This window comes from Pelobates fuscus, chromosome 6, assembly GCF_036172605.1.
Source record: "Pelobates fuscus isolate aPelFus1 chromosome 6, aPelFus1.pri, whole genome shotgun sequence".
NCBI lineage: Eukaryota > Metazoa > Chordata > Amphibia > Anura > Pelobatidae > Pelobates > Pelobates fuscus.
The window spans coordinates 279,277,478-279,421,656 of NC_086322.1; the positions used below are offsets into that span (position 1 = coordinate 279,277,478).

The 144,179-nt window shown below is 43.7% G+C and overlaps 3 protein-coding genes across 3 annotated transcripts; 1 reads left to right on the plus strand and 2 right to left on the minus strand.

Moving 5' to 3' along the window:
* Positions 1-11,085: 11,085 nt before the first annotated feature.
* On the plus strand, positions 11,086-24,644 carry FKBP10 (FKBP prolyl isomerase 10). The gene is made up of 10 exons (XM_063459248.1): positions 11,086-11,423; positions 14,708-14,853; positions 15,240-15,429; positions 16,283-16,428; positions 16,713-16,902; positions 17,265-17,410; positions 18,030-18,219; positions 18,983-19,125; positions 23,666-23,829; positions 24,071-24,644. Exons 1-10 carry the CDS (start codon positions 11,164-11,166, stop codon positions 24,254-24,256), a joined length of 1,761 nt encoding a protein of 586 aa, XP_063315318.1. The 5' UTR covers positions 11,086-11,163; the 3' UTR covers positions 24,257-24,644.
* A 4,003-nt stretch (positions 24,645-28,647) lies between these two features.
* NT5C3B (5'-nucleotidase, cytosolic IIIB) lies at positions 28,648-46,115 on the minus strand. The gene is made up of 9 exons (XM_063425525.1): positions 45,797-46,115; positions 44,517-44,615; positions 44,127-44,196; positions 43,980-44,026; positions 42,069-42,154; positions 37,135-37,224; positions 36,471-36,633; positions 31,964-32,164; positions 28,648-28,829 (listed from the first exon to the last, which is right to left on the minus strand). Exons 1-9 carry the CDS (start codon positions 45,800-45,802, stop codon positions 28,719-28,721), a joined length of 873 nt encoding a protein of 290 aa, XP_063281595.1. The 5' UTR covers positions 45,803-46,115; the 3' UTR covers positions 28,648-28,718.
* A 28,950-nt stretch (positions 46,116-75,065) lies between these two features.
* ANKRD60 (ankyrin repeat domain 60) lies at positions 75,066-84,380 on the minus strand. The gene is made up of 4 exons (XM_063425526.1): positions 84,146-84,380; positions 82,395-82,525; positions 78,607-78,772; positions 75,066-75,643 (listed from the first exon to the last, which is right to left on the minus strand). The coding sequence occupies exons 1-4, from the start codon at positions 84,357-84,359 to the stop codon at positions 75,219-75,221; spliced, it is 936 nt and encodes a 311-aa protein (XP_063281596.1). The 5' UTR covers positions 84,360-84,380; the 3' UTR covers positions 75,066-75,218.
* Positions 84,381-144,179: the final 59,799 nt, after the last annotated feature.

Below are 144,179 nucleotides of genomic sequence, written 5' to 3' on the forward strand. Positions count from 1 at the left end.
CATGGCAACGCTCCGCACAGGCGAGTCTCGCGAGAGTTGAAGCTGAGAGAGCTGGAGAAGAACGCCGCGTGTGATGGCCCCTGTGTGCAGCGGCTGCTACCCTCCACCGGACCACCAGGCGATCTCCCCCCTCCCTGACAAGGTAAGAAGCAAATGCATCCCCCCCATCATCCAGCACACGCACACACACATATAATCCAGCACACACACACATAATCCAGCACACACACATAATCCAGCACACACACACACACATAATCCAGCACACACACACACATAATCCAGCACACACACACATAATCCAGCACACACACACATAATCCAGCACACACACACACACATAATCCAGCACACACACACACATAATCCAGCACACACACACATAATCCAGCACACACACACACACACACATAATCCAGCACACACACACATAATCCAACACACATACACATAATCCAGCAAACACACACACACATAATCCAGTACACACACACATAATCCAGTACACACACACACATAATCCAGTACACACACACACATAATCCAGTACACACACACACATAATCCAGCACACACACACACATAATCCAGCACACACACATAATCCAGCACACACACATAATCCAGCACACACACACACACACATAATCCAGCACACACACACACATAATCCAGTACACACACACACATAATCCAGTACACACACACACATAATCCAGTACACACACACACATAATCCAGTACACACACACACATAATCCAGTACACACACATAATCCAGCACACACACACACATAATCCAGCACACACACACATAATCCAGTACACACACACACACACATAATCCAGTACACACACACACACACACACATAATCCAGTACACACACACACACACACAATCCAGTACACACACACACATAATCCAGCACACACACACACACATAATCCAGCACACACACACACACACATAATCCAGCACACACACACACACATAATCCAGCACACACACACACACACACACACACACACATAATCCAGCACACACACACACATAATCCAGCACACACACACATCATCCAGCACACACACACATCATCCAGCACACACACACATCATCCAGCGCACACACACACACAATCATCCAGCACCCACACACACAGACACACACACATAATCCAGCACACACACACTGCATTCATTATACACAATCTGCACTTACTACAAATACACTACATTCATTATACACACTCTGCACTCATTACAAACACACTAAATTCACTGTACACACTGCACTCACTTCATTCACTATACACACTCTGCATTCATTATACACACTCTGCATTCACTACACACACACTACATACACTGCATTCATTATACACACTGCATTCATTATACACACTCTGCACTCACTACAAACACACTACATTCACTATACACACTCTGCATTCATTATACACACTCTGCACTCACTACACACTACATTCACTATACACACTCTGCACTCACTACAAACACACTACACACTCTGCACTCACTACAAACACACTACATTCATTATACACACTCTGCACTCACTACAAACACACTACATTCATTATACACACTCTGCACTCACTACAAACACACTACATTCATTATACACACTCTGCACTCACTACAAACACACTACATTCACTATACACACTTTGCACTCACTACACACTATATTCATTATACACACTGCACTCACTACACACACTACATTCATTATACACATTCTGCCCTCACTACAAACACACTACATTTATTATACACACTGCACTCACTACAAACACTTCATTATACACACTCTGCTCTCACCACAAACACACTACATTTATTATACACAATCCGCACTCACTACAAACACACTGCATTCATTATACACACTCTACACTTACTACAAACACACTGCACTCACAGCAAACACACTACATTCATTATGCACACTCTGCACTCACTACAAACACACTAAATTTATTATACACACTGCACTCACTACAAACACACTACATTCATTATACACACTGCACTCACTACAAACACACTACATTCATTATACACACTCTGCACTCACTACAAACACACTACATTCATTATACACACTCTGCACTCACTACAAACACACTACATTCACTATACACACTTTGCACTCACTACACACTATATTCATTATACACACTCTGCACTCACTACAAACACACTACATTCACTATACACACTTTGCACTCACTACACACTATATTCATTATACACACTGCACTCACTACACACACTACATTCATTATACACATTCTGCCCTCACTACAAACACACTACATTTATTATACACACTGCACTCACTACAAACACTTCATTATACACACTCTGCTCTCACCACAAACACACTACATTTATTATACACAATCCGCACTCACTACAAACACACTGCATTCATTATACACACTCTACACTTACTACAAACACACTGCACTCACAGCAAACACACTACATTCATTATGCACACTCTGCACTCACTACAAACACACTAAATTTATTATACACACTGCACTCACTACAAACACACTACATTCATTATACACACTGCACTCACTACAAACACACTACATTCATTAGCCATACTCTGCATTCACTACAAACACACTACATTCATTATACACACCCTGCACTGCACTATATGCATAGGAGTGTAATTTTTTTTTTAAGGGGGGGGAGGCGGAATCTTGGGTGAGTTCCCACACTTTTTTCCCCAGGACTTGACCCCTGTGAATATGAATAGTGATGAGATTTAGATATGAATAGTAATATTTATTTTGCTAGTGCTTGAATCCATTGGGATGCTCGGCGAGCACCACGGTCGGAACCGTATAAACCACAATCACCGAGGGGCTGACTCTGTATTAGAAGGGAGAGTTCTCCTGACGGTGGCTGGAAACATAGTAGCAACCTTAGCTGATTATATCAGCGGTTGCTAAGTTACTATGACGCTACCAGATCAGAGACCCGGCCTCCCGATCATGTGACACGGAAGTCCATACCGGCGCTAGACATGCGCAATAGGACTGAGTGCACGCCGAGCATCAGAGCGAATGGAATACAGCTGATAAGGTCAGTGCTTATTGGTTAATGTGATTTATTTGTCCTATATATGTTTATTTTATGCTATGTAACATGTCTTTGGTGTCCTGATGAAAGCTCCGATCGGGAGCTGAAACGTCGACCTGACTATCTTCACCTAAAAATAAACTGGATGAAAGAAGCCCATGAGTGCCGGTAATTTTTAGATTTTTTATGAATTTGGGACTTGGCACCTGGCAGTATTACTATTTAGAGTTGGAGTGCAAGAGTTTTTCCTATTTGCTTGTATATTGGATCCTCCCAGGGACCCTTCTCTATGCACCCACTGATTTAACTATATTAATCCTCTGGAATGTAAGGATTTTCAAACATTGGGACACCTTTTGTACAGTTTGCTGTATTGTTTTTTGAACCCATAGTTACCACTTGTTTCATTTTTTAATGCATACCAGTAAAGTATTTAGTTTTATTCTATAAGTGGATTCCTATTTTTATATTTTCATACTCCATACTACTTAGAGAGGACTGGGACGGAACATTTGGAGTGATAATTGGATATAATCTCCCTTAAAGGGATATTTGGGCAATATGGATACTTTTTTTCAAGAGTCAGGTGCTTATGCAACACAAGCTGACACCCTCCAATTCTCTGAGGAACAGGCTGAACAAATTCTGTGGGACTCCACGAGTCTATCTTTACCAACCACAACTACTATAAGGGATGTATATTTTAAACTTTTGAAATCTAAGAAAAAAGAAACGGATTTGGACCTACATGGCCTTTTCTTGTCTGACTATCATAGGGCCAAGCAGATACCAAGGGGCTTTAGAGTCCACAACATACCAACTATTGGCAGAACCAAACCAAAGATATGTAAGGACTGGACCTCAGTCTTGAACAAGTGTGCATTGGATTTAATGTTAATTACAATCCAGGATGTAAAAGAAGACCTTATGGAGATCCGGAAAAAAATCCAACAACTGGAAAATGAACATGCAATCCTATTGAACTCACAGGATGGAATGAAAATGCAGCTTAAACTCAATGAGGAACTGTTAAAATATAAAAACCAGCTGATAAAGTTTAAAAGACAAAAAATGGAAAGGGTGCAGCAAGATTATACTGAACACTCAGTGTACAGATGGCTTTCAGGCGAACATAGGAATCGCCCCAGACGATTTCGTAAGCGGATTGTCAAACCAAACATCAGGACGATTGATGTCACATCAGGGGAATCGGCATCCGACAATGAGGGCACACGCCCAAGCGAACCGGCTAATTTTTTAGACCTGGAGGAACATCAGGAGGATCAACTCCCACAGAGAATCGCGACAAGAAGCAGAAGCGAAAGAGATCAGCCACAAGACGTGGTCAAAAGGGTAGGATACACTGGACCCAAAGGGAAACCGCCGATGCGGAGGTAATCCCAGTCTTTAACCTATCGGATAGACCCCTTGACCATAAGGAATTGGACATCTTAAGTAAAGGATTATCTTTCATACCAACTCAGGCCCCAAACCACTTTCAGTGGAATGTCGAATTATACAAATTTGGCCGTACATTGAGACTTAAAGATTACTTTAACAAACAACAGAAAAATACAAGTGACCAGACTTCTGAACCAAGAACACAATTCTTTCGCAAACCTAGTCAATTTGACCCCCCACCAACTCAACCTACGATCAAGACGTTCCTGTCCACTGTTATGAATGAAACAAAGAGTGTGCTAAAAGAACACAAGCCACAATATTGGAATTTCACAAAAGAACAACATAAATTAGTACGTCGTCTAGCATCGGATCCATCGATAGTAATTCCCCCTGCGGATAAGGGAGGAGGGATAGTGATTTTGAACTACTCTGACTATGCAGAAGAAATTAAACAACAACTGTCTGTGCAAACAACTTACCAACTCTTAGACAAAGACCCAACCAGTACCATCACTCAAAAGATTGAAGAGGTTCTATCGTTTGGATTGAGAGCGGGCTTTATTGAATTAGATCTTTTTGGATATCTACAGAAAAAAGCGCCACGTACACCAATATTATATACGCTGCCCAAGATCCATAAAAACCCAAATACCCCTCCAGGCAGACCCATCGTGTCTGCCATAGATGGTATTATAGAGCCTATAGCCAAATATCTTGACCATTTATTCAAACTACCGGTTACAGCTATACCCACGTGTATCAAAGACACTAACAGTTTGATAGCAGACCTTAAAGGAATTAAAGAATTTGATGGGGTGCTAATAACAATGGACGTCAACAGTTTGTACACAGTGATACCGCATCAAGAGGGCATTGAAGCGATGAGACAACTATTATCAACGTCTATACAGTACTGTGGCCCTCCTATTGAATTCACTTTGGAATTACTATCTTTGGCATTTTACAATAATTACTTTAGGTTTGAGAAACAATGGTTCTTACAGGTCTCTGGTACGTCCATGGGGGCCGCGATGGCCCCAATGTATGCTAATACGTTTATGTTCGATTTTGAACAAAAATACATATTGACACAATATCGGGAGCAAATAGTCAGGTACTACCGCTTTATTGACGACATTTTAATCCTTTGGAGGGGCACAGGTGAAGAAGCGAAGACGTTCGTACAATACATCAATAATTTGCCTACACCAATAAGAGTGACCTCACATATTGATTATAAAAATGTCCAATTCCTCGATCTTGAAATATCAATTATCGATCATCAGTTAGAGTTTAAGTTATACACAAAACCAACTGATCGTAATACTATTTTGCATTTCGATAGTTTCCATCCTCAACATTTGAAGAAATCCTTGCCACTATCTCAATTTCTAAGGGTTTATAGAAATAATTCCCAGGAGGAACAACGGAAGGAACAACTGAAGATGATGTACTCCAAATTCATGAAGAGAGGGTATAAACGACCGATTCTGGAAAAAGCTTTAATACAAGCAGGAGAACAACATCAAAAAGGAAACAATCCGAGAAAAGAATCAACCAATCGAATAATTTTTCCAGTGATGTTACACACTGCAAGCCAAGAAATTACTGAAACTGTCACTCGCAACTGGAACATCTTGCGACAAGATCCAACACTTCCGAAGGAACTGACAAATAAGCCAATGTTCTGTTACAAGAAGAATAAGAATCTAAGGGATCTGTTAGTTAAAACAGATCCCATTCATTGCTATAACACTACAAGAAAAGAAATAGTGAACAATGGCTGTGTCAGATGTTTAGGTTGTGTGACCTGTGGGCATATAATTCCTTCTAAGATAATTACCCACCCTCATAGTGGTAAAATCTACAAAATTGCCCACAGGATACATTGTCGCACAGAATTTGTTATATATAAACTCACATGCCCTTGTGGACTGAGTTATATAGGAAAGACAGAAACAGCACTGTGCGAGAGAATTAGGGGCCACAGATCAAGTATCCGACTCGCCTATCGTGATGGCAAGTCGGACAAACCTGTGGCCCGACATTTTCTGGAAAAACAACACCCACTCTCTGCCCTACGCTGTGTGGCATTCGATCATGTGCCAGTGGCGGCTAGAGGTGGGGATAGGGGGAGACTTCTCTTACAAAGGGAAACTTACTGGATAATGGAACTTGATACCATCTCCCCTAGAGGTCTCAACGAAAAATGTTCATTTTCTCCTTTTCTTTAATCAGTTCCCTGTCTTGTATTAATAACAGTCACATCTTGAATATGTACCTATATGTCCTCTCTATTTAAATGTATGGAAAAGGAACATTCCTGAGAGCTACCCTTGGGAGTAAGCTACAGAAATAGTTCCATTTGTTAATAATTTAATATATTTTAATTGAACATATCCTTTAGAGGAAAAATTATTCTGGATAAACTGGAATTTTAAAATGTATTTAATAATGCTAAGGGTTATAACCATAGACACTGACCTAAAATTTAAAAGGGTGACGGTGAAGCGCTAATATATACAATTTGTGATGTACAGTGCGGAATATATAGCAATACCTCTACCTTGGAATATTTTATACAGGTGTCCTAATTGAGGTATGCTGTACCTTAAAAACAAAAGGCAAAATAACCACACATAGTGTATACCATAAATATAAGTACGTGGTGTATAAAAGAAGGGGAAATATGCCCACTCACACTTTCAGGAGCTAACGATTATAGCTCACTGTGATCGCCTGTAGGGTCTGTAAAGGCGACCCTATCCCTTCTTGGCAGTCGTTCCTTTGTTGCTGGTTTCTCTAGAAGTGGAGAAAATAGAAAGAGAAGGCCTTCTGTACTGTCTTCTGTTGCTGTTCTGCAGACAGTACAGAAGGCCTTCTCTTTCTATTTTCTCCACTTCTAGAGAAACCAGCAACAAAGGAACGACTGCCAAGAAGGGATAGGGTCGCCTTTACAGACCCTACAGGCGATCACAGTGAGCTATAATCGTTAGCTCCTGAAAGTGTGAGTGGGCATATTTCCCCTTCTTTTATACACCACGTACTTATATTTATGGTATACACTATGTGTGGTTATTTTGCCTTTTGTTTTTAAGGTACAGCATACCTCAATTAGGACACCTGTATAAAATATTCCAAGGTAGAGGTATTGCTATATATTCCGCACTGTACATCACAAATTGTATATATTAGCGCTTCACCGTCACCCTTTTATACTTTGCCTTAAGATAAGTTTTTGGTGTTATAGCAGCTATATTTTGCGGTGTTATACAACAATTATCCACCCTTCCTAAAATAGCGCCAGTACACTCCTACTTCTTCACTGACCTAAAATTACTTACTTATATATCTTAGTCTAGAAAATTTGTAATATATACATTTTGGCATGTATTTTCTCTCCTTTTTTTTCACCTTACCGTCAATCAGGGGCAGATTAATAACGTTGAGGCACATATTATACACTTATATGTACATTGAGGCACACGTAAGTCTCAAACATTTTATAATATACCACTGCACATTAATTAAGATTTTTGCATTTTATAAGCAAATCACTAGAACAAATATTGTTCATATAACATAAACATTAGAGTACACTAATATTTCATTGGCGATGTACACTAATTTGTACTTACATATAATTGAACAGGTATATGTCTGCACTTGTATAGATATTTTTTCTTTTGAGCACACACACAGTTTTTTATTCTCTGTTCCCTTTTTTTGTCTTTGATCATTAGTTATTAGCTTGCAACACAATCATCCCTTGAATATGAATAGTGATGAGATTTAGATATGAATAGTAATATTTATTTTGCTAGTGCTTGAATCCATTGGGATGCTCGGCGAGCACCACGGTCGGAACCGTATAAACCACAATCACCGAGGGGCTGACTCTGTATTAGAAGGGAGAGTTCTCCTGACGGTGGCTGGAAACATAGTAGCAACCTTAGCTGATTATATCAGCGGTTGCTAAGTTACTATGACGCTACCAGATCAGAGACCCGGCCTCCCGATCATGTGACACGGAAGTCCATACCGGCGCTAGACATGCGCAATAGGACTGAGTGCACGCCGCGCATCAGAGCGAATGGAATACAGCTGATAAGGTCAGTGCTTATTGGTTAATGTGATTTATTTGTCCTATATATGTTTGTTTTATGCTATGTAACATGTCTTTGGTGTCCTGATGAAAGCTCCGATCGGGAGCTGAAACGTCGACCTGACTATCTTCACCTAAAAATAAACTGGATGAAAGAAGCCCATGAGTGCCGGTAATTTTTTTTATTTTTTATATATATATATATATATATATATATATATATGTATACATACATACATACATATACACGCGGCGTGTGCTTGTGCTTTAGGGTGCACACCCTAATGCAATAGGCTGCGCATGCCTATGGTCCATATAAGTGTTTATTTTCTGAATTTAGCTCTGTGTGATATGCTAAATCCAGAATAAATACTTTTTATAATAATACATGCGTCCCAACTGTCCTACTTTTGGCAGGACAGTCACGATTTCTAGATCCTATCCCTCTTTCCTACTTTTGTTCCATGGTGTCCCTCATCCAGGGACACCAGGGTACTGTCCTCGTTCAGCACAGCCTCATTAGACCTGTATCCTATGTGCAGGGCCGGACTGGGAAGAAAAATCCCCCCGGGCATTTTTTTATTACAGCGGCCCACTTAGGTTGTGTTTTGCCATCACAAAGTGAGCATGTTGGTTCAATGCTCTTCCAGGGCAAGCCTAGGGCAGCACAAAACCAGGATACACCACTGTGTGTGTGTGTGAGTGAGGGTGCTGTGAGTGTCAAGCATTTATTGTATCCCCACTCCTTTCTTACCTTATGCCTGGGAGGGGAGGACCGTGCTGCCATTCCTGGTGGTCCTAGTGGTGAGTGAACTCACTCTAGCCTGTGGGGCTAGAGTGCAGTATGGTGAGACTGCTCTGGATCTCGCGAAAGGAACCTGGCGGAGCTGCAAGATAGAGCTCCTCCGGGTCCTCTCTTGTCTCCCTTCCCCCCAGATGGTGGCCGCATGTAACTACCTGTGGGCCGGTGAGGGAGATCTTTGATCTTTCCACTGGCCCATGAAGGCACACAGCAGGGCTGGTGCTCAGATCCTGTGATCTCCCCTGCCTGCCTCGGCCCATGGACATTGTGGCCAGATGGCCAGTCCGGGCCTTCCTATGTGTACCCTGATAAAAAGTGGACCGTTGGTGGAGAACTGAATTTGTTATGAATTTCCAGTTTAAGGACAAAATAGTCAAATTGGATGTATAACTGACTTGGAGAATTTTCCCAATTTGACGATTTTGGCCTTAAATTTGAAACACAATTCTCACGTTAGTGAATCACCCTGTGAAATCAAAAGTAATTATATTCTATAAATTCTGTCCACACTTTAAATAAATAAATTGAAAAGATACTAAAAGAATCTGGGGAATAGTGGTAATGTCATTTACACGGGTAACTTTATTGCAAAGCCTCGACAGATGTAAATACGATGACTAATACAGGGTGGGCCACAATTCAGAGTAGGATTTGACAGGTAAATAACTAATTTGTTAGTAGTTAAATTTTTTTGTTGCAGGTTCATAATATAACTTAGTCTTGATACATTCATCATGGGTAATTTGATGAAGGAGCAACATGTAAAAATAGTGGAATATAAATGGTCTGAGATATCTGGATATGATTGAAATTGTTTTATATGCTGTAGTGGAAAATCCTCCACAGGACTGGGCTACTGCTCATGCAGCCAGGGCCACATTGGACCTCCTGAGACAACTGTTCGGCTAGCAGATAATTTCAAGAAATTCCCATATCAATTAGCCGCCACATTCGCCTGAACATTCAGCTCCCGATTACTTCCTGTGGTGATATCGGAAGGAGCGCTGTACGATAACAAACCGCGTATACCTATGCAGCTAAAAAAACGCTAAAGCCTCAAACATTAACTAACGTTATGAACAATGCAATCGAAAGATCGCGACCCTGCGAGGCGGCAAATGGAGCTCATTTTAACAATGTCATCTTCCGTACCTCGTCAAATAAATCTCCACACATTAATCATTCATTGTATGTAATATCATTGCAATTGGTTCATTAATAAAAAAAAAAAAAGTGATTGGCTCCTTAAACCTTTCTGTGAATTTCGGCCTACCCTGTAATGATACAAGATTATAAAATACAGATATTAGTATGTTAAATACTGTATATGATTCTGAGATATGTTACATTTATATTGCATTTCATTTCATCACTTACAAGATAGGGGCTGCACTAGGACCCTGCTGAGTTAAATTCTCTCATCCAACGTTTGGGATAGCCCCAACACTCCTCCCTGTTTTCCTTTAGTTCCCTAAAAATAATCCTTTATTTTATTTTCCAAATTTTTAATTGCCAGGAGTTTTATTCCCATCAAGGCACACAGTGCATATTCTGCAAAAGTTATTGTGCCCTTTTAAAAATCTGTGTGTTTTTTTAATTCCATGCACAACACCTTCCAGGTCTCCTCCCACCCTATCACATATCCTCAGACAGCTAAATTCTGAGCCTGAAGCCCCACAATCCACGTTAACAAAAATTCCTTTATAACCAGGGTTTTGGCACACAATGAAGGAACAGTTGAGAGGACTCTGCAGCAGGAGTGTACAGTGGGACTGCAGCACAGCCAGCAAAATGATCTTCAAAAGTCTTATACTTTGGGTGCACTTTTTAATCCTGTATGTGTCCTGTGATTCAGGACCCCTGGAAGATATTGTCATAGACCGTTATGACATCCCCAAAATATGTCCCAGAGAAGCACAAATGGGAGATTTTGTCAGATATCATTACAACGGGACTTTTAAAGATGGCCAGAAATTTGACTCCAGGTATTTCCTTATTATTTAATTTATTTTTCATGCAAGTACTGTTTTAAATTACAAATGTTTATTTCAACACTGTAGAAAATTATTTCTGATCAAAAATGAGGGTTGCTTGAAAAGGTTTATAACTTTATGCCCTTGGCTGTTTGTGCACCAAAAAGTTAATTAAGGCCGGATGACAAATCACTTTAAAAATTCTTTTTTTTTTTAAGTTACATTAAAATAGCAGATTTGGGGCTGAAAGGACTACTTCTATAATGATGTGATTTGCATTGATTAATTTTGTATTTCCACCACCTTTGCTTAATAATTTGTGTTACTCTTAAATAACTATGTAAGAAAAATAAATGGAAGTTTTTTGTTATTCTTCAGTTTCATTAGTAGGTAGGAATACTGGATTGTTTCAAGTTGGTAGGATGCATTTTTCTGTATAATGACAGAAATTACATAACTCCATCCCCTCCCCCTTCCAAAAAAAATTTTTTTTTTTATATTACTGATTTTTAGGTTGTGGTTTTTATTTTATTTATTTTTTTTAAAACCTGGATCTCTTTTTATAAGATCTGTTTAACAGTTAATATAAAGGTAGGTGGGCATGGTTTTTTATTCATTTTATAAACTGTACTATACTATCAGATGTGTTTTAAATATACCTTTTAATGGAATCCATTCCATTCAGAGAATCTTTCAAGAGGAAAGTGTATACAGATCTTCCAATCAAAAACGATTGTATATTTATTAGGAATTGCTATTATTTATTTTTAAAAAGCACAATCCTGCACAACTGTAGTTGGTTAAGGATAAAGTGCTACAGTTGATACATAGTTCCTAATCACAGTTACCTTTTTTTTTTTTTTTATTTTTTTTTTTGAGGAACAAGCCTTTGCTACCTTATCTCATTCCCCCCAAGTTGTTGGGGGTGGGGTCCAGCCTCCTGTATCCCACAATGGGAATGGAGTGTCTGTGTAACAATGAATATGGATTTTAAATATACTGTTCCATATTAAATCTGCATTTTAACCGAATGTGGTTAATTCAAATCATAATCCACAAGTACGCCATGTTTTCTAGGACACGTCACTTCCTGTTGGGTGATGCATGAAAAGTGTTTCGCTGCAATGTGTAGCATTGTATATTTGCGACAGGGCATGGTAGCCCTTTTCGTGTAAACCCAACAATGTATAGGAACATTTAAACACACACACACACACACACACACACACACACACACACACACACACACACACACACACACACACACACACACACACACACACACACACACTTAACTATTCTGCATGTTTTATTTTAATTCTGTTAATAAATGAATTCTGCCAATGCATAAGCATTAAGGCAAGAATAAAATGAGAATATAGGTGATGGGAGCCTGAATTATTGTTATTGTTATTTATTATTTATTATTATTTATATAGCACCATCAGATTCTGTAGCGCTGTACAATGGGTGGACTAACATACATGTAATTGTAACCAGACGACTGGATGTAGAGCGTATGAATGTGGGACAGCTAGTGAGTGAATGAATGAAAAAGTAAACTGGATAAGTGAATTGAGAAATTATATATTTAAAAAAAAAAAAAAAAAACTTTGTATATTTTTAAATGTTTTACGATTTATGTATTTTTCATTCCCCCCCCCCTCCCTCCCCTATGGGTTCTCCACCACTTTATAAAGTGTCTTTCAGTCAGTCACTTTTGATACATGAGGGTCCTATAGTATGATCTGGGGCCTGTGCTGACTGAAAGCCAGTGCGGTTACTAAAGGAGGTGTGTGTTGGGGGTGGGAGTCAGGCCCTCTGTTTGTAGACGTGGCTGGTCCAAGATGTGTCTTCTGCAGCTCCCGAAAAATGATGGTGTCTTATTATACAGGAGTTTGTGCTGTAGGGCGAGTAACTTATCAACATCATATTACATCATCTGTTTTGTTTGTAAATATATGTACACATATTAAAATTAATAAAATAAACAATCATATAAAAATGTAACTTTTTTTTTTATTTTTTTTATTTTTTTTTTTTATTATGGCCACCTACAGGGAATACAGCACACACATGTGCCGGATCATATTACAACACAAAATACTATAAGTAAGGATTCAACAAATTATGACCAGCGGCATTTCATTACTTGAGAATAATCTGGTCCCTTAAGACCTTATACCCTTATGGAATGTTCTGCATTTTTAGAATAAGCCATTAAAGTAACGCATTGGGCTGTCCAACTTTAGGCTGAGACTGCTCGCATTAGAGAAGCCAGCAAGCTGTAGTGGTTATGGTACTTAGACTGCCCCCATGATATTTAACAACAATAGGGTTATTTGCTACAGTGCAAATTCTTAGTGAATTTCAAATTCAATGTAAGAATAGCCAAACTCATAAAAAAAAAAAGTATCTAAGTTAGCTATTCTTTCAGTTACTTTGGTCTTAAAATTGAAATTTACTCTGAATTCTCACTTGAGTGAATAACCCTGCATGTTTAGGTATCCCACACATTTAATAGATCACACCCCAAAAATGCATAACATTAAATGTAAAAAAATCAACATATTTATCTTGCTAATGGGCGCTTCCATCTTGGCTTGCTATACACTCTGTTCTTTGCACCTGGCAGTTCTCTTTGAGATAGCATACATTGAATGTGAGGAGAATTGAAACAATGTTACAATTTCTTCTCCTCATTTACAATGTGTGCCTTGACTGTGCCAGGGCTGAATTGGATTAAGCTGTAACTTGCTAAATGTACATATGGAAAAGAAAATGGGATGATATCTCACTTTAAACCGTTTGGTTCACAAAATATAAATATTTCCCCAGTGACCATACGACTATACTACAGTAATCTGGTCTCCAGATGCAATCTTCTCATGGTTAATGCAATATGTTAGCGTTCAAACATACAATGAATCTGTGCCCTGGAATCTCTGACAGAGTGTTGAAAACCTCATTCTAAAAGAATACCAAAGCTGGGAGTGTCAACGTGTAAAAACCTGCACATGTATTGAAATATACCCAGAGGATATTACAAGCTCTGTCTTGGGATGGATACAACTTGGGGGGGTGAAGTAATAATAGGTCATGGATTTCTAATCTTATTCAAGATGACCAATGACCTTGTCCAGTTTAAACATGCTTGCTTGGGCCTGTGGGCATTTTTTTTTTTTTTAACAGGATCTGAAGAATGGATTTTAGAATGCATGGATTTAACTCTTCATTGCAAAGTTTTATGATGCACGTATTAATGCAGTTTCTGTATTCTCTTTACTGCCCCATAGCTACGATAGAGGATTGGCAGTTGCTGGATATGTTGGTGTCGGAAGGCTGATCACGGGACTGGACAGGGGGATTCTGGGTATGTGCGTGAACGAGAGACGAAAATTGATCGTACCGCCACACTTGGGATATGGCAGCATAGGCGTGCGTAAGTACCTCTTTCCCTGTTGACCCAAATCATGATGGGTTTTATTCCCCAAATTGAAAATTGAAGGGATTGATTTTTTTTTTTTATCCTGTCCATTTTGTCTAAAATCTGAAAATTCACAATATGTGCAGTTCCATCTTTAAGTCTTGATATTGTCATTGTAGGCTTGTGTGCGTTTAATGGTTTGTTGCTTCCATTGTGTTAAGGACACCATGTTTAGTCTATATATGCTCTACTTAGCCTTATCCTAAAACCTGTTCTTTCACTACCTCTAAAAATTGCGTGGTCTATTTACTAGCATGAAGTGGAAGGATTAAGACCAAAATGTACTGTTCTACAGAATTGACTCGAACCATCCTTACCTGTTCCTTTTTATCTCTCTCTAGCTGGGATGATTCCCGCTGATGCCACGTTATTCTTTGACATTATCTTGGTTGACATATGGAACAAGAATGACGAGGTGCAAACTACAACCCTAGAAAAGCCCAACGACTGCAACAGGACCGTGCAGGACTCTGACTTTGTGAGATATCATTATAATGGCACTCTTCTGGATGGAACATTCTTTGACTCCAGGTAACCATGAACTAAATTGGCTCGGCCAACTCACCTCTTTATGAAATGCTCACATTTACTGTATTGGAATTTCATTGAATTCTATGGCAACCCAAGGATATCCTAAGACAAAGTAGAAATTACTTTGTCTTATGGTAAAGACCAAGTTTGACAAAAATTAAGAGCGGCTGAGCATCTGCCGTCAAGCTTCGTCTATTTCCCCAGCTCCTTGTTATCAATGGATTTGGGAATCCTGCATCTTCTCAAAAGACTTAAACTAGGGAAGTTTCCACGGTGTTAAGGGATCCTTCATAGACAAGTGTTCTATTCTCTGCTGTATCTCCAGGCCTCTGCAGCCCAAGCATTGATGGCACCTTAGGGGGTCTTTGCAAAATACGACAGAACCACTTTAGGGTACGTCCTTAAAGGTATGGGATGACCCTAAATTCTAATGGGTCATCACTACACCAGGTGCAGTTTTACCATACACAACAAGGTCATCTTTCTTCTCTGTAAATCTCAAGTCATTCAGGAGAATTATAATATCCAACATACACAGGTACTCTCTGATGATGGGCTTGGTGTATTAGCTTTTAGCATCACTGTGTACTGACTTTATTTTAGAACACACATATAAATCCATTATAGAACGATGGAGAGTTGCCTTCGAAGATGCACTATTTCAAATCCAGCTTGGAAAAACTACAGAAAAACTGTGTAGTGTTTGTTCTTTGCATACTTCAAAAGTTAACAGTAAATCCAAACCTATATTTGGCTGCTTGCAGTCTTATGGCTGAAAAGTCTAAAATCCTTTACAACAGGATGTGAGCTGGTAATAATAATATATATTTTTTTGCCTTTTGTTTTTCTGCAGTTACAGTAGATCATCTACGTATAATACGTACGTGGGATCAGGTTGGCTGATTAAGGGCATGGATCAAGGTTTGATTGGAATGTGCTCTGGAGAGAGAAGGAAAATCATCGTTCCACCATTCCTAGGTTACGGAGAAAAGGGATACGGTAACTATTAGAATATTTTAGCCCCACACAAGCTAGACTTTCAAAGTGAACTCTTGACTGAGTTCATATTCAAATCTTCAAAAAAGACTTGAGTGCACATCCCTAAATTAGCCGACGTGCAGAAATACCTGCCTCACCAACATGTGTGACTTGGTCCTCCCAGGTACAGTGAGAGAGAGCGTGTGTCTTTCTATCCTATAATCTAGGGTAGAAGGACACATACTTAAAGCCTTATTGTTGACATGTTGACTGTTATTCAAGATTGTGTCTCTGCTTGTTCACAGGAACGGTCATACCACCACAGTCCTCTCTGGTGTTTTACGTCATACTGATAGACGTTCACAACCCCAAAGATGGGATCACTCTTAAGAACCAGGTCGTTCCCAAGATTTGTAATCGCAAGGCCGTCACAGGAGATTATGTCCGCTATCATTACAATGGCACACTTATGGATGGAGTATTATTTGATTCCAGGTAAGTGAGACCACAGCATTATACCCCTCTGTAAATTCCTTCAAGTGAAAGTTCTAAAATAGTGTAAATTTTTGTGGTTTTAGAATTGAGGAAGTGTACGTGTATACATTCTGGCTTGTCTTCAATGGGTTTTGAGAACTGTGGTCTTCCCATACGATTCAATACTGTTACAAAAACTTCAGATTTATCTACAAAAGTCACCATTCAAGTCTCTATGAGGATTTTTCTAGAAAAATCATTGGAGTTTTGAATCCGTTAGAAAACTTATTAAAGCGAGGCTTATGTCCACAATTGGGGAAATGGAGTGGGAAATGACTTGTATGTGCAGCTATGACAAATGTATTCTCTGGTCGGTTTTGTAGTTATTCCAGGAACAGTACATATAACACCTATATCGGCATGGGGTACATCATTCAAGGCATGGATGCAGGTCTACAAGGTGTCTGTATAGGGGAGAAGAGGAGAATTATTATCCCACCACACTTGGGATATGGGGAGACTGGTGTAGGTAAGATTAATTTGAATGATCATCTTATAATGTTTTTGTATTTGTGTGGGGCGTATAAAATGGAAATTGTAATGGTAGACATAACCCAAGTAGCTCATTTAATCTATATGTTTTCAGTCCAAAAATCTTAGACTTTATTTAGTTTCCTCTTAAAGATTAAGGTGAGCCTACTGTATCTATCAGGATATTTTGCACACACACCATTTCCATAATTTGGTAGAAGATCTTGCAAAGAGAATTACTACTTCAACAATATGATTTAAGCTTTTCATGAAAAGGTGTATGTATTTATTGAATTTCATATAAAATCTCAATAGATAAATTGACAAATTCTGTACTTTGCTAATAGGTACACTGTTTTATGTGTTGTTTGTTCTTCTCTTGATTTTAATATGAAAAGACCCCTTTTCACAAGACCCTGAATCATATTATTTGAGTAGTTCTTTATCTTTTTGGTGTTTTTATGGTAGAAGAGACACTATTTCCACTCCTTCTACAAAGAGCACAACTCAAATTATCCAACCACCTCTTGATTTTATTTTTTGTGGATAAAAATGTACTGCTATGAAACTTTGCAAAATCCACATACTTTAGACGACAAACTTTTATCTTCTATCAGCTAACAGTATTCCTGGATCAGCAGTGTTGGTTTTTGATGTTCACATTATCGATTTCCACAATCCAAAGGACTCTGTGGAGATAGAGGTCACGTACAAACCAGAAGTGTGCAATATTACCTCCAAAAAGGGTGACTACATTAAGTATCATTACAACTGCTCTCTTTTGGATGGGACTCTGCTCTTCTCATCGTGAGTATCTGATATGTTTTGTCTTGTCTGTCTTCCCATCCAACCAAAGCTTTTTAAACCGTCCCCCACTCACTACTGTAAACGTTACACGTCAACTTCTCAGTTGTCTTCAAATCCATCCACATGTCATGTCCATCTGAAGTCCAGATGTACAGCTTCCAATTTCGTTGGCCATTTAGTTATTTTGAGGACCATCTGGTGTCAAGTTAAGCTGTTTACTGCATTCTTGGTTCCTAATAGGGGCAAACTGTGAGGAAACCATACACCATGGAAAGTGGAGCAATTTGCTTCACCTGGTCACTGTGACAAAAGGCCAGAACTTTAAATATTTATGTTTACTAGAGGTACACTTTGTATGCATCACTTCACGCATGCCAGTCTTTTGTTTGTTCTTTTGTTTTTTAAAAGGTTAACACCTTTTCAAATGGTGATGCACTATGACATTATATACATGCGATAACGTATATTGTTTGCAAAACTATGAAGAAGATAAAAAGGGGTGATATGTTGCACCATACATTTTCTTGAGATAGTTGCCGATAGGCACGGGTTAAGTAGACCAAAATACAGGCATCTAGGTCAGAATCCTGAAACCTTCCTACACTCTTAATCCATCATTTTACCAATTACCACCGAAAGACGTTTATGTATATTTCCGATCCAAGGGAATATATTGTGTATTTGTTTCAAAGTTATGGATCTGATGAACCAAGTGATCCCTAATGGATTTTTTTTTTTCAATTTTTTAATTTTTTTATTTCAGGCACGACTATGATAATATGCAACAAGTTACCCTTGGGAGAAACAAAGTTATTGACGGTCTAGACACTGGTCTACAGGGAATGTGTGTTGGAGAGCGAAGGACCGTCCGTGTCCCTCCACACTTGGCACACGGAGAAAGTGGAGGTGTGGGCACCATAAATCTAAACCTATCATTTAACAAGGAGACAAGGGAACATGAGACTTTTTTACTCCATATTTAGTGTGCCCCCCCCCCCCCAATCATACTGTCTTATGGGGAATGTTATTATATGGACCCCCCAGTTAAAAGGGGGGGGGGGGATTTGTTTTATAGAATATAAATATTCATAATTAGATTAATGCGACCCTCACTTTCCCATTTTTGCATTGAAGGGGCCAATGTATTAAAGTATCTTTTTTGTTAGAGCAACGGGAGAGGCTGCTGACTTTGAAGTCCTCATTACTTAAGACAAACCGGTGCATTTGATAAGAAGCACTTGGGGGGCCTGTGTGGCAATTTCAGTGACCTGCCTATCCAATGTATTGAATCCAATGCATCTCTATGACAAACAGGACCGGTGCTAGGATTTTTAGTTACACAGGCAAAGATGCATTTTGGTGCCCCCCACCCTTGTTTAAAATAAGGTTCATACAAACACAGAAATAATCATACAGAGACATAGACAGAGACATACATGCATACAGAGACATGCAGGCATATAAAGACATACATACAGAGGCATACCGTCATACAGACACATACATACACATACAGAAACATACATACAGAGACATCCAGGCATACAGACACATACATACATACAGGCATACAAAGACATACCGGCATACAGACACATACATATATACAGGCATACAGACACATACGTACAAAGACATACAGGCATACAGACATACATTTGTACATACAGAGACATACAGGCATACAGAAACATACAGACACCTACATTTTGGACAGACATACAGGCATACAGAGACCTACATACATACATACATACATACAGAGACATACACAATTACATACTTACATCAGTTCAATCTTGTCCCCTGGATTTATGCTGTCTGGCTCCTTGGAGTCCTGTCCTGCAGCCCAGCCCCATCACAGGGCGCCAGCCACGCTGTGTGGTACACAGGGAGCAGGGATATGATGTCATTCATATCCTCGCCCCCTCCACACAGCCTGCGGCAGACACCAGGGTAGGTGCAGTGGCGTACACATGACCCATGGGGCCCCAGTGCGCAAATTGATCCGTTGCCCCCCCCCTCTCGCGCTTACTCTGCGCGGGCCGGGGCCGCAACACATGGCGGCGGGCACCTGGTCGCAGGGGTTGCAGGGCTGTGACCCCTGCGACCGCGGTATGTACGCCAGTGCATGCAGATGCACACACACTTAAAGGACTACTACAGACACCCAGATCACATCAGCTCAATGAAGTGGTCTGGGTGTCAGGTCCCTCTAGTTTTAACCCTGCAGCTGAAAACAGAGCAGTTTCAGAGAAACTGCTATGTTTCACTGAGGGTTAATTCAGTCTCTAGTGGATGTCTCACTGGCAGCCTCTAGAGGAGCTTCCGCTATTCGAAATCACTGAACGTCCATAGGAAAGCATTGAGTAATTGCGCGGCAAGAGCATTCGGAGCTGAGAGGCGGAGGAATCCCCAGCGCCAAGGGAGAAAGGTAAGTGCTGAAGACACACACACTCTCACGAACAGATGCGTACACACCAGCTAACGGACACTCATTTACTGACAGACACACTCAGCGACAGACATACATACACACTCACTTACAAAACATACACTCTCACTGACAAACACACACTCACTAACAGACAAACAGACTCACTAATACAAACACTCAGTAAGAGACTCACTAGCAGACACACAATGACACTCACTAGCAGACACACACTGACACTAGCAGACACACACACTGACACTAGCAGACACACTCACTGACGCTCACTAGCAGACACACTCACTGACGCTCACTAGCAGACACACTCACTGACGCTCACCAGCAGACACACTCACTGACGCTCACCAGCAGACACACTCACTGACGCTCACCAGCAGACACACTCACTGACGCTCACCAGCAGACACACTCACTGACGCTCACCAGCAGACACACTCACTGACGCTCACCAGCAGACACACTCACTGACGCTCACCAGCAGACACACTCACTGACGCTCACTAGCAGACACACTCACTGACGCTCACTAGCAGACACACACGCAGACACACACACACACACTAACACTCACACTAACACATGTTTTTTTTTTTTAATTTAATCCCCCAGCCTCCTTAGCTTTTTGGAGTGCTGAAGGGATTCCCTGGGGTCCAGTGGTGCTGCTGGGCTCCTGGGCGGGTAGGCAGGCGGGCGGGTAGGCTGGCTGGCGGGCGGGCGCGAGGGAGCACTCTCCCATGTGTGCTTCCTCTTCAGCTCCCTCGCGCACCGCGTAGGGATGCCGGAGCCGGAAGATGACGTCATCTTCCGGCTCCGCTATCAGTATGCGGCGCGCGAGGGAGCTGAAGAGGAAGCACACATGGGAGAGTGCTCCCTCACGCGCCCGCAGAACCGGGCGCTCGGCCACGCTACAATAGGTCGTCGGTTGGAGGGGAGCGCAGTGCGCTTCCCTCTTTCCGGTCACCCTGATTTTGCGCCCCCAGGGCCGGTGCGCCCTAAGGCGGCCGCCTGGGCCGCCTTATGGTAGCGCCGGCCCTGATGACAAACACTCATGACTGCTTAAAAGCCAGTTGCTGTTAAGGGCAGATTTTCTTTGAAATCGTCTGTATTGTTAAAATAAGGCAGAAGGGACATGAAGCTTACATCTAATGCACTTCAGCAAGCTAAATTGCTTTGGGGGACTGGAGTGACCTTTTTAAAGTTGCAACTAAGCTAAACAAGCTTTTCAGTATGGAAACTTTTCCAAACTCCCCCACTTCAATCAAGTTACATATTGCCTTGCTACATTCTTCTTAAAATATATTTAGTTAAAAATAAGGTCGCATAAATTACCATCAGGATGCAAGGCTATAGCAATACTGTTTGCCTAGACTTGTTAGCGCCATTAAAAAATGAAAAATCTGCTACTGCAGGAGCTATTCTTAAAGATAGTTTCAAAATACACTGGTTGCTGTCTATAGAACCGGAAAGGAGACTAGTAAAGTGTCCTTGAGATGTGTTTTAACATCTATGGCATGTGTAATTATTAAAAGATTCTCACCGCCAATATGGAGAGAACCAAAGACAATCTGATCTCATCCTGATAAAAGGAAACCTGATGCATTATATCTAATGTTAATACTGTATAATTAAAGGGACACAATAGTCACCAAAACAACTTCAGCTTAACAAGGCGGTTTTGGTGTATCGATCACGCCCCTGCAGTTTCACTGCTCAGTTCTCTGCCATTTAGGAGTGAAATCACACTGTTTATGTTGCCCTAGGCACACCTCCCTACATGTGACTTACACAGCCTTCCTAAACCCTTCCTGTAAAGAGTCATCTAATGTTTACACTTCCTTTATTGAAAATTCTGTTTTAAATTAGAATTTCTTATCTCCTGCTCTGATACTAGCTTGCTAGACCTTTCAGGAGCTTCCTGTATACAAATAAAGTTAAATTTACAGAACAGGAAATAAACTTCTTAAACCAAGTTACATCTGATTGAAGAAAAACCATTTTGTTTTCACGCAGGCTGTGTCAGTCATAGCCAGGGGAGGTGTGGCTAGGGCTGCATGGACAGACACAAGTGATTTAACTCCTAGATGGCAGAGAATTGAGCAGTGAAACTGCAGGGGCATGATCTATACACTAACACAGCTTCATTAAGCTAAAGATGTTTTGGTGAATATAGCATCCCTTTAAGCAGATTTATTTTCTTCTTCATTTTGCTTCCATTCTGATTGGCTAGTGTTCACCTTACTTTAAAAAAAAAAAATAAATAAGTAAGGAAATGTTTTAATTTCTTCAAAGCCGTGTCAATCTTACACCAGAATCTGCTTGTGGAAACCATATGCATACATAGAATTTTTCTTGTTCGCATATGTGGTCCGTGTCTTGTTTAACCCCTTAAGGACCAAACTTCTGAAATAAAAGGGAATCACGACGTGTCAGACACGTCATGTGTCCTTAAGGGGTTAATCACTGCAACAACCTGGTTAGAAAAACTGAATGACTGTCTCATCGTATAGCGAGGGAACTGTGGTGGGGCATAAACTACTTATCGTATAAATTCCTCCTGATATGGAGCACCGTTACGGTCAGGGAGGTGTCTGTTTGTAGCTACAGACAACTTTGCTCAACTGTGCAGCTGCAGGAACAAAAGTGAATATTTATGTAGATAGATTTTTATTTTTATATAATGCATACAAAATATGACCCTGACATTTCTTCTCCGATCCGCTTTGTATTTTAAAAAGTAAAACGGCATTTCATCAAAATGTCAAGGGACATTTAATATAACTTTTTTACCGTTATAAAATGTGTTTAAAAGTTATGAAATTCTATTCATAAATCCTTTAAAGTCCAACTGGAAACATATCGTAACTTTTTTTTAATTTTTTTTTTTTTTTTACAATATCAAACTTTTTTTAAAAGATAATTTAAATTTCTGCTACTCTGACTCAAAGTGTGTCTGCATGTTCTGTAATCTTAACGTCTTAATGTTAATTTTAGCTCGTGGAGTACCATCAAGTGCTGTGCTACATTTCGAACTGGAACTGCTCCATTTGGAAGAAGGTGTCCCAGAAGGATATCTGTTTGTCTGGTTAGAAGACACTCCTGATAACCTTTTTGAAGCTATGGACCTGGACAAGAATGAAGAGGTTCCTTTGGAAGAGGTATTTTAAAGAACCTTCATATGAAATTTCTCATCAGACTGCATGAATTGCATTCAAGTCATAATTTCCGATGTACCAATTGCCAAGTCTAGTGGGTCATCTTAGCCATGATGAGAACTGTGCCGAGTTTGGGGTGAGGTGGGGATGGAATTGTACAGTAATTCAGTATAGCGAGTAAACCTTGTGAATTGCAATTTCTAATGTCAATACTTCACCAAGCTTCTTGTGCTTTCATTTCTAGTTCTCGACCTTTCTCAAGACTCAAGCTTCTGAAGGGAAGGGACGTTTCGTGCCAGGAGTGGAACCTGATCAGTCCATTGAAGATATGTTTGTAAATCAGGACAGAAATAAGGATGGGAAGATAACTCCAGATGAGTTAAAACTGAAGAACGATGAAGATGCAGGGAATGTTCATGAAGAACTTTAGACTGCTTTGGCCTGATTGAGTAAGGAGGCCCCTTGAAGCCTAAGAAAGTCAGCCTAGTTGATGATGCGTCCAACTGAACCATGGTGCCTTATTCATGCTAAAGCTCTGCACTGGGCTGGCTTCTGTTGCTGCTCCACCTTATTACAGAAAGTGTCAAATGCACCATTTTTTTTTTTAACTTGTGTTGCATCCACTGGCTGTGAATAGGACATGGCAGCTATACAGAATATTATCCACTACGGTGGAGAAAACATGCTCCAAAATTTTCTTTACAAATTAGGAAAGTGCTTGTGGCTTGCATTATTCCTTTAGCAACTCAATCAAATTTTTATTTTTAAAATATTTTTACCAATACCCCACCTGGTTGTGTGCCCGTACCTTTATTATTTTTTTTCGCTTTTTTTTTTTTGTCATTAACCCCTTAAGGACACATGACATGTGTGTCATGTCATGATTCCCTTTTTTATTCCAGAAGTTTGGTCCTTAAGGGGTTAAATCCTCTAATTTAATTTACCTGTAGTGGTAATTAATCACTACAGTTGAATTTATCATCACTCACAAATTTTGTATGGTAAAACACTGGTGTTCTCCACCTTCCAACCGTGTCTACTATTTAATTCAGTCATCATTTTTTATTGAACCAAAAACACAGTTCTACTTCTACTTTTCTCACAAGAGGATGTAAATGTTTTTTTGTTTTTTTTTCCAGTTGTAAGCAATGGGAATTTCCGTTAATAAAAACTTTTTTTTTTTGGATATTCGGTTTTGTGTAATTTTTTTTTATTTTAAAGTTTTTGTATAATCTCCAGTCTGGTGCCTCCTTCAATAAGCGAGCCCCAATCTCGTAAGACAATTTCTTTAACTACATAATATCACATAGAACGGATTTTACAGAGCCTGGGAACTCATCCACTTAAAATGAGCTAGTAGGTAGGGCCGTGTCTTATAAAATGACTCTGGATCGAACAAAGGAAGGTATGAAATCAGAACAGGAGGGGAATGGGCTAGTTTAAGGGCAAAATTCTCATCTTTAGCCCGTTTCTATGGTTTTATCCATCCCTCTCCTATTTGCACACCTTAAATTTCAGCTTCCCCTTTATACAATTTTATTGCCCTTTTTGAGTTTCCATTCTCCACCCTTGTATCGAATTTCTCTAGACTGATATTTACTATCCCAATCTAAAGAGATGTAGACACACCTTTGTTGCTTTTGGCTTTATTTACCTGTCCTAAATTCCTATGGACATACAAATTATTAGCATGTTGAGTTGTACATGTTGCAGGAGGCCCTTCATATAATGGGGCAACTCATCCAACTACTACTGGAACTGGGCCACACGTTATCATCTGTTGTATTAAAGGGACACTATAGTCACCTGAACAACTTCAGCTTAATGTTAGCCTCTCTCTTGTAAACACTGTATTTTCTGAGAAAACTCTGTTTATATTGGAAGCTAGTAGTAACAGCTCCAGTTGCAGTCACTCAGACTGCCACCAGAGGGAGTGCTGAGTTGATATATGCATAATTCGCATTCATCTTCACGCTTGGGTGAAGACATCAAACGTGCTATCAGCATACAGGAGATGGGAGGCACTGTGAATGTGCCTCCTGTGTCCAGTAGTAACCCCAAGCCTGTCAGCGATGAAGAGCAGACAGTGTGGGAAATAAGATCTCCTGCACACAGGGTTGGCTCAAGCTGACAGGCAGAAGGCTGAAGACCGGAGACAGAGCAGGAGGGGAGGATCACAACTGTACGTAAACTTATTTTGTGGGTGACTGTGTGAGAGAGAGAGAGATATAGATATAGATGGGGTGTGTATGCTTAATGATATTTATTTATAGTGTTTGTATACACTAACTTTGGGATGGAGGGTTGCCGTAGGAGGGGGGCGGGCATAGACAGTGAGCTGTCAGTCAGCTCACCTCACGAATGCGCACATGCGCGGTAGAGCGCTCAGGTCTTTCATAGAGCGGCATTCAATGACATGTTTTGCCACAGGAGTAGGTGTGATGGTATTCTTTACAGAATTAATATGCTGAAGGATCCTTCGACGAAAAGGTTGGATGGTTTTACCAATGTACTGGATGTCACATGTACATGTGATCAGGTATATTAGACGAGTGGTACTGCAATTGACCAGTGCATTGGTTTTACAGATAATCTTTGATTGCGTAGAGGTAGTTGACTTGGAAGGGGTAATGAACGGGCAGGCTTTACAGTGGCCACACCTGTATGTACCCTTTGTGTTAGTGAGCCAATTGGGCTCAATTGGAATAGGAGCTAAAAAACTGAACTAGGAGGTCTTTCAGATTCCTTGACCTGCGGGCCGTGATAGATGGATAGCTAGGTAATGATTTCCTCAAAACAGGGTTGTGTATGAGGATAGGCCAGTGATTGGAAAAAGTCTGTATCATTTTTCCCCAGCCACCGTCAAAGGTGGTGATACATCTCGGGGTCGAGGAACTCGTTTTTGGGCGTGTAGTCTTCAAACTTTCCAATCTATTTGTCCCACTGGCCCGTTGGTATGCCTTTTTCAAAACCCTGTTCGGATACCCTAAGGCCTTAAACCGAAAGTTTCAGTGATTGGCATTCTTGGTAGTACGCTGAGTCCTCAGAGCAATTTCTTCTTGCCCTTAAATATTGTCCATATGGGATTGATGCTTTCAACCTGTAAGGATGGCGACTCTCCCAGTGCAGGAGGCTATTTGTTGAGGTTAGCTTTCTGAAGAGTACAGTTTGAATAGTACCGTCCTCCATCAGGAGGACCAGTTCTTTTTCATCAATGACATGTGTGAGTGAAAGGTTAATTGTATTGTCATTCAGAGTATTAACAAAATCTTCGAATACCTTAACCGAACCTGTCCAGAGTATAAACACATCGTCAATATATCTGTACCACTTTAGAATGTATTTGTGGTACAGACTGTATTGTGGGTCCTTCCAGATTTTGTCCTCCCACCACCCTAGGTAGAGATTTGCGTAGGTGGGGGCACAAGTTGTACCCATCGCAGTTCCGGTCTCTTGCAAATAGTATTTGCCATTGAATATTATGTAGTTATGCGTCAAAATGAATTCCAATAGTGACATGATGAAGGAGATCTGTGCTTCATCGTATGCTACTGATTCGAGAAAAGAGCGACATGCTTCTATACCTATTTTGTGCGGGATATTGCTATACAAAGATACAACGTCCAGGCTTGCTAATAAGGTATACGGTGGTACCTGAAGTCCTTCTAAAAATCAGTAAAGTGGACTTGGTGTCTTGTATATAGGATGGTAGGTCTATAACAAATGGATGCAGGATTTTGTCAACATATTTACTAGCCCGCTCGGTCAGACAGTTATTGCCTGATATAATCGGTCTCCCTGGGGGTGTTCTGATGTCCTTGTGCACTTTCGGTAAGCAGTATAGAGTAGCTACCGTTGGGTGCTTATGTGGTAGTAGGTACTTGTATTCCTCTATATTGATAATTTTATCATCCAACGCTTTTTTGAGTAAGGAATCAAAATCTTTAATGTACATTTCTTTATATTTACATATACTTTATAGGCAGTGTTCCTCGCTCTCCTTTGTTCTCAACTGAAATGAAGAATATCTTGCAGTTCTGAGCAGGAATAATGCAGATACATAAAGCTTGTGAAAATACAAATGAGATTTAAATAATTTTAAAGGGACACTATAGTCACCAGAACAACTAGCTTATTTAATTTGTTCTGGTGAGTGATCATTCCCTTCAGGCTTTTTGCAGTAAACACTGTCTTTTCAGAGAAAATTCAGTGTTAACATTAAAGCCTAGTGATAACTTCACTGGCCACTCCTCAGATGGCTACTAGAGGTGCTTCCTGTGACAGTGCTGCACAGTGTGTAGTAAAGCCCTTCAGTGTATCCACCCTCTGCATGGAGACACTGAACTTTCCTCAGAGATGCATTGATTCAATTTATCTCTGAGGAGATGCCGATTGGCCAGGGCTGTCTCTGCCCCTGATCTGCCTCCTTGACAGTCTCAGCCAATTCTATGGGGAAACATTGTGATTGGCTCAGACCACCACTTCTGATGATGTCACCAGGCAGTTTAGAGGCTGAAAGGGGCAGAGCAAGCAGCTGCAGACTTTAATACAAGTAATATTTTACTATATTTAGGGAGGCAAGGGGGGCTAGTTGGTGGTTTTAACACTATAGAATCAGGAATACATGTTTGTGTTCCTTACCCTATAGTGTTTAATATTTTACAGAGAATTATTGAATGACTGCTTTTCTTGTACATTTTGATAATTGCAGGTTGCGTTCCAGACCATTCTAGTGCAGGGTTAATTGGATATATTACACCCATACATATTGATATCACAAAATTCTATTTTATTTAAGAAAGTGTCTTTGTGGCAAAATCTCTCCAAGATCCTTATACTGGTTGTAAGGAAGGAATTTCTGCATAGTCGGTTTTGGTTCTCGTGAAAGAAATTCAATTCTTGGCCATTATGTACTTCAAGATACCATTCGCTACATCGAGTGTCTCATCTTGGACCAGCACAATGTCATAAGACTGTAGAAAAAGTTCTGTCTGCTCCTCCACCTACAAGGAGAAAAGTACTGGTAAGGATCAATACGTGAGCAGCAGGCCAACTATTCAATACTTACATATAGGTACACAAAATAACATTGAATCCTGGCCCAATTTTATGGTCTGATAACACCACAGGAAGGGTACGTGCCTTCACAAATCTTGGGGGGCTTAATTAGATTTGTGAAGGCAAATCTCTAGATTGTACAGAATTGAAAATGCTAAACTTTTGCCAAGCTGTGACTGTGGAGGAGTTATGAATAAGTAAATTAGATAAACACCATCTGAATGGAGTTGTAGCATAAAAACATACAAGGCATGCTGAAGGTAAATAATGCCGTTTAGTTTGATTACAGTACAGCTATCCATAAAGGCTAGCTCACTTCTCTGGAATTTGCATCATTCAATTAAACGTTAATCACCTATAGCTTATGTTAACCTCTTTTCATGAGATGCTTAGTTTTCTAACACTCCAAGCACCATAACCACTGCAGTCTGCTTAAGAAAAGTTTGATACCTTACCTGGTTTCTGAAAGAAGCTTCTCTTTGTTGGACTGGGCTAAGTCCTGGACTTCAGGGCCGACTTTTTTTGGGGAGGGGGGAGTGGGAAGGGGTGGTGACAGGGCACTCCTGACACCATAAACACTATGGTGGGCTTGGGGTTATGGTGCTTGGAGAGTTACTTTAAAGATTCAACAAAAGACAGACAGGACAAACATTGTTTAATTTCCCTTCTTCTCCTCTATGCTGACTGCCAGGTACGTAGAACAGAGCTTACAAAGTGATTGGCAGGGAGCTAAACTAGGCTTCCCAGTTGCTGGATAAAGAAGCAAGGATTTCCACAAATACCAATTTGTTAAATATAAGTAAAGAGAATGTGAAAAATCCTGGAAAGTGACAGGTAACCTGTGTAGATGACATGGCCGTTACGTATTGTATCCTTTTATTATTGTGGCCCTTTAATGCACAGTTGTCTAGCATAAAGTTCTTCAATGTGACCGTCTCGCGTTAAGACATAAATGGGTGCATTGTTTCCAGTGAGCTAAAGTAAACTATTTCCTTTGGCCGGACTATTTTGAGCACTGCCTGAACACAATTTTAAGCAGAGGAATATTGAAACAGGGGAAATGTTATAAAATCACATTTTCCACATTGACAAAACAAATGAGAAATTTGACATTCTAGAACAGTTTTGAGTCATGTACATATATCAGAGTATTCTAAATCTAAAATGCTATGCTTTCCCATGCATTTGAACTTAAAGGACCATGACAGTGCCAGGAGGTCATTAGGTCCCCCCCCACCCTCAGGGCCCCCCTCCCGCTGGGCTGAAGGGGTTAAAAACTCCTTCAGCCACTTACCTTTCTCCAGCACCGGGCTCCCTCTGTGCTGGGGAACTCTCCACCCCCTGCCAACGTCAGATCCGAATGTGCATGCGCGGCAAGAGCTGTGCACGCATTCAACTGCCCATAGGAAAGCATTTACTCAATGCTTTCCTATGAACGTCAGTGTCTTCTCACTGATTTTCACAGTGAGAATCGCGGAAGCGCCTCTAGCGCCTGTCAGGGAGACAGCCACTAAAGGCTGGATTAACCCTGCAGTGTAAACATAACAGTTTCTCTGAAACTGCTGTTTTCAGCTGCAGGGTTAAAACTAGAGGGACCTGGCACCCAGACCACTGCATTGAGCTGAAGTGGGCTGGGTGCGTATAGTGGTCCTTTAATACATAAAATCACATTTGATTTTATAAAGGGCATTTTAGGCACTTGTGATTAAGTACCATCCAAAAAAATTAAAATTAAAAATATCGTTTACTCATCCCTATATTTAACAAATATATATGCGTGAGATTTAAAAAAAAAAAATATACACTTTATTTTGCAACTGGGCGCCTCCATCATAGCTCCTTGTCAATGATTGTTATAAGGTCCATCCTTATAACCTCAAAGCCTTAAACAATCAAGGCTCACAGTACCTGAAAGAGCTCCTGACACCCTACATTCCATCCCGTTCACTTCGGTCAGCCAGCAAATCCCTCCTGTCAGTGCCAAGAATACAGAAAGACTCAGGTTCCAGGGGATTCAGCCACGCTGCCCCTACCTTTTGGAACTCTTTACCGTGCTCAATCAGAGAGGCACCGTCCTTACAGACTTTACAAAAAAAAAAAAAAAAGCTAAAGACCGACCTCTTCCATCAGGCATTCAGTCCGCTCAGCTGACCTTTAGAAACTCCTAACTTTGATATCTTTATGTTTGTATATTTGTAAAGTGCTTTGAGTCTGACAGCAAGAAAAGCGCTATTAAAAAAAATTAAAAATAAAAATCGCAAATTATTATCCTTTGCACCTGGCAGTCAGCATAGAGAATGCATACAGAGAAAAGGGAAAATGATACAAAGCTTTGCTTTGGCTGAACTGTATTATGGTGTCAATTGCATGTTAAAACGGAGCATCACATTAAAAAAGGGGTAACAAATGTTAAAGGGACACTCCAGTCTTCATAACAACTTAATTTAAATGAAGTTGTTATGGTGTCAGGAGACCCCCCCAGTGCACTGTTACCTTAAGGGCTTAAGCAATTTCTAAATGGTTTAAACCCAAAGTGTCCCCCGGGTCCCTCCAGGTGGCATCCTAAACCAATCAGTAGAACCCCCATTGATAAAAAAAAAGGTATGTTTCTCCTTTATCAATGGGGAGCTACTGATTTCCTTGGAACTTCACCTGACGGCTCTAAGCCAATCAGCGGCATCCATGCAGAATGCACTCTCCCAACTGAGAGTCAGAAGCCAGATGCTGCCTGGGGGAACCTGAGGATCGGCACTTTGGAGTTTAACCGTTTGAGAACAGTTTAACCCCTTAAAAAAAAGAGTGCGCCCATTGTCCTCCATTTAGATGAAGTTGTTATGGTGACCGGAGTGTCTCTTTAATCGAACAGTCCAAGCACAATAACTACTGCAACCCACTGTAGTGCTTCTAGTGCCAGTAGTACCCGCTCAGGAGCTTCATTAGTGAAAATCTTAATTAGTGAAGGAAACATTTCTACAAAGGACTTAGAGCACTAAAAGTCTGCACTTTTTTTATATTATTGATTACTTGAATGCTAAATATTGGCCTCAAAAAATGTTTCATCTTCAGAGCCTACACTCACCTTATCATTGAGGAAGCCAATCCTAAGGATGTTATCCAAACTGGCGACTCCATCGGCCATAGTCAAGTCACCCAAGGTATCTCCAAGAAGCAGGATGTTGGTACGGTCTTTGATCTTCTGGAAGTACTCTGTGTCCCTCAGAACTGTATTGTTTTTGTTGTAAGTGTGGATTAATTCACCCTTGAACCCAATCAGGATACCCTAAGGGGAACAAACTGAATGTCAGCAGTGAGCGGCACTGTGATGTTTACCTTGGTCCTCAACAACAACAACAACCGTCAGGAGATTTCTTCTGACTAAATAATTATCAATATTATTACATTGGATAATATAACATACAAAAGAATTCCAAGCACCATAACCACTACAGAAGGCTGTACTGGATATGGTACCAGGAATGCCCTGGTTCCACCCCGATATAAGTAGTCAAACAGTTTGCTAGTGCTAACAGTTTGACTTTTTACTTGGGGTCCGCTGAACGTTAGTCACCTCTTCCATGAGAGCAGGAAGGTCTCTGCACTGAGCCAAGTCTGGCGAAGCAGGGCTTAACTCATTGTTTGGAAGAAATCACCTGACAACTTTAGCCAATCAAATAGGGACAAGTGGTAACCAGGGCCCTGCTCTGCCGAACTGAATATGGGCAGAAATAGCCAAAATATGAAAGTTTACCTTGTCCAGAAGTGAAGTTAGTGTGACAGGTGTATAACCCAAAGCAAAATAATATAAATTACATGTATTAAATGATCGAGAATGGCAGTGTAACAGGGTCAGATGATATTTAGAGCACATACTGTGTGTGATGAGACAAGAGACGAGTTAATCAGCAAGTTACTGTGTTTTCTGAAAGTCATTTTTTCCCACAAGTTTGTTTTGTTAGGTGGGGAAATGAGGGACTTTAGGGGTGGGATTGGTCAGTATTACTGATAGATATGCAGCACTAATCTACAAATGTTCTACTGTAGTTCCATAAAACTGCTCACTTTGTACTACAGAATTTGACACATTTTATCCAAACCTAGCAGACATTCACACATTAAAGGAACACTATAGTGTTAGGAATACAAAGATGTATTGTGCCACAGTCAGCGTTTAGGTGACCGGGCCAGTACCGCCAGGTTTAGAAAATCTATATATTTCTACCTTTTCTCCTTCGCAGTACTGGTCTGCTCAAGGAAGCTTCATCTCTAAGCTCATTTTTTTTTTTTTTTTTTTAAATTCTTTATTTTTGTTGTGCATGGTTTGACAAAATGATATACGTTGCCACAACAGCAAGCATAATCACATTAATAACACAGATTCATACATATGTGGAATTGAGGTGAGAGCACATTTTTTTTTTTTTTTAGAAACATTTTTAAACGTGGTAATAACGTTTGTTGTGCAAGAGAATGTAATGCGCAGTTACACACCACAACAACGTACATATATATTTGAGTGTAGATTAAACAGTGGTCTGATAGAATTTGCACAATTTTTTTTTTTTTTAAACTTAATATGCTAGCAGACATGACTAAAACGATCTGGCATGAGACATCCTGATATCGCTGACATGTAGAGATCGAGCATTAGGATAAAAATGAAAAGTGAAACAATAGAAGAAAAAAAAAAAGAAACCAACATGGTATAAACATTTGCAACCGCCTGTGAAGCTGCATTATGATGACCATCTTGTTTGAGTAGGCATGCATAAACTATAGCATGAACAAGCTATTTGTTAACCTATTTTTTTTTTTTTGTTTTGGTCATTCACCACAAGTAGTTTCCACATGTTTGCAGCATAACATTATACATTACAGTTATGTCATCTAACAGGATATTGTCCATAGGACAGTGGCTTGGTGAATGCTTGAAAAGTGTAACCATGTATTTCAATATAGATATGGGTGGTCTAAAGGGATTAGTTCCCAGTGTGGTCGTGAGAGGGGTATTCGAATATGCTAATTGTGAGGGTACCATGGCTATATGGGGGGACCTATCAGCGATTACCTCTTCCAGAGTGTGGCACTTACGTAAGGAAGGGGGGGGGGGATGTTACTGTGTTGGAGGTGATTCTCGTCAGCCTGTGGCTACCTGGGAGTGGGTCCTGTAGGTGTTACAGGGCTAGCTTTTGGGTAAGGCATTCTGGGCCAACTGGTCAGATGAGTGTTGGGTTTAAGTTACTATATGTTGAAGGGTTAAGTTCGGCTGGTAGGTAATAGCCATGTGCGATGTGCTGGTTTAAGGGCTGGGATAGGCATGCAATAGATGTGTGGATCTTTGTGTCGGGGGTGGTAAACCTGGCGAATGTCCAAGGAAGATATGACTGCAGTTCTCGTCCCTTCAGGTCACCCCTCTTGCAGCTTGTTGGCGCTGGAACATGCGGGGGATGAATTCCGTCACAGAGGAGGGATCCATCTGCGACAAGTCCCTGCCATCCGTCCTCGGTGGCGTGGTCAAGCCTAGTTGTTGTAGCTTGGAGTCCAGCTCCTGCAGCGTCTTCACCCGGTGTGAGGTGCCTTGGTGCAAGAAGGGGAGTATTCTTGGGAGCCCCCATTTGTATAGGATATTCTTTTGCCGCAAGATTTGCAGGAGTGGTTGAAGGGCTCTGCGCCATGCGATGGTGCTTCGGGTTAGGTCCGGGAAGAACGAGAGTGTGGAGCCCTCAAACAGGAGTGGGGTCTGTCCCCTTAATGCTGTGAGGAGGATGGCCCTGTCCTGGAGGGATTGGAAGCGGACGATCAGGTCGGTGTGGGCCGCCGACGGTGCTGTGCTCGGTTTCGGTAACCGGAACATGCCGTCCAACTTCATCGCCTTTGCTTGCTTTGGTGGTAACAGCGTGATGAGCAGGCGCCGAATGAAGTGCGGCAAGTCGGGTAGGTTAACCGTGTCTGGTACCCCACGGATCTTCACGTTGTACCGCCGTCGCTGATCTTCGGTGGTGTCAATTCTGTCTGTGGTGGCCTTTTGTTGTGCCTGAATTGTAGCCATTTGCTTCTCCAGTAGGGCAATTCTGGAGTCCTGGGTGGTCGAGAGGGCCTCCAGCTGCATTATTCGTGAGGTGGCGCCTTCAATGGCATCTTTGATGAAGGCCATGTCAGCCGCAATATTCGTCCGCAGCTCTGCCAGCAGGCATTTTAGTTGTTCTGCTGTGACTGGTTCACCCGTGTGGGGTGTCTTGGTGTTAAACCTCTTCGGTATTTAGACCGTTGCTCCCTCACCCAGGTCGGAAGACATTCTGTCTGAGAAGCAGGAGGACTCATCCTCTCCCGCCGCCATTTTGTCCCATGGCAATTTCTGGCTGCCCCTTAGCATTTCTCCGATGTCGTGGCTCACCAGACTCTTGTCCGCTCTCGGTTTTTTGTTTTTTCGGCCCATTTCTTGTTCCCAGGCTGCTTAGCCAATTTTCAGCTAGTTGGCTGCCCGTTTTTCGCCGTTAATCCACCTTTTTCAGACTTTAAAGTACGGAGCTCTCAGGAGCATGTCTGTCCTGTTGCACTGCTGGCTCCGCCCCAGGGCATCATTGTTAATGATCTCAGCCAATCCAATGCTTTCCTATAAGAAAGCATTGGGAGTCTAGTGCACATGCGTAGCAAAACGCCTCTCTGAGACCATCTGATGGAAATAGCGGAATTTAACTCTGATATTTTTGTGGAAGTGCCTCTAGTCGATGTCGTATTGACAGGCTCTAGAGCAGGGCTGTCCAACCTGCAGCCCCCCCAGATGTTGCTGAACTACAACTCCCATGATTCCCTGGCTGTTTCATCAAAAGAATCATGGGAGTTGTAGTTCAGCAACATCTGAGGGGCTGCCGGTTGGACAGGCCTGCTCTAGAGGCTGGTTAACCTAGCAAAAAAAAAAAAAAAAACAATGGTTTCAGCTGCAGGGTAAAAATGGGGTAGACATGGCACCCAGACTACTTCATTAAGATGCCTATTGTCTTCTTTTAAGGAGCTAGGCTACAACACTTGGATCATTTCTTTGACATGTATGCCGTCCTTAAATCCTTTATTATATAATTTGGTCCATCTGTCATTTGCAGATACCACAAATTCCAATGTCGAGCTCTCGCTAACCAAATTAAACATATATCAACACCCGCCATGTGACTTCAAACCATACAGTACACACAACACACCCCATTAGTCACCAATATTAAGCATCATCTACCCAAATCACATACCCAGCACCCATCTCACATATAAATAGTTTTCACAAACTTTAATTTCTACAATAGATGCTGTCAACTAATACATTGCAGTCTTACAAACAACTTAACCCCCTACATTCTGCAATCACAAAATATAACCTTGCAGTAACTGCACAGGTTCTAAAATTCAACTGATAGAAAAACAGCGAGGAACTGCTACTAACTGGCACGTGTGGACCTCACGTCCACATTTGTGGCCAACTTATTTTTTAACCCCTTAAGGACACGTGACGGAAATATTCCGTTGTGATTCCCTTTTATTTCTGAAGTTGTGTCCTTAAGGGGTTAATACACAGAGGAACATGTATTCTGGTTACTCACATTGTCATCAAAGTCCATGTAGTTGGAGACAACTTTGATGTTGGGATGAAAGACGCCGGCTTGACGGATTATCTCCTCAAGAACATCGCCAATACCGGCAGAGAAAATAAACAGAGGTATCTCGCTGCGGTTAAGACTGTCAAAAAACACCTGGAAGCCTTCTCTGAGACAGATAGAGAGAAAGTGCTTAGATTTTATAATAATAATATTAAATATGAAACTTGAATTATGGTGGCTATAAGACAGTAGATAACATTTTGTAAATGAAAACAGAGGAGTGTTGGAGGAAGTAAACTGCGTGGGTTAAAAATGAAAAAGAGAGATTGAAGAATAAAAATAAATAAATAAAAACTGCATGAAAACAAAAAAAAAACAAAAAAAGGGAAGAAATATCAATGGATGGAGCCAGGAGTAATTGCTAGTGGAGCAAACACGAAAGATAATTGCTTGGGCTGAGAACATATGGAATTTAATTAGGGTAGTAATCAGAAGGAATGGTTAAGGAACATATTAGGGTGTACACATGGGTGTCCGTAGACACATTTCCAGGAATATTTAAATTAAGGAAAATCTAAAATCCAGGGGGCGAAGGGGGCACTTGCTTCATCTTGCCACCCATGTTTGTACAGGTCCAAGAACAGACCGTTGTGCTACATTATTGTACCTCAGCATGGCCTGAGACTCCTGCACGACTTGTGTTAGTTTTTCCTTCTGGATCTTCTGCTCACAGAGGAGAGTGTGTGCTTTACTCCACCTAATAGAGACAAGAGGAAAATATTGGAACTTGAAACAGTGCGTTGTTACCAACAAATGCATTTACTAAAGACGCCACTCATTTTTGGCACCCACAACACTTCATCTCAATGCCCCGGTAGTTTTGAGCCTGTAGCTGCTTACATGTTTACAGCACAGGGTTTAAATGCCTCTGACGGCAACTAGGGGCGCTTCCATCCAAGCAGAGTAAAACTCAGAGGGTCATAGAAGCCATCTGATTGGCACAGTGTGGCATTTTTGCCGCTCACGCGTACAAGCTGTCCAATGCATTCCTATGGAAAATCCATAGCTTAGATCATAGATGATCTAACCCATGGAGATTAAATCAACCTCGGAGAGAGCAACACAGTGTGGGAGAAAGGGTAAGTGAATTACCTTTTTATGTGCATGGAAAAACACATATGTTTGCCCAATGTTTTGCTACAAAAAAACGATAGAAGCCACTCATTTACGTACACAATAGCGAGATTCAACAGAACTCACCATGGGTGTACTGAGCAGGTGAATTGGTTCAACTGGAGATATAAAGGTTAACAAGCTATGTATGTGCATGTGGCTGTCATTGGAGAATAAATGGTGATTCCTTTTGCAGGGAGCAAGCAGAAATGTACTGATTTAACAAAACCAAGACGGATGCAGCAGGCCTTGTTCTAAGATTTTTGGGTAAACCATTCAAATGATCACTGTGTGTTGGAAAAAAACTTTAAAATAATTTATCTACAAAAATTCCCATTAATGTGACCTCTGTAGATAAATCACTTTTTATATCAGATTGGAATAATATGAAAAAACAATTTAAAAAGATTAGATCAAGGATATTCTTAGGAAAAGAGAGAGGTCTGTAACACCCAGAGATAGCGGTCATATTGCAATAGTAAACAAAAGGAAATAACACCAACCACAAAGTGTAAAATTGTACCCTTCAAGCAGGATGTAAATATAAAATAAATAAATAATACTTATGTATACATATGAATGGCAGGATAATCATGAACAATGCCTGAAAAACAATAATAACAGCAAAACATTGTGTGTACTGTCAAAAGTATATATAAAAGAGTGTAAGTGAAAGATATGTTCAACTCACAAATTCCAGAGCCGTATCAGGCTCTGTATAGAAAGCCCAAGGTGCCTAAGCAGGCTAAAACGAATAACCATGGACCACGGAGATATGAGGAGCCACAGCAGCAGATAGATAAATAAAATAATGAATTTATTCAATAAATAAAGTATAATATAAAAGAAGCTCACAAAAAGAGCAGAGAACAGACGCGTTTCGACTAAATGTCTTTATCAATGTCTCTATGTATATCCTATGCGCTGCTGTTTAAATGCTGTCCGAAGTTGCCGCCAAAAACTTTGTCTGTGTGATACAGTATGGCGGGTGATGTCACTTCCGGTGCGCCAAACTCATACGTCGTTACTTCCGGTCCAGCAAAAATGATTTCAAATTTCTCTGCTTGAACACTAAATTGTTCCGGATCACTACAGTTTAGTGTTCAAGCAGAGAAATTGAAATCATTCTTTATTGAGAAGAACTATAGTTCTCCATTTTTAGATCAACAAATTCAAGAAATCAAACAGGTCCCTAGACATGAAGTTCTGGAATACAAAACTAAAAAAACTATGGAAAATAATGGAGAAGAGGAACCTCTCCTTATTTTAGACTACAATAGCGAAGCCAACAGAATTAAAACTATCATTAATAAATATTGGCACATACTTTCGACTGATGAAGACCTTAGAGATATTATTAAAACTAAGCCTACAATTGTCTACAGGAGAACTAGGAATTTACGATTTTTTTAGTTAAAAACCATATTAATTCTTCATCTAGTATTAACCACTTCTCCCAACAACCAGGTTTTTACCCCTGTAAGATGTGTATGGCGTGTAAAAAAACAACATTCCCTAAAAGAAAAGTAGAATTACATCTAAATCCACTAATAAACAATATAAGATCAAGTCGGTTCTAACATGTCATTCTTCTAATGTGGTGGATCTCCTCTGGTGCCCATGTGGTCTACAATATGTGGGTATGACCACTAGACCTTTCAAAACCCGCATTAGGGAACACATGGGCAATATCCAGAGGAGATACGCCAGCCATAGCGTTTCTGCACATTTTTCGGAATATCATGATGGGAACCCAGCACTACTTCGTTATACGGTTATATACCACAGGAAGAGGGATTGGAGAGGAGAATATAATTTTAAAGAACTAAGTAAGGTGGAGGGAAAATGGATTTTTGATTTGGACACTTTAGCTCCTTCGGGTTTGAACTTAGATTTCGAACTTGTTCATTTTTTTTTTTCCTAGTTTATTTATTTTTTATATTTTTCCTCCACCTTACTTTGATATCCACCTCTTCCCCTTATGTGTGGTTTCATTTTATTTTCATCAGTCTCTTGTACACTCACTACACTTGGTATTTATAGGTATTTGTTTTATCTTTATTTAAATTTTTTGATTATGTTTCTGATATATATGTATGTACATATATGTAATATTAGTTTATTATTGATTATCTTTGATTGCCAATATACTAATATATATTTTATTTTCGGATGCATTATAACTGTATTCTTCATCTTTTTCAGAAATGGGAAGTTATACCTTTGTTGGTTCCCTATTTTATAATTACTTATTCATAATTATTTATGTTTATTTTTTTATGTATAATTCTTTTTATGTACAATTTTATTGTGAGATGTTATATATGTTTAAACACATTTTGTCCCTTTTTAGAAATTTTAAGGAAGCTGTATTTTAATATTTTCTCCTTTCTTCTCCTTTTTTTCTGTATCTTTTACCCCTATTTTATTAGATTCATGGAATGTGTAGATAGTTTGATTTTAATAGATTGGATTTTAACTAATCAAGATTTAAGATCTTTTCAATATATATATATATATATTTTATTAATGGTATTATGTAGTATTTTTTGTTTATTGATGTCCCTTTAAAATTGAAGGCTAAAATGTAAATGATATTACTGATGTAGTTTTAAAATTGAAGCTTAAAATATAAATGACACACTATACTTGATTAAGGCATTTTAGAGTTTTGTTTGTCTATTTATTGTTTAGTATAAACATATGTATGTGAAGCTAGTGTAACATCTGTTACTTTAAAATATTGTAAGCTCTATTTTCTTTTGACATCAACCCAAATCGAACAACGCCGTCTTTTTTCCGGAGAAAGACGAAATAATCCGGAAATAGACGACGTCATGACATAAGAACGCCGGTTGACGTCATGACGCACAGAACGTAATGACAAAGCGGAAGAGCGTCAGGGGCAGTTCGAAAAAGAGCGCCAAACTTTCCTGCATATAAACGAAGGACTTGCAGCAGTGGACATACTCCGGATGAAGGCGAAAGCCGAAACGCGTTGAGAGACAGGACTGTTTTCACTTTTATGGGACTTTATTTTACCGAATTGTTTTCAGCTTTATTTTATTTATATAAATAAAATTTGTTTTTATTTCCACTTTCATCTGTTTGCCGTTCTAAATGAAAGTGAAGGTACTAGCTGCAAAGAAAAATTTCGGAGGTTCCAATAGAAAGTCCTGATTTTCCACTGCTTACAAACCTGAGGTTTGAGCCAACTTTTAAGTGGCTCTGGATATGTGAGTAAGACCATTACTTACTGCACAAATACTATATGTCAACAATATTACCCTATGTCTTTTTGTTTTAACATTTTAGATTGACAGACCAAGTTTGGGTAAAGTTGTTTTATATTGAGTGCTCTCACCAATTTTACATATTTTCGACATAAGGGCATATTGCCCCAAACAAAGATGGCGACCGGCCTTTACTAACTAACTATTGTCACTGAAGATTTGAGGATATGAAATCATTTTTGCTGGACCGGAAGTAACGGCGTATGCGTTTGGCGCACCGGAAGTGACATCACCCGCCATACCGGATCACACAGACAAAGTTTTTGGCCGCAACTTCGGACAGCATTTAAACAGCAGCGCATAGGATATACATAGAGACATTGATAAAGACATTTAGTCGAAACGCGTCTGTTCTCTGCTTTTTTTGTGAGCTTCTTTTATATTATACTTTATTTATTGAATAAATTCATTATTTTATTTATCTATCTGCTGCTGTGGCTCCCCATATCTCCGTGATCCATCTGACTTCAGTGGTCCATGGTTATTCGTTTTAGCCTGCTTAGGCACCTTGGGGCTTTCTATACATGTATTATTACGTATTGAAGCACCGACTTGTATTTGTTATTTGTTTTAGCATATTGCAATAGTAGGCTATTGGGGTGAGTCCCGGTACCTGAACCCTAACTTTCCCCATGGGGCTTAGATGAGCCGCGCGCGCATTCAAACAGCCCAAAGGAAAGCATTTCTCAATGCTTTCCTATGGACGTCCAGCATCTTCTCACTTCCTATGGATGTCCAGCGTCTTTTCACAGTGAGAATCGCAGAAGCTCCTCTAGCGGCTGTCAGTGAGAGCCACTAGAGGCTGGATAACCCTCAGTGTAAACATAGCAGTTTCTCTGAAACTGCTATGTTTACAGCTGCAGGGTTAAAACTAGAAGGACCTGGCACCCAGACCACTTCATTGAGCTGAAGTAGTCTGGGTGCCTATAGTGGTCCTTTAATGTTTCTGTTTATGAATAAATATGCTTATTTTCATTTTATTACATTTATCAAATTAACCTTTTTAAAAATACATGTAAGTATTGGCAAGTTAACGTGCAGATCTCTGCAGAGAGATAGGCACTATGCTAGTATGTAGTAAAGAATTATTTAGTTGCACACTGTTAAAGAACACACAATCTTCGTTAGGACTTACCATTCGATCATAAGAGGATATTTTTCCTGGGTAGTTCGTTTGGGATCAATCTCAAGAGGATAGTAGATGTTGAAAAGTTCTTTCAACTAGAAAAACAAAAATAACAAAAGAGGATTAGATGTGACACGTGAAATCGGTCATCGAGAATGTATAATCATTTTAAAATGAATTATGCTGAAAAAGATTTTCACACCAAATGGTGTAGTAGTTGTACACTGTAGGAATGTAATAAATTGAGGTATATTATATTGCAGTGGGCTGCAACAAGGGCCATGATATTTCAAGCTGGTCCATGGTGAGAAATACGATCAAGATAAGAGATGTTTGAAAACCAGTAGCTAATTTTGTGTGATGTCGGCACAATAATTCCATTTAAAAACAAAACAAAAAAATAAAAAAACTCCCTCAATGAAGTAGATACACCCACAAAGGAAGAATGCGTGTTGTTTGTTTGCCATGTCTTGTTTGGAAGTAAATTAAAGGATCACTATAGTGTCAGGAAAACAAACTCGTTTTAATGACACTATATAACCCTTAGGTCCACCCCACACTTAGGGCCTCCATCCCGCTGGGCTGAAGGCCCACTTTGCTTTCACATAGGACATGCAGAACTGTTCAGTAAATGAATAGCGGACCGGTCACTCTGCAGTTGTGATAATTTGTCACATACACTAGTTTACTGTGAATTGGGCTATGTGCACTGATTGGCAGAGCTGAAGTCCTCGGAAGAGAGAACGCTGTCAAAAAGGATATTCCTTATCAGGGAATTAGCTGCTTAAATGACAACCAGGGAGGTGGACATGTTTCCAATTTAAGCTCCTAATCGCCAAAAAATAGTGACCTTTAAAATAATAAATGGCATAGAGAGGGTCCTTACACCATAACCACTTCAGCAAGCTAAGAAGAAGCTAAATACGTAAGCGGTGTTAAAAGTCAATCTGTAGGTATTACCAAAATGCAATAAGTCAAAGATGGGTGTTTCTTTAGTGTCAGCAGTCAATGGCCCGAATGCCTTCCCTCTTGCAATTTTGCAGCCACTAAATGGCCATGGAAAAATATCATGAGCCCAAACAGGGATGGCGTAAGCCTAAGGCGCCCCAGGAAGCCTCCTTATGGTCTACCAGGAGGGGGAAAACAAAGACTGCCCAATATGGAGGACGGTCTACATCCATTTACAGACACGACTTTAGAAAATATTTTATGCAAATCAAAACCTTAAACTACCGATTTCTTTGCAAGAGTAAGGTAGGCAAAGGAAATTCAGGGAGTTTAAATTCTGAACTTGCTTGGGAATGGTGGGAGAAAGGTGAAATCTGGGTTCTCGCTCCATTTCTTTAACCCTTCATGTATCTTTTTTTGTGAAGACAGTGAGATTGCCATACCCTCACTGCGTATACATGAAGGCATGCGAGGAAGGTGCAGCGAGGAAGGAAAAAAAAAAAAAAAAATATTGATGAAAGCCTGCTCTCTATTTAAAAATGAATAGCAGTCAAATATTGATATTTTTGGTTTATTGAAAAAATTGGCTGTCTATGCAACATTAGCCAATATTAAAGAGACAGCCATCTCCCATCTCTCACTGTATTTAAAAAGCTCCATGGAGAGAATATATTTTGTAAAAATACTCTTTTTCTCTGTACTGGATTTGTTGCAAAAATCCATAAAGTGTCAACCCTGTTTTTCTAATGATTTTCAATGGTAGCGCTGTTCATATCCAATAATCTCCAGCCCAGCTTGAGTTTAAAGGGTATATACTTCAGCAGTCCCAAGCAGTTTTATTCATAGTTGGGAGGGGGGAGGGGGGGGAGAAGGGGGAAGGAACATATTTAATGCAAGTGAAGGGACCTGAACATAAGAGATTTGTAACTTTTTGGTGAATGTTACAGATTTGTAAACTCCCTGACAACCTACCTTTTTCCTGCAATCTTCACTTACGATCTTGCTGTTGTCGATGATATCTGTTTAGGAGAGACGGCATAAAATGCCCAGTTTTCTCATTACCTACAACAGGTTTCAAAGCTTCACAGTAACGGCAGAATTTGACAATTGAGTACTCACTATAACAAGTAGGACATCTCTCCCCGTTATACCCGAACCGACTCAATGTCATGTCAAAGTCAGAGATGACCTGAAAGATGACATAGTATTGTTACAGACAGGAGAGAAACAAACGGAATGCACATCTGGATGGAAGCATCCGACTTCTCAGTATCAAAATTAGATAAACACACAAACATGGATTTGTATTACTGATTTACCTGTACAAAAAAAAAAAATAATAATAAAAAAAAAAACAACGGATTGGGATGGATATAAAAATATGCAGAACAGACTGAAGTCAATATATGAATGCATAGTACAAAAATAGAAAAATAGCACAAATGTAAGGCGTTTATACAAATGACGATAAAATAAAGTCTGGTCGTAATAGCAATTTATTTTTGATACCTGCAGTTTTTGCTCTCCTCCTTTCTGCAATGCCATGATAATCTTACGAACCTTTTCAGGATCCCTCATACGAACTGTCTCCTTGTTTAATTCTGGAATCTAGAAGATAGAAAATGAGCTTTTCTGTGTAAAACTTAATAGGCTACAAATCAACAAAAACAAGAAAATAGATCTGTTAAGCAAAATTAGAAAAAACAGAATTCTCCCGTCAGCTAAATTTGCAGTTGGAACTATTTAGGCCTATTTGCATTATTTTTTGGACAATTTACACTTTAACCCCAAAAACATATCTTGGTGTAATTAGTGATTCATATGAAGCTGAAGAATTCTATAGTAAATGATACGCTGTTCCGCAAGAGTACAGTATGCGATTAAGTCCCAGTTTGGAATCTGGATAAGGTAACTTGATAGTACTATACGTTATTTTGTATGAGTGCACTCACACACATATACTAACTACTTGTCACACACTATGAAAATGTCGGAGAAGCTCAAATCATACATACTGGCCATTGATTCATCCTCTTGTCTGTTTTTTTTTTAATGGAAGTGAATTTGAATTACCAAAGCTTGCAAACTGAAAGTTTCATTCCTAAACTACACTGAAGAAATTAAATCATTAGCTAGCCCTTAAGTAGCCATTAAGATCTGAGAAAGGGCTACAAACACCTTTTGGGGGGTTTATTCACTGAACAGTACATTAAAATGTTTTTAAATAAATCTAAACTGGTCAAATTGAAAAAAAATTAAATAATAATTAACAGCATTACAATATTCTCTGATTGGCTACCTTAGTCTAAATTTAGTAATTACTTTAATCCTGTTTACTACAATTCACAATTTTGTAAATAAACACCAAGAAAAATGCCCATGGACTATTTAACTCATCAGCTACTTACCTTCCTGCAAACCAATTGTTATAACATATCAATGCACTAGAAAATGCCTTGCCGTATACAATCAACCCAAAAGAAGAAAGCAAGTGATAGTAAAAAAAAATTAAAAAAAAATAATAAAGTTAAAAAAAAGGAAGATGTTGATAAATCCTTTATATGCAGAAAAAAAACCTCACCACTCCTTATTTACTAAAAGATCATTTAAAGAAAAAAAAAAAATCACCTATAATATCCCCAACTCACAATCTTCTACAGAGAATACACAAATGTGTCTAAATCCTGGAAGGGGTTAATGCAAGTATGATTCATTTCCCAGACCCTAATAGATAATGTCATGCACATTGGTAAATCATCAAACAAAATACAATGCAATAGATTACTCACAATCATTTCTGCTCACAATCTTCCACGATTTCAGATCTCCAAAATTCAGATATTACGAGATTTCCAACAGCAAAGCCCCACAGCCCCCCCAGTAATAATAAAATTATTTTTATATCTGTATATTCTAAATGTCCATGTGTCTACAGAACTATAGGTCTCCCCCGATGCTCTCTGTATTTTCTTTCATGCACAGATACAATGTATCAGTGAATCACTGCTCTCACACACACGTCAATTATGTCAAGATTCTATTCCTGCACAGGATGTGCCTGCACTTTGTGAAGCATGCAGCCTTTACAGAACTACTTCCGGGTAACACTTGTTGACTTCCGGGTGTACAAACATACACCCTCCCAGTGTGTACAGTATATTGAATCTATAGCTTACTCACCATATGACGTCTATAGCACGTCATCCATTTGGGGTTTATCCACTAAACAGCGAGATGTAGTGAAATATAAAAACAAAATTGGTCAAATTAAGGGGAAAAAAATAATATGGAAGCATTCTCCAATTTGGCAATAGTTAAAAGCTTGGATATGCCAACAGTGTGCAATATGTTGTTCAATTCACTACAATGCACAGTTTAGTGAATAAACCAAATATATGTTTTAAATAAAATGCTCAAAATCTTACTCCTTTCCATGGTTTGGTGTCAAATTTCCTGCATCAGGCCAATTTTGCAAAAAAATAATAAAGAACTCAAAAATTGCATTTGTTAAAAAAAAAAAAGAGAAATACATTTATTTGAAAAAAAAATTAAAAATTATTTTAAAAATGTTTATAATCTTATCCCTCACAAAACAGTAATATATCTGCCTTAATATAGGGTAAAGTAAGCCTACATGCTTGATACGTATGCAAAGATAATGTGCAAAACCATAAATACACAAGAGTGAAATAAGAATTTAAAAACAATGAGTTACCAAGTAAATATTGGACCACCCTCCTATACAATATCACAAAATTATTGATACCGGAGAAACTGACGGAAGCCAAGCACAGAGAGATGGACACAGGTTTCTTCAGGAAGGAAGAGATTCTTTATTGGATCACCGATCGGGACTCAGAGGGACTAATGTCACCAAAATACAGCAAGTTCTGAGCCCCGGACAATAGTGCAGGCTCCTTATATAGGCACATAACTCCTCCCATATTAAGCTCCACCCGCACATTCTCTTAACCAATCAACCCAAATAAGAATTAACTTCCTGTTTGACCGCATGGCTTGTCCAGCACAATGGAGGAGGGGGAATACTATATCCTGTATTCTTGCACATGCTCCGTACACTACTGATCGTATCTTGCCTCGTGCAACCAACTGATCGATACGTCAGCATATGCACGTACACATGCCACGTGGTAATCTCGGCCTACTAAATTTATTTTTACCGAGATTCCACCACATTCCCCCCTTTGATGCCTCTTGATATTTTACAATTACTTGAGGCATCACATAACCTTAGTTTTGCTTACACCGCAAGTTACCTTGAACCAGACCAGACTTATCTTATGATGTGAATCTTCAACATTCATCTTCTTGCATTGGTTCTCCCTGATCTAGAGCCTTATATTTATATATCGCCATTATCTGTGCAGCAGCCTTCCTCTCTGCTATACTTCCTATCAGGCTTTGCACAGACCTAACTACTAAGGGTATAAGACACGGTAGGAGTAGACACAACAGTAAAATCAGTAGGACTCCACCTACCACTGCCTTAAGCCCTCCAAACCACTCATACCAGCTACCAAACCAACTACTTGGATTGTACCCTTTCCATACCTGAGTAGGCACATGCGCTAGTTTAACCATATGGCTAGTAAGCTCAGCTATTGCTTGCCCTTCGTCGTCTATTTGAAGACAGCAATTGCTTAGGTTAAACTTCCCACATACACCTCCCTCTACTGCCAAAAGGTAATCCAAGGCTAATCTATTTTGGTAGACTGCTGTCCTCATCCTGGTGTTATGCTTCGCTAGAAGATTGAGCGCTTGTGATGTTTCATTAGTGATAATTTCAACCACCGCCTGTAATCTTATAATGCGGTTGAGCATATAAATAGGGGTCCTGTAACCAAAGGTACCATCCTCAGCCCACGTGGCTGGCCCATAATAATCTATAATACGCTGGGGAGGCCATTCATTATCTTCCCAGGTGCCTATCTCTAAGGGTCCCCTTTTCTTCCTATGATTCACATCATACACTTTAACACCTAAAGTCTCACCTGTTTCAATCGGTAACAAGAAGAAGGATGGTTTGAGCATACCCAACACACATGCCCCTTCCCAGTCCTGTGGCAGCTCCGAATAGGCTTTCTTACCACAGATCCAGTACAAATTGGCTGGGGCTCTCCAGGTAGATGTGATAGATAGATCAAACCACACATCCTTTAAATTGGCGTATCTAGCAAACGGGTTAGATGGTTCTGAGACATTTGAAGCCGACCACCAAGTTGTATTCTTTGTATCATCATCATAAGCTTTTTGCCCTAGACAAGTTAATTCTCCTACAGAAGTATTATACATTATTCCTTTCCTTGCTATGCAAACATAACCTATGATGGAGGTCTTTAATCTCCACTCAGATTTACCTCTAACACTCAAATGATAATCGGCTTGTGTAGATATTAGTTGGTCAACTGCCTCAGAACCGGACATTACCTCCTTTGCTTCCCAAGGCCATTGGTCTCCCATGTTAGTACCTCCACACACATAGCAGTTGGTAACATTAAGACTACCGGCAATACTTTCAGCTAGGTCAATGAACAGGTTTTTAGCGTTATGGGGGATCTTATTATCTATACTCATCTCTTCATAAAAGGAATGGTATACTTGATGAGTCTGGGAGGATACCGTATCAGTCTCTATTCCTATAAACAATAATGTCCCAGGATCTAAACCCGTCCCGTATATCTGAAACCCAAATAAATTTCCATACTTATCTAGGAACTTGTCGGGGTTATTTATAAGTATATGGACTGGGTTGCATTCCATAGACTTACAATAAGGGCTAGTCGGCAACTTAGTCACTATCATGTCTTTATCTACTGTCTGTCCCCAAGTCGCCCACCCCACACAAGACCAATATGGGCAAAAGTTATAGTCTTTATTTGGGCATCTAGGACTTACATATTTATTTTTACTACTGGGACAAATATATTTATCATTAGACCCATACGTCCTCTCCCATCTAAGATCCCCACATACATTCCACGGTTTTCTACCACTCGATATTGCTTTACACGCATCAAATAGCAGAACACCCGAAGAATGTACGGATTCTAACACCGTCTTATTAATTAGGGTCCCCTGAGGATCTCCATTCCTGAGAGTCAACCAAATTGTACGAGGTTGATACTCTGGACTGAAGCACTTAGGTTCTCCTACTCCTAAATGGCACACACTATAGTCTATATTTAAGTATCTACATCTCGATACATCTCCTTTACACTCGTATTGTGAATGCCAAATTAGGGTTTGGGAAATATGGTTACCTGTTCTCGTAGTCTTAATGCATACCTCACAGCTAGGAGTGTCGGTACCTCTACCTTCCTGAATATAAAAACACATGTAAATAAACACAATCAAAAACACATCTTTCGCCGTCATCCTCAGTCTTCGTCCGTGCGATGGAACCTCAGCTTCCAGGATGTGAGGGCTGCAGGGAATGGAGTTCTGCTCGTCTTCACAGGTGTCCCTTCGAGACTTTCCTGGCTTATACACTATGTGTTGGTAAGCGGACAGGCTTTATTATGGCCTTCTCACTCACACCTGTAACAATAAAATTTGTAATCCACAATAATTCCTCGTTACTCCGACTGAGTAGTGCGTTTCAACCGGATCTTGCAGGGATTCTCTGGATCTGCTGTAACTTGCCAAGAATCGACTGCTGCTGGTTTAACCCTGGAGTGATGTATCCACGGAGTCACTTCTGCTACTTTTATCGCTGTAGGGGTAGACAAAAGAACAACATAAGGACCTCTCCACTTGGGCCCTAACGGTACATTATTCCACTCTTTAATCCACACTTGGTCTCCTGGATGATAACTATGAACAGGGGGATAAATATTCACAGGTAATCTATCTTGTACCCATTTCTGTACCTCCTCCATAGTCTTACCCAACTCTACAACCTGCTGCCGAGTAATTCCTTCTCCCAACTGACTCAAATCCCCCCTTAAGTTACCAAGTACGGGAGGTGGTCGCCCATACATAATTTCAAAAGGAGAGAGGCCCATCCTTCTGGTAGGGGTACTGCGGATTCGCAATAGAGCTATAGGTAAGAGAACGTTCCACTTAAGTTGGGTTTCCTGACACATTTTAGCCAACTGGTTCTTAATAGTTCTATTCATTCTCTCTACCTTACCAGAACTCTGGGGTCTATATGCAGTATGAAGCCTCCACTTTATACCAAGCATATGAGTCAGTTGTTGTAGGCATTGATGAACAAAAGCTGGACCATTGTCCGATCCTATAGAACAGGGTAGTCCATATCGGGGTATTATTTCTCGTAGCAGGAATCTCACAACTTCTCCTGCTTTCTCTGTACGAGTAGGACATGCTTCTACCCAGCCTGAATAGGTGCACACAATTACCAGCAGGTAACGATGTCCACCCGATTTAGGCATCACTGTAAAGTCTATTTGTAGATCGGACATGGGGAGTCCCCCCATAAACTGGACTCCTGGTGGCTTTACTGGTCCTTGTCTTGCATTATTCTTAGCACACGTTACACATCTGCGTACAATGGCCTGAGTCAAGTTGGACAATCTTGGTATGTAGAAATGTTTCCTGAGAGATTCTTCAGTACTGTCTCTCCCAGAATGTGTCCCGTTATGATAATTTTGGACAATTTCTACTGCTAGTGATGCTGGTATGACTATTCTTCCATCTTCTAGCTGATACCACTTGTTCTCCAAATACTTTCCCGGTTCAGTCTTTAACCACTCCTCTTCTTGAGTTGTATAAACTGGAGTCCATTGAGACAGTGGGGTTGGTATTAGAGCAGCTATATGCCCCACATACTCCTGTCTTCCTGATTCAGCAGCACGCTTAGCTGCACTATCTGCCATCCGATTTCCTTTGGTTACATCACCATCTCCTCTCAGATGCGCTCGACAATGTATAATACCGACTTCTTTCGGCTCCCACACTGCTTCCAATAGTTGTAGGATTTCAGCTGCGTACTTGATTTCTTTGCCTTCTGAATTCAGTAGTCCTCTTTCTTTATACAAAGCTCCGTGGGCATGAGTGGTTAAAAACGCATACTTAGAGTCCGTATAGATATTTACTCTTAAACCTTCAGCCAATTGTAACGCTCGTGTTAGTGCTATCAATTCTGCCTTTTGTGCTGATGTTCCTTTCGCCAGTGGCCGAGCTTCTATCACCTTGTCTATTGTTGTTACTGCATATCCTGCATAGCGGATCCCTTCTTTCACATAACTACTGCCGTCGGTGTAATATTGAACATCGGGGTTCTGGATGGGAAAATCACGAAGATCTGGTCTACTTGAGAATACTTCATCCATTACTTCCAAACAATCATGTTGACTTTCAGTAGGTTGTGGCAAAAGGGTAGCTGGATTTAAGGTGTTTACAGTCTCTAAATGCACTCTTGGGTTTTCACACAACATTGCTTGATACTTGGTCATACGGCTGTTACTAAACCAATGATTTCCTTTGTAATCCAACAACGTCTGTACTGCATGTGGGACTCGTACATAAAGTTCTTGACCCAGAGTGAGTTTATCAGCTTCAGCTACTAGCAGGGCTGCTGCAGCTACGGCTCTTAGACAAGGTGGAAGTCCGCTGGCCACTGCATCCAGTTGCTTAGACATGTAGGCAACAGGTCTTTGCCATGATCCCAAGTACTGTGTCAATACTCCCACAGCCATTCTTCTTTGCTCGTGTACATATAAGTAGAATGGTCGTGTGTGATCAGGTAGACCTAATGCTGGGGCACTCATCAAAGCCTTCTTCACATCTTCAAATGCCGTTTGCTGTTCTTGGGTCCATAAGAAGGGGTCGTGCTCTGTACCTTTGATAGCTGCGTACAGAGGTTTTGCTAGTATCGCATAGCTGGGAATCCATATCCTACAGAAGCCTGCTGCCCCCAAGAATTCTCGCACTTGTCTTCTATTCTTGGGTATTGGTATTTGGCAGACAGCTTCTTTTCTCTCTGGCCCCATAATCCTTTGACCTTCAGAGATATGGAATCCCAGATACTTGACAGTTGGCAAACACAACTGAGCCTTCTTTCTAGACACCTTGTATCCTGCCTTCCAGAGAATATGTAGTAGATCGTGCGTTGCTTGCTGACATTTTTCTTTTGTAACTGCTGCTATCAACAAGTCATCTACATATTGTAACAATACACATTCTCCTGGGATAGACTCGAAATCCAGTAAATCTTGACTTAGAGCTGAACCAAATAGGGTAGGTGAATTTTTAAACCCTTGGGGCAGTCTTGTCCAAGTCATCTGGCGTTTTGAGCCCGTTACAGCGTTCTCCCATTGGAAAGCGAAAATACATTGACTTTCTGCGGCAATTCGGAGGCAAAAGAAGGCATCTTTGAGATCTAAGACTGTGAAGTAAGTAGCCCCGCCCGGAATTAAAGCAAGCAGGTTATATGGATTGGGTACAACTGGATGTATACTAACAACCGCATCATTGACTGCTCTCAAGTCCTGCACAGGTCGATACTCATCTGTACCGGGCTTTTGAACAGGCAGCAATGGGGTGTTCCAGGGGGAAGTACAGAATTTTAGGATACCATACCGTATGAACTTATCCAGATAGGATTGGATGTTCTTCTTAGCCTTCTGTGGGATGTGGTATTGTCTTAGGCTCACTGGATAAACCCCAAGTTTCAGTTCAATTTTTATAGGTGGAATATTGCGGGCCAGTCCTGGTGGGTTGTTCTCTGCCCAAACTCCTGGTATGTTAAATAATGTCTCATCACTCCTAGGGTTTTGGCTAGTCAACACTGTATAAAGTCGCCACTCTTCTTCCTTTGGTACGGATAAAGTCATAATACCTGAAGGTCCATTAAACTTTAAGGATGTTGTTCCATTTGGTAGGAACGTAATCTGCGCTTGTAACTTAAATAGCATATCACGTCCCAGCAATTGGACTGGACATTCAGGCATATAAAGGAATTGGTGTTTTACTACGTGGCCTCCCAATGTACAGAGTCGACTTTTAAGAACCGGTCTTTCAGCACTTCTTCCAGTTGCTCCTATCACAGTAATAGTCCTTCCAGATGGAGGAGCAACTAGATTAGTCACCACTGAATGTTCAGCACCAGTGTCGATCATGAACGCACTCCTTTTTCCCCCTATTGATACATCGACCATAGGCTCCGCTCGACCAAGGGGGATGGAGCCCGGTCGGTATCAATAGTCCTCCATGACCGTGTCAGCCAATCCTACGAAGTCCCTACCTTCTCTATCGCGGGACCTTTGCGCTGCTGGAATATACCTGTCTTCCCTAACACTTCCTCTGTTCCCATTACTCCCTCTATAACCATTACTCCCTCCGGGGCCTCCTCTACCTCTCGCTCTGCCTCTAAAGTTTCCGTAGCCTGCCCTGGGTTGGTCTCTCTCGTACTGCTCTCTTTGCGGACATTCGTTCCTCCAATGCCCTTCTTCCCTGCAATACGCGCACTGATCCCTACTCAAAGGCTCCCTACTCCATCTATTATTGCCTCTATCTGGGCCCCGTTTATCTACGCCTGCGATCGCTACCGCTAGCATATCAGCCTTTTTACGCATCTTGCGCTCTTCCTCTTTCTTACTTTCTGTATCCCTGTTCATATAGACCTTATTTGCTACCTCCATTAGTTGGGTGATGGACATACCTGCAAACCCTTCCAACTTTTGTAGCTTGCGCTTAATATCTCCGTATGCTTGGCTGACAAAGGCGGAGTTAACCATTCGGGAAATGTCTGCGTCTTCCGGATTAAAGGGGGTATACAAGCGGTATGCCTCCAATAATCGGTCATAAAAGACACTGGGCGCTTCATCGCTTTTCTGGATCACCTCAACTGTCTTCGACATGTTAATGGCTTTCTTTCCTCCTGCTTTCATGCCAGCAATTATAGCGTCTCTATAGGCTCTGAGTTGAACCATATCAGCACCATTTACGTTCCAATCGGGATCAGTGTTGGGATAATGTGTTGCGGCCCATGCTGCTGGATTAGCTTGGTTCAAAGCACGGGCTCTATCCTCTAGTGCTTTTATGGCTGCTTGATTTATTCTTGTCCTTTCCTCATTGTTAAATAAAGTCATTAGTAACTGCTGGCAATCAGCCCATGTCGGATTATGCGTCTGTACTATTGAGGTGAACAGATCAGTCATGGCTTGTGGTTTCTCAGTATACGAGGAATTATGGGTCTTCCAGTTTAAAAGGTCGGTAGTGGTAAATGGGACATATACGAAGACTGGGTCAGCGTGTGCCATTTGACCTGCGGCATCGATATAAGCTGACCCGGGATTTAGGCGAAGAGGCATCTGATAGTGCTTTAATTGTTGGGCACCAGTCAACTGTCGGGTTTGGATGGGGCTACGTAGAGAGGCGTCAGTCATGGGTTCCGGTCGGGGAGAGATAGGGTATGGGGATGTGGGAGGTTGGTTTTGGGAAAAGGTCGTAAATAAAACACTTCGAGCCGAGCTAGATGAAGCTTGACCGGAAGTCTGAAGTGGCGCCAAATCAGGATATTCGTTTTTAATGGGGGTGGGTTCTGGTTCCGGAAGGGGAGATTTAGTACGAGGGGGGGTGGATCCTGTACTGGAGGAGGAAGCGGAAGTGGATGAGGGTAATGAGGGGAGGGGTGCAGGACTTCCTGCGTTTGCGTCACTTCTTCTTAACGGAAAGTAAGGGGGCGGCAAAGGGATCTCGGACTCAGGGGGCGTGTCCAGAATGGGCCTAACACCAGTCCTAGTGGACGAACAAGTCCTAGCTACCATGAGGCGACACTGCTCCTCGTGGCATGTCTGGAGCCATTTTGGCGAGTCATTTACGGCCTGTCTCCAACAGTCAATATAAGGAAACTGGCCGTAAAGTTCAGGCCTACCTGATACAGCCACGTGTAAGCGCTGTACCAGAGTTAGATCCAAACTGCCACGTGGCGGCCATGCCGCAACCAAAGTAGGCCACTCCCTAGTGCACAAAGTAACTAAACGTACAGGAGACATCTTAACCCCAAAATCACAAGTTTTGAATCCCTTTTTAAAATTCTTCACCATACAACCTAAGGGATCCGGAATCGTTGACTGCGACGCACCCATACTTAACAATGGAACGTCGTCGACAACGAATACTATACACGCGTACTATTCAACAGTCACACCCGTTTCCTCTGGCAACAGCACCACGTGGTACGGTTACCAAGTGAAACGTACACAATAACAATAAACACTCAGGGAATTCCCGTACACACACAGCTGTTACACCAGTCACTATATAATCAATATTATGCCCTTTGGCGTAACTATACAGTCACCCACGCTATAATTCTCTATATACGAATTACCCGTCTATAACACACCCCAGTAACATCGTCTTTTACAAATAGCGGTTACAGTACGGTTAGCATAGGTCAAAGCACAAGTTAAGGTCACAATACAATTATTAGTGGTTATGGTGTTAAACATGCAATGGACGACAATGATTAGTACTTATATACAGTGTCAGTAAATATACAGGGTTATGGTACCGTGCACTATAATACAGCAACACACTATTAACACTCTCGCTAGACGGCTGAGCTCGCGCTATCTAACAAGATATACACTTTACTAAAACAATCGTTAACACATTTACAATTCCCAACTAAACTATTGGCCAGTACCTTGAATGGACTACCTAAAACTATATACACCCGTTTTGGTTAGCCACACTGCCCAATCACCACATATATAGCGAGCTAGAGAACCGAATTTACACAGGCGCCTCTTAGTCGCACTATCAAAAGTCTAGTGGGTTCCAAATTTACACGCCTTCCCACTTAGCCCAGATAGGATGAGAACTAGCGAACCGAATTTACACAGGCGCCGCTTAGTCTCCCGGTCCCTCCGACCTAGCGAACGTAATATACACCCTAGAACGCTAGTCTAGACAAGACACCGGTGTCCGGCTAGGGCTATTTACACCAGGACCCCGCCTGACTAACCAAATCAAACGGTCTGACTAAAGAGCGTTCGATCGAGCGGTGCGCCTTCGCTCCTTCCCTCCGACAGAGGGGGCAGATACACAGATTCAAAACCCCTTTGGGCCTACCGCACAATCGGTATACCCCTAGTGGGTCCTGCCGTCTAAAACAGCAGTTGTCTTACCTCCTCGTTCCTGAACCTGAGTTCACACTCATCGACGGGGACACCCCAGCACTTCTCACGTAGAGGCCGATGATCTCCTGGACAACAGACCAGTGGCGCCGAGACGAAGGGAGGTCCACGCAGAAGTTCAGGGGTGCAGCCGTAGAGAACGTGGGCAAAGATAGACCGTCTCACGCCTCTGCCTCTCAGCTACCGTTGAACGATGAGCTTCCCGGCCAATGCACCAAATGATACCGGAGAAACTGACGGAAGCCAAGCACAGAGAGATGGACACAGGTTTCTTCAGGAAGGAAGAGATTCTTTATTGGATCACCGATCGGGACTCAGAGGGACTAATGTCACCAAAATACAGCAAGTTCTGAGCCCCGGACAATAGTGCAGGCTCCTTATATAGGCACATAACTCCTCCCATATTAAGCTCCACCCGCACATTCTCTTAACCAATCAACCCAAATAAGAATTAACTTCCTGTTTGACCGCATGGCTTGTCCAGCACAATGGAGGAGGGGGAATACTATATCCTGTATTCTTGCACATGCTCCGTACACTACTGATCGTATCTTGCCTCGTGCAACCAACTGATCGATACGTCAGCATATGCACGTACACATGCCACGTGGTAATCTCGGCCTACTAAATTTATTTTTACCGAGATTCCACCACATTATGAAATCATGTATTTGTTTAATTAGCACAGTCCCTTATAGATTTCGTAATAGTAGTGATATGGGAATGTGTCTTACAATCCTTTGAAGGGGTAGACACAACCAGTTAAATAGTCCAAAAAAAAAAAATAATAATAAAAAAATAAAGTATTTATTAGATAGAGACTTAGTAACTAAATGACTCTGTGTGTCTTTAAAAATGCTATTCACGTGGTTGTAGCCTTGGTTATATAAACATTAGTTGAATATCCACAACAATCTATTGCTACAGTACCACAATTGTAAGTAGAAAAAATAAATAAATAAAAGCTTAAAAAAAAAAAAAAAAAAACGTTTATTAATCTGCCACTCTCAGGCATATGCTAAAAAAATTACAAGCTTGTATCTTTGCAAAAGATAAATCAGCAACATAGAATTATTAGTATTCTTGATTATATCTTGACTGCTGACCCAAATACCAAACCCGTTACCCCCAATAACGACATGACACCTGATTGTTGGGTAAGGGCAACGGCCACAGCTTTATTAAACTTTAACACAGCCAGCATTTCCACCTGTCAGCTGTTGGGGTGACTACCCAACAGACAGATACTCCAAGTCTTTATCCAGAGTTCGTACAGCCTGCCTTCGGCCATCAGCCCTAGCAGGCTGCGACTCCCCAAATCCTTTCCGTGCATTACGTGCGCTGGCCAGGAACTCCGCCATAGCTGTGACAAAACAAGAACAGAAACAAACAACACCACAAGCCAGAAACCATCACATAGCATAGGAAAAACGGGGAGGGCGGGAAACTGTTCCAGACTGCTCCTTCTGCACTGGTGAGTCCCTCCCATCTGCTCTCCTTCTTATGTCCCACCATATAGGCAACAATGTATCCCTCATACTCCCACCCTCTTACTGCAGGGCAGCAGTCATGCCTCCCCTTCCTTGCAGTCCAGGGGATATCTTTACAATGGCACCTGTCAAGAGGTGGGATCAGGGCCGGCGCTACCTGTAAGGCGGACTAGGCAGCCGCCTAGGGCGCCCCTTGGGAAGCTGCAGCCGCCCGATGCGCCTAATGCTGCAGCCGCCCGAGCGCTCTGTAGAGAGCCTCAGGCGGCTGCAGCTTTGCCCGGGCTGGTGCGTCCATGAGGGCGCACCGCCCGGGCACAGCATGAGGAGAGGGAGGGGGCTGACAGGAGGGAAGCGCTCAGCGCTCCCTCCTGTCACTCCCTCTCTGTAGCGTGACCGAGCGCAGTATAGTCCGCCGGTACAGGGAGCATCTGTCTCCTGTACTCGGACGGACTAACAGGAAGTGAACACTGGTGTTCACTTCCTGTTAGTCCGCCGGGTACAGGAAACAAAAGCTCCCTGTACCCGCGGACCATGATACAGAGCTCGGCCACGCTACTATAGAGGTAGGGGAGGGTGGGGGGAATAAATAGAGAGGGGGGGGGAGATAAATAAATGGAGAGGGAGGGGAGGAGGAGAAATCAATGAAGAGGGAGGGGGGGAGAAATAAATGGAGGGGGGGGAGGAGAAATAAATGGAGAGGGAGGGGAGGAGGAGAAATCAATGAAGAGGGGGGGGGGGGAGAAATAAATGGACAGGGAAGGGGGAGAAATAAATGGACAGGGAAGGGGGATAAATAAATGGACAGGGAGGGGAGGAGGAGAAATCAATGAAGAGGGAGGGGGGGGGGGAAATAAATGGACAGGGAGGGGGGGATAAATGGACAGGGAGGGGGGGATAAATGGACAGGGAGAGGGGGGAAATAAATGGACAGAGGGGGGGAAATAAATGGACAGGGGGGGGAATAAATGGACAGGGAGGGGGGAATAAATGGACAGGCAGGGTGGGGGGAATAAATGGACAGACAGGGAGTGGGGAATAAATGGACAGACAGGGAAGGGGGAATAAATGGACAGGGAGGGGGGGGGATAAATGGACAGGGGGGGGAAATAAATGGACAGGGAGGGGGGGAATAAATGGACAGGGAGGGGGTAAATAAATGGACAGGGAGGGGGAGGGAATAAATGGACAGGGAGGGGGAGGGAATAAATGGACAGGAGGGGGAGGGAATAAACGGACAGGGAGGGGGGGATAAATGGACGGGGGGGATAAATGGACGGGGGGGGATAAATGGACAGGGAGGGGGGGAAATGGACAGGCAGGGTGGGGGGATAAATTGACAGGGAGGGGAATTGACGGGATTAGGAGGGGGAATGAGAGTGGGGAGGGGAGAAGAGAGTGACAACGGGGGAGACGAGAGTGACAAGGGAGGGGGAGAAGAGAGGGACACGCAGGGGAGAAGAGAGTGACAAGGGAGGAGGGGGGAGAAGAGAGGGACAAGAGGGGGGAGAAGAGAGGGACATGGGGGGGAGAAGAGAGGGACAAGGGGGGTTGAGAAGAGAGTGACGAGGGAGGGAGAGGGGGAGAAGAGAGTGACAAGGGAGGGGGGAGAGATTGACATCCATCACACACACACAATGCACCCCTTGCACACAGAAAAACACACAATGCATTACACACACAGACACACACACACAAGCAATTCAACCCTTACACACAATGCATCCCTTACACACACAGAAACACACAATGCATTCCTTACACACACTCAATGCACCCCTTACAGACGCACACACTGCATCCCGTACATACACAGAAACACTCATTGCAGCCCTTACACATACAAACACAGATTCACACAATGCATTCCTTACACACATATCAGGACATCCCCTACTCCTGTGAACAAACTAATTGGTGGAACATGAAGGTGGACCCTGGGGCCCAGACCTTGAGCTGTGCAAAGGGCCTTAAAAAAAAATGGAGCCGGAGGGGCGTGGCCAACAACCGCATGGAGTAGTCGCAAGCCGTGCGAGCTCCGTGTACCGCCGAGCCGACAGCGACAATTTAAGAGCCTGACAAGCACAAATCTTACCCCCACAAGGGGCATCCGCTGCCTTCGCCCTCATGGCACCCTCCAAACAGCTTAAATTGACGGATTCGATCCGCTCCGGTAAAAAAGACCGCCCGCGGCAAAAACAAGATGGCGACGATACAGCCACGCAATCCCCAGACCCGAGCAGCCTCACAGACGAAGACAGCTCGCAGATACCACAAGGAGATGATTTGGTTACCAACCAAAGCCTGCATGCTATGCTGCAAGTCCTAAAGGAATCCCTGAGATCAGATTTTAAACAAATCTCTAAAGAACTAAGGAAGGACATACACGATCTGGGTGAGCGCACCAATCGACTGGAATCCAGGACGGACGACATCTGCTTGGTCCACAATGATATGGTAGACCAACTGCAGAAATTAGAAGAAGAACAGGCCGCACTAAAACTAAAAGTGGCGGATATGGAAGATCGATCCCGCAGGAACAATCTGCGCTTTCGAGGTATCCTGGACTCAATATCCGCGGAGGCCCTCCCGCAGTACCTGCAAACCATGTGCGCCATTCTTGTTCCTCATCTCGAGGCTGCCTCTTGGACGATGGACAGGGTACACAGGCTACCCAGACCAGCCAGACTCTCCGTCGACACGCCACGCAATGTGATCGTGCGCTTCCACTACTACAAGTCTAAGGAAGCATTAATATCCGCGACAAGAAAACTGGATCAATTGCCTGACCCATACCAAAATATCAGCGTGTTTGCCGACTTGTCTGCAGCGACCATGGCGAGAAGGAGGGAGTTTATTAATGTGACCAAGACCCTGCGCAACCACCAAATTTCTTACAGATGGGGTTACCCGACTAAACTTTTGATCTGGCACAAAGGACAATCGGTAGCAATCCTAGAACCAGAAGTGGGAATGGCGAAACTCAAGGAATGGGGCCTGCATCACAACATGGGACATAACTCCCCGCAAAATTCGCTTCCTAAGAAATTGAGAGCAGACTGGACTATGGCGGGCTCGCCTTCCAGACCGTCGGCGCAGCATGAGATCTGATAAACGAACACTATTTTGCAGTACCAGAGTGACTCCAAGCACTTAAGTATTAATAGGGCTGTAATGTAATGAGAAATGTTTTTTGATTGCCAACCGGGTAATATTGAGGCGAGGTAATAACGCCATTTAATCCCCTGATTCAGTTATCAACTGTCCTCTGCCCGTTATCTATAAGAACACCCAGTGATTTTATGTAAGAGTAACCAAAGTAGTTGCATTCTCACTCTGAGCAGTGAGATATCCTTTGCCGCACGCAGTTAACATTGTCAATTGCTAAATGCTTTACAATAACTGATTACATGCCATGCGAGTGAGCGCCTGAGTGCTCTGGTGTCCCCAATGGCACTGGGAAACCCTTTGGTCACCACGTCCAGTACACCAATGCTCCGTCCTCTTGAGAGCTTGCTAGGCTACTCAGATATTAGAGGCTAAATATCGGCGGGGACTCCCACCCCCCACTGCCCAATCTAGAGAGATGACAGTCTCCTACACGTGGCAGACACTGTCCCTGCGCATCAAGCAGGATGATTATACCCCCTTACCCCCAAGTTCAACCTTATTTCTGCAGTTTGCACTGATATGTTTTATATGTTTTATATGTTATATGTTGTTTTTTGAAGGTATACACGCCCTCAGTCTGCATACACATGAGGCTCACTTGTCCCGAGGTCCCCATGGCCTATCACATACCCGGCACTCGAGAAAACTTGTACAGCGCCAACCAGCATTCCAAGCACCGAGACAGCACTATGTGCCAAACCATGACACAAACATACCCATACACATTCCCTGTGCAGAACCAGACTGCAACACCCCATTCTGGCCTTGCGCTTCTACAAGGTACGAACTGAGTGAGCAACAATCCCCCCAAGTAATATTATGGCGTTAGCCACATTCAAAATATATTCCCTTAATGTAAAAGGCCTTAACAGCCCACACAAAAGACGCCTGGTTGTCCAAACTATGCACAAATCCAAAGCCGCTATCATTTGTCTCCAGGAAACACACTTATGCTGCCGTAACCCCCCACAAATACGTTCCTCTCAATACCCCCAGGTTTTTCATGCATACTCACCCCACAAATCTAAGGGAGTAGCCATCCTGTTCCACAAGGATTGGGTATTTCAGGAAACAAATAGACACATAGATGCAAACGGTAGACTGCTAGTTCTCACAGGTAACCTTAATGGCATGTTAATCACAATAGCATCGCTCTACGCCCCGAACGAGGCCCAGGTCGCGTTCATTCGCAAATCCTTAAAATTAATAGACAAAATCAGGACAGGCCACATAATTGTTTGCGGTGACTTCAATAGCACCTTAGACCCGACCCTGGACATAAAAAGGGAACAGGACAAATTCCCAACCTCGCACACAGTCTCCACCTGCAGCGAATTAAGTAAAACAATCAATAATAACAACCTTTATGATGCTTGGAGATCCACATACCCGCGTGAGAGAGACTATACTTATTTCTCGCAGGTGCATGGTACATACTCCAGAATTGACTTATGTCTGGTAGATAAGGCCACACTGATGAACATCGAGGATGTGCAAATTGGCCAGAGGACCTGGTCAGATCACGCCCCACTGACAGTCACATTCCGCTCCCTGTACCAAGCCAGAGGCAGAGGGACGTGGCGTCTCAATGAGAGCCTCCTAGACGACCCACAAGTACTCATTAACGTAACTAAAGAAGCTTCTGACTACTACACACATAACGTGACTGACTCGGTCCCAATTCAAACAGTAAGGGTCGCGCACAAGGCAGTCATGAGAGGTATATTCATTAGAGAAGGCTCAAAACGCAAAAAAAACACTAATGACTCCCATAGAGCCCTACTCCAAGAACTGACAAACTTGGAAGCACAAAACAAAACAAATCCCCGCAAAGCCTTAGCTGCACGCATCACCGAGATACAGAGGGAATTGAACGCCCTCGAACTTCTCACTACCGAAAGGTGGATGAGATCACTCAAACTCAAATATTACACGCAGGGAAACAAAGCGGGTAAACTGCTAGCCAACGAACTGAAAGCAAAACAAATACAATCCAAAATCCCGTACATTATATCTCCCACAAAGGGCAAACTCTACAACCCACTAGACATAGTCAATGAGTTAGCGGAATACTATGACAAACTTTACAATCTACACAATGACCGCCAGACGCCACAACCGACTCCTACCAATGTAGCGGACTTCCTGGATGGAATACCCCTTCCACGACTGTCCCCTCAAGCCAGTGCATCACTAGACGCCCCATTCACACATGACGAAATTCGTAGGACCATCCTCTCCCTACCCAAACATAAAGCCCCAGGCCCGGACGGACTATCTAATTACTATTACCACAAAATGGAACCGACTCTCACACCACACCTCACCACCCTATTTAATGCCATCAAAATATCAGGCACCCTCCCTACGGAAATGCTGGAAGCAAACGTTGTCACCCTTCCCAAACCGGGCAAACCGCCCACATACTGCGAAAACCTACGCCCTATATCGTTACTAAATGCAGACATCAAGCTATACGCAAAACTCTGGGCGATGAGACTAAAAACACATCTCAGAGACTTAGTGTCGATAGAACAAGCGGGATTCGTCCCCGGAAGGCAGGCAGGTGATAACACCAGACACTTTATAAACTTAATAAATTGGGCGAAAACAAGCCAACAAGCAGGGGTAGTTCTGGCGCTCGATGCCGAGAAGGCCTTCGACCGCCTGAACTGGACATATATGGAGGCTACACTGTCCAAAATGGGTCTCTCAACACAAACCCTGCGGGGCATTATGGCTCTGTATCAATCCCCATCAGCAAGAATCTTTAACTCCAGTTTCATTTCAAACAAATTCCAAATAAGCAATGGCACACGCCAAGGCTGCCCGCTTTCCCCGCTCCTGTTTATACTTTGTCTGGAACCACTCATAATGCACATCAAAAAACATCAGGACATAGCTGGTCTATCCACACCCGCAGGCACCCACAAAATAGCACTGTTTGCGGACGACATCCTCCTTTACCTCACCAAACCTACCTCCTCAATCCCGCACCTGATGGCACTTCTCCTACAATACGGGCAAGCATCATATTATAAAAATAATCTTAAAAAAACTCAAGCACTTCCCATAAATATTACCTCAACAGAGCTACAGTCACTCAAGTTGCATCACCCCTTTGATTGGAGGAAAACCTCCTTAAAGTACCTGGGAATCAATCTCACCAAATCACATGACCAGCTGTCCCAAGAAAACCATATTCCCCTAACCTACAAACTCCAAGCACAATTAGACACTTGGCAAAACCTTGAAATCTCATGGCTAGGGAGAATCAACACGATTAAAATGATGGCACTGCCACATGTCCTTTACTTATTTCGCACCATACCTATACCTCTAAGTGACAAAATACTCCAAAGATTCCAAAACATGTTTAATGCATACATTTGGAAAAAGAAACCCCCGAGAATAGCCAGGCGACTCACGTGGCTGTCCCCGAACAAGGGCGGTCTAGGATCTCCAAATGTGAAAGCCTACTATAGAGCGGCAGTGCTAGCCCAAGGGTTAGACGTGTTGTCAAGCACCACCCCCCGTATCTGGTCCCCCCTAGAGAATGTATGCATTAGACCATACACGGTGCATTCCATGTTAAGATCGTTCCATGCATGGGATCCACACGAGCGTAAGCCCCTGGCCAGTACGAAGTTTCTAATAGACAGTTGGAGAAAATGGGCCCACAAGCTCACAGGCGTGGACAACATTCTGCACTTTGCCCCAATCCACACGATTTCAGAACTGACAGACGATATCAATGTAAATCATTGGAAGCAAAAAGGTATAAAGTCAATATCCCAACTATTTTCGAGAGAAGGTATCAAGCCATTTCCAGTCCTTCAGGAAGAATTCGAGCTCCCCCATAAGGACGTTTTCACATACCTTAGGACCAAACACCTTCTCCAATCCCTTCACACGCAACATAGTGACGAGTCACAATTGACGGCTTTTGGTCTATACTGTATAGGGAAAAAGCCACACCTAAAGCCACTATCTCTATGCTACTCGACACTAAAGGATGCAGACCCCCTACATAAACACAAATACATGGAACAGTGGGAAGCAGAACTCAATATCAATATACCTACCCCACTATGGTTACAGGCGATCCAGACAACAAAAAGGGTGTCCCGTAGTCTAACTCTTTGGGAAGCTTACTACAAGATACTGATGAGGTGGTACTTCGTGCCTACCAGGTTAGCAAACATTTACCCTTCTGTGCCTGACATGTGTTGGAGATGTCAAATTCATAAGGGAAACATGAGACACATATTCTGAGATTGCCCCTTATTAAAGGGAATATGGCTAGCGATAGCCCAAGCTGTTGAACTGTTAATAGCGCGCAAAATGCCGTTTACACCGGAATGTTACCTGCTCCACCTCTCTCCTGAATTACTTGTAGATAACAATAGATGGGTGATCATACACCTGTTAACAGCAACTAAGACAAGCATAGCCAGCCACTGGAAGAGTACACAGGTTCCTTCCCTCCTGGAAATATGGAACAGAATAGACGCTATTGCTGACTATGAAGGGATGGCATACAGGTTGAATGGCCAAACAGAGTTATATACCAAAAGGTGGACAAATTGGCAGGTGCATCGTAAACAAGTGAAAAAGCTCAAAGTCTCACCGTTATAACAGCCACGTCCATACGATTATAAGATAACTGCGTTACACCAACTTACTAGACCACACATTACCTCGATAACCACTCTCAAACAACACCGTCATTTATGCCAGAACACAACTGGGATATTAGCACTCAGGGACCAATTCTTTGTATACCTTCCCCCCCTTCCTCCCGTATTTATCATCCCACCTCCTTGTCTCCCCGTCCCCTGGTGTAGAGGTACATACGTTTCTATCTGAAATATCGCAATAAGCTTGAATAAAGACTAGAGAAATCGCCAACACCCCTAGCCAGCGCTAGATTCACCAAGGTTGGCATTTCAGACACTCACCATACCACTGTATGTATAAAATGATTCTGTATATTGCATAAATCTAAACGTATACATGTTTATTTGAGTGTATAAACCCATTGATATGAATGTACATGTAATGCCACCATACTGAACTGTACCGTATACCCTCCCCATTTTTCTTTCTGTACCCCTTGTTATTTCTTATTTCGGAAAATTTTCAATAAACACAAACATTGAAAAAAAAAAAAAAAAAAATGGAGCCTTCTTCCTGTTCTCCCAGAACACAAACAGCCTCCAGAGAGCCTGTTCTACACCAGACCAGTGGAGCCAGACTGCAGGTAGAGCCCATCACCATCCTCATCTGATTGTAAGTAGGCAATCTAGTATATTATTCGTGGCACTAATCTCTAATTTACCTCACATTAAAGGGACACTTTAGTCCCCAGAACCACTGCAGCTTAATGTAGTGGTTCTGGTGTCTATAGCCTGTCCCTGCAGGCCTTTTAATGTAAACACGGTGGCACTGCAGCACTTGCGTTGGTTAACATGGGGCATTGTGATGTCATATCGGGGGGGGGGGGGGAATGGGGGGCGGCAAACTTTACTTTTGCCTAGGGTGGCAAAAATCCTTGCACCGGCCCTGGGTGGGATATATTAGGACGCAAGTCAACAGTCCGTTCTTGAATTTTATGTTGGAAGCAAGAAAAATGGGCAACCGAATAGATCTGAGTGACTTTAACAATTGCTAAATAGTGATGGCTAGACGACTGGGTCAGAGCATCCAAAATTGCAAATCTTGTTGCGTGTTCCCGGTATGCAATGGTTAGTACCTACCAAAAGTGGTGCAAGGAACGACAACCGGTAAATTGGCGTCACTGTTATAAGGCCCAAGGCTCTTTGATTCACGAGGGGAGCAGGGCTAGACTTGGAAAAAAATTTGGCACAGGCTTTTTCTAATCAGAGAGGCCCATTGGTAGGGACAAAACATTGCCCAAAATGAGCATGCTAGTTTAATGATGGGAATTACAAGGCAGTCCTGATAAAGAGCTCTTGCATGGGAAAGACAGCCCTATATAATGTGCGGCCTTAGCTTTGCTTGTGACTGGTCTCTAGTGTATCTATAAGTGTGTTATCAGAGGACAAAAGGGCCATTAGAGAGTGTTGTGTATGCACTTGGTGGCTGCTTGTGGTATTGCGTGTGTGCAAAATGAGCTGTGGTGTGGTGTTTTGTGCAAATAGGTTGGTTTCAGTTGTGTTGTGCTTGTGGTGTGTGGCTTGGGGCTGTACTGTGTGTATGTATAGGCTCTGTAGTGTGTGTGTGTGTAAGGGGATGTAGCGAGTGCGGAGGTTCTAGAGAGTGAGTGTGTGTACAGGGGATCTAGTGTGTAGGGGATACACAGGGTGCATAGGAGATATACTTTGTGTGTCAGGAATGTTGTGTGTGTCTATAGAGGACCTGGTGTGTGCGTAGGGAAATATATAGTGTGTACATGGGATGCACTGTGTTTGTCCGGTGTAAAAATATATTTCTGTTAATCGAAAATGCGCTAAATGTGCAATAGTGTGTATATAGGAAGCACATTTTTTGTTTTTTGAATGAAGTTGTGTTTTGTGTGTGTGTAGGTGGTGCAGTGTGTGTCTATAGGGGATACAGTGTTTATGAGGGGTGTGTGAATGTGTTGGGTCTGTATTGTGTGTTGGGGGAGGGATTAGACGGCATAAATTTAATAAACATATAAATATATATATATTTTTAATTAGTTATAAAATTAAGAGTTTTATTAAATCAGGCAGAAGACCAGGTATGTGTGCATAGTTTACCTGGGGAAGAGATGGCAGCAGGATGCATTGTGGGAAGAAGGCAGGCTTGTGGAGGCAGTGTTGTGTTCTGGGCAATGTTCTGCTTGAAAAACTTGGGTCCTGGTATTCACGTGAGTGTTACTTTGACACATATCACCTACCTAGAGATTGTTGCAGACTACGTACACCTCATCACGGGAATGGTGTTCCCCTTATGGTGGTGGCCTCTTTTACCAGGATAATGCGCCCTGCTATACTGCAAAAATTGTTCGGTAACTATTTAAGAACAATGCAAGGTTTAAGGTGTTGCCTTGGCTTCCAAATTCCCCAGATCTCAATCTGATTGAGCACCTGTAGCATGTGCTAGAACAACAAATTAAATCCATGGAGGTCCCACCTCGCAACTTGCAGGACTTAAAGGTTCTGCTGCTAATGTCTTGGTTCCAGATTCCACAGGACACATTCAGAGGTCTTGTGGAGTTCATGCTCCATGCATTATAGATGCTTTGGCTGCACAAGGGGGCCCTACACAATATTAGGCAGGTGGTTTTAATGTTGTGGCTGATAAGTGTATGCATACATAAGAACTATAGTGTGTGAGAATGTATCAACTCTACTCAGGGCTCCCAAAAAATAATATACACTCGTGTGTATATATATATATATATATATATATATATATGTATATATATATATATATATATATATATATATGCGTGCACACACACACACACACACACAGACCACACACATACACTCACACTCACACAGACACACACAGATACATACACACACACAGATTCACACACATACACTCACAGACACACACACACAGACACACATCCACTCACAGACACACACACTCCCAGCATCAGCAAACGGCGCGTGAGGCAGCAGAGAGAACACAGCTCCCTTCGCCGCGTCTGACAGGGAGACAGGCGCCCGCCGGGGGGGTCCATCAGGTGGCCATGAGGCCACCTCTTGGGCCCCCCATGACAGGGGGAACACGGGGGGCCTTTGAGGGTGGCATTTTTTGCCGCCCCCTGAGTGCCTGCAGGAACAGCTGGAAAGGCGCAGAAAAAAAAAGTGCAGAAACACCGTTCCCAAGCTTTCCTGCAGGACTCGAGTCCTGACTCTACTAGAGGCATCAAAGCAACTTTACCTTAATGAAGCAGTTTTGGTGTAAAGATCATACCCTGATCATGCATATGTTCAAAAAATTTTGCCCAGGACTGGGGCATAGCACCCGCAGCCTCCTGGCACCATAACCAGTATGACATCATGTAGTGGTTACTGTGTTTATACTTCCCCTTTAAGAAAAAAAAGGGACAATAGAAGCTTGGAACTGTATATACTATGTGTGTATTGGATACCAGAGGGGTTATTGATATAATTATATCTCTGAATGAGCCTGTATCTGATTATCTAATTTTCTTTGAAACGTCCATAATGTAACATTCAACAAGGTTACTTCCAGGTACATACAGATTAAATCTATACTTTACAATGCTACATCACCAGCAAATACATAGAGTAATCATTCAAATAAATCTTTAGCTGAAGTCTATCATCTGCAAATGACTCACACCACAACCCACAATAATCTCTCTATGCCATGTGCGTCCGTTCACGGAGGGCAAGTATACTTGAATCTGGTCCAGCTGGCCATATTTATTATTTTGTATCTCTTTCACAAAAGCACAGAGATAAATGACAATAGGTCAGTTAATGAATAACTTCTGGACACAATTTAACAGTCTGGACCATTCATCAACCGGGCAACTGTACTTGGATCTGGTCAGACTCAACGTATTTGTCATTGTATATCTCTATGACATTAGTATAAAGGTAAAGGCCAAGAGGTGGATAAATAATTAATTTAGGAACTGTGTTTAACAGCCTTGTGGTTTTTTTTTTTTTTTTGCCATTTGATTTTATAGAAACTGTAAAAGCCAGAAATTATATTTTAAAGTCAACAAACTGCTTTAGAATACTTTCAGTAGCCCTGGATCAAGCAGTACCAGTGGCCTCTTTACTTCTGGGGAAATGAAATAAATAGCCCCAGAAAAATAAATGCAAGATTGTCAGTAAATGTGTTTGTGGTTCTGTGATATTTCTGCTGTACATTTCTGTACAACTGGTTGGTAACCATCAGCTAAGTGAGCAGTATCTAAGCTGACTGACATCTTTTTTTCTCTAAGTGAAAACGCCTTTCTTCCAGTCTCAATGGGTGACCAATGACCCTGTAAAATGTAATGTAAAAGTCGCCGTTTGTGTATTTGGACTATATGGTTCGGGAATCGAACAGCTGCACGAACCGGAGACCACCCTGGAGCTTGTTAAGCCTAATTGATACTTTGTAGCAATTTCCACCGCAGTGTTCTAAGTGTTCGTCTGGGTGGCCGCATTTTGTATGGACAACCACACGGCGGCCATCTTGTTCGCATGAACACAGGCAGTGGTGTTTAGTCGTTGAGTTCATGGAACTATTTTCGGACAATGAAAGTCCTTCTGCAACACTTAGAAAAACACTGTTCGGTGGAAACATTCCCACGAACAAGGGAAACAAGCTGCAGGGTAAGAACATTGACTTTGTTCGGTAGTTTGTTCTTTTTTTTAAACTACCAAACTAGACTGATCGCAAACCCTGATTCTCTGGAACTGTTTTGGGCATGGGAACATGCGTGCGGTCAGTCAAATTATGACTTACAGGAAATGCCTGAACCGATCTGGGTGATTTTTGAATGTTGGTCACCCAGATTAGGGCTATCAGGGGATGTAACTTTTGTGGGGTTTTATGTATTTTTTTTAAAAAAAAACTTTATTTTGAAGATTTTTTTGTTTCGGGGAGGGGGTACAGAAGAAAAAACGTGTTTCTCCGAAAATAAGACCGGGTCTTATATTAATTTTAGTCCCAAAAAACACACTAGGGCTTATTTTCAGGGTAGGGCTTATTTATTTACGGTACCGGTATGTACATTGAACCCCCCCTTTAATTAATCCACCCCCCCCCTTTAATTAATCCACCCCCCTCTAATTAATCCACCCCTCCTTTAATAAATCCACCCCCTCTAATTAATCCACCCCTCCTTTAATAAATCCACCCCCCTCTAATTAATCCACCCCTCTAATTAATCCACCCCCCTTTAATAAATCCACCCCCTCTAATTAATCCACCCCCCTCTAATTAATCCACCACCCCTTTAATTAATCCACCCCCTCTTTAATTAATCCACTCCCCTCTAATTATTCCACCCCCTCTAATTAATCCACCACCCCTCTAATTAATCCACCCCCTTTAATTAATCCACCCCCCTTTAATTAATTCACCCCCTTTAATTAACCCACCCCCCCTTTAATTAATTCACCCTCCCTTTAATTAATTCACCCCCCCTTTAATTAATTAAGTCCCAGACATAAAATACTGGTATCTTCTCACAGTTCAAAGAGTCCGACCACTGGGTGCCTCACCGCCCGGAATGGATCCTTCCGCTGAAGATCCGTGAAGGCAGACTGACGGCGTTGCGCACGTCGTCATCACGCTGCGCACGTCGTCATCACGCTGCGCACATCGTCATCACGCTGCGCGATGCCGCGGCCCGCAACGCTCCTCCCCCTCCTCCACATAGAAGAAGGAAGTCCCGCCGGGCCGCAAAGGTAAAATGCCTAGGTCTTATTTTCGGGGTGAGGCTTATATTGCAGCCCACCCCGAAAATTCAGCTAGGGCTTATTTTCGGGGTAGGTCTTATTTTCGGGGAAACATGGAAGATAGGGGAGTAAATTTCGTAAGGTAAATCAGGGTATACATACAAGGTTTCGACATTGTACTCTGATAGGTCAATTCAGTCTAGTTATCGTACGTCGGGAAGGCTGTTATATGTCGTTAGCTGGTTGATGTCTTGTTTATACTCATCGGTACATGGTCACCTTGTCGGTCTCGCAATTGGGGTGGGGGCACGAGGATGCGGGGGGTCAGGGTGGGGGGGTGGGTCATATATCTTTTACTCAGCGGTGCTAAGTATTAGGTGTGGTGTTCGTGGGTGTTTATGGTTTGGCGGGTTGCCAGATTCCCTGGTATTGTCTGGTTGTGTGGGGGGGTGCAGGCCCTGAGAAGAGGGGGCGGGGAGTTACCCAGTGTCTCGTCTATGTTTCAGTGCGTCTTGTATCTCTCGTGTGCTAATGCTATTGAGTAGTTGCAGGGGGCTGCATGTGTTATCTCGGATGGCCTCATTATCTTCTGTGTTCAGCGCCTATGTATGTAGTTGGCATGTTCTTGAGGGCTAGTGGTGCGGGAAAGGGTAGGTATTGGTGGTGTACTACCGTGGGTGTTAGCACTTTACGGGGTGTGCGGTGGTTAGGGCTTGTCGTCCGGTTATGTGGGGAGGTGAGGGTTGAGGTTGGGGAGGGGGGGGGCTGTCAGTTTACCCAGTTCCCCATTTCCGTACCTTGAGTCAGCCCCCCAGTGTCAACTCACGGCGTCATGGGGGGGGGTCTATGAAGTTTGTGAGTCTCGGTTGGTTCCGGTTAGCGTGTGGTCGGGTAGAGTCTGTTCTTGTGGGAGATGGCATAATGTACAGTCGTGTATTGGCTGAGTGGTGGTTTTTGAGTGTTGCAGGTGGGTGTGGATGGGATTCACGGCCTTGGGGGAGGCCATGCGGTTTTATGTATTTTTAAAGGTACTTTTGGGGTGTTTGGGAAATGTGTGTTTTTTGTACCTGAAGATAATTGAGTTTAATACAGTAATGACTCAATTATCTCCCAGGCACAGGGGAGGGATTATCTTGTTTTGTATAAGAGTGTCCTGGACCTGAGAGCCAATGTAATCGTGTGTATGTTTTGACTGTAGTTTACTCTCAGGTCCAGGGGGGAGTGCACCTTGCATGGGGACCTGCATATAAGGCTAGTTGTGGCTGCCAATAAACAGATTCCAGCTTGTGCACCCAGAACTATGTGTCGTCTGGTTCCAGTGTGGAGGATTAAACCGGGAAAGTCCTTGTAAGGACTAGAGCTTCCAGAAATTGTGAAATTATAGTATTGATTTTGAAAATATGACTGATCATGTATAAAAAAATAATATTTTATTAAAGGATAGTGATCATCTGAAGCCATTTATTATCACATTGTTGACTCCTTTTTAAATCATAATGATAACAGAAATCACCCAAATGGCCCTGATCAAAAGTTTACATATCTTTGAATGTTTGGCCTTGTTACAGACACATAAGGTGACACACACAGGTTAAGATGGCAATTAAAGTATACCTTTCCCCACCTATGGCTTTTAAAATTGCAATTAGTGTCTGTGTATAAATAGTCAATGAGTTTAGCTCTCACATGGATTCACTGAGCAGGCTAGATACTGAGCCATGTGGAGCAGAAAAGAACTGTCAAAAGACCTGTGTAACAAGGTAATGGAACTTTATAAAGTTGGAAAAGGATATAAAAAGATATCCAAAGCCTTGAAATGCTAGTCAGTACTGTTCAATCACTTATTAAGAAGAGGAAAATTTGGGGAACTCTTGATACCAAGCCAAGGTCTGATAGACCAAGAAAGATTTCAGCCACAACTGCCAGAAAAATTGTTTGGGATACAAATAAAAACCCACAGGTAACCTCAGGAGAAATACAGGCTGCTCTAGAAAAAGACAGCGTGGTTGTTTCAAGGAACACAATACGACAATACTTAAACAAAAATTAGCTGCATGGTCGAGTTGCCAGAAAGGAGCCTTTACTGCGCCAATGCCACAAAAACCCCGGTTACAATATGGCCGACAACACCTTGACACGCCTCACTTTTCTGGCACACTGTAATTTGGAGTCATGAGACCAAAATAGAGCTTTACGGTCACAACCATAATTTGGAGAGGGGTTAACAAGGCCTAAAGTGAGAAGAATACCATCCCCACTGTAAAGCATGGTGGTGGCTCACTGATGTTTTGGGTGGATGTGAACTTTAAAGGCACAGGGAATCTTGTGAAAATTGATGGCAAGATGAATGCAGCATGTTATCAGAAAATACTGGCAGACAATTTGCATTCTTCTGCACGAAGGCTGCACATAGGACGCTCTTGGACTTTCCAGCATGACAATGACCCTAAGCACAAGGCCAAGTTGACCCTCCAGTGGTTACAGCAGGAAAAGCTGAGGTTCTGGAATGGCCATCACAGTCTCCTGACCTTAATATCATCAAGCCACTCTGGGGAGAGCTCAAACGTGCTGTTCGTGCAAGACGACCAAAGACTTTGCATGACCTGGAGGCATTTTGGCAAGACAAATGGGCAGATATACCACCTACAAGAATTAGGGGCCTCGTAGACAACTATTACAAAAGACTGCACGCTGTCATTGATGCTAAAGGGGGTAATATACACTATTAAGAACTAAGGGAATGCAGACGTTTGAACAGGGGTCGTTTCAGTTTTTTCTTTCCATGTTTTGTTTTGTGATTGTGCCATTCTGTTATAGCCTACAGTTGAATATGAATCCCATAAGAAATAAAAGAAAAGTGTTTTCCCTGCTCACTCATGTTTTATTTAACCCCTTAAGGACACATGACATGATTCCCTTTTATTCCAGAAGTTTGGTCCTTAATGGGTTAAAAATGGCATATATTTTACCAATTCTCCAAGGGTATGCAAACTTTTGAGCACAACTGTATATATCATTATCAGGAAAGGGGTCGATTTGCGGTGGCTGCTAATAGCCTATTTGCCTGAGAATCTAATTCTCACTAATCTCGGCCAGGCCAGGGCTAGTATGATAACTTGCACTGCATTGTGTCAGTGATTACAGTTTTTGCACAGTATGATGTCACCTACTATCTACTAACTACAGGATTTGAAAACTAGATCAGGTTTTTAAAAAAACATGCCCAGCGTACGCCTTATTCTCTACCTCTTGACCTGTTCCAATTAGCAGGTAATTTATGTTTAAATTTCAAACTGCATGTGTTTTTAGCTGGGAGGTGCCCAGTGTCTTTATTTTTTTGTCAGTAGTTAGGAATATCAGTTCAACATATTTACGTGTGACACAAGCCAACTTAACATTCTACCGGGCAGTAAAAAAATTCATGTACTTCTTGTGTGAAATCAGTTCAATTAGTCACAGGACTCTCATTATGATCCCGGGTGTAATTATTTAATTGATATCACCCTAGGAAAACATGAATTCCGTATACATCAGGGGCATTAATTTCAATATCTGCCTTCGCAGTCTGGAGAACTGATAATGCCACCCACATAAATATGGAAACCCAACAGACATATAAGAACAGCTAGAGTAAGTGTATGTGAATGACATTGGACAAAATTGTCACTGATCATATTTAAATGCAGTCAGTCATCCTTCAGATATTTATAAAAAAAATAATGTTATTGTAGTTTTTGTTTTTCCCTAAATTTGCAAAATGAAGATTGTGCGAAATTGTGAAAGATTAGGTGACTGTGTTTTTTGCTCACTCAATGAAAACCACACTTAAATAACAAGCCACAATTATCGAAATATTGTATTTCATATGTTTATTTATCAAAATTTCAAATCTAGATAGTTTTAAAACGATGCAACATGTTTCTATGTTCTATGGCTTGAACGTGGTGTGGCTGTGGTGAAATATTTACTGTAAAACATTCTGTCCTTTTGAGGTATGTCTTCGGTTCTACTACAATCTGTCGGATTGGAGTTTGGTGGTATTTCCTTTGACTATGCGAATCTATGCTTTGCCATTCTTTTTTCATCAGTCTGTTTTCTGGGAGCGTCAATCGCTGTACCTTCAAAGTCTTTGTGATGTACCAGATTGGCCATGTAACGTTTGGCTTGAGAGCCACATCGCCAGGATTTTAGCTTCGAATCAAACTTCTGATGAGCGAAAAGCTCAGATGGATCCAGATGTGCCTTAATTTTCACGCTTGCTGCTCTCTCTTTCCACTGGAAAAGGAATAAATGGCGTTCAACCTTTTTTTGTCCCCAAATGCTTGCCAGGTTCAGTGCCGTGAGCCCTTCGTTATTAGTGTCTTTGGTTTGAGCGCCATAGGCTAAAAGTTCCGTAATGCAGTCAACGTTTCCCATAGCTGCTGCCACGTGCAAAGCGCTGTTCCCCAGTGGGGTTTTGGCAAGTATGTTGGCACCTGAAATGACACCAAATTACAGTAAGCTGGCACCAGAATGACTCACAAATATAACATAAAACCATTACAAGATGAACACAGGGAAGATCAACTCAAAGTAGACTATCCAATGATTAAATGGACATAACAAGATGGCACAACCGTTTTCTTTTTAATGTATTGCGAGTGTAATGAAAAATTCATACAAATTGCCTTGGAATATTATTCAAATGTAGGCAAGCATAGAGGTTTCTTCCATCAACACTTGAAAAATATGGATTTCTGTACACTTATTCCAACGCTAAACCTCTGAAGTGTGCTAGCAATTTTTATAGTGGGTGGCAAGTTCAGGTTTCCCCCACCCCCAATGCCCTACACTCATTACATGGCGGAGGGTATAAGACAAACAGAGTCATGCTGCCCACCCAGTTCAAACATCACTTGGGCTGTGGGATGGGGACACAATTATTTCAAGTGGGTAACTGTGACAGGACATGTACTTCTGCGCACACTCCCCATCCATTAAATGGGAGAAGATTTAACAAACATCTGGAATAGTGCCGCAGTGCCTCAATCTGATAAAATGACACTTTCGAGAGTGGCAGCTCCCATTTTAAGCCCTCATCAGCCTCCCAAAATTGATGGGGACAGGGGCCTTTATTCATTTCCATTCCAATTCAGATTGTTCTACTTGAATAGTTTTGTTTTTTTGAGGTACCCACTTGTTATATATATATATATATATTTATACCAACACTTAAGAATCTAGAAATAACCAATGCTTAGACAAATATCCACATTTGAAATGCCCATAAACTTGTGGTTTTCATTGGATTTCTTATAAAGAGCATAACATTCATCTGTGTGTGACTGGTTGTTTGTTACATTTCAACATAAGCTTTAAGGTTCTGAATTTAGTGTCATCATATCTTTATATCCTTTAAAGAGACTGTATGATAATAGACCCATGATTTTGCCTATAAATCATCAATATTAAAATGAATATTTTTTTTCAAAAATATATGTTTCGGGGGAGGTTAATTATTTTGTAAAAAAAATTGTGAAAACAAAATTAGAGCAATTGTAGGTTCTATTTCAGAGGGCCTTTAGTCTAAAAATAACTCCAAATCTCTTTGACGTAGCTCTGTGATGGCCTTAGCAAATACGCTTAAATAAAAGTTTGAGCAATTTCCACATAGTACTATTATAAGGTTTAAATATATATATAAAATATTTTTAAACCAATACATAATCTTAAAGAGGTACACCTCTTCTACTTAAAGGGACACTATAGTGTTAGGTATAGAAACATATATTCCTAACCCTACAGTGCTGGGGTACCTGTTTAGGTTACTGGCCCCCTTCAGAATGGCATAAACCGGTATTTTTCTTTCCTTTACCCCATCAAGACCCCTCTGCTCTTGTCACTCTGAAAAGGCAGCATTTACATTGCTGAGCCTGCAGGGACAGCCTATAGACACCAGCACAACTACATTATGCTGTAGTAGTTATGGTGACTATAGTGTCCCTTTAATAACCAGGTTAAGTAACAGAATGCTGCCTAATCCCAGCGTGGGTTAAAAATACAGTAAGCGTCTCAAATAAACGCAAGGTGTGTGGTGTTACAGAATTTGCAATCCACTGTGCGCATGCTCCCATCATTAATACAGAGACAAGAGTTCCTGTTTTATGTTTTGTATTTATCCTACTTTTATTAACTATTAAATCTGCATTTATTGTAAAATTAACTTAAATTTTTACCAAAAAAGCAGGTGGACAGCAGGACTGAAAATAAACCCACAAACAAAAATGCGGTGAAATACATTGGATTTGGAGACAAGACTACAAGTAGAGGACATTCGGATATTGTTAGTGGAGTGAAGGGTCAGGTTGCCATGACGTTTGAATAAGAGCTTGGCAGATTGAAAGCAGGCTTTCCTATTGAATTCTAAACAATAGGGTGAGTCAGTAAGGGGACAAAGTGAGTTTTGCAGTCTCAGAACATCAACCGGTAAACAAGGAAAGTCTGGAAACAACATTGAAGTGTAAAAGACATGGTAACTATGCAACAGATTAATAAAAAAAGTTTAACAATAGCTCTAAGCTCAAACAAGAAGCTACGTACCACTAACATGGTAAATACTACTATATACTTAATACGCTGATGATAATGGAATATCCATCCATCTATTTATGGATTTTTCTGTTGCCTTTAAAAAAATATATATTTTTTTACATTTAGTACCAATCAGTGAAGAAATATTTCAATTTTCTTTAACCATATGTGAATATCAGTGTGGAATTAATTTTCTATTTACAAAGCTGCCCATGGGGGGACGTTTTATGGTTTTCGAGTATCTAGAAAGTATGAATTTATAAAAGGGACACTATAGTCACCAGAACAACTGCAGCTTATTTGTTCTGGTGAGTAGAATCATTACCTTCAGGCTTTTTGCTGTAAACATTGTCTTTTCAGAGAAAAATGCAGTGTTTACATTACAGACTAGGGATATCTCAACTGGCCACTCCTCATATGGCTACTAGATGTGTTTCCTTGGGCAGTGCTGCACAGTGTGACTGACATTCAGTGTCTCCACCCTCTGCATGCAGACACTGAACTTTCCTCATAGAGATGAATTGATTCAGTGCATCTCTATAAGGAGGTGCTGATTAGCCAGGGCTGTGTTTGGACTGTGCCTGCTCTGTCCCTGATATGCATCCTTGACAATCTCAGCCAATCCAATGCTTTCCTATGAAAAGCATTGTGATTGGCTCAGATCACCACTTCTGATTATGTCAGCCAAGCAGGCAGATCAGGGGCAGAGCTAACAGCAGCAGAGTGGAGTAAAGGATAGATGGTGGTTTTAAGACTCCAGGGTCATTAATACATGTTTGTGTTCCTGACCCTGTAATGTTCCTTTAAAGTAGCTAATGTGATACATATGGAGACATGCAAAATCAAACACTAGTAGAAATTATCTTACCATTCTTCAATAGGTATCGTACCATACCCAGGTGGCCTCGGTGGGCAGCAATGTAGAGGGCCACACTTGCTCTTGAAGCTATCCATTCCTGTTTCTGTTCAAAGTCTAACCTCAAGGAATTCGGAGTGTTGAAGGATGAATCAGGAGTGACTCCCAAACATTTCAGCTGTTAAAAAAAAATAAAAAATAATGATACAAATGGTGTTCTTTCCCTTAGCTGACCCTAGCATAATAAAATCTTCAAAAGTCTAGAAACTAGAGTGATGATGTTTAATACTTAAGGCACCAAGACCACTTCAGCTCAATGAAGTGGTCTGGGTACAGTGGCCCTTAACTTCAAACCAGCAACATAAAACATAGACTTTTTTTCATTGCAGGGTTAAACGCACCTCTAGTTACTGTCTTCCTGACAACCACTAGAGGCCCTTCCTCTTCCAGAACAGAGTAAAACTTGGTTCTCAAACAAATGCTGCTCCTTAAGAGAATTTGATTGCAGCAGGGCGGCAACTCGCCACACATGCAGACTAGCTTCCAAGTGCTTCCATATGGGATGCAGCGAGACCAGCACAGCAAGGTAGTAAAGGTAAGTAAAACTCATAATTAAAACACTCACATGGGGAATGAGCCGAAGATGGCAGACTCAAATTATAGAGTTTTGACTAGATCGCTACATATGTTTGCTCTCTACCAGTCGCACTAAAGACCTCTTTCTTCATGCAGCACAATTCCTGCATTTGTCAAAACCATATCTCCATAGGGCCTGGTTAAGGCCAGGAAAGTATCAAACTCTTTGTCACATTAAGTGGCTTTTTGTAAGCAGCTGTGGGGGTATTCGTGTGGTGGGACAGGAATGGAATAGGTTGGAAAAGTGGAGGTTTGTCTAAAATTCGAGTGAGGATCGAGTGGATCCATTGCCAGAAGGAACAAATTCTAAGGCATCCTCCCAGCCTCGATGAAGGATGGTGTAGGATCTCTGACCTGTTCTATGAAGGTATTTAAAGGTACATGACACTATGTTCTAAGGCAGGGATGGGGAACCTTGATGTTTTGGACTACATCTTCCATAATGCTCCTACAACCACAACGATGTCAAAGCATCAAGGGAGATGTAGTCCACAACATCTGGAGGGCCGAATGCTCCCCATCCCTGTTCTAGGGGATGAACTTTGTAGGTAAAAAAAAACAAGTAGTTTATTATCATTGAATTTTGAGTATAATGGATTTACCTTCTCCTTTGTCTGCTTGACACGCATGAAATTCAAAAATGTTACAGATTTGATTATTAGGTTAGAAGTCAAAGTGTTAGTCATGGTCATAGTTTGGTGAAATTAGCCTGAATTTGACAATTTGGGTTTCAAGTCCTTACAATTAACTGCTTAGTAAACTGTGGCGAAACCAACCTCGCCACTGTGAACTGGAGAAGCCTGGTTGCTAGCCTCCTGCCCAGTGATTATGGCCCTGTGTGAGCGGTGATACCCCAGATAGCTATACCATGGAGCCTATTCATATAATGAAAGACTATGGGAAAGACTTTAGCTCCATGGCAATTGTACTGTGTGAATAGGATCTGCGCGCTATTCGGTAGTTCTGTGCGCTCAGATCCCAGCTATCTGGGGATATGTGAAATGTCTGTGTGTTATGGATAAAAAGAAACTTTCTGTATTTTAAAGTGTTTTATGTCTTTCTGTAACCATGTGGTTAATGGAGTCTGCTTCTAGCCCTGGATAATTGGATTACTTTCCTCTTTGTCTCCAGGATAGAGGCCTATGTAAAACCTGTCTAAAACGGTTTGCCATGCGGCTAGTAAGGGACAAAATATACTTTTAGTAACTTTTGAACCCCTGGTCGGATTCATGCCATTTTTTAATATGTTGTTCCCCTGAATGGATTGATTGTGGATATGTATTTTTATGTGAATGTGATGTATGGTTTTAGAGTTATGAAAGTTGTGTAAAAAGTATATTTTAAACTGTATGCATAATGGGATTATGTGTCACACTAAGGGGAGGGGATGTGTGGGCTGCACCCGTGATACTATTGGTCATTTTATGCCTCCCCCTGGGTGTGGCCTGTATGTGTGAGATGGAAATAAAAGCCAGGATGGATGAGCCAGTCCAGAGTTCCTGTTTTACCCTCAAAGTGAAGTGTCGTCTCATTATTGGGGGAAGGATTTATTGCATGCTGTTCCAGTTGACTGCTAGGAGTGTAAGCCTATTCGTATGGTTCCTATTCAACGGTCTACAGCATTCCTATGCTTGAGAAGATTCATATGCTGCATCGGTTCGGTGATTGTGGTGTCTGCCAGAGTGCTTGGAGTCCTCAGGAAGCGCTAGGAGCATCCATTAACGGAGGTACCCAGTTGGGGTGCCAGGCGATCCGTTACATAAACAAACCCAATTTTTAATAAAGAAACACTTTACGCCCCTAAAACAATAACGAAGGATTCCCCTTTCGGTGGCTTCCTCTCAACTGTCAATCAGAAACCGGTTTATTTGCGCCCCAGCACAAAGTAAACGTGAGAGTTTCTCATAGAGATGTTTTGATGCCTGTATAGGTTCTGATGCCTCTGTTTTGAGATAACATTAGAAAATGTATTGCTGCTATCTTCAAGGGACACTGTAGGCACTATAAACATGTTATCTCATTGAATTGGTTAAAGTGCCTGAAGTCCCCTGGCAAAACCATTTTCAAACAGGTTAAAACGGAATGAGGTTCCCTGGCTTCCCATAGCTCCGCCCCCACTGCAGGTGTGACCAAGGCAGATATTACACACTTCCTTGTAGCCATACAGATTCATATCTGTATGGGAACTGTGAGAGGCTAAAAGCGGTCAGGTGACAGCCAATCACAGCCACCCCCTTATTGGCTGAGAATGTCAGCTGATCACTCTGAGCCAATGAATGCTGGTCTCTGCCTCTCCTTTTCCAGTACCTGGTGGAGACAAAAGCAGTCTGACTCCTTAAAGGGATACCATAGTGCATACAAAGCTGTATTACTGGTACTATAGCTCTTTCTAGCCCCCTCCCAGTGATTGAAGGGTTAAAAACCCTTTAGCTACTTACCTAATCTCAACGCCGATGTCACTTGGCTGTGGGTCGCAGACCTTGGAGGCAGATTTAGTGCTGCAATGTAAACATTGCACTAAGTGCAATAGGGATACTGTTCCCACACCACTTCAATAAGCTGAAGTGGTCTGGGTGCCTATAGTGTCCCTTTAAACCAGAGGGTGGCGCCATGGCACTCCTGGCACCATAACCACAACAGTGATTTGCAATGTATTGTGCTTTGAGTGCTCCTTTCAGGATGTGTGCTCAATTATATTAGCTTTAGGGATTCTTGTGTATTATGGATGAAATCTCATCTCCAGAGACAGGAGGGGAAAATACAAACACAGAGACAGGAGGAGTCCCTCTGTTGACCAACAAACATTAACCATTATGGGGGAGATTTATCAAAATGTCATGTTCTGAAAAAACAATGCACTACAAGTGGGGAAATCACCATGGAAACAAGTCAAAACAGCAGTCACAATGGGTGACGCTTCCGTTTTCTATCTGACAGACTACCCCCTCAAGGCAGACTGTGCATGGAGCACAGCTGACTAGCTCTGTGTATAGTCCCAGTGCCCTGTCTCCTCCTGCATCATAAAATCTGTCCAAAAGTTTAAACTTCAGGACAGATTTATGAACGTGGGACACGTTTCCAGAACCCATTTTTGCAGAAACAATACACCAAAAAATATAGGACTGTCCCAGCAAAATCGGGGCTGTTGGCACCTATAACATTACCTGTGGCAAATCTCCTTTTGTTGCTGCTTTCACAATATCGCTCCACCCATCATGGTACCAAACGCTGAGAGAGATCGTTCCTCCCGGAATAATTCCGTTACTTTTAAAGGTAGACGTATCAGGAATATCCCCTAAAATGAAAGTATACTATTTGGACGTTTGAGTGGTTTATAGATTACTCTAGAGCTCAGATGGAATGGTAAAATCATTCAAAGGGAAAAAAAACCTGCAAAAATATCTGAAAAATGAATAAAAAGATCATTGTGGCACTTTACAAAAAAGGCAGAAAAAAAGCACAAATACATAAATATACTATATATAAGAAATTAGTGAGTGTGCACAAATTGAAGCTAAAGTAAAAGAAAACTCAACACTTTTTATACATAATAACTATTGCGCTTTGTTGTTATAGTATTCTAAAGATGCTGTATAATTGCATATTTACTCATCAAACATTGAAGGAGAATACCAAAAGGTTTGAATAGCAAACGATTCCATTTAACTGAAGTATTAAACCTATATTAGCTACAGTACATATCTGTTCAATAAATCAGCTTTCTTATTCCCAGAACCTTGAGTGCTTTCCACCTCTGTTTGCGGGATCTCCACCGGGCATTTAATTACTTTGGAAGAGACGTGACCAAAATACAGGCGCACCTCGCTAATACAGCGGGTTAGGATCCAGACTGTGGCTTTTAAATCGAATATGGCTATAAAGGGAATCAAAGGCTTTGAAAAAACTAGTAAAAAAAAATTCTAGTATATTGAAAAGTTTTAAAACATGTTTATACAGAATTGGCCAAAACTCAGAGTAGGAATTGACAGATAAATAACTTATTAGAAGTTCAATACTTTTGTTGCAGGATATATATTTTAACTGAGTCTTGGGAGTTTTATTATGGGTAATTTTACGAAGGATCAATGAATTAGCCAGAGAAAACAATGAATTTATTCATCAACTCATCATGTCTGACAAAGATCATTTTTATTCGAATGGCTTTGTCAATAAGCAAAACTGTTGTTTCTGGGGTACCGAAAATCCACGGATAATTCATCAGCGCCGATTGCACCCTACCAAATGCACTGTCTAGTGCGGGGTCACCTAGAAATTCGCGCGCCAGAGCCTCAAACATTAACTAATGTTATGAACAATGCGATCGAAAGATCACGACTTTGTGAGGCGGCAAATAGAGCTCATTTAAAAGATGTCATCTTCCGTATCTCGTTAAACAATTCTCCATATGTTAATCATTCATTGTATGTAATATCACTGAAATTGGTTCATTAATAAAAAAAAAAAGTTATTGACTCCTTAAAACCTACTCTGAACTATCTTATATGTATATAGCACTAGACCAAAAAAAATATTTAAAAGTTAATAAATAAATATTACTAACACCAAAAGTACTGCTTACATCAAAATAGTGGAGATAGGAAAGATTCATTACTGAATATAACATGATAGAGCTGTATTGGAAAGCACTGTATATATATCTATCAATTTATCTGTCTGTCTAATCTTGGTGGGATTCACTAAATATTCAGCAGTGGTGAAGTGAAAATATAAACTTCAAAAAGTATCAAGTTTAACCCTAATAGCTGAGTATGACTTATAGCCAACCATCCAGCCATCCAAGAGGTTTATTTACTTAACTGTGAGCTAACTGATGCTGGAGGGGTAAATGAATATGGATCTTGCTTTGCTCCAAGCCCATAGCAGTTGCTTTATGTATTCAGAATGTTGTCTGTACCTTCATCGATGTAGGACAGCCTCTGTAAATGGACTGGGATCCCTGCCACCAACTCCAACCTGTCCTTCAATTCTGCAAACTCCATGTGATGATTACACCTGGACACTGTGAATCTCTCCCCTGACTCCTTCAGTCTGACCTTCACACTGTACTGATAGGAGGCTGGGGTCCCTGTGCCCCCATGCATTTGTTTCCCCTTTGTAGAAGGGGCCATTGCAGCTACCAAGTGTCAGTGTTACTGTCCAGCCTTTGTAGCAACACGTTACTAGGTGATCACAAACTTTGTCTCTCTCTCCTCCTCCTGCAGGACGTCATGCTGACGTAGTAGCTTTATACTTCCCCCACATGATGTAATTGTTACAGAGGGATAGACTATTTCATCTACTGCAAATACAAACTTTCTGGGGCAAGGTTCTAATAGTGGGCAGTTGCTATGGAAACACATAGAATAGCTTGCTGATTTTTTTACTTTTAGAACCAGTTACTCTGTACCACTATATACATAATCTCCATGCTACAATATTTCCAATCATGTTTTTTTTTTTTTTTTTTTTGTAAGGTAGGCAATTTACCCCTTTACTAAAAAATATTTTTATGTATTAGTTTTTTGGTTTTTTTTGATGGGTGCCGAGAACAAAGAAATGTCAGTGTATTTGTAGAAAGAATCTGCAAAAATTCTGAAGGGGTATTGCTGAGTCTATTCTATATCCTCTCTTTCTTTTTTTTGGTTTTTAAATTCTTTCTTTTTATTGTGCAAGTGTGAACATACATGCTTGGTACTCCTCGACAGCGGTAACAAGCCGAGTGAAAACAGGCAAAATAAATAAATAATAGCCTGGCACACGTAGAAACTGCACGTTTTTTTATATTGGAATTACAGGTTAGGATCGGTAGTGTGTTAATAGTCGTCAGTCGGCAAATAAAACATGAAGATGTAGTAAGCAGGCTAAACTGACTGACAGGGTAACATTAATAACTTTTTAAAGGTGTAGAGTGGAATTTTAAACAATGGTTAAGCAGGGTAATAAGATTTCATGTTGGGTTCACCCAGCCGGGGTCATGTGTGTAGGTAGCGGTTATCGTGTGGTGCGACACAATACATCCCCCCCATTCAAACCCTTAACCCAATCAAAACTAGGAAACATATATGTGTGGTATAAAAAGGCCACAGCTTTTATTTATAATTTAACAAACATATTTATAAAACCAACCATAAATAAAAACAAGGTATAAGTGTTATGGTACTTTTTGAAAGTAAACCAAAATGTTCAAAGTCTATCTGTTCCTGTCCAAATCAATAAATTAAATTGCGTATATACGCTGAAGTAATTAAGTCTGACACACGAGGTTCAGGTTAAAATAACTTCGAGAAAGTTTATTGGCAAGTGGAGTAAAAGCGGGCGCGCAGGCCCTTTTAAGAGGCATTTTGCGTCATCATTGATTATTAGAATATCAGCAAATAAACATCATCAATTGGATTAATTGTTAAGTGACGGGGTTAGTGTCTTACCTATTGGTTCGTAAAATTAAGAGGTTAGTCCCGTGCCCACCCATCAGAGGTGGGATTATTCTGGACACGGGTGGGGGACAAGGGGTCCTAAGCGTCATTTTACACGGTCAATGATATCAGGCTTTATGTCCAGGTGCAAGGTCTCTTATGAATAGAACATTTCATTACTACTGTGTTCTGTGGCCTTCAAACTGTACTATCTTACAAGCTCTAAGGAGTAGCCAGCAAGTCTTAAGGAGTAGCCAGCACCTCCTGGTACTTGTCCTTGAAGGAAACACAGTCTTTGTCTACTGTACTAATTGGGTTGAGAAGTTCAGTCACGTAATGTAGTTTTAAAATGAACAAGTTAAGTCATGAGGACAAAATGGAGGATTGAAGAAGTCAGGTTAGGAGGACAAAATGGAGGACGAAGTCACAGTATAAAGTTAAAATGGAGTTAGTACAATAATTCAATACAAGTACAATAAAGATTTTTAATAATTCCACATCAGTCCCCCCTATGAAATGTTAGATTCTAAGAGATAAAACTTTATTATGTTAGTATCAGAAGACGTGTTAACCCAAAGGCACAGAAACCCCGTGGCCGCTAACTAGATGTTAATGCAAAGTGCAAGGCTGTCCCTAGATCTGACCCTAATAGGCTAACCATCCGTCAGTATGGCTCTCGAACGCTTCACACCCAAGGGTATCCCATGGCAGCTAACCCACCACTTCTCCACATGGGGCCTTTACCATTCACTGACAGATGCTGTCCCTAATCTAGTCCCTTCCTAGAATTCCTGCACTTTATCAACAAAGGGGATAATTTGCAGCGGCAGACAGGGTGAGTTGATGTCTTGAAATTCTTGGTCATCAACTTCGAGATGGGTAAAAGTGGGTGCCGCTTGATCAACAGTCTTCATGAGGGATTTTCTCAGACATGGGAGGACACAACAAAAGAGAAGAGCAAAAATAAAAAGAAAAATTAGTATAGCCATACCAATCTGCATTAAAGCCTTTTGCCATCCTGTCATCCAACCAAACCATCTTTCCCAGGGATCTTTTATCCCAGAATTCCTTTTTAACTCTTCAGACAGGTCATTTAATTTTTCTATAGCTAGTGTGACTTTACCATTAGGGCCTGTGTTTTCTGGGATGTAGGTACAACATGTCATAGTGTCGGGCAAAATCTTACAAACCCCTCCTTTTTCGGCTAAGATCATATCTAGGGCCATCCTATTCTGGAAAGTCATTTGGGATGTGGCCTGTAACTGTTCGGCCAACCCCTGGAGGGCGTCTCTGGTGTAATTGACAAAACGCTGTTGATTATAATAAATGTAATTTATCCAATTTAGATTCTTGTTTGCGGTAACTATGGTAAAAATTGATTCAAATCCTGCAGCAACTTCATCCCTAGCTTTAAACTCATTGGGCACCCCCCTGGGCACTCCAATGGCATCAATATATACATGAGGATCAAAACTTCCTTTCACTGGGGCGTCACGTTTAACCTTAGTGTGGCTGAACTCATGGGTGTTGAGGTGTGTGTCAGAAATAATATGTATAGGCATAATGGCCTTAGTCAAAGTACACTCTCCCCACCATTCCGTGTCCATTCTGGATCTCAGCTGTAAATCCCCACACAACCAGTAAATGTCTCCTAGTGACTTAGTATGGTGTTGCAGCAAGCGTACAGGAACAGTTCTGTATGTAGCACAATAACCTTTGGAAAAGTTACCCACAAATTTACCAATACCATCGTACATGGCATAGCAAGTGTAATTACCTTTATATACGGTAATACCATCAGGGGGTTTGACGTCTTTGGCTAGGAGAGGATACTCCTTTGTCCATGCAATACATATGGACCTGTTAAAATTATAGTGATAGGCAAAAAGGCTTAAAATACATTCTTCTATATCTACGGGTAGGATTAAAGGTACGGTACCCAGGTGAGGCCGGGCACCGCCACACACGTAACATGCAGTTCTATTATGCTTATTAGCATTATATTTCATCCATTCTAACCATAAATTTACATCATTAAAACCTGTTTCAGCGGCCATGGTATCTTCAAAGGTGGGGTTAGCAATGGCCATCATGTCCTGAAAGGTCTGGATATGAGGTTTTAATGGATTGGGGACCATATGGGTGGCCCCTTGCCACTCAGAAGAGTTGCACATATCTTTGAGGTAGAAATGTCCTAATTTCTGGTAGGAACCCCTTTTCCAGTACATTCCCATCACATACTGGTCTGCATCTGTTGGGCTTGGGTGCTCAATGTTAAGGATTAATTTCATTGGTGTGCTCCCCCCAGGCTTTCTTAAAGTCATTCTCTGGAGAAGCGATCTACCACGATCATCTACTTTAGCTACGGCACTTTTTGGTTTGTAACCCCAGGCAGGCCCGGCATTCCATCCCGCTGCCCCCCAATGGTCACAATTGTGCCCCCATTGCTTGTCAACTACACAAACATATGGGTCTTTCGAATGAGGGATATCTCTATAGATGCTTTGGATTTGTGGTGTGGGAAATGGGCATTCTACAATATCACAGTAGTCAAAGGTATAAGTAGCCACCTGGGTGCACGATGAATTATACCAGAAGGTGTACCCACTAATATCTTTGGTAATGGCTACTTGTTGGGCCTTCATAAGGCTAATTAAGGAGAAGATGTACCAGAGATACATGTTTGTGCGATATTCGCTTCCTCTGGGGCAGAAGATTTCTTGCAGTGGGAAGCGTGGATCCAATTTGGTCTACCGGCCAATTTGACGGAGGTTGCGGTAATCAGGAGAACTTGGAATGGACCGTCAAATCTCGGTTCTAGGGTATTTTTCCGCACAAACTTCTTGACCAGGACCCAATCTCCGGGAAGCAGGTTATGGGAACCTGTATCCAATTCGGGATCTGGAATTGAAGAGAAAACTTGGGCATGTATTTTGTTTAAAACACTTGCAAGTTCAGTTACATAATCTACTAAAACATCTGATTGGAGCTGTAACTGCTGTGGATAATAACAACCTAGCCTGGGTGCTGTCCCAAATAGAACTTCATATGGGGACAGTGAATGCTTCCCTCTAGGTGTGTGCCTAACACTAAATAAAGCTATTGGCAGGCTTTCTGGCCAGGGCATCTTTGTTTCTTGTGACATTTTTAACATTCTGGTTTTTAGGGTGCCATTCATGCGCTCCACTTTACCACTACTTTGTGGGTGGTAAGGGGTATGGAAGGCTAGAGTCACCCCTAGAGCGGTCCAAATTTCTTTAGTCACAGTTGCTGTAAAGGCTGGGCCTTGATCACTCTCAATGACTTCTGGGAGTCCGAATCTGCATACAATATCTGTAATTAGGCGCTTTGCGGTTGTCTTTGCAGTGATATTGGCCACTGGGTAGGCTTCTGGCCAGCCTGAGAACATGTCCACTATTACTAGTGCATATTCATGGGGCCCACTCTTGGGCATTTGGATGTGGTCAATTTGAATTCGTTGGAAGGGGTACATGGGCTTTGCCAGGTTCTTTGCAGGCACCTTGACTGGTCTTCCCGGATTGCATTTTGCACAAATGACACAGGCCTTGCAGAAGCTACTGATCAATGTTGTGATTCCAGGTGCTTCATAATACTTCTGTATGAGAGCGGCCATCAATTCTTTTGACAGGTGTGCAGGCCCATGTGCCCATTGGACAACTGCTGGATACAAATTTCTGGGGAGACAAAATTTGAAGTTGTTATAATATATTCCGTCCTTTTGGACAGCTCCTTTCTTTTTCCATTTCTGGATTTCTTCAGGAGTGACTGCAGCTTGTTGTTCTTGTAAGATTCGCAAATCAGTAGGAAGAGTTTGCAGAGCAAAAATAGGGACTTCTTCTTCTTCTTGTCCGGACACTTCTTCATCCACTTCCTGCAGATCCCTGGCCGCTAACTTAGCAGCTTGATCAGCCAAATGGTTGCCCTTTGCTTCATCTGTATCCAATTTCCCGTGGGCCTTAACTTTCAAAACGGCCACTTCTTTAGGGAGTAGGAGGGCATCCATTAGCTCCTTGATTGCAGTGCTGTGTTTGACTGGTGTACCGGCGGTGGTAAGAAATCCTCTAGTCTTCCAAATTAGGCCGAAGTCATGTGCCACACCCAGAGCATATCTTGAATCTGTATAGATATTGGCACGTTTTCCTTCGGAAATTTTGCATGCTGAAGTCAGAGCCTGTAATTCAGCTTCTTGCGCAGACATTGCTGGCGGTAAGGATGATGATTTAATAACTTCATCTGTTGTGGTTACGGCATATCCTGTGTGATATGTTCCTCCTTCATCGGCATATCTCGATCCGTCCACAAACAGGGTAAAATCCGGATCTGGTAACGGGTTCTCATGCACAGTTGGTAAGTGCACTGTTTCCATTTTCATCTGTTCAAAACAGTCATGAGGTGTTTCTGGGTCATAATCATTCTTTATGACCAGATCTTGAAATTCCTTTTCCAGGAAATGGCGTGGCCATGCTTCTAGAAGGTCAGTTGTTGGGTATTTGACAATACCATTTTCCTGTAGCTGTTCTTCATTCATGGTGGCCCATAGTTTTGCCATGGGCCCAAGATCATTCCATGACCTTGTCTTCGACTTGGTAACAGGAATATGTGGGATAGCAGTATCCCAATGACGGTAAAGGTAGTTAAGTTGTTGAGGTAGCTGGATCAAGACCATGCTATTGCCTTCAGAGTCACAATAGAAGTCTTGTGCAGTAAGCTTTACATCGGTCCGGTGGTAAAGCTCATCTTCATAGCAAGGTTCAGGAGTAATGTTCGGTTTGTACCACGTGGTGCAGAAGGCGTGATCTGGGCCTTCACAGAGAGGTTTTTCGCCTTCATAAAATGTCAAATGTGGATGCATGACTTTCTTGATACATCCACAGAGCAGGTGAATGTAGGTTTCATCCGTGATAAATCCATAATAGATACCCCCCTCAGGGAGTGGAAGAAGAGTGGACGGATTAAGCACTTGACATCTTTGGATGGAAATGTTGTCAGGCAAAAGAAGATGACACTGTAAGCGCAGATGTCTGGCTGGAGACACGTGCTTGAGCTGGACTTGGTTGATGATGGCAGAAATGTCATGAGGGGCCAAAACAACCAGAGGGTGGCCAAGGACCAGGTCTGAGGTTCTTTCTATGAGTTCTCTCGCAGCAAAAACAGCCCTGAGACAGGAAGGAGTCCCTCTGGCCACAATGTCCAGTTGACATGAGAAATATCCAATAGGCCTCTGGCGGCCTCTTAAGTCATTAGTTTGGGTGAGGACTCCTGTTGCATGGCCTTGTCTTTCAGAGACAAATAATTTGAAAGGTTTGGAGTAGTCAGGCAGGCCCAAGGCAGGAGCAGAGGCGATGGCCCGTTTGAGGGCATTGAAATTGTCCAGAGCTTCAGCAGCCAGACAGAATGGGTCAGACTTAAGAACATCATAGAGAGGTTGCATGAGCAGAGAGGCTTCTGGGATCCATGCTCTGCAGTAGGAAATGAGGCCTAGGAAGGCATGAAGGGACTTAGAAGTCCTTGGAGGCGGAATGTCCAGCACAGCTCTTACCCGGTCTCGAGTAAGATGTCTGGTACCTTGAGATAGACAATGTCCAAGGAAGATCACTGAAGATTGACAGAATTGTAGCTTGATGAGGGAAGCTTTACATCCCTGTTCTGCCAAATAGGAAAGAAGACTAAGTGAACACCTTTCAGTAGTGGGCATATCATCTCCACATAGCAATAGATCATCCACATACTGAAGCAGGACAACTTCTGGGTGCTCAGCTTGCCATGGGTCAAGGATGGTGCCCATGGCCTTAGCAAATTGACTTGGAGAATTTTGTGCCCCTTGGGGCATGACAGTCCAGGTATACTGTTGCATTTCATGAGTGAAAGCAAACAGGTATTGACAGGATGGGTCCAGTGGGACACTGAAAAAGGCATTGGCCAGGTCAATAACTGTGAAGAATTTTGCAGATGGTGGGACTCCAGAGAGCAGAGTATGAGGATTTGGTACAAGAGGGGTGTCCAGGACGGTAGCTTCATTAACAGCACGGAGATCCTGAACCATCCTGTACTTCTCTGGCTCACCCTTTGGAGTTTTCTTTTTCACAGGAAATAACGGGGTATTGCATTCAGATTTACATTTGACAAGGGCACCCTTCCCCAAGAGTGCCTTGATGTGGACAGAAATTGCAGCAGACTGTGCTGGTTTTAATGGATATTGTGGTTTTCTTGGTAACTTAGCTCCTGAAATAAGCTTTACCACCACAGGGGGAACATTTAGGTGACCTATGTCCTCTGGGCCTGAGGACCATAACTTAGCGGGCACCTGTGTTTTTAATTCCTCTGGGAAATTGGACCTTAATTCTGCTGCCTCCTCACGGGGCTTTTCTAAATGCAGCATCAGAGGCAAAGAGCATAGGGCTGAAGTGTCTGATACAGACAGAGGTGTAAACATTTCTACCTGCCCATCCGGGGTAAAAGTGATGGATGCTTGCAGGCGTGAGAGGACATCAGCACCTAACAGGTTAATGGGGCATGTGGAGGATACTACAAAGCGAGCGAGCAGGCTAGAACCAACTCGCAGCGGAGTTGTTAGGGGGCTATGTCTCGGCTGGCCATCCACTCCAACACAAGAGACATCGATATTTGACAGAAAAGATGGGTCTGGCAGGTCTTGTTCTCGCAGAACACTACGGGCTGCACCTGTGTCAACAAGGAATGTGGTAGGGTGGCCTTCAATAGGCAAAGTCACTGTGGCGAGTGGCCCCCCTTTATCCCCTGTAGACACTGCCATTACAGGGGTTACAGACACAGGCTTGCCAGTCTCCTAATCGTCCGGTTCTTCAACAATTGGAACCTTTGTCTCGGTCCTGGGGCCTGGGGCAGGCTTAGAGAACTTCTTGGGTGCCCCTGGTTCCTTTTTAGGTTCCGGACAGTCGCCTCTGTAGTGTCCCTGAGCCCCACAATTGAAACAAGTTACATCTTCTAACCTGACTCTCTTGGTGCCAGAGGTGACGGGGGTAGCGCGAGCTACCATGAGGGGAGCTGGATTGGATCTTCTTGGGGTCTGAACAGATTCCAACCCTCTAGCAACTAAAAGCAGGGTATCCAGGGGAACAACCTTGTATTCAGGACGTGCAGCAATAATTCCCTTGCGTATAGAGTCTTTAACACCTTGGACAAACGCACCTGACAGCATTTGTGAATGAATCTTGTCAGTAAGATCAAACCCCAAATCTGTGAACATTTGATACAGTCTTGCATGAAACCTTTCCACTGATTCTCCTTTATCTTGAATAACATCAGTAAGGCCAGCAGCCTGATCCGCAAGTTTGTCCTTAGCCCATTCTCTTAATTGGGTGCAAAAAGTTACTCCGGAGGGGTAATCAACGTCACTGCCGAGCAGATCCGTACTGAGGTGTCGGGCCATGCTTGGCCAATATGCATCCCCTGCTTTTATAGCACAAATGCTCAGTAGATCACGCCATGCTGCGGAATAAGTCTTTTGAATTTGAACTATCCCTCGGTAGAAGGGCATAGGCTGTTTTTCTGGGTCAGGGAGTGATTTCATTAGAGCACTAGCTTGAGTGGGATTGAAAGCAACATATTTAGGAGGGGCCTGTTCTCCCCGACCCTTGTGGCCAAAGGGGTCATCGATAGAACGATGAGTTGGGGCTCCCGCGGCAAGCTCCGATGAGACATGGGACACCCTGTCCATCTCGTCATCATCGAATTCTATGATGTTGGCTCTTTTGCGCGGTGCAGGGCCCGCATGAGGTGAAAGGATCGGTGGTTGGGAACGGGCCCCAGATGCAGGGGTGGCTAGCGAGTCATAACCTGGGGATAGGTAGTCGCCGGGAATTACCGGCATCAGGGCCGAACTGGGGGCCGCCATATTGGTGGCCGGAAAAGGTACTACATTAGGGTTAAGGGAAGGAGTGGCGGCCATGTTAGATGTGGGCACCCCCGGAGTGACCTGTGCCGGACTGGGCATGACCGGAACCTGGGGAGTGGCTTGGGGAAGGGGTAGTGGATATCCGGGATAGGGCAGGGCCATGGGATATGGGAAGGGGTAGGGCCAGGCTGGGGAAGGAAAGGAGGTGGGGTATTGGACTGGGGCGGAGATGGGAGGGGACGGAGAGGGATTGGTAGGGGTGGGTGTAGAGGGAGGAGCCGGGGTGAGTGTGGAAGAGGTGGTTAGCTGGGCGGGTGAAGAGGGGAGGGGATCATTAATGGAGAGGGAGTGTAGGGAAGGAATGGCAGAGGCAGATGAAATGTTAGGGGGAGGTATAGCAGGTAGCGTAGGGATGGATGAGGATGATGGGAATGTTAAAGATGGGGCAGGGGAAAAGAAAGATCCATCAGAATTCAGGACCGGGCAGACAGGGGAGGTGATGGGATGGGTATTGGGAGTGGGGAACATAGTCAGCTGGCTATCACTTGTTGCTGACTGAACCTTGGGGATAGACATTCCCTGGGCGCCGGTTTTGGGCGCTGGCTGAGGGTAGACCCCAGCAACACAATTATTATGATACACAAACAATTTCACACCTTTGTGATTTATCTCTTCCTCAACCCAACCTTCTAGCTGAATAGCCTTCGCTACTCTATACCATGCTTCAGCAGTCTTTAATAAACCATTATCTGTAAGTTTGCCTTTCTTTTCTGTCAGTAACCTACGCCAACTTTCTGGTTGCAATCTTCCACATGTCGGTACAGCAATTCTACATACTTTCGCAATCTTTTCAACACCTTTAACCATTTCCTCACCCTCTCTGTCTTCGACTAAATCACATGCTAACCAGCCCTTACTGGGCTTGCTTAAATCCTGTCCCATAATCCCTTTACCCCTATACCAGCGTCCTAGATATAGGGAGAGAGAAGGAAAACTGAACAAGAACGTCTACAATGCTCGACTGCCACCCGAGAATCGTGGGACTTTCTCAGGTGCGTCTTTCTCAGTCACTGAATCCGCCTACCCGGGGTGGTAGACACGGATTGGAGCGAGGTGAGAAGTGTGTGACCAATCACCTCTCTTTCAAGAGAAATGGGAGTGGATAGTATAATAATATAGGAAGTTTAGAAAAGATGAAAGACAAGGAAAAATCCTTAGAGACAGACACAGGAGCTCATGAGACTCCCAATTAAACAGACAAGACAACAATACAATTGAAATACAGTGCATGCATTACAGTTCAAATAAAATCAACAATAATCCCTTTCCTTCTACATGTGCTTACTCCAAAGTCACCTTTCTCAACCTCGTAGTGTCCCCGCTCGGAGAACGACTTTCATAAGTCTCACTACCAGCGGCCAAGGATAACAGCTAACACCGGTCCGAAATCCTTTCCAGCCTCCCTCTACTCTGCAGTCCACAAGAATGTGGCCACGTCTATCCTCACTCCCGTAGTGCCCCTATAAACCCCACTTATAAGTCTCACTACCACGTGATGCGAAAAACAAGCAATACCTGCCTGAATCCCCCCCGGAAACTGAGTCCCCTGCCACAAGGCTCAGACTCCTACCACAATTAAATAACCAGTGGATCTCCGGCTCAACTAGAGCCGAAAGGTCCGGGCCAGGACGTCCCCAACTCAACTAGAGCTGGATGGTCCGAACGTGCACAGTGAAGCTAGCTAGGCTATCAAAGTGACACACCATTGGATCACAGAAACCTATGATTCTACACAGATCCCACAGTTCCACCAACTTCTTTTTCCTTACAGCCACAGCCACGAGGCTCCTAAAAGAAGTAAACAGGCAACAGAAGACCCCCAGGAACACATCCACAGGTCAACCCCCCTTTTTCCTTACAACCACAGCACAGTGGTTCCTAAAAGAGGTAAAACAGGCAACAGAAGACCCCCAGGAACACATCCACAGGTCAACCCCCCTTTATCCCAAAAGGGGTAAAATACAAACAGACAAACACGCTGAAGACCCAGGCAAATCCCCTCAGGTCCACCCCCCTTTATCCCAAAAAGGGGAAAACAAGCAAGACAGAACCCCAGGCAGATCCCCTGCAGGTCCACCCCCCCTTTATCTCAAAATGGGGAAACAGGCAAACAATTCAAACACAATTCAAACACACCCAGGCAACAGATAGACTAAAATGCAGGTAAACAAATGAGTAACGAGACACCGGGCAAGATATTACCTGTCTTTGATGTCCTCCCGGGAAGCAGTCACAGACACGTGGACGGGTCAATCAAAGGGGCCGGAACATACCGGTGGCTCTGCAGAAGTCTCTACCGTGTATCTGGAGGTGATCAATCTCCCTTCCTTCCCCCCGGATTCCTCCGTCCACCCTTGTCTTCCTTAGGACGGCTCACCGGCCGGACATAGCCCGATGCCCCACGTTGGGCGCCAAGTTGTTATGGTACTTTTTGAAAGTAAACCAAAATGTTCAAAGTCTATCTGTTCCTGTCCAAATCAATAAATTAAATTGCGTATATACGCTGAAGTAATTAAGTCTGACACACGAGGTTCAGGTTAAAATAACTTCGAGAAAGTTTATTGGCAAGTGGAGTAAAAGCGGGCGCGCAGGCCCTTTTAAGAGGCATTTTGCGTCATCATTGATTATTAGAATATCAGCAAATAAACATCATCAATTGGATTAATTGTTAAGTGACGGGGTTAGTGTCTTACCTATTGGTTCGTAAAATTAAGAGGTTAGTCCCGTGCCCACCCATCAGAGGTGGGATTATTCTGGACACGGGTGGGGGACAAGGGGTCCTAAGCGTCATTTTACACGGTCAATGATATCAGGCTTTATGTCCAGGTGCAAGGTCTCTTATGAATAGAACATTTCATTACTACTGTGTTCTGTGGCCTTCAAACTGTACTATCTTACAAGCTCTAAGGAGTAGCCAGCAAGTCTTAAGGAGTAGCCAGCACCTCCTGGTACTTGTCCTTGAAGGAAACACAGTCTTTGTCTACTGTACTAATTGGGTTGAGAAGTTCAGTCACGTAATGTAGTTTTAAAATGAACAAGTTAAGTCATGAGGACAAAATGGAGGATTGAAGAAGTCAGGTTAGGAGGACAAAATGGAGGACGAAGTCACAGTATAAAGTTAAAATGGAGTTAGTACAATAATTCAATACAAGTACAATAAAGATTTTTAATAATTCCACATCATAAGCATGATTTAACTTGAACTAGTCCTTGCCAACCGTACCACCAACCCTCTAGGGTACACGCCCTACCAAGGCATCAGCCCTCCCCCCTCGTCCAGGATACCTGGCCTTCACCTTGGCCTTCCAATACCACATGCCAACCCCTGGCCACCATTCCTGGCACAGAGGGCACGCGCAAATACCCAAACATTTCCTGAGGTTAGGGGAGGGGGCCCGACCCAGCATCCTTCTTTTCCTGTACTCCTCTTCCCAATTGGTTCGGCAAGGACCATACCCGCCGGCTGTGACAAGATATTGAACACCTACAGAGAAAGGAAACAAAACAGCAAAAAAAGGGGAGGGAGGGAGGGAAATTGTCACCTTGCCGTTATTTTTAAGATGGCTGAGGTGAAAGGGACAAAATGTCCGTTATTTATACAACCCCACCCAAACCCCTAACCTAAATGCCACACCCATTTTACACCCACACCCACCACACCCACACATGCCTCCTATCCGGCTAGCTTTCAGCCCGCCTCCTCTGGGCCTTGTGTGTAGGTAGCGGTTATCGTGTGGTGCGACACAATACATCCCCCCCATTCAAACCCTTAACCCAATCAAAACTAGGAAACATATATGTGTGGTATAAAAAGGCCACAACTTTTAGTTATAATTTAACAAACATATTTATAAAACCAACCATAAATAAAAACAAGGTATAAGCATGATTTAACTTGAACTAGTCCTTGCCAACCGTACCACCAACCCTCTAGGGTACACGCCCTACCGAGGCATCAGCCCTCCCCCCTCGTCCAGGATACCTGGCCTTCACCTTGGCCTTCCAATACCACATGCCAACCCCTGGCCACCATTCCTGGCACAGAGGGCACGCGCAAATACCCAAACATTTCCCGAGGTTAGGGGAGGGGGCCCGACCCAGCATCCTTCTTTTCCTGTACTCCTCTTCCCAATTGGTTCGGCAAGGACCATACCCGCCACTAGCCCCGCTGCATTTACGCCTAAATCAGCGGGCGCGACCCCCAAGCAACGCCATGGCCTGCTCCAACGCATCCTGCAGCTCTAAGTTAAACAAGTCCAAACCGACATCAGTGAGATGGACCCCATCCGGGCGAAAAAAGATTGCTGCCTCCCGCTCGAAAATACGGTGTCGCACTGCCAAGCCCCCGACACCTAGCACAACTTTGGAAACCCGCTTATTAATCTTTACCCGACAGCGCTCCATAGCTCCCTGATCGCGTGCGCACTTCCAATAGTTCCTGGAAACTATTCCTGACCATATTAGGCAAATTTTCGGAAAAAGTACTCGCAAGCGCGCCAAGTCTCGCCTGATCAGCTCCCCTAATCCCCACGCAGGCAGCGAACCTAAATCGTTCCCTCCCAGATGCACCACCAAAACATCCGGGATTCCTAATAAAGTGGATAACTGCACGACCTCAGGCAACAGCTGACCCCATTTCATGCCCCGGAACCCGAACCACCGGACCTCCGCCAGTTTCCGAGGTATTCCAAGCCTTGTCCCACCCGGGCGAACCCCAGCCCGCAGGTGGGCCCAGTAGATGTAGGAATGACCGATTATCCGGATCCGTCGGCCGGGCCCTGTGGAGAAAACACAAGGGGGATACCGATCAGACGTGTGGGCCGCACATATGACCGAAACCTCCCCGATTCCCATCTACCAATCCTTTGAATGGCCTGGTCCGAGAAACCTAAACGAGAGGCTTCCGTAGCAGCCCCAATCCGAAAAGAGTGACCCCCAAAGTCTGTGCTCGAAATACCCAGTTGTTCGAGTGCCAAACGGAAAACCCGGAGAAATTGGAAGCGAGAAAGAAAAGACCCATCCCCATGAATTAACAATGGGCCTACAACACCCGGGCGACACGGAACGTAAGATTGAAAAGCTGCGACGGGACAGACGGCCGAGCCGGGAATGGCGCGGAGGGAAACCCATGCCCCCCTACCAAAAATGTCAGTTTTCGACTTTCGCACCAAAAAACGCACCGTATCATCCACGACAGACACATCATTGAACAACAAGCCGCCTGGAATCCGTTTGCTAGGGCTCACAAGCTCCCCAATCCGCAGAGCACCAAAGAAGGCGAAAGAGAAAGCCACCCGAAACAAACGCGCTTCGAAATCGGACAAACAGACCCTGGATAAGACCGACGCGATACCAAGTAGCAGTGCGCCAGAAACCGGTCTCCTGGAATCCCGAGGCTGCGGACCTCTACGCCAGCCACGCATTGCAAGCCGGACCATGCAGTCTTTTGTCACATCCGGCACTTGAGTCAGGTTGAACCAGAAGCTCAGACCTGACAGCTTCCCCGATACCGTGGCTGGGGAACAACCACTAGCCGCCCAAAACCAGAGCAACCGTAAAACCCCTTGAACCCTCTCCGCAGATGAAGAAAACCCACCTTGGTCCTGCTCCAGAGCGACCCAGTCCCCCCATGCCTTACCGTACCGGGCCCAAGTAGCATCCGACACTGAAGACCGAATCCATTCCCTTATTCGCTCAGGCCAAGGGACCATAGCTCTCTGGGACAGGGAAGGCCCTTCGTATCTGCTTCGGGCGCGATCAGACGAAACACCTGCCATTGGAAACGAGAAAGGGCGTCAGCCGTGGTATTCTCTACACCGGGAATATGCACAGCGCGACATGTAACGTTCAAAGACAGGCAACGCAGTACCAAGCTCCGCAGGAGCCTGACCACCGGAGGAGAGGAGGCTGTCAACCGATTAATGGCCTGGACAACGCCCAAATTGTCACAGTGGAACACGACACGCCTGTCCTTGATCTCCGGCCCCCAAAGATGGAGAGCCACCACAATGGGAAAAAGCTCCAAGAACGCCATGTTCTTGGTCAGGCCCGAGTCGAACCACGATCTTGGCCAAGGCTCTGCGCACCATTGTTTTCCCATGATAGCTCCAAAACCCGACGAACCAGCGGCATCCGTAAACAGGTGCAGCACTGAGTTCGCTACCTCGGGCTGCTGCCAGTAAGACCTACCATTGTACTCTTCCAGAAAAACCGCCCAAACCGCTAAATCCTCCCTGAGCGGTTTGGTCAAGCGGACGAAGTCGAACGGCTTCAGTATCCCAGACGTGGCAGCCGCCAGGCGTCGGTTAAATACTTTGCCCATGGGCATAATCCGACAGGCAAAGTTTAATTTGCCCAACAAGGATTGAAGTCGTTGCAGCGTGATCTTCCGCAAGGAGCTCGCCTCCTGGACCACCCCACGTAGATCAGCCAACTTGTCCAACGGAAGCCGACATTCCCCGACGACCGAATCAATCTCGATCCCGAGAAAGCACAAGCACGTGGAAGGGCCAATCGTTTTGTCAGGTGCCAGCGGCACGCCGAACTTACAGGCCACATCCGACACTGCTTGTAAGATCCGGGTGCATATCGGGGAATGCGCGGGGCCCACACACAGAAAGTCATCTAAGTAGTGAAGCAGGGAATCGTAACCGGACTCCATTCTCACTACCCATTCCAGAAAAGAGCTGAAACATTCAAAATAAAAACAGGATATTGCACAACCCATCGGGAGACACATATCCACGTAATAATGACCTTCAAATGCACAACCCAAGAGATGATGGCACTCTGGGTGAACTGGTAGGAGGCGAAAAGCAGACTCGATATCAGTTTTTGCCATGAGTGCTCCGGGGCCAGCGGCCCTTACTATGCCCACAGCAGCGTCAAAGGACGCATAGGAAACGCGGCATAATTCAGCTGCAATGTCATCGTTTACTGAGCACCCATGAGGGTGCGACAGGTGATGAATCAGCCGGAACTTTCCCGGTTCCCGTTTGGGCACCACGCCCAACGGTGAAACCCTTAGATCGGGGAGTGGCGATTCCCGAAATGGGCCCGCCATGCGGCCCAGCGCTACTTCCTTCGCCAGTTTTTCCCTGACCACCCCCGGATATTCAGAAACAGATCTCAGGTTTCTGCAAAAACCGGAGACCTGCCGAAGCCGGTGAGGGATCCAAAACCCCTGCCCAAATCCCTCCAGTAATAAGGCAGCCGCCTTCTTATTCTTATAACGATTTAGCCATGGGCGCATCGCGTCGACGTCCACCGGCGTCTTCACCCTTAGCGCCCACGGAATCCCCTTTGTCGCCAGTTTTGGCTCGTTTGAAGCATTTTGAAGCGGGGTGGGACCCGCCGCACCCCGAACATTCATGCTTGAAGCGACAACTAGACCCGAATTTGCATTGGCCATCGTTATATTGCCAACAGCAGCCTGTTTTACGTTGACCGGCCGACGCTGCGGTTGAAGAACCCGCGCCGCCCCCCCCAAGAAAGGACGACAGGCCCCCTTGATGTGAGGCTGGGCGGGTCATGATAGCTAACCACAAGCCAATGTCCATTTGATCCCAGCCCATGGAAGGCCGAACCGCTAAACGTTGGCGGAACTGCTCATCATACCGCCACCACCCTAACCCGCCGTACACCCGACAAGCGTTCCATATCACGTCCTGGTAGCAAAATAGGGAAGAACATTTGGTGGGAGTCTTCTCACCTATCACGCTGGCTAAGATCGAAAAAGCTCGGATCCAGTTTCCGAAAGTTTTCGGAATCTTCCGATACCGAAACTTTTCTTTGTCCTTTTCGGATTCTTTAGCGTCAGCGTCCACCCGGGGAAGATCTTCCATAGGGAGGAGAGAAAAAATTTCAACAAATTCCCCCTTGTCTATTTTCGCGCGCAATTCCGGCGTTAGATGGAGGCCCAGAGGACCTGACCAGCACATGTACGCCGCACCGTGCGCGGCCGGAGCAACCCCCAAACCCGAGAGAGCAGCGGCGTCCCCGGCCGTGCCCCCTGCAGTCTCCGGCGTCACCGTCAGTAACGCCAAGGTTGAGGGGCTGGGGGCCTGTGTCATATTAGCGGGAATTGACGCCGCGACTGCTGAAGGATCAGACCCTGCGGAACCTGCCCAACCCGCCCGAAGTTGGTTATCTAAAGCCACCGGGGGGGAGGCCCCGGGGCGATATCCCCGCTCAAGGGTTAGCAAAACCTGCTTCATAGCCTGGAGTACAGAACCCCATTCTTGCACTTCCCCTGCGCCATTGCCCCCCAAACCCGACCCCGTTATACCGGAGTACTCACCTGCAGGAGCTGAATTGGAAGGTAGCAGCGGGACTTCAACATGCCCACCAGGCTGCAACGGCCCCAAGGGAACTGCGACCGCAGGAAGCACTGCACCAGTCACAGCATCAGGGAACCGACTTGTCAGCCGACCAGGGGTGACCTGTGAAGACAGGACAGGTGAAAAAGAACCCTGCCCACCCATCCCAGGTAATTGGGGACCCGCAGAAGTGGTAAAAACTGTGTGTGAATCTGGCATGGCAGAAAGAGCCCCAGAGGGGGCAGCATGGGCCGTAGTTAACGGTGGGGCAGATGCAGAGGGCATCAGACCCATAGGAAGGGGTCCAAGGGGGGTAGGATGGGCAGGATGAGTTGGGACAGCTTGATGGGTGGCTGAGGTTGATGAGAGTGCAGGATGGACGGATGAGGTTGATGGAAGTGCATGCTGGCCGGATGAGGTTGATGGGAGTGCATGCTGGCCGGATGAGGCTGATGGGAGTGCCTGCTGGACGGATGAGGCTGATGGGAGTGTGGTAGTGGCCGGGCCAGGGGAGACAGAGCGGGGAGGATGAGAAGGGGGGGGGGCTGTGCGCACGATTAGCCGGACCTGGCTCTATACCCCGACCCCCCGAACCCCCCAACCCCCTACTGGTTGCCCTGCCGCCTCGCGGCCTACTCACCACTCCTGAAGAAGGGCCGGCCGCCGACCTAACTTGCTCGCGCTCCGCCTGAGATCCGCCATGAGCCGAGCGCCTGTCAGGTGCCCGGGTCACCGCCAACGATGTGCTGGAAAGTGATCTTGCGGCCGACCTCCTGGAGGCCCGCGAGATCACAGGAGCAGGAACCGGCACGGGACGGCCATCACCTCCCCGAGAAGCGGCAGCCGCACGGGTAGCTCTAGACCGCCTCGGGGAGGAGGCGACAGACTGCAATGACTCGCTGCCGCCCGCGGCCGCGGGGGACCTGGCGCGCGGGCCGGCAACGGGGCTCCTGCTCCTACCCCTCACCCGACCCTCCCGCGAGGGGCTGTAACGGGTAGGGGGACGCGCCCGGCGGCGCGGAGTACCCTGGCTGCCGACAGAGGGAGCAGCTACCAAGGAGGCACCCTGCAGCCTTACCAGCTGGGCCTGCAGGTGCCGGCCACCGTCCTGGAGGGCCTCAGCCCGAAGAGCAGCAAGGATTCCATCGATATCCATGCTCCTGGCCGTGGGGTAAGCAAAAGCAACAATAAATGATAGGAAACAGGGGAGAAATTGTCACCTTGCCGTTATTTTTAAGATGGCTGAGGTGAAAGGGACAAAATGTCCGTTATTTATACAACCCCACCCAAACCCCTAACCTAAATGCCACACCCATTTTACACCCACACCCACCACACCCACACATGCCTCCTATCCGGCTAGCTTTCAGCCCGCCTCCTCTGGGCCTTAATACAGGTTAGATGCAAACGTAGCAATAAGGCCCTGGGGAGATAGCGCAGCTAAGCGGACAAGGGCACATGTAGGAGTGTGGGGATAGATGCAGGGGAGGGTCTTTGACAGTGGGTGTATTGTGTGGGTGGGGGTTAGGGCTATGTGAGCTAGCAGGGGGGAGGTCTTACCTCAGTGCCACTTGGGATTCGGGCCAGTGAACAGCTTCCTGTCTCTTGCTCCTGTTTGCCTGGGCCTTTAGTCTCCACAGCTTGAGGGATGGATGTTGAGGCGATCCTGTCGTCCCTCAGGGCTGCTGCTGCGCTGGATGGTGGCCGGCAACTGAGGGCGCAATTTGCCAACATGACTGGAGGTATGGCTAGCGGTGTGGGCACCCCCCGTGGCCTACCCTCCCCTGGGGTATCTTCTGTGGTCCCCCCTGCTGCTCCCTCTACGGTCCCTGCCCCTGGGGGCCGCACCAGCACTGGCAGGCGTTCCCGGCCGCCTGCCAGGCTCTCCCCTGATCCTACTCCTCGGGCCCGGTTGAGGACTGGGAGCCCGGGCCCGAGTCGTCGCCAGGACCGCGTGTCTGGGGCTCCAGACACGCGGCCTGCTACTAGGAGTAAATTGCGGCCTTCTGCGGCCACGCGGCCTATCACTCCCAGGCCGGGGATGCGGCCTGCTTCCGCCGCGCGGCCCCCTGGTGCGGGTGCCGCGCGGCCTACCAGTGGATCCCCTACTACACCTGCCGCCCCGGCCGCCTGTGCTGGTTTGCGGTCCGGGGGCGGTGGGCGGCGGCATATGCCATCCGGGCGGCAGGCGGCCGCCCGGCAACGTTCCAGGTCCCCCCGCGGCCGGCGGGGCAGTAGGGCGGTGAGTAGGCCCTCGCGGGCTGCGCGGGGTACCTCTGTACCGCCGTTGAGGGTCCGTGGGGGGTCTCCTTGCCCGTCGGGAGCCTCCTCTGCCAGTGAGGATGGCTCCCAGGGCTCTGTCTCCCCTCCTCGTTCTGCTGTCTCCTCCAGGGGGCCCAGCCTCCCCTTTCATGGGCCCCCTGGTCCCCCTCCATCTGGCCCGGTTTCTGCCCCCTCCCTTTCCTCCTCTGGGGGGCCCCCTCCCCCTCTCCCTTCGTTTCTTACCCCTCCCCCCTCTTTTCTTTCTCCTCCTGTCTTTTCTTCCCCTTCTTCTGCCCCCCTTTCCTCCCTGTCTACCCCCCCTCCCTTCTATCCTGCCTCCTCTGCCCTGCCTGGCCCCCCTCCCCCCCCTGCAGGTCACTTACCTCGGCCATCTCCGCTGGGGCATGGGCTCACGTCCTCTCTGCTGCTCTCTTCTCAGGATACTGCTGCACTTCATGGATCCGTCCAGCAGGTGGCGTCTGGATCCCAACTGACGTCTTCAGTGGATGCTGGAACTGCAGTTTCCTTGCCTCAGCCTTCTGGGAGCGCAGTACCGGGCTTGGATCGCCAGTCTGCGACCGGTGAGTACCTTGTTCCTTCCGTTTCTAGCGCTGCGGGTCCCGGGTTGGGGGGGTTCCTCTTAGGTCTTAGGGGTTTTTTGGATCAGTGGGAGAAGGGGGTGGCGGTTAGCGGTAATACTATTGATGGTCAGCTCCGGTCAGCGTGGTCCCCTGCCCTGCTCCCTCCTCAGGTTCAGTCTTCTCCTACTACTGGGCCCCCTCCCGGGTCGGGTGGCGGTGCGGTGCCTCTGGGTTCCCCGGCGCCCACGGTGGCCAGTGTTGGTTCCGCCGCGGACGATGCTTGTCTCGCGGTCGCAGACGTGGCGCGAGGTGCTGCTTACATGTGCTGGTCTGGCCCCCTGGGCTTGCACTTGAAGCAGGAGACTAAAGAAAAAATTTGGAAGGGGGAGTTTGTAGAGATATTTTCCCTTCTGCCGCTGGAGGAGGCTCCTCCAGTGGCGGACAAGGACAGCAAGGAGTCAGAAAAGGATAGGGAGAAGTATCGCAAAATTCCCAAAAACTTTGGGAACTGGATTCGGGCTTTCTCTATTTTGGCCAGTGTGGTGGGGGAGAAGTCTCCCCAGAAGTGTTCCGCTCTGTTCTGTTATCAGGACACGATTTGGAACGCTTGTCGCACCTATGGGGGATTAGGTTGGTGGAGGTACGACGAGCAGTTTCGACAGCGGCTGGCAGTGCGTCCCTCGCTGTCGTGGGACCAGATGGATATCGGTCTGTGGCTCTCCATCATGACTCGTCCTGCCCCTCAACAGGGTGCTTTTTCGTCTTTTCTCGGGGGGGCCGGTGGGGGCGCATCCTCCTCCTCATCGGCCTCCAGTCCGAGGTCCGGCTGTTGTTGGAAATTTAACGACAGTCTCTGTAAGTGGGGGTCCTCGTGCCGGTTTAAGCACGAATGCTCCGGCTGCGGTGGGGCCCATCCTGCCTCCCGCTGTTTCAAGCGGGGCAAAACGGGGGAGAAAGGGGACATGGGGGCAAAGGGCGACGACGCCGGTCCTCGTAAACGCGATGCGCCCGTGGCTCGACCTTTATGAGAATCGGGCTGCGGCGCGTATCTTAGTGGAGGGGTTTGAACAGGGGTTTTGGATCCCGTTCACGGAGCGCCCTCCTATGCTCACCGTACAGAACCTCAAGTCCGTGCGGGCCTTTCCCCAAGTGGTGCGGGAGAAATTGGATAAAGAGGTTTCCTTGGGTCGGATGGCCGGCCCTTTCTCCGCCCCACCGATGGCGAATTTGCGGGTTTCTCCCTTGGGTGTGGTGCCCAAGAAGGAACCCGGGAAATATTGTTTGATTCACCATTTGTCATACCCTCGTGGTGGTTCGGTGAATGACGACATTTCCACGGAACTCTGCAGGGTTTCCTACGCATCCTTTGATGCGGCGGTTCGCATGGTGAGAGCAGCGGGCCCGGGGGCGCTGCTAGCTAAGGCGGATGTGGAATCCGCTTTCCGGCTGCTCCCGGTGCATCCGGATTGCCATCATCTTTTGGGGTGTGCCTTTGAGGGCCAGTTTTTTGTGGACATGTGCCTCCCCATGGGTTGCTCGCTATCTTGTTTTTATTTTGAGTGCTTTAGCACTTTTCTGGAATGGGTGGTGCGGAGGGAAGCGGGGGTCGCTTCCCTCCTGCACTACCTGGATGATTTCCTGTGTGTAGGCCCGGCGGAGTCGCACGTCTGTGCTCTCCTGCTGCGGGTTCTCGGGGAGGTGTTTCAGCGCTTCGGGGTCCCGCTGGCGCACGACAAGACGGTGGGTCCGGTCACGTGCTTGAGTTTTCTGGGCATCGAAATTGATTCGATGGCTGGGGAATGTCGGCTGCCGCCCGATAAGGTCTTGGACCTGCGCCTTGCGGTGTCCCGTGCACTGGGTCGGCGTAAGATCCAGCTGCGCTGCCTGCAGTCTTTGCTGGGGAAATTTAATTTTGCCTGTCGGATCTTGCCAATGGGGCGGATCTTTAATAGGCGCCTGGCGGCGGCGACATCGGGGGTCGCTCATCCGCTGCATTTTATCCGGCTTACCCGGCCCTTGCGGGCCGATTTGGCTGTCTGGGACTCCTTTTTGGCCTCCTATAATGGCAGGTCTTACTGGCAGGCACCGGAGGTCTCTAATGCGGACCTCCATTTGTTTACCGATGCGGCGGGTTCTGCCGGTTTTGGAGCCATTCTAGGGGCTAGGTGGTGCGCTGACTCGTGGCCGGAGTCCTGGTATGCGGCGGGGCTCACTCGGAATCTGGCGTTTCTGGAGCTCTTCCCAATCTTGGTAGCATTGGAGGTATGGGGTTCCCTGCTGGTGGATAGGCGGGTGGTTTTCCATTGTGACAACCTGGGTGTAGTCCAGGCTATCAACCAGCTGTCTGCATCTTCCCCCCCCGTGGTTCGCTTGCTCCGGCGCCTAGTGCTGCGCTGTCTGGAGCTGAATGTGTATTGTAGGGCTGTGCACATCCCGGGTGTGCGTAATGTGATGGCCGATGCTCTCTCTCGTTCACAGTGGGACGTGTTTCGGGCCGTGGCTCCACAGGCCGAAATGGAGGGTGTCCCGTGTCCGGCAGAGATGTGGTCCTTGGGTCTGGCAGACTGATGGAGCTGGTCCGTGGGTCGGTCACTGCGGCAACATGGGACCGCTATAATAAGGTTTGGCGGGAATGGGAAGGGTGGGAGGGAGCCCACGGGGGCTTCCGGGACTCATCCTCTCGTCTGCAGGGTTTGGTTCGGCTCTTGGGGGATTGGGAGGCCGCAGGACTGTCGCCCTCGGCCATTTCGGCTCGCTTGTCGGGACTCAGCTTCCTGTTTAAGTTACGGGGTTGGGAGGACGCTACTAAGGCGTTCATTGTGCGGCAGGCACTAAAAGGCTTGAGACGGGGGAGGGTGTCTGTGCCGGACTCAAGGCGTCCGGTCTCGGGCACGCTCCTGACTGCTTTGTGTGAGGCGTTGCACGAGGTTTGCCATTCGGATTTCGAGGTTCGGCTGTTTCGCCTTGCCTTTTCCCTGGCATTTTTCGGCGCCATGCGGATTGGGGAGCTAGTATGCCCCAGCCGGCGGCAGGTAGGGGGGGTGCTATTTGGTGACGTTTCGTGCGTCACTGATCAGATCTCGTTCCGAATACGCCGCTCTAAGACGGATGTCTTGGGGAAGGGTAAGTGGGTCCGTTTGGGGGCTGTGCCGGGTTCCGGCATTTGCCCCGTGTGGTCCTTTGGGGAATATTGTGCTGTGCGCTCTTCTCCTGCGCTGCCTCTCCTGGTGCATGGAGATGGTAGTTTCCTTTCCCATTTCCAGTTTGTTAGAGTGTTTCGTTTGGGGCTGGAAGCAATGGGGTTGGATAGCAGGGAGTTCGGGGGCCATTCCTTCCGTATTGGGGCGGCGACCGAGGCCTCTCGGCTAGGCATGCCAGCGCAAGTGGTTCAGAGGATTGGTAGGTGGGACTCAGGGCGCTACATTTCCTATGTTCGTCCGGCCGGTTTATTGACGTGATTTCTTTCCACAGTTTCTGTTTCCCCCAGGATCTGGATCGTCGGACACTCTTATGTTTACTGGGCTGGGCAGCGGGCGGCGGTTCGGCCTGGAGGTTCGAGGTTGGGTTTCACGCCTACCGAAGCGGAAGTTCGATGGCTCGGTGCGCGGGCAGGGCCGGCGCGTCCATAAGGCGGCACAGGCGGCCGCCTTAGGGCGCACCGGCTCTGGGGGCGCAAAATTCCAGTGACCGGCAGGAGGGAAGTGCTCCCTCCTGCCTGGTCACCTCCTGGATCCCTGGAGCTGCTGGGAGGCGTGCGGCTGCAGTTGATTAGGAGGAGGCGGCGAGGGAGCTCTCTGATCTCTCTGACCGGCTCCCTCGCGCGCCTTTTGCTGATGCCGCGGGAGCCGGAATATGACGTCATATTCCGGCTCCCGCGGCATCAGAAAACAGCCTGCGAGGGAGCCGGTCAGAGAGATCAGAGAGCTCCCTCGCCGCCTCCTCCTAATCAACTGCAGCCGCACGCCTCCCAGCAGCCCCACTGGACCACCAATGAAAGACCCACGCCAGCACTCCAGGTAGGGAGGCTGGGTGGGAATTTTTTATTTTAATTTAGATAATTAATTACTGTGTGTGTATGTGTGTGTGCATGTGAGTGTGAGTGTGTCTGTCAGTGTGTGTGAGTGAGTGTGTGTGTGTGTCTGTCAGTGAGTGTGTGTGTGTGTGTGTGTCTGTCAGTGAGTGTGTGTGTCTGTCAGTGAGTGTGTGTGTCTGTCAGTGTGTGTGTGTGTGTGTCTGTCAGTGTGTGTGTGTGTCTGTCTGTCAGTGTGTGTGTGTGTTCGAGTATGTGTCTGTGAGTTTGTGTGTGTGTGTGAGTATGTATTTTTCTGTAAGCCTGTCTGTATGTATGTATGTATCTGTATGACGGTATGCCTCTGTATGTATGTATGTGTCTGTATGTCTTGTACGTATGTTTCTGTATGTCTCTGTATGCATGTATGTATGTAACTGGATGTATGTTTGTCTCTGAATGTCTGTATATATGTCTCTGTATGCATGTATGTAACTGTATGCCTTTATGTCTCTGTATGTACGTATGTGTGTGTCTCTGTATGCCTGTATGTCTTTGTATGCATGTTTCTGTATGTATGTATGTGTCTGTATGACGGTATGCCTCTGTATGTGTCTGTATGACGGTATGCCTCTGTATGTATGTATGTATGTATGTATGTGTCTGCATGCCTGTATGTCTCTGTATGTATGTTTCTTTATGCCTGTATGTCTGTATGTATGTGCCTGAATGTCTTTGTATGTATGTTTCTGTATGCCTGTCTGTATGTATGTGTCTGTATGACGGTATGCCTCTGTATGCATGTATGTCTTTATATGCCTGCATGTCTATCTCTGCTTGTATGTCTCTGACTGTATGTGTCTGTATGTCTCTGTATGATTATTTCTGTCTTTGTATGACAGTGTACCTGTATGACTTTGACTGTGTGACTGAAAAATGATGCCTGTGTGCCTGTGGCTTGGGAGGAAAGACACACAGGTGAAGATGCATTTTTTTTTTTTTAATGAGGGTTGGGGGCGCCAAAATGCATCTTCGCCTGTGTAACTAAAAATCCTAGCACCGGCCCTGTGCGCGGGGTATGAGGTGGTCACGGCTCCTCCCCGAGTTAGTGCGGCTGTCTCAGCTCCTGGGTGCGCCGAGTGTCCTGGTGATCCACCTGGGGGGGAATGATCTGGGTTCGGTGCCCATTTGGGATTTGATCTCGGCAGTGAAGCGGGACTTGGCCCGCATCTTGGTTTTGTTCCCGGGCGTGCGCTTAATCTGGTCTGAAGTTGTCGCCCGCAACTATTGGCGTGGCGCCAGGAGTCAGAGTGCCATGGAGCGTTGCCGGCGCAAGTTGAATAGGCGGGTTTCCCAGTTTGTTTTGGGGGCTCATGGACTCCCGGTCCGCCATAGGGTTTTTGAAAAGGAGGCGGCTCATTTTTTTTGCAGGGACGGGGTACATCTCACGGATGTCGGGCTCGACCTTTTTAATCTCGCCCTACAGGAGGCGGTGGAACAGGCCATGGCTGGTTTTGGTGGGGTTCCCCGCTGATTTAGGGGTAAAACAGCGGGTCTGGTGGCGGGGGTATGTCCTTGCCAATTAAGTGTGGTTATGTTAAGGATGGAATAAGCTCCTCATGTTTACAGGTCTCAGCCTCCCCTGCTTCAAAAGGTTTAACTTTAGGTTGCCTGAGGTCTCGTGCCCATCGAGCGTGGATAAGGTCGGCTGATGGCAGGCATTGGAATATGTTTTTTATGACGGGGGGGGAGGTGAGAGGCAGTGGTGTTTAGGAGCCACTGCAGGTTTTTATTGGCAAGGACGGGGGGTTCTCTGTATAGCACTTTATGTTGAATTGTTATTTATATATATATGTTGTTTATGTTTTGTTGCTAACAATTTCGTTACAGAAAGAAGAGTTTAATATATGGAGTTATGGGTGTGTTATACAGTAATTTATTTATGTTTTAATAAATGCTGTGGCCTGTTCATCCATACCACGTTGTCTGTCGTTATTGGGGGGAGGTTGAATGGGGTTTAATTATGTTTATGCTGCATCGTAATTCCCCACTACGTACATACAAGGCCCTGGGGAGATAGCGCAGCTAAGCGGACAAGGGCAGATGTAGGAGTGTGGGGATAGATGCAGGGGAGGGTCTTTGACAGTGGGTGTATTGTGTGGGTGGGGGTTAGGGCTATGTGAGCTAGCAGGGGGGAGGTCTTACCTCAGTGCCACTTGGGATTCGGGCCAGTGAACAGCTTCCCGCCCGCCCACCCCGAGTAGATTTAGTTAGTCACAGCGAGTCGGGGGTATGTCCTTGCCAATTAAGTGTGGTTATGTTAAGGATGGAATAAGTTCCTCATGTTTACAGGTCTCAGCCTCCCCTGCTTCAAAAGGTTTAACTTTAGGTTGCCTGAGGTCTCGTGCCCATCGAGCGTGGATAAGGTCGGCTGATGGCAGGCATTGGAATATGTTTTTTATGACGGGGGGGGAGGTGAGAGGCAGTGGTGTTTAGGAGCCACTGCAGGTTTTTATTGGCAAGGACGGGGGGTTCTCTGTATAGCACTTTATGTTGAATTGTTATTTATATATATATGTTGTTTATGTTTTGTTGCTAACAATTTCGTTACAGAAAGAAGAGTTTAATATATGGAGTTATGGGTGTGTTATACAGTAATTTATTTATGTTTTAATAAATGCTGTGGCCTGTTCATCCATACCACGTTGTCTGTCGTTATTGGGGGGAGGTTGAATGGGGTTTAATTATGTTTATGCTGCATCGTAATTCCCCACTACGTACATACAAGGCCCTGGGGAGATAGCGCAGCTAAGCGGACAAGGGCACATGTAGGAGTGTGGGGATAGATGCAGGGGAGGGTCTTTGACAGTGGGTGTATTGTGTGGGTGGGGGTTAGGGCTATGTGAGCTAGCAGGGGGGAGGTCTTACCTCAGTGCCACTTGGGATTCGGGCCAGTGAACAGCTTCCCGCCCGCCCACCCCGAGTAGATTTAGTTAGTCACAGCGAGTCGGGGGTATGTCCTTGCCAATTAAGTGTGGTTATGTTAAGGATGGAATAAGTTCCTCATGTTTACAGGTCTCAGCCTCCCCTGCTTCAAAAGGTTTAACTTTAGGTTGCCTGAGGTCTCGTGCCCATCGAGCGTGGATAAGGTCGGCTGATGGCAGGCATTGGAATATGTTTTTTATGACGGGGGGGGAGGTGAGAGGCAGTGGTGTTTAGGAGCCACTGCAGGTTTTTATTGGCAAGGACGGGGGGTTCTCTGTATAGCACTTTATGTTGAATTGTTATTTATATATATATGTTGTTTATGTTTTGTTGCTAACAATTTCGTTACAGAAAGAAGAGTTTAATATATGGAGTTATGGTTGTGTTATACAGTAATTTATTTATGTTTTAATAAATGCTGTGGCCTGTTCATCCATACCACGTTGTCTGTCGTTATTGGGGGGAGGTTGAATGGGGTTTAATTATGTTTATGCTGCATCGTAATTCCCCACTACGTACATACATGATTTGTTTGACTAGGAGACATGCTAGGTTAGGAACTACATACTGATATCGTCAAGTAACATTATACTAGGCTAGTTATAAAAATGCTATAATATTCGTGTATCCACCCTCATATAGTCGGAAGGGGACCAATGCGTCAACTAGGAGTATAATGACACGCTACTGTGTGTGCTAACCTAGTCATGTAAGTTATGTAGGGGACCTGTTGCTTAAATAATACAGGAGATGCTTGCTTAAGTCTGGTTATAACGGTAGGATTATACTGTGTAGAGTCTTGTGTTTTCTGAGCAGTTGCTGGAGTTATCTGGTGGTAAGGCTAAAATGTCTCAGATATTTATGAATGCCCGAATTGGCTACCGGTGGTCTGGTTGGGCCTTTGGGTGGTCAATACTATGACTCTCAGTCCTCTTTCTCAACCGATGCCAGCTCTGGAGGCTTGACAGGTGCTTCTAGCTGAAGGGCAGGGGTTTCCCTTACTCTGGGTCTTGTAGTCGCTGGGCTGTTGGGGTGTCTTCCACCCATGTTCCGGCGTTGGGTTCGGCTGTGTTCGTGTGCTAAAGCTCTCCACTGCTTGTCCGTAGTACGGATTGTATTTGTGCTTGCGTAAGGGGTTGCTTGCCGCTGGGTGCGCCGGTGTGAGTCTGCTTGGAGGCAGGTAGAGTCGCTTCAGGTGGTGCCTTTTCTGTGCCTTGATGGTGGGAGCGTGTAGGTGGCGGTGAGTACACCTCTGGGCCTTGTGCCATGGCTTGTTGGTCCTCGAGTTTTCGCCAGAAGGCCGCGAATATGGCGTTTAACCTTGACAGGGTATCAGGCCCCTGTTTTGTGTCAGGTGGCCCAGTTGTGGTCGACGCCAGTTTGGGGTTGACAAGCTCTGTCTGAGGGTGCTGCTCCACTGCCTGGTTGGACCCTCTTGGGAACGGGATAGCACCCGCTGGCCCATAGGAGGGGGAACGTAGGCCCTTGATCAGGATTACTGCCGTAGCGGGCTGCAGGGAAGCAGACGCCACCCCTGCGCCGACCATGCTTGTAAGCCGCAGGCTGCTGAGTCGTGCCCGATGAGCTGCTTATTTGGTATCTGCATGTGCCCCACATTGTCACCTCACTGGTGGTGGCACTTTTGCATCGTTTGGGTGCTTTTCTTGGCTGCTTTATCTTTTCATCTGTAGCTGCAGGAGCAACTATATCTCATGTCTTCTCAGCTGTCAGGCCCCACCCCCCTATTTTATATATTTTTTTACCCTTTTTTAACATTTTGAGAGATAACTATTAGTCCACGCTGCACAATCTCCTCCCTATCATCCGCAAACTCCTCCCTAACTTATTCCACCCCTCTCCAAACTCCTATTGTGGCAGCCTTGAATGAATGGAATGTTTTAGTGGGGCCCAGGATGTTTATTTAAAGAGACACTATAGCCACCAGAACCACAAGTGCTTAATCTAGTGATTCTGAATCATATAACCTGCTCTGCAGTTTAAAGGACCACTCTAGGCACCCAGACCACTTCAGCTTAATGAAGTGGTTTGGGTGCCAGGTCCCTCTAGGATTAACCCTTTTTTTTTATAAATAGGGTTAATCCAGCCTCCAAATCCTCTAGTGGCTGTCTCACTGACAGCCGCTAGAGGCGCTTGCGTGATTCTCACTGTGAAAATCACAGTGAGAGCACGCAAGCGTCCATAGGAAAGCATTGTAAATGCTTTCCTATGCGACCGGCTGAATGCGCGCGCAGCTCTTGCCGCGCATGCGCATTCAGCCGAAAGGGAGGATCGGAGGCGGAGAGCTCCCCGCCAGCCGCTGGAATAAAGGTAAGTTTTAACCCTTTACTCTGCATCCAGCCCTGCGGGAGGGGGTCCCTGAGGGTGGGGGCACCCTCAGGGCACTATAGTGCCAGGAAAACGAGTATGTTTTCCTGGCACTATAGTGGTCCTTTAAACTATGCCTTTTCTGAGAGAATGAAGTGAAGACCATGGCCTTGGAGGCAGGAGAGGGTCGGCATGGCTAGTGGGGAGATCAAAGATCTCCTTCACCGGCCAGCTCATTCTCCTGCTGTGTAGCCAAGGCCGACGGGGGAGATTTGTTCAGCTGCCAGTGCGCGATAAGATAGGCCATACTTGGTTTCCTTTATCTCTACAATATCAGAGTGTTGCCATGGATTACCATGGCAACACTCTGAAACATTCCCCCAGACATGCTGCTCCCCCCTCCCAATCCCCACCAAAGGTAAGCCTTAGGGAGGGAGTAATAAACTTTATTTATTTAATTTTTTTATTTATTAATAGCATGTTTTTTCTTAAATACAGCCATGTATCTTATAGTCCCTACACCCCACTACAGCTCCTGTCACTAAGTGTACACACTATGCATCCCACATAGTCCCTATCCTCCCCACGATAACCCCTATATAGCCACTACAGCCCATGTCGTCCCACTATATATATCCAACTACTCCACAATAGTCCCTCTTCTTCCACTACAGCCCCTATTAACCCAGTAAAGCCCTTATCCCCCCACGACATCCTTTATATCACCTGTCCCATCTTTATAGACCACAACCCCACTATACCCACTATCCACCCCACAATAGTCCTTATCCTCCCACTACAGCCCTATTCCCCTGCTATAGCCGCTGTCACCCTACTACAGTCTGTATCCCCCACTATCCTCCACTATAGCCACTATCCACCCACTACAGCCCCAATTCCCCTACTATAGCCCCTGACAACCTACTACAGTCTGTATCCCCCACTATCCTCCACTATAGCCACTATCCTCCCACTACAGCCCCAATTCCCCTACTATAGCTCCTGTCACCCTACTACAGTCTGTATCCCCCACTATCCTCCACTATAGCCACTATCCACCCACTACAGCCCCTATATATACCCCGACTATAGCCACAATGACCCCCACTAAATTCCCAAATGCAAAACTGCAAGCAGCCACCCCCAGAAAGGCAACCCCACAAGCAGCATTTCCAAAAACATACAACTCCACAAGCAATGTTCACACATATACACCCCCTCTCCCAGCCTGTCCCACTTTTCATCCAACTAAGTCACATTCATCATTCAATCATACTCCAAACTATTCTTATAAATGCATGCAATCCACTATATATACAACAGGATCTGCCAAAATGGGGTATATTCACGTTGTGGCAGGCTTATGCAATGTATGATCATATACTGTTACTAAATCCCCACTATTTTTGCCTGGATTAGGTGTTTAAAAAAAAACAAAAAACGATTACATTCTGTTAGCCTCGTAATTGCTATTTAGTGAATTAGCCGGGGCTGGTGCAAGGATTTTAGCTGCCCTAGGAGTGTATGTGTGTAGGGCAAGCATGTCAAACTCAAAGTCTAGCACTGACCTAATAAACAAGTTTATGTGGGCCGCAGAAAAAAAAAAACCCTAACATTTTCATAGAAACTTAGCTTTATTTTGAAAAGTACAGTATCCAAACCACCCAGCATCCCCCTCTACTAAACCACAGCGCCCACCTCTAATAAAACCAAGTCCCCCCATATACTAAATCCCAGCCCCCCCCCCCCCCATATACTAAATCCCAGCTCCCCCTTCTAGGAAACAAGCAGACTCCATTCACATGCTGCTGCCAGTATGCGACTCACTGACAGACACAGACAGACACACACACGCACACTCACTGACAGACACACTCACATACTGACAGACACACAGACACACAGACACTCACTGACAGACACACACACACACACACACACAATTTTAGTAGCGTAGGCACCTGCAATGTGGAAAAAGCAGGTGCCTACTCTGCTTTAACATTAGGCATGTACTCGCGGCTGTGTGTGTGTGTGCATCAGGGATGCATTGTGTGTTTTTGTATGTAAGGGATGCATTGTGTGCTTCTGTGTATATGTGTGAGTATGCATTGTGTATGTGTATGTAAGGGATGCATTGTGTGTGTGTGTAATGGATGCATTGTGTGTTTCTGTGTGTGTAAGGGAAGCACGGTGTGTTTCTGTGTGAGTGTAGGATGCATTGTATGTTTCGGTGTGTCTGTGTGTGAGACCCTTAATGATCTCTTTCACTCCCCCCCCCCCTGTCCCCTTAGTGGTCTCATCTCCTCTTCTCCCCCTGTCCCTTAGAGGTCTCCCCTCCTGCCCCTTAAAACTCTCCCTCCTGTCCCTTAGTGCTCTATCATCCCCTCCTATTCCTTTCTGCTCTTTCATCCCCTCCTCTCCCTTAGTGCTCTCCCATCCCTTAGTGATCTCTCCTCCCCACTTGTCCCTTAGTGCTCTCCCATGCCCCCCTGTCCCTTAGTGCTTTCCCCTGCCCCCCTGTCCCTTAGTGATCTCTTCCATGCTCCTTTGTGATCTCCCCAGTCCCCCGTCCCTTAGTGCTGTCCCATGCCCCCTGTCCCTTAGTGTTCTCCTCTCCCCTCCTGTCCCTTAGTGCTCTCTCCTGCCCCCTGTCCCTTAGTGCTCTCTCCTGTCCTTTAGTGCACTCTCTCCTGCCCCTCTATCCCTTAATGCTCTCCCCTGTCCTAACCCTGCTTAATGCTCTCCCCTTGACCCTTAGTACTCTCCCCTGAACCCCCCCATCCCATAGTGCTCTTCCCTGCCCCCCTTGTCCCATAGTGCTCTCCCCCCCCCCCCTTGTCCCATAGTGCTCTTTCTCCTCCCCACCTTTCCCTTAGTGGTCTCTCCTCTTTCCTCCCGCCCACCCCCCCAGTGTCCCTTAGTGCCGTCTCCCCTCCCTCCCCTAGTGTGCCTCCTACCTCTTTGTAGCGTGGCCGGATGGCGCAGACTGACTGCTACACTAAGTGACTGGCAGGAAGGAGCGATGTGCGCTTCTCTTCTGCCGGGTCACTCAAATCTTGCACCCCCTAGGCCGGTGTGCCCTAGGCAACTGCCTAAGTCGCCTATAGGACGCACCTGCCCTGTGAATGAGTGAGTGCGCTGGATCTTGTATGCAGATTATCACGCATCATCAAGACTGGTGACAGCTGGGAAGGCTGGGCTGTGGCAGCGAGATTTATTTTGTCGTTCTGGTGGGTTGGGAATCCAGTTAAGTAGGGTTTGTTTTTCTTAACGCTATAGTGTTCTGGCAAGTGGCAAATGAAATAGTTGCAGGGTTATTAACTAAAGTCAGAATTCAAAGTGAAAATCAAATGTAAGGTCAAAGTAGCCAGTCTGGAAGCACAGCCTAATTAGAGATTGGTTTTCCATTTCCTCTATCCGGGCCTTAAATTTGAAATTCACCTTGAATTCACACCTTAGTGAATAACTCTGTATGTGTGTCTGAGTGTATAACAGAGGAGCTCCACGCCAGTAACGCCCACTGTACTGTGTCTTTAAACTTTAATAAATGTGTTTAGAAATCAGTCTGTGTACATCAGATACATTGTTCTTACAACCAAATTAGCTCCTATTCAGCTACCATTGTAATTTGTAAAAAAAAATACATTCTTATATTATCACAGAATCTGAAAAAGTTAAGAAATAAAGTCCTTTTTATACAATGTGCTTGTTATCCACTATGTGGCATCAGTGAGCATTTATTTTAACAAGAAAAATAACTCACCAGCACACAGAAAAATATACATTTTTTTAAATTTGCATTTTATTTGCTTTTGCATATAAATCTTACAACGTGACCAATATATGGGTAAAGTATATTAAAGTATAGGCATCATGTAGTGCTGTGTATGGGTACTTATGTCAAACATTTCAAACATCTGTTATGCATTAAGGATATGTGAGATTATGTTAGCTTAGGTTTATAACGTCCCCAAGTTATAGTAGAGTGTCTCTAGTCTTTATTTGTGTCTGCGGTTTCTTGGCTCTGGTGGGAGGCCTGAGTTGCCATCTGTGTGGGTTTATATCCTCGCTGGATCAGTTCAGTTGGTGATCCTCGGACTCCGTGGCTTTTGCAATGGGAGAGTCTTTATTTCCACGGGTTTCCACCGGTGCGCAGTGCATCCCTGGGCCATTGGGGTCGGATTGTCATTCCCCTTGGGGTCGGCTCGCTTCTTAAGTGTAGGCTCAGGTGGCGCTTGCTTTTGTCTGTATGCTAGTGCATTTAGGCTTCGGAGGAAAGGTTCTGGGTCCTCAGAGGAGGTGAGGGTGACTTGTTCTGCTCCCGACGATGCTAGGAGTGAGCCGTCAGCTCCCCATCTGTATTTCACGGAGTTGTCTCTCAGTCTCTTTGCTATGGGTGCTAGTTTCCTCTTTTCTGCTAGCACTGCGAAAGGGAGATCGCTGTATATTGCCAGTGTGTTGTTTTCATATTGTATTGTTTGCAGTTCCCTGGATCTGGCCATTATCGCAGCTCGCACCGCTATGTCTCTTGTGAGAGCAATAGTATCTCTCGGGGCGTCGCTGGGTGCTGCAGCAGACTTTTTTCACCCGGAATGCTGCTTTTTATGGTAGGAGAGGCTGCACATCTGCTGATTCCCAAGGTTGCGATCAGGTTCCTGGCGAACTCCAGTAGTTTGCTCTCCCTCTACAGACTCTGGGATACCCCTGATGCGGATGTTTCTTTGTCTGTGCCTTGTTTCAAGTAGGGTCATTGCCCGCTGCATCTGGCGGACTTGTGCAGTGAGATCCGCTATTAGGCTGCTGTTGCCTTGTATGTGGCTGTCCCTAGCGGTTTCTCTCTCCTCCACCTCTCTCACCTTTTGGTGTATGATCCCCATTTCATTTTGGGCCTCTGCCAGATCCGCCTTCCAGACCTTCCTCAGATCTGTTAGCAATCTCTTGATGTCCCCTTTAGTGGATGGGGATGAGTCTTCTTCCGACTCCGAGGTGTGTGAGGTCTCCCCGTGCACGGCTGTCTGGCTGAGGTGGTGGAGGCAGGGAGGCAGGAGCATAGGTACGAAGTCAAAACACTGTAATATGGTCTGACTACTTACAAAGGAAAGTCATAGTGTAGTGGTTATGGTGGTATTCCTTTCAAAAGGGATACATCAAGTACCCTAACAGCTATTACATATTGCAGAGGTTATGGTGCTAGGACCCTGATGAAGCCCCTCTAGTTTTTGTCAAACAGTTTTCAAGTGGTTTGACAAAAAGAAAAATCCAAGGGGAGCACACTAAATCCACCATCACAATTAGAGATGGCCAGAATATTTGTACCCACTGAGCAAACGTTGAGAGGCACTGGGAAACTTGGGAATTTAGCCCAGCTGAAACTCCATTAGCTCTACAGAAACTGTTAAATTCACATTGAAAGGACAGTCTAAGCACCAGATTCACTACTGCTTTATGTAGTTGTTATGGTGCAAATAGACTGTCCGTGCAGTTCCTGCAATGCAAACTCTTTGTTTTGCCTCCTATGACATGCCCTAGCCACTCAAGGTCCTTCCTGCTTGCTGTCCTGCAATCTTTGCACGACCTACCTTCAGCATCTGCATTGAGATGCGCTGTGCATTGAGACGCCGAAATGCTCCCCTTTGAGATGTATTGAGTCAATGACTCTGTATAAAGAGATGCTGATTTGAGAATTATGGCAATTGTAACACATGTACACAAGGCCTCCTAATGTTTCTGTATGCTTCCCAATGCCAACCCTAATCCCTAACATGTTCTATAAAATACATTGTGACCTAATCCTTCATGCCACTGCATTACAACCCTGCACCCATAGCAATACCATAACTCCAAATATGGCACATTAAGTTATGTAATTAGAGATGTTATTTATCTCTCAGTATTACATGGTACGAGGGCTAACAATGAAATGGGGCTTTGAGGACCCCATTCAGGTCTCCAGCCCCTTTTAAATGCATAAATTCTGCCAATCTGCCTGAAAATAATTTGGCAAATGTGTAGGACATCTACAACCTGTTTATCATGCTCAAAACTGTCCAGTGTATGATACCCCACTTCCAACTCTCCCCCCTCCAAAAAAAGAAGCCTTGCATGATCTTAGCTCGCTGCACATAACTGAAAGTTTACCTGTTTAAGCTTTAATGGGTTAATCCATGCACCATGAATTCTTCTGGGGTCTGAAGTTGTCATGGTGTCTGGGGTCTGTACACGCAGTGTTTTTCGATAAAATTCTGCACATACAGAGTTTAACCGTTTTGCCACTGGAGATGTAACTTGACCTCTGGCAACGTTATTAGCTGAGCTGGCCTGGCTAATGCCAATTCTGTGCATATATCTGAGGATGTCTTCATTTGGCTACGAGCATTCAACTGACGCTCTCAGCCAATGAGTGGCTTCTGCAACTCTGCAGATATGGAAGGAGGCTCGGACCCCACCGGGGACCCAGGTAAGATGACACCCATTGCAGCACTGATGTTCGGTGTCTCCACACTCTGCATGAAGACACTGAACGCTCCTCAATCAATGCATCTCTATGGGGAAATGCTGATTGGGGCAGCATTTTACAGCGCATGCATGATAGCTTCCCAATGCTTTTCTTTGGGAAAGAATTGGATTGGTTGAGATCATCAAGTTTGATAATCTCAGCCAAGGGCATGGAGCAGGGGTGGAGCCAGCTCCGAGGAGACCTGTGCGGCACTGGAAAAAGGTGATTAAAAATTAATCTAAGAGCTATAATTTTAGAAGAACACGTTTGTATTCCTGACGCTATAGTGTTCCTTGAAATATACAAAGAGGCTTATTCTCTAATTAAAGGAGCACTATAGTGCCAGCAAAACAAACTCGTTTTCCTGGCGCTATAGGGTCATTAGCTCCCCCCCCCCCACCCTCATGGCCACCCTCCCGCTGTGTTGAAGGGGTTAAAACCCCTTTAGCCATTTACCTTTATCCAGCACCGGGCTCCCTGGGTGCTGGTGACCTCTCCTCCACCTCTGACGTTGGCTCCCGAGTGGAGCCGAATGCGCATACTTTCCTATGGATGTCAGCGTCTTCTCACTGTGATTTTCACAGTGAGAATTGCGGAAGCGCCTCTAGCGGCTGTCAGTGAGACAGCTACTAGAGGCTGGATTCTCTGAAACTGCCATGTTTTCAGCTGCAGGGTGAAAACTAGAGGTACCTGGCACCCAGACCACTTCATTGAGCTGAAGTGGTCTGGGTGCCTATAGTGGTCTTTTAACAAAATATCATGAACTGAAAGTCAATCTGCAAAATTTAGGCAAAAATAGTAATGATTATAGTCTGAGTTGGATAATATATTTCCAGATCAGTGCTTTTTACCTTCCATTTTTCGTTTCAGTTTTGAAATGACTAAAATTCAGGTGTTTAGTGAATAAACGCATGCTCATAATGCCCAATATGAATTTACAGACTTTACAGCCTCAAGTCATTTCACAAGGCAATTTAGAGATTCAGGGAGCGTACTAGGAAGCTAAGTGATGCGATTTTTTTTTTTGACAATGCTATCAGCTACCTTCCTAACTTGCTCACTGACTGAATGGCTAAATTGACTCGTGAAAGTATTTTGGGACCAGAAGATAAAATATTGCAAGGTACTTTACTGATCAGACTATCATTTTATTCTAAGTGATTTTTAGTGACAACAATTGTTCAGCAATCACACACTTCAGAAGGCTTCCCCAAACTCCGGCCCTCCAGATGTTGCTGAACTACAACTCCCACTATTCTATGAATTAAATAGATAGGCTGAGAATCATGGGAGTTGTAGTTCAGCAACATCTGGAGGGCCGGAGTTTGGGGAAGCCTGCTCTACAGCTTGCGTGTATCTTTTTTTTGTTTTTATTTAAACTAGAAGTTGTGGTTATTTCAAAGAGCAGTTCTTGTCGAGCAGTGGTTTTGGTTCTTTTTATACAAGACAACCTTTTGACTACTTCACTGGTGCTTATGTTATGCATGTATCAAAATATTATTTTTGGCAAACATGATGATATTCTGGTACGTTGGAGATAATTTGTAATAATAGGAAGATTATTATTTTATTATTTTAATTTTATTATTCTTATAGCGCCAGCAAATGTCGTAGCGCTGTTTGATGGGTGGACTAACAGACACGTAATTGACATATATGGCAATGCAAACAAAAATTGCAAGGAAATGAAATATTGGCGTGTAGGGACATTTATTTTACAACAGGCTTTATGGAAACCTTGGATTGAATATAAAGTAAATTTTATTTTATTTTTTTAAATACCGTAATTGATAGAAGGAAATATCTAAGGAAACAATACCTCCATGGGCGGATTCTAGCTCTCGACACTGTAGTGCCTATTTAGAATTTATCTATGTCTTTATTGTATGATTATGTCTAACATGTTTGCAACACAGAGTGTAATAAGACATAGTTATTCATGAATACATTTGTTTGTTATTGTCGGTTAATGTCATGTCTTGTTATTGTATAAATGAAAAATTATGAATAAATAGATAAATATAAAAAACTAAATATTGGCGTACTGCATGGGGAGAGGAAGGGGTAGGCAACCTTCGACTCCAGATGTTGTGAACTACATCTCCCATAATGCTCTCACGGCCAAAATGCTGGCAAAGCATCATGGGATATGTAGTCCACAAGATCTGGATTGGCGAAGGCTGCCTGCTATAAGAACGAACGGAAGCATTGCCGAGTGCATGACAAAAAGTCAATAACCCGATGCCTGCGAGATAACGTTGGTAAATGTTCCGCAAATAGAGCCTATTTTGACTGAGCTCATAAATCATACGAATATGAAGTTTTACAGGGTCTGAGCATGCAATATTAATTTTAAGCAAAAAATGTGATTGATGCAGAAGAAGATTCTTATATAGATGTATGTCTATACAATATTTCATAACGTACCATTACAAAGATTGATGTTTCAAACTGTTTAGCCTTAGTGTAAATAATATGGGCTGGATTCTCTTAGAACAGAACGGGTATGCTCTACTTACTCAATAGCAATTTTACCTTAGACTTCTTAGAGGAATTGCTATTCAGTAGCTAGAGTAACCCTTAATCTGCTAAAATAACCCAGCCCTGCATGTGCCAAAAGCAAGATACGTACACCAAGCAACTGGACTTTGGCTCATAGGCCAGCCTTTGTTTATACCTTTTTAGAACAAGGTTATCTTCATACATTCATGTTATTAGGATACAGTTAAAGAGTTACTCCAATTATCATAACCATTACAGCCCACTGAAGTGGTTATGGTGCCAAGAATACCGTCAAATGGTTCTCCCGTAATCGGGCAAACTGTTTTGCAATTGCTTGCCTCCTTACCTGGATTGCCATCAGTCTTGAGACTCCCAGGTGGACTGTCTGGCTTCTGCAGTGCCACAGAAGATGGACATTACAGATGCTGCCCTTCATTGGACCACTCTCAGCCGATGAATGCAATTCTGTGCAATGAAAGTTGCACAGAATTGATATTAGCCAGCCCGGAACCTTGGCTGATAACACCCCACTGACACTGCCACAGATGAAGTTACACTTCCAGAAGCAGAAGGGTTTAAACTCCGTATATGCAGTGTTTTCATAGCAAAATGCTGCACATACAGACTCCAGGCACCATGATCACTTCAAAATCACAGAACTGGTCATGGTATTTGCAGTAACCTTTAAAAGATCTCTTGTATCATATGAAAAATAAAATACTATTATACCCCAACTCCCAACAGTCATGGATTCAGCAGAACAGTCCCTAATTTGGGTTCCAACCTTGCTGTCCTGGATTTTCTCTCTGGTTTCCCCAATAAACAGAGTGCTTAAAGGGACACTATAGTCACCTGAACAACTTCAGCTTAATGAGGTTGTTCAGGTGAGTGCTACAGCTACCCGGAGCCTTTTTCTTGTAAGCACTGTATTTTCTGAGAAAATGCAGTGTTTACATTGGAAGCTTGGAACACCTCTTGTTGCAGTCAATCAGACGGCCACCAGAGGGACTTCCGAGTTCAGAGGCCCTAAAAAGGCCTCTCGTCCGATGCATTCTGGGTGAATGCATCAGACGGGCTATCAGCACACAAAGCACTGTGAACGCGCTTTGTGTGCTGATAGCCTGTCAGCACTGCTGCGGGCGTGGCTTCAGCTGACAGCTTCAGCTTCAGCTGACAGCTGAAGCCCGAACCCACAGGGAGCTGACTGTCCACAATAGTGGTTGAAGGGGGGGGGGGGGGGGGGGGAGACCTACTCTCCTTCCCCCCCCCCCGGCCCCCACCGCTGTGCGGCGGGTGGGGGCCCTAAAATTATCAATAAGGGGGGGGACCTACTGTCCCCCCCCCCGGCCCCCACCCCTGTGCGGCGGGTGGGGGCCCTAAAATTATCAATAAGGGGGGGACCTACTGTCCCCCCCCGGACAGTAGGTCCAATAAGGGGGGGACCTACTGTCCCCCCCCGGCCCCCACCCCTGTGCGGCGGGTGGGGGCCCTAAAATTATCAATAAGGGGGGACCTACTGTCCCCCCCCCCGGCCCCCACCCCTGTGCGGCGGGTGGGGGCCCTAAAATTAAAATTATCAATAAGGGGGGGACCTATTGTCCCCCCCCGGCCCCCACCCCTGAGCGGTGGGTGGGGGCCCTAAAATTATCGATAAGGGGGGGGCCTACTGTCCCCCCCGGCCCCCACCCCTGTGCGGCGGGTGGGGGCCCTAAAATTATCAATAAGGGGGGGACCTACTGTCCCCCCCCCGGCCCCCACCCCTGTGCGGCGGGTGGGGGCCCTAAAATTATCAATAAGGGGGGGACCTACTGTCCCCCCCCGGCCCCCACCCCTGTGCGGCGGGTGGGGGCCCTAAAATTATCAATAAGGGGGGGACCTACTGTCCCCCCCGGCCCCCACCCCTGAGCGGTGGGTGGGGGCCCTAAATACAAAGGGGGGGGGGGACCCTAGTTAACACCCTAAAAATAATGAGGGGGGGAACATTAACTAAAAACCTGTAAAAAAATAAAAAGAGATAAAAAAAACTTACCATTCGATGTTTTCTTTCTTCTAAAATCTTCTTTCTTCAGCCCAAAAAAGGCCAAATAAAAATCCATAATACATAATAACCGACGCAATTAAAAAAAAAAAAAAAAAAAAAACCGAGCGCAAAAAAAATAATCCATCTTCACCCATGGAGGGCTCCGCGCAGACTGAGCTCCGCAGGGTGGGCAAGGCTTATAAAGCCTTGCCCCGCCCTGCAATTAGGCTAAGAACACTCTGATTGGTGGGTTTAAACCAATCAGAGTGCTCTTTGTCATTTTACAAGCGTGGGAAAGTTCTTTGGAATTTTCCCACGCTTGTAAAATGACACAGAGCACTGTGATTGGATGGCTTGAAACCCATCCAATCACAGTGCTCTGTGTCATTTTACAAGCGTGGGGAAATTCCAAAGAACTTTCCCACGCTTGTAAAATGACAAAGAGCACTGTGATTGGATGGCTTGAAATCCATCCAATCACAGTGCTCTGTGTCATTTTACAAGCGTGGGAAAATTCCAAAGAACTTTCCCACGCTTGTAAAATGACACAGAGCACTGTGATTGGATGGCTTGAAATCCATCCAATCACAGTGCTCTGTGTCATTTTACAAGCGTGGGAAAATTCCAAAAAACTTTCCCACGCTTGTAAAATGACAAAGAGCACTCTGATTGGCTCAAACCCACCAATCAGAGTGTTCTTAGCCTAATTGCAGGGCGGGGCAAGGCTTTATAAGCCTTCCCCACCCTGCGGAGCTCAGTCTGCGCGGAGCCCTCCATGGGTGAAGATGGATTATTTTTTTTTGCGCTCGGTTTTTTTTTTTTTTTTTTAATTGCGTCGGTTATTATGGATTTTTATTTGGCCTTTTTTGGGGCTGAAGAAAGAAGATTTTAGAAGAAAGAAAACATCGAATGGTAAGTTGATTTTATCTCATTTTTTCTTTTTTACAGGTTTTTAGTTAATGGTCCCCCCTCATTATTTTTAGGGTGAGGGGGGTAGGTAGGGAGATATTTTTTTTTGGGGGGGGGGGGGGGAGGGTTAACTAGGGTCCCCCCCCCCTTTGTATTTAGGGCCCCCACCCACCGCTCAGGGGTGGGGGCCGGGGGGGACAGTAGGTCCCCCCCTTATTGATCATTTTAGGGCCCCCACCCACCGCTCAGGGGTGGGGGCCGGGGGGGGACAATAGGTCCCCCCCTTATTGATAATTTTAGGGCCCCCACCCGCCGCACAGGGGTGGGGGCCGGGGGGGGACAGTAGGTCCCCCCCTTATTGATAATTTTAGGGCCCCCACCCGCCGCACAGGGGTGGGGGCCGGGGGGGGACAGTACGTCCCCCCCTTATTGATAATTGTAGGGCCCCCACCCGCCGCTCAGGGGTGGGGGCCGGGGGGGGGACAGTAGGTCCCCCCCCTCATTGATAATTTTAGGGCCCCCACCCGCCGCACAGGGGTGGGGGCCGGGGGGGACAGTAGGTCCCCCCCTTATTGATAATTGTAGGGCCCCCACCCGCCGCTCAGGGGTGGGGGCCGGGGGGGGACAGTAGGTCCCCCCCCTCATTGATAATTTTAGGGCCCCCACCCGCCGCTCAGGGGTGGGGGCCGGGGGGGGGACAGTAGGTCCCCCCCCTCATTGATAATTTTAGGGCCCCCACCCGCCGCTCAGGGGTGGGGGCCGGGGGGGGCAGTAGGTCCCCCCCCTCATTGATCATTTTAGGGCCCCCACCCGCCGCACAGGGGTGGGGGCCGGGGGGGGACAGTAGGTCCCCCCCCCATTGATAATTTTAGGGCCCCCACCCGCCGCTCAGGGGTGGGGGCCGGGGGGGGACAGTAGGTCCCCCCCCTTATTGATAATTTTAGGGCCCCCACCCGCCGCTCAGGGGTGGGGGCCGGGGGGGGACAGTAGGTCCCCCCCCTTATTGATAATTTTAGGGCCCCCACCCGCCGCTCAGGGGTGGGGGCCGGGGGGGGACAGTAGGTCCCCCCCCTTATTGATAATTTTAGAAAGCGAGCTGAGCTGTCAGTCAGACAGCTCAGCTCGCGAACGCGCATTCCGCGCACATGCGCGGTAAAGCGCTCAGGTTCTTCATAGGGCGGCATTCAATGCCGCTCTATGAAGAACGCGATTGGTCCAGCGCGAAGCCGTCCCATTGGGCCCCGCGATTTCGTCATTTTGACGAAAAAGGGGGCGCGGCCTAGCGGGGAGCTCGGCGCTGGAACGGAGGTAAGTTTTTAATATAAAAACACCGATTTTTTTTTTTTAATTAATGAAAGTTCATATAAAAGCAAGAAGGAAGGCTGGGGGACCTGTCTTTCTTGCTTTTATATGGTGACTATAGAGTCCCTTTAACTCTTATCTCCTGCTCTGTAAAATGAAAGGTCTAGCAAGCTATCAACAGAGCAGGAGATAAGAAATTCTGAATCAAACAGAATTTGCAATAAAGGAAGTGTAACCATTAGATGACTCTTTAGAGGAAGTATTTAGTAAAGCTGTACAAGTCACATGCTAGGAGGTGTGCCTAGGGCTACATAAACAAAGTGATTTAACTCCTAAATGGCAGAGAATTGAGCAGTGATACTGCAGGGGCATGATCTATACACCAAAACTGCTTCATTAAGCTAAAGTTGTTTGGGTGACTATAGTGTCCCTTTAACTTTATATGGACCAGGACAAAATTCTGCTTGTGTGCCTCTCTGCTCCACTCTCAACACCCTAGGACTAAGAGAATATCTGAGCTGAAGATTTTCTTTTTGTTTCCTGCCCTATATGGCATTAATTCCTCAGCCTCCTTAAAGGTCCCACAGCCATCGCTCACCCCTCTAGTATTCTAGTATTCTTATATTACACTGTACCTATTTGTGACACTAGTGGCACTCGCTTCATCATACATCCTAGCAAACCAATCAGACAGACAAAGGGGATGGGGTGTTTCTAAAACATTTTAGAATTTAGATGATTTACTAATAATGTATGCAACTGAAATGTAATTTAGAACAAGAACAATGTATCTTATTTACACAGACTGATTTCTAAAAACATTTATTGTAGTTTTAAGACATTACTGGGAGTATTACTGCTGTGGAGCTCTGTTATACACTCAGACACATTACTGGGAGTATTATTGCTGTGGAGCTCTGTTATACACTCAGACACATTACTGGGAGTATTATTGCTGTGGAGCTCTGTTATACACTCAGACACATTACTGGGAGTATTATTGCTGTGGAGCTCTGTTATAAACGCAGACACATTTACTGGGAGTATTATTGCTGTGGAGCTCTGTTATACACTCAGACACATTACTGGGAGTATTATTGCTGTGGAGCTCTGTTATACACTCAGACACATTTCTGGGAGTTTGATTGCTATGGAGCTCTGTTATACACTCAGACACATCAACAATAAGGAGCTCCTAGAAAAGAGGGACATTAGGATAGAAAATAGGGACAGAGGGTTTTGGATCCAAAATAGGAACTGTCATATAAAGATACTAACTTAGAGCCATTAGTTACTTTACAACCTATTAAGGTACACTTCAGTCAGACCAAATCAGTCATCTTATAGTCACGCACTTTGACCCCCACATTTCTGGAATATTAAATCATTAACGACATCACCTAAAACACCCATTGAAACTGTACTGCACACATCAATCATATTAACTCCATCAGTGACCCCCATCAATCACTCGCTTCATACACAGCACTTATCTGTCACAACTACGGCACTCACATCACAAACTGAGCACACATTATACACAGCATCCACATCTCGTCCCTTTCACATACAGCACCCATTAGTTGCCTCAGTAGCCACATGTCACCCAGATCACACATAATGCTCCATTAGCATCCACAGAGCACTTAGCAGATACAATCTGACCGGTACAGATGTAGCCTCTCTTTTATATTTTATACGCAAGTAATGAACACCTTCTACTCGAGGCCGGATTTATCCTCCTTGCTGCCCAAAAGCCATTTTCTTCATCCAAAGTTTGGGGTACGTGATTGGATGCGTTAATGCAAGGTTTGTCAATATGCGTTTTTGCGGGGTTGCATGTGTGGGGTGGCTGCTTGTTGTGTTGCATTTGTGTTTTCTTTTGACATTGTTATGCTATTTTTTTTTGTTCCTCTTATGGAGTGTCTTAGCTCCGATTAGCTATACCAGAATTTCTGTGGCGGTAGCCAAGAATATCATGGCTCTGTGATATCTTTTGTTCTGCTCTCCTAACCTGCACCTCCTTGTTTGTTTGTTCACCAAAGACAACTCTAGACTGGAGGATAATCTCAGTATATATTTGAAGCAGAAAGGAATAAGGCACGTTATACGTAATACGGAACATGGGTATAAGCTTCTATGTGTAGAATTAAGTTAGATCAGTCTATTCATTTAAAGGGACACTATAGTCACCAGTACAACTACATGTATTCCTGACCCTATAGTGTTAACACGACCATCGAGCCTCCATAAATATAGTAAAAATCTTACTGTATTCAAGCCAGAAGCTGTAAATCTACATGCTATTGGACACAGGAAAAACAAGCAGTCTGCTGACATGTGATAGCCTGATCCAATCCCAGTGCTTCCCCATAGGATTGGCTGAAACTGACAAAGAGGCAGATCAGGGGCAGAGCCAGCATGATTCAAACACAGCCCTGGCCAATCCGCATCTCATCATAGAGATGAATTTAATCAATGAATCTCTATGAGGAAAGTTCAGTGTCTGCATGCAGTGGGAGGAGATACTGAATCACATGATGCTTGTGCACAGCAGATCTGAGTGGATGGAGGCATATTATGCCTCCATCAACTCGGAAGTCCCTCTGGCTCACTCTGAGTGCAACTGGATGTGTTCCTAGCTTTGAATGTAAACACTGTATTTTCTCAGAAAATACAGTGTTAACATGAGAAAGGCTGCAGGGAGCAATAGTTCTCACCTGAACAACCTCAATAAGCTAAAGTTGTTCAGGTGACTATAGTGTCCCTTTAACTTATTCCAAGAGAAAACTAAGGAAAAGGAAAAAAATCTTTGAACTCAACTCAAAAGGACTAAAGTTTCTACACACTATTGATGGCTGAATAAGGGGATTTAATCAGGGGTGCCCTAAAGGTAGATCCCCAGGTGTTTTAAAACTACAGCTTCCATGATGCTTTGTCATGCTAAAGGCATGCAAAGCATCATGGGAGTTATGGTTCTAAAACATCTGGGGATCAACCTTTAGGGCAGGGGTAGGCAACCTTTTAGCAGCACTGTGCCGATATAGGATTGTGATGTCCCGTAGCGTGCCGATCCTATTTTTCTAAATTGAGGTGTGTATGCTGCCGGATTCTGCTTGTTATTTTTACTGTAATTGCTTTGTATCGTGGTATTTGTGCGTATGTGAGCTATTATATTGTATATGTTCATTAGTAGTTTATGGTATCGTGTATGATACATATGAATGAGGGCTGCTTGTGGAATTGTGTGTGGATGGATATGTCACATTGTGTGTTTGGTAGTGTCTGGGGGCTGTTTGGGGTATTGCATGTGAGAGCCTGCATGTGGGGTTGTGTGCATGTGTGTGGATTGTTTGTGGTGTTGCGTTTGTGGGGATTGTGTGTATGTTTGTGTGTGGGCTGTTATTCTGCATTTCTGTGTATATCTAGCAGTGTGGGTGACTTCCCTGGGTTCCAGTGGGGACCAGGCTGGCCAGGTACAGGTCAAGGACAGGAGCTGCAACACCAGCTGCGGGCTGTTCTACTACAGTGTGGATTCCCATTCACAAGTGTAGGGAGGAAGTGATCTCAGATGTGCTGCGAAGTGATCTCTATGTGCTGCCATGCATAAATTGAGGATTGTCCTTCACCACCTCTTCGTATTAGCAGATATCTGAAGTTTTACTGGGACTCCTGATAGGCCAGAGTGTGTTTGGTTCTAGCAGCCTCGAGTGCCGTGCAAAGACACCTCGAGTGCCGTGCATGGCACTAGTGCCGTAGGTTGCCTACCCCTGCTTTAGGGCTTCCCTGATTAAATCACTTATTCAGCCAAATTCAGATTAAATAATTTTGTACATGCTCTCAAATGCTAAAATAAACTCTAGAATTAATTGATCGTTCAAAAGGATGTCTGCAAAACCATCACACATTGCGTAAGTGTCTACCAACATACAGGGAAACAGGACACGAAACACGTACAACACACAGAGACACAAGAATAGGACAACATATAACATAGGTTATTGACCCTCAATAAATATACACTCTAAAACAACTAATATATTTCTACAATAGTAGCCTAAAAAAAGGGAGAATGGAGTACCTATAGCATGCTGTATAGGAGAATAAGGACACAAATAAAATTATTGGAAAGTTGACGCAGCAAGCAGTGGGTACCAGTGGATGTACATACAGGAACCAGTGCCACCCAAGCTTCTCATTAAGACCATGAGGGGGCACTGTGTACAGTCAGTACACCCATACTTCCTTCTCGAGTAGCAACTCCCTGTTCCTTCCTCTAGTATCTGGTGGTACCCTGTCTAGAACCTGGTACCTTACTTGGGATTTCCTGTGGAGCATCTCCCTGAAGTGCCTCGAGACTGGAGCATCAGATTCAATATTACGATTAGAGGACTGAGATTGGTACAAACAGCCCTTTAGAGCATGAATAGTCTTTCTTACATAATTCCATCTGAAAGGGCACTTCAGGAAATAGACCACAAAGTCAGACTGACAACTGAACCTAATGACCAGTTTCCAGAGCTGTCATATTATTATTATTTTGTTATTTATATAGTGCCATCAGATTCCGTAAAAAGATACTAAAGTCTTCCTTGTTAAAGGAACACTATTGGGTGAGGAACAAAAACATGTATTCCTGACCCTATAGTGTTTAAAACACCATCTAGATTTCCCCCCCACCTCCTCCCATGGCACTCCCTTGCCCCTCTCAATATAGTTGTAGCGGAGCACTCGTCCTAGCAGGGTTACTCCAATATGTACTCAGGAACAAGTAAATTACTCCAAGGGAACAGCCAAATACAGCAAGTAGTCCAATATTCTCCCAACGGCTCCCCAGCAACTGGACGACACTCAGCTCTGGGGGTAAACTGATTTTAATGGAGCCACAGCTGGCCTTTTATGAGAATTCCCCTGCAAGGAGTTTCCATATACCTATTCCAGGGGCATTCCCCACTGGACCTGGGAGTAGACAGGGCAAAATACACAAAATAATTACATTAGCTCTCAGATCCAGGACATGTAAAATATTTAACACCCCAAAATATGCATTTCCCCATAAGGTACCCCCTCAAGTACTATATCCCCGGATAGCTTGGGTCTGAGCACCCAAGAAATCCGAAAAGCGCTCAGATCCCACGAACTTAGCCAAAATGCCACTGGGGTATAGTTTAGACTCTTTCGGGAGTACGAAAAGCATATAAAATAACATGGCAACCTGTTCGTGTGTGTTCGTTCGTATGAATCTCTGGTTCGGGTGGTTGCTCCCCCTGAATGCTGTTCTTTTCGTATTCTTTCTCACGAAGTAACTGGAGGTAGAAGTCCCAGCGGTGTTCGTGCCGTTGAGTGTCTGATTTTAGTTCCACACACTCGACGGCCAAACACTGCTGTCTTTGTTCGTGTTCCAAGATGGCCGCCACCACGTGTTTGCCTATACGAACAGCAACCACCCAGCCAACCGCTTAGAATGTTCATGTAGCTGCGGTTTCTGGGGGTGTGAACAGTGTTAATGAGCGGCACACTCCACATCTGGGTGGTCTACCGTTCGAGAGTTTATTCGGTTATCGAACAGAACCACTTAGGGGAATTCCAGCCTAGAGGACGAAACGCGTAGGACGCTTTATGGTGACATGCTGTTTTTTTGATACTTGAATGTAAGTTATTAAAATATATTTTTTATTACACTCTGGAAGTGCACTACATTTTTGTATATTTTTCTCTTTGAGATATATACACCTATTGGTTGATGAATATGTGACAATTGACTGGACACTGAAAGAAAATACACCACTCAAGGCTCTTTTTATTCTACAAATCTGTGAGTGACCAATTGTGATTTCACATCAGTTCAGTCTCCACACAGTTATACGCTATGTTTCTTTGTTTTATTTGCATTTAGCAGATTGTCCCCTATCCTATATCGTATATATCTATTGAAGACAGGAGGGAGTCTTCGGGGATTCACCTAGATTCTTCACCCAAATACAGGGGAAGTTTTGGTTTGCTTTATAAAATTTACTTTTCACTGGGGTTGTGTTCACATATACTGTTGTTTTAGAGGGCCAAAAGCAGGTAAGCAGGGTTGGCTCTCCATCCATTGGTCTCCCCTGTTTGCCCGGTACATGGGCAACGCTGTAAGGCCCTTATACTTGTGGGGCCCCCAGGCAAGTGCCCAGCGTGCATATGCAGAAAGACGGCCCTGTTTCCCATAGGAAAGCATTGAATTGGCTGAACTTGTCAAGAAGGCAGATCAGAGGCAGAGCCAGCACAAGCCAAACACAGCCCTGGCCAAGCTGCATCTCATCCTTGAATCAATGCATCTCTATGAGGAAAGTTTTGTGTCTTCATGCAGAGGGTGGAGACACTGAATGTCAGTGATGTACATTGTGCAGCACTGCCCCAGGAAGCACCTCTTGTAGCCTTAGGAGGAATGGGCAGTGAAGGCAACCTTAGTCTGTAATGTAAACACTGCATTTTCTCTTAAAAGACAGTGTTTTTGCTGCAAAAAGCCTGAATTGAATGATTCTACTCACCAGAATAAATACAATGAACTGTAGTTGTTCTGGTGACTATAGTGTCCCTTTAACATCAAAGACATTGTCGGGAATTTCAAATTCCAAATTTCAGGCAAAATCAGAAGAATTGGAAAATGTTTCCACGACAACCGTGTCTCCAGTTTGGCTACATTGACCCTAAATTTGAAGTTTACTTTCAAGTCCCAACAATTCTCAGTTCAGTAAATAACTCAACAAGAAACAACAAAAAGCAGCTAAAAGGCTGTTATTGTTTGAATGTAGAATTATTGTACAACCAATTTAACTGTGGATTTATGCTCCCCATGGTCCGTAGGCATTGCACGATTTTAGACTGTAAATGCAGTCTGGGGTATGTATTAAAACTACTCTGTCAAGAAATCAGTTTCCAGTTATTCTCTCTTGATCTTTCCATCTTTAAGTTTATAAATATTCTATTTTGTATTTTGTTTTACTTAAAGCCATTGTAATTTGCAATCTAATAACTTTTTTTTTACAAATGTCAATTCTGTATTGTAGATTGTTGTCTCTCTTAAATTTATTTATTCTCGTGTTTTACCAGGAGAAATGAATTGAAATATATCAATTTTTGAGATTTATCCTGAGTAATAGATGCCTTTTAATTAGCGTATACTCGTCTTGCGTTTTCATAGGAAACTTTGCAAACTGATATAACTGACAATGACAACTTAAATTATGCATAATCAGTACAGCTTGTGGGATTCTATGAAATGGCATTCAGACGTTGTGAGAATCTTAATATGTTTTCGGTTCCATACAGACTTGACTCCAGCCTTACAGAAGAGAGTCTATGCAGTAAAGAAATCAATTCATTTAATAAGCATTGAGTAGACAATGACATTGCGATTTATACACTGAATTAGTCAAGATGAAAAAAAAAACTTAATCCAGATTGGCTTATAAAATTATTTTGCCAATCTAACTATATCAACTAACATTAATTCAATGTTTACTGAATTTACATTTTAAATTAGTGGTGCTAACAATAAATGTATTATTTGACCACATTCAGGGTTATTTACTGAAGTGAAAATTCAAGGCGAATTTAAAATGTAAGTGATGTGAATATCCCTGATGAACTTTTTATACAATATTTTTAGAAAACCTGAAAAAAGATTAAGAATCAAATCTAAGGAGAATGGGGGTAAGGGGGGGGGGGGGGGGTAGTAGGTTATTACTAAATACTTATTTATTGAACCTACCCATGACCCACACAGGTACCTGGCCTCCTTCCTGCCGATCCACTTTTTAATGCTGTGGCAAGGAGGAGAGGTCCCTACATGCGTGGGAGCTGCAGCAGACATCTGCACTTACCACCAATGGAGATCCAGAGACATGCCACACCATACAAGGAGCAGCCATATTAAGGTTTGCTCCACCTCAGGTAGGTCTTGCTTTCTGATTTATATATTTATGGGGGAGGAAATGGGGATCAGGGAGCAGAGGGAATATTACTGGGATGTCCCAGCATGCCCTCACACCACCTGCTGTATTGTGGGAGCTGTAGTCTCCCAACATGCACTATAAAGCCATTAATTTAAAAGAGTACCATAGGCACAAGTGTGTTGTTCTCCTCAGAAGTCACCTCTAAAGTATCAAAGTTGTGATATTTAAAATATAGATTTCTTAATTTTGGCCTAAAAAATAGGGGTTGTCTTATACACGGAAAAATACGGTATATTGAGAATGGTAAGCTGACCATAAAACCTCTAATTAAGCATGTTGCACTACTTCTATGATGTAGACAATTAGGGAATGCTTCCGAATTTAGCAAGACTGAACATTTGTCATTATGAGCTTATAATAATAATAATCCCTATAATGCAAATTAGGAAAATAATATTAAAAAAAAAACAACAAAGAGCAGTTTTGGGGAGAAAAAATAAAAACACTCATATCTATACTTGGATAAGAAAAGGAGATAGATAAAGCAGGACCTGGTGTAGAAATGGGCTAGGTTACATACTTATCGTATATCCGGATGGCTAGCGTGCATATCTGGTTATATTAGCTTAGAATGACCAGTAGGGGGAGTGTTTATTAAATTGCAGAATTGTGGTTTGCGAAATATATCTGTTTGTATGACACATTCCAAAGATGATAGCTTTGAAACTTGTATCTCCTTGCTACATAATGTCTTGCAGAGGCCCTATTTTTCTACGGATGACCCTATGTTGTCTGTAGCTAAAAAAAAAACATACTCAAGGCACTTAAGTCCAGTAGAGATCTGAAAATCACACCTGGGAGTTGGAGCCATCGTTATGTTAAATATAAATAATTATTTGGCAGAAGTTTTCAGACCTCTATCTCCTGGTTCCTTCTGATCCCACCAGTCACATAATAGGGTGAATTATAGATATACTAATTGTTGATTCCAATTTGGCTTCCTTTCTGATTAATAAAGGACCTGTCATTCCCACAATCTATGTATTGCCTAAACTCCATAAGGCCTTAATTAACCCGCCTAGTCGACCCATTAATGCTGGGATTAATTCAGCCTTGTCCCCACTGGCCATTTTTCTCGACAATGTGTCTAGACCTTTTCTTTCACAGACAAAATCCCATTTGTGTGACACCAGTGATTTTCTGTTTAAAATAGAGGATATACAGATTGCTGAAGGTGACTTGCTTGTCTTATTTAAATTAACAGCTTGTACACATCACTTGCAAACTCAGAGGGTATGCAAGCAATGTCTGAAACTTTCATCAGAGTGGAGAATGGTGACTCTCAAAAGGATTTTCTTATGTCTTTGTTATGTCTGGGGTTGCCGTATCTCTCGTGCAGAGGGAACTTGCTGGCATTTCGGATCTGGACTGCCCGTATGGGTGGAACCAGTCTGATATGCTTTAGATATGTTCTCTCTGTAATGGCACAAGTTGCGCTAAAACCAGCTTGAGATCTGAGCGGGTCCCACCGAAGGGCAGGCTAATTGAGCTGTTGTCCATTCTCTTTTCTTTTTTTTTTTTTTTTACTTATTTAATATTTTATTCTTTTTCTTATTATATAAAACATAGACAACATCATATGCATTACCATTTTACAATATTACATTGCGTATTACAATTTTCAAGTGTAAACATATCCAACATACAATTCATTAACGATACATTGACAATAATCCAGACTGAGGGCTCTCATGAGTCAGAAAAAATTTCTGTTTAATATTTTTATATTCCTGTTATGGCAATAAGATATCCTTATATCAAATGTAAGCAGGGTTTATCTATAGACTAATTTTCCTGTATAATGCCTAGCCAGTTTTTCAAAGTATTTGGTTCTTTGACTATCCCTATCTCCATTTTCAACTGGTAGATTAATTGTGATTTTACTTCCTCCCATATTGGGGTTTCCCTAGTTTTCCATTTCCTAGCAATTGATATTTTAGCTGCTAGCAATATATGGATTATCAAAACAGCAAATTGGTCAAAATTCTGAGACATATGTAGTTGTAACAGAAAATACTCTGGTTTCTTATCAATATTAATTCCTGTCCATGATTCAATATTCATAGTTATCATAGACCAAAATCTTTTAATTAGTCCACATTCCCACCATATATGTAACATTCCTGCCTTATGTGCCCCGCAGCGCCAGCATTTATCCGAGGCATCAGGGTACATTTTAGCTAATCTATCTGGCGTTAAGTACCATCTATTCATGATTTTGTATTGAAGTTCCACTAGGTTCAAACAGTGTACATTTTTTGTGATCAGATTTAGTGCTTTCGTCCAGTCATCATATCTTATGTTATTGTCTATCTCCTTTTCCCATTTTGATATTACTAAACCAATAATTTCTTCCGGGTCAATTTCGATTAAATTAAAACACTTTGAAACTAACTTCTTAATAGTGGTATGGTTTTTTAATAGTTGTTCCAATATTAATTGTTTCGCTGAGTAGTTTTTAGGTAAATGCTCTTTAAGATACCCTTTTATTCTCATATAGGTAAATATCTCTTTAGATTGCAACTTATATTCATCTGTTAGAGTATTAAAATCTTTTATCATACCATTGTCTATTATATTGTTAATTTTGTTAACCCCTGCCTTAATCCAACTCTGAATATTAAGATCAATAATATTTTTTTGCAGCTGTCCAAAATCAATGCTAGTAAACAATTTGTCTTGTAAGTCTAGATCTTTTCTTAATTTATTCCATATGGGTATTATATTATTTAGAATCAGACCCTTATCATGATTTCCCTGTCTGGGGTTTTTTCTAAGGTCTGTCTTCCAGAAAAGAGAATATATATCCTCCTTTAATTCATCATTAAGTAAACTCTGTTCCATTTTAAACCAAATTTGTTCTTTAGCTAGATCGGATTGGGTTATTATTGCTTGTGCTATATTACATACTCTCCATGTATGATTTAGTTGTGGAATTCCCAGCCCACCCGATTTTATCTTTAACATTGAGTGATTACGACTTAATCTAGGACGTTTTTGGCCCCAAATAAATTTATTAATGATTGATTGTGCTAAGGATATCCAGCTTTCCGAGCAGTATAAGGGTAGCATACGGAAGAGATACACCCACTTTGGGTATATATAAAATTTTATAATATTTATTCTACCCCACCATGATACTTCAATTCCCTTCCAATTATTCAAGGTTTTTGCTGTATCTTTCATTAGCCTTAAGAAATTTTGTTCCATCATGTTATTCGGTTCATTAGTAATTTCTATGCCCAAAACTTCCATGGTATTTTTTTCGCAATTAAATCCAAATTTGTCAAATAACTTTTGCTTAGTACTTAACGTGAGATTAAATGAAAGTGCAGCAGACTTACTTAAATTTAGTTTATATCCTGAATAAAGCGAATATTCCCCTATAGATTCCATGACCTTTTCCATGGATTTCACGGGGTCTCTCAGTGTGAGTACCACATCATCAGCATACATTGTAAGCTTTAATGATTCCTTCTCTAGTTCTATTCCTTTTATGGAATCGTCAGCTCTAATTTTGTGTGCTAATGGTTCAAGACTAATCAGGTATAAAAGTGGGGACAGGGGACAGCCCTGTCTTGTTCCATTTGTCAACTGGGAACCATTCGGAGGAAAAACCACTTCCCACTACCCTAGCTGTTGGGACTGTATATAAAGCCATAATAGCCCTGGTGATATTACCTTGAATTCCAAAACCTGATAGGGCTTTCTCCAGAAAATCCCACCTTACCCTGTCAAAGGCCTTTTCGGCATCTAATGACAGGGCAAGGAGGGGAATCTTGCGTCTAGTTGCCAGATCTGCCACATCTATCAATCTTAATATTAGAAGTTGGGGCTCTACTGGATATAAACCCCACCTGGTCCTGATGAATAATACTTGTTATTATATTAGAGATCCTATCTGCTAGTACAGAAGAGTAGATTTTAATGTCACTGTTAAGTAGTGAGATGGGTCTATAATTTATTACAAGTTCCGGATTTTTCCCAGGCTTTAGAATTGGAACTATGTGGGCCTTTAACAGTTCGCTGGGGATATTTCCATGTGACATAAAGTCATTAAATAGTTTGGCAAGTGGCTCTATTATATTTCCCTTAAAGGTTCTATAAAAGCAATTACTGAACCCGTCAGGTCCTGGTGCTTTTTTTTATTTTAATTTTTTAATTGCAAATTCTACTTCATTTTGTAGGATAGGTTCATTTAATACTTTCAGTTGAGCTTCTGTTATACATGGGAGTTTAAGTTCAGTAAAAAATTCAGAGATATCATCAGTACTATTTCTCCCGGGTAGATTATATAGATCTGCGTAATACTTTTGAAATGCATTACCGATCTTCTCTGGTGACAAGACTACTTCTTCTCCATTTATTTTTAATTTAGAGATAATTTTTTTTATTTTTTCCTTTTTTAGTCTATTTGTTAATAGTTTATCCGCTTTATTCCCTTTATAGTACCAGTTTCTTCTTAAGCGTTCTAACGCAAGGTTAGATTTATTTATCAAGATATTATTAATGCTCTCTTTTATTTTTTTTAATTCTTTACTAATTTCAAACGATATATTTTTTTTATTCTGTTTTTCCAACCTGTCGTAATCTATATAGAGTTGTGCCAAGTTTTGTAAGTTTCTTTTTTTTTCCTCTGTGCCCACTTTTATGAAACTTCCCCTGATTGTACATTTAAACGCACACCAGAGCGTAGATAAAGAAATCTCAGAATTATTATTTTCTCTGAAATAGTCTTCTATGGCTTTTTGTATTGTATCCACATTTTTTTTTTTTTTTAACAAGTATTCGTTCAATCTCCAGTTAGATCTAGTTTTAGCAAATTCTTCTTTGATTTCTAGAATTAGAGCATTATGATCTGACCATGGGATATTAGTAATCAGAATTTTCTTGACCCTTCTAACAATATTGATTTCTGTCAATATGTAATCTATTCTTGAATATACCTGATGCGGGAAGGAAAAACAAGTATAATCCCTTTCCATAGGGTGCCATATGCGCCAAATATCCATAAGGCCTGCCTTTTTAATTGTCTCGTTAAATTTTAGGGAGGATTGTTCTAACTGTCCCTTGTTCTCATTTTTTTTTAGTTTATTTCTATCCATGTTAGGGTCTAGTATACAATTAAAATCACCCATATATATTATTTTCCCTTGTTTAATTTTTTCTACTTTATTCACCAATTTATTTAAGAACCTTATGGGAGCTTTATTGGGCGCATATAGATTTACAAACGTGTATATCTGATTATTTATTTCTCCAATTATTATGAGAGTCCTTCCTTCGTCATCTGAGACTTGATGAATTAACTTAAAATCTACTTTCGCAGATATTATAATTGCTACCCCTCTTTTCTTGTTCTTGGGCATAGAGGACCTAAAAATAAATGGAAATTCTTTTGAGCCAAATCTATCTGTCATTTTTCAGCCAATGGGACTCTTGTATGCCACATATATGTATTGACTCCTTCCTAATGAAATCGGTGAGGATAACTCTTTTCTGCGGTGTATTTAGCCCCCTTACATTCAAAGATGCTATTCTGAGCATATCTTAATTCTATCTGACCCCTTTTCCCTCAGCCTGGACAGCCGAAAAATAACATAACATACAAGACATTGCACCCCCACATTTAACAGTAAAATAAACGGCTCCTTTCCAATAGGAGCCATAAATATCCCTGCGTTCCTTCCCCCTGTATATCAGGAGGGAAGAAATTTACAAATTAACCGCCCTATACGGTTAGGTGATGGGATATACTAACAATTTTATCAGGCGTAAAAGAGCCTGTGCGTTACCCTGAGTTCCAGCGAAGGTTAGGAAAAGAGAAAAAAAAATAAAAATTACTTTGCAATCTTTACCAAAATTCCTTCTCTCTCCTCTTTCTTTTCCCCTGTATTATTTATCTTAAGTGCTCGTATCCAATATTATTACTTAAGGTGTGATAAACCCCATCTATTTATTGTTTTCTTTAAATTCCCTACCCTTCTCCCTTACTATTTGTACTAAGGATATCTATTCTTACAGTACTCGAGTACTCCACACCCGTGAAATTCTCTTCTCTTTACCTTGTACTACTATCGTTTATTTATGTGATATTCATAAGTGTCCTACACTCCTTCACTTCTTACCCCCTTTCTCTTTCTCATCCTCTTCCCCTCTATTTCCTTTCTTTCTATATCTTCTTTTATATTTATGTGAATTATTTAACCATATGATTTTCTGTTTCTCTAATTGTGTTTATCTCAGTTCAATTCACCTCGTGTTAATTTTTATAGAAAAAATTATATTAGCTACCCTACTTTCCTAATTTTCTTATTCTTTGTTTCAAAACGCGTCTTTGTATAGACTGCTTATCAGTGTTACCATTATATTTCCCTCCAACCATAATATCTCTTCAAGGGAGAACGATAGAGGGGAAAGACACACAAAAGAAAAAAAAAAAAAAAAAAAACCTTTATAGGGCTACTTAGAGTTACCTCTTCCCGACCCCTATTCATGGGGAGAGGGAGGGGGAAGTCTAATGTAGACCCATACTTCTATTATTTAAAGGTTTCCTGAATCCATTTTTGCAAACTCTGAACTTCTCTAAACATTTCCACTTTTTCTCCATACATGAATCTTAATCCAACTGGGAACAACCAAATATACTTAATTCCCATTTCTCTCAATTTAACAGTGCATGATGTAAAATTTTTTCTAGCCATTCTGGTACTTCTAGATAGGTCATTAAATATTTTGATGGATTCATATTTAGAGTCCTGTAGGGATTTGGATCTCATTGCCCTCATAATTTCTTGTTTGAGTCTATATGAGTTTAAAGCTGCAATGACGTTTCTTGGATGCTGGGCTGGAATATTGCTTGGGTTTGGGATTCTATGTATTCTTTCCGTGCAATATTGGCTATTGTTCTGCTGGACCCCCAAAAATTTACAAAACTCTTTTAGGAATTCATCAAGTCCTCCTGAAGTCACTTCTTCTTGGATTCCTCTTATTCTGATGTTGTTTCTCCTTGCTCTATCTTCGTTATCCGAAATCTTGGCTTCCATTAACGCCATTTTTTTTTCCATCTGTATAATTCTTTCTTCATTTAAACCTTGTTGTAATTTTATATGATCCATTTTGTCTTCCATTAGATTTATTCTGCCCATTATTTTGGCTATCTCTGTTTTAAAATCCCCCATCATTAGATGTATCTCTTTCTTTATGTTTTCTAGTTGCGCTTGTAGGCATTCATTCAAGAGATCTTTTCCAATCAGGCCAGCGTCTTTACTTAGAGAGTCCGACATTTCATGCTCGGGGTTTGTTTGTATTATAGGTTGCATTATGGGTTGGGCTGCTCCATTTATACTACTTCTTCTTTCTGCCTTCTCCTTATCTTGGGGTGAGAAATAGTTTGAAAGTCTTTTTTCATTTCTTTGGTCGAGTTTTTTTTCTCTTTTGTTTCCCAGCTTAAGTTCACTTTTTTTGTTTGCCATTATTGCACTTTCTTGTATGGAATTAATAAGAGCAGGGTAGTATGTATCAAAAAGTATGTATCAATAAAAAAAAAAAAGTTTTTTATTTGATTGTTCCGTCTTTCTTTCGCTTGATTGTGTCCAATATCTTGGGTTCAGGGACTAGGGTCTCACGGCATTCCACGACTTTCAATTTTTCTCTGGCGTTTTATTCTTAAGCTCCAATTATCTTAACATTCAGCAAGTGAGCATTAGAGCATTTAGAAAGAAAAAATAATATTTTATCCAAATAACCCACAGATCGCCAGATAGCTCCAGGACATTTACAAAATAGTAATTTTTCCTCTTGAATGTCTATTTTGACCGTATACAATGGGACTTAAAGATATTCCATACTATTCCATATATTCTACGTTATTCCATTTTTTTTTTTTTAAATCCGTCTTAGCTATTTTATGGATATCAATTAGGTTAAACACGCTTATCCAGAAGAGATAACTCTCTCAGCCAAAATTCGTTTGGAGCCTTTGCACGCTCCTGTTAACGTAATTTTCAATAATAATAATAGGTTAGACACATATCTCCAAAGGGGACGAATCTCTCAACCGGGATTAATTTGGAGCCTTTCCACGCTCCTGTTAATGGAGTTTTCATTAGGTCTATATATCAGTATATATCAGCTGAAATTAGTTTGGAACCTTTGCACACTCCTATTGATGGAGTTTTCAGTAAGCTGTTGTCCATTCTCACTTCTCTTGCTACTAATGTTTCTCTCCTTAAGTTTAAAGGGCAATCCAGACGTGGACCCCTTGCTCACGGTGCCTAGATGGATACCTTACAAGGTTGAAATGATCGTCTGGGGTTGATGTATCTCTCGTGCAGAGGGAACTTGCTGGCATTTCGGATCTGGACTACCCATACGGGTGGGACCAGTCTGATATGCTTCAGATATGTTCTCTCTGTAATGGCACAAGTTGAGATAAAACTAGATCTGAGCTGGGACCCACTGAAAGGCAGGCTAATTGAGCTGTTGTCCATTCTCACCTCTCTTGCTACTAATTTTCTCTCCTTTTGTTACATATCGTCTTAAAAAATTGTTGTTTTTTTGGGGGGTAAGTATTACATGCAAGGGCTGGAACGTAGCACCCACATATCCCAATATCTTCATGAACCACTTTGAAGAACACTTAATTTATCCATTATTTCGTCAGCATGTACACTATTGGTTCCGCTACATAGATGATAGTTGGGCAGTGTGAAGTGGTGCATTCGAGTTCGTAATGTACTTTTATGAGGTACTTAATATTTTCTCTCATGAGATTCAATTCAACATACTGAAATATACAGTAAAGGTTCAAAATTAACTACTGACCTGTACACAAAACCAATGGATTGCAATACATTTTTGCAATTTCAAAGTGC

Coding starts and splice junctions, on each gene's coding strand:
- FKBP10 (XM_063459248.1), top strand. CDS start 11,164: ATGAAGGAACAGTTGAGAGGACTCTGCAGCAGGAGTGTACAGTGGGAC. Junction 18,220..18,982: donor GGGACTCTGCTCTTCTCATC/GTGAGTATCTGA, acceptor TTTTTATTTCAG/GCACGACTATGATAATATGC. Junction 19,126..23,665: donor GGCACACGGAGAAAGTGGAG/GTGTGGGCACCA, acceptor TGTTAATTTTAG/CTCGTGGAGTACCATCAAGT.
- NT5C3B (XM_063425525.1), bottom strand. Junction 36,634..37,134: donor GAGTCTCAGGCCATGCTGAG/GTACAATAATGT, acceptor TATCTGTCTCAG/AGAAGGCTTCCAGGTGTTTT. Junction 32,165..36,470: donor ACATGGACTTTGATGACAAT/GTGAGTAACCAG, acceptor TGTTCCCCTTAG/GGTATCCTGATTGGGTTCAA.
- ANKRD60 (XM_063425526.1), bottom strand. CDS start 84,359: ATGGCCCCTTCTACAAAGGGGAAACAAATGCATGGGGGCACAGGGACC. Junction 82,526..84,145: donor GCTGTCCTACATCGATGAAG/GTACAGACAACA, acceptor CTTTCATTTTAG/GGGATATTCCTGATACGTCT. Junction 75,644..78,606: donor ACGATACCTATTGAAGAATG/GTAAGATAATTT, acceptor GTGTCATTTCAG/GTGCCAACATACTTGCCAAA.